The sequence below is a fragment of the Centrocercus urophasianus genome, unplaced genomic scaffold (assembly GCF_019232065.1).
Source record: "Centrocercus urophasianus isolate 14NV4802_14NV808 unplaced genomic scaffold, USGS_Curo_1.0 seq_22, whole genome shotgun sequence".
NCBI lineage: Eukaryota > Metazoa > Chordata > Aves > Galliformes > Phasianidae > Centrocercus > Centrocercus urophasianus.
In genome coordinates, this window is record NW_024884778.1 from 13406125 (window position 1) to 13549177 (window position 143053).

The window sequence follows — 143053 nt, forward strand, 5'->3', positions numbered from 1 at the left end:
CCTACTTTACTAAATTCGCCTTCTTCTAGGAGGTTGTTGGAGGATGAGCTTTTTCTTGTTTTACACAGGTTTGTATTTTCCAGCAGTGCCTGGTGAACAAGCTTAGCTTGTTCAGGACTTCTTCCACCCCCCATTCTTGTACTTTCTGTAGAATTTGTAAAATCTGAAATTTTATGTGCAAATTATGAATATACTCGTGCATAATGTGTCATCACATGCATGAAATGAATGGCAGTCTCAAAAGTAATTCCTAAACTATTATGGTAGCTTATAGACATGAAACTAGTGTGAACTCTTTTCTGAAGCTAAGAGCAGCTTTCAGTTCTGAAGATGAGGATTTTTAGGAATGAAGTCCCTTTTGTTTGTTTGTTTGTTTCCAATAGCATATGTGAGAGGTGTAACACAAATGCTGCTTACAAAAGGTTTATTCACTGTGGGCAATATTTATATATTTAGTAATTGTCTTCTGCCAGCAGACGAGGACTAAAAGCCTATATTCTCCGAAAATCTTTTAGCGCTATGTGGTGTATTCTGCATGTTGCTAGAACATGATGTGAGTTTTCACTGTTTTCACTGTGGATGAAGAAGAAAATCTGCGATTTCTCTTGGCTTATCTTCTGTAAGCATTAACAAGCACTTGATGTTGTGTGTTCTGTTACAGGCAGAAGGTTCCTCTAGCGCTTCTTCAGGAAGCCAGGCAGCCGATGTCAAAGGGAATCAAACCAGTAATCCACAAATCCCATGCCTGTTGTCAATGCCCACCAGAAACCACATGGATATTACTACCCCTCCATTACCTCCAGTAGCACCTGAAGTATTAAGAGTGGCAGAACACAGGCACAAGAAGGGGTTAATGTATCCCTACATCTTTCATGTCCTAACCAAGGTACGACATTGTAAAATTATGTGCTAAAAAGTAATCTTTCTGTAACGATAATTGCACTTATATATCTGGCTAAATAATTTTGTAGTTTTACATCCCATTTTAAGCTTTGAGTTTTGGTCTAGTTCTAGTGCTTCTAGCACTTCTTTCACTCCATATGCAGCCACTGATCTGGCTCGTACATTGTTGCTCTAGGTATGAGATGACTGTAATTACTATTTATCTGAAAAAAAAAAACAAACCAACCTCTTTTGTCTTTAATATTTTATTTTTGTACTTTCACATGTCCATGTTTGTGCATGTGTGTACATATGTATTGCCCATTTTTAGAGTGTGATGTGTGCTTTGGTGTCTCTGCCAAGTCTCTTCTGGTTTCAGTGTTAAAAAATAATTAGATTGTTTTCCCTTGTAATGTGATCCTTCCTATCCTTAATAGCCAACCCCAATAAAGACGTAGCACCTGTAATAAATCCCTTTTGTTGTCTCATAAAATGCAATTATAGAACTTGATGATGCTATGAGTTCTTTGGTCACTGATTTATTTTATGTGCTAGATCCCAGGTAAGCTGCAAGCCCTTCCACGCAGCTTAGGCCGCTTTTTCTGCAGTAGGTTAAGTGGGGGGGCGGGGAAATTATCTTGGTGGCCACATAGAAATATCTTGAAAAGCAATGGGACAGCTTCTTGCCAAAGTAAGTAGTGGAAGGAGGCAGAGCAGCAGTGTTCTGCACAGCCCTGTGTTTGGCTTACACGAGTTCCAAAAGAAATGAATTCTGTTCATTGTTCCTTCTTTGTGCAAACAGAAGAGTTCCAGAATGAGACAACTAATCCTTTTCCACTGTAGCGTTCAAAATACTTAGTACTGCTTCCTGTACATCTAGCACCATAGTTGGTATTGCTGTCATGTTCTTGTACATTTCATGTTTACCAAGGAAAAGTGGAGAAGAAACAAGAGACCCATGAAGACCATTAGTGCCAATTCTGTTTCATAGTTTGTTTGGCCATATACTCTTAGTCCATCTAAATACTACTGGACGTTTCCTGTCTCACAATGGGAAGAAACTAATTAAACAACTGAATTTTGGGAATTCAATCCTAGCAAAAAAATAAATCTAGAGACTGTTGCAATATAAATCAAATCAGTACTGCTTAATTTTTTTTTTTCTCTATTACCTGAAATGCTTTTGAATGTTCGCTAGGGACCTCAAGTATGCCAGCAGTATGTTGGCAGGTACCTCACTGAGTGATTTTGAGATGCTTTAGGAATTGGCACGCAGAGATTGCCTGGATTATGCTCTTGTTATACATACAGAGAGACTTCTTACACATCCTTTATGTCTAACTTAATGTTGTCTGTATACAAGAAAAACACTTTAACCACACTTTACCCATACTTCAACTTTACCCGTACTTTAACCATATATCCAATGCTGTGGATATGGTAGAGATCTTTATGTAAGCTAAAGTGATACAAAGAGGGTGAGGCAAGCTAGTAACTTCTGTGTAAATATACACCTGCAGCAATTTACAGCTTCCACTGGTTTCTGCCTTTTAATCTGGTTTACGTTGATCATAAAGGCTTTGGGCATACAGAAAGTTATGGTGTTTTCCTGTACCTCATGCCTTGACTGGAGAGTTGATTTGGTAATGTCACGAATGTGGCTCCTTTAAGTGTTGCTGTAAATCTGTGTTCTCCTTACATCAGATAACTTTTGTTAATTTGCTTAAAAATTTCTTGTACACTAAAAGAAATTGGATTGATGGAGATCTTCTGCAGGTTGTGTTTACTTGAGAAGGAATTAAACTTTAATGAATTACATTACAGGTTTTCATTGTTCTACTGCATAAAAAGGACAAATTGGTAGCATTTTAAAATGGAAAAAAAATGCCCTTTTAGGAAACAGCAGGTTACTCTGTGAGATGCATCCCTGGCAAAGGATGAGGTTTGTTCTTAAGGAGTTTTTTGTTGATATCACCGATGCCAGAAAGAAAAGGAGAATGATGAATAAGCTTTCAAAGACATTATTGATTCTTGACACCTTCAGTAATAGGAATGAGTTGTTTTCCAGGAAAAACTTAGCACGGTTGGATGCACAGATACTGAAAATATAGAATGGTGCTGCTATTTTAAGAGAGCTGGAAGGTCTTCCATGTTTTGTTTCTGAAAAAGAAAGCGTAAAATGCTTTACCCACATATAAAACAATATTACTTATGTAATCCCCAGTTGCAGTTTTTTGGCCAGGCTTTCTCATAATGTTATTTTTTACAGTGATTCCCTAGTATTGTTTCAGATCCTTGCACCAAAGCCTCCAACTGGTGTTTTTAAGCAGCGTGAATATTTTTTTAAAGGCTAAAAATCAGTCTAGATTGCAAATGGTCATTTATTCTTCAAATGTGCTTTGAGTGTCTTGCTTCTATAGGCAAGTGTCATATATACTGTTTTGCTCCTAGAAGTATCTGTATGTAAAAATCAGTATTTAGGTAATCCAGGCCAAAAAAAAAAAAGCAAAACTAAAACAAATGTGAAAAAAGAATAGGTAAGTGATGGGAATAATTGGAGCCTGGATATTGACTGGAAGAAAGGAAGTGGATTGTAGCAGGGCAATCCTTCTCTGGAGTTACCTTCACATACGTAAGATCCTTATTACTGCTGAATCATGTTCCTGACAAGATGGGATTCGCTTTAGAGCTGGATTGAATTACTGAGCATACCTAAATGCTTCATTTTTGCTCACTCCAACCTCTCTTATTTTTCTCATTTCTTTCATGGAAAAGGGTGAAATCAAAATTGCCGTTTCTATAGAAGATGAAGCCAACAAAGACCTGCCTCCTGCTGCTCTGCTTTATAGGCCAGTTCGTCAGTATGTTTACGGAGTCCTGTTTAGTTTGGCAGAAAGCAGAAAGAAAACGGAAAGACTCGCTTTTAGAAAGAACAGACTTCCACCAGAATGTACGTACTGTGGAATCCATTCTTTATTGCTCTCCCCTTTTGCTGTGTTTTCACTGGTGCTGTAATTTGAACGAGAATAGTTAATAAGGTTTCATGAATGTAGCTGTAGAACTGGGGAAATTTGTGGCTTATTTGATCCATGGATAATAGAAAAAGATGTTTTTAATTTGAGATTTTATTTCTTGCAGTAGCTTAAGAACTTTAAGTGCTGCCCTTTTCCAAGCAAGCTGCAGGCTTTGTTTTTCAAAAAGTGTGTTCAAACTGCTCTCAGACTTGCAGCAAGTAATGTTATTTTTGATGGATTTTTCTGTGTACATGTTAGAACTTGATTTGAGAAAATTTGCATTCTGAGCAGTTCTGTGTAGTAACTTTCAAGTGTCAACATAAATACGTGGTTTAAAATCTGCAGAAATTAGGTGTAGTGTAAATAAAAGCAAACTAAACTTGTGAACAGGCTTGTCAAAAGATCTTTTTGCTGGTTCAATCAAAAAGGTGAGTGTTAATCCCTACATTAATCTGGAAGTTATCTTCTTAACTTCTCTGCTTCCAGGAATTACTTTCATTCCAGAACATTCGCTCTCCTCATTCTGGAGTGTTTTACTTACTTATAATGAAATGCATGCAAGGAAATGATTGAACTTTACAGTAGCATCTTATAAAGGTTACAACGTTGCTGAAGCACTAAGTGGATAGCAGCAGCAGAAGTGCATATTTGTATGTAAGAGTCTGCTGTCTATGTACAAAAAGCAGATATTGAGAATGTCTGCAAGCATTATTTACAGTCTTGATGTATAAAAGAATAATCAGTTGTTGTGTACATTCGTGAGGAAAGTGGCAGTCTTCCAGCAGTTGAAAAACTATTGCTCTTAGTTACGTTGTGGGAGTTAATATTCACCCTGTTCGATTTCCTCATCACACATTGTCAAAAGCTGAAGTCTTATCTCAAATAAGAGTATTTCAGGTTATGAGGTTATTTCAGGACTAAAATAATGAAGTTACTTGCAGCACCAACTTGCCCTCATTAGTTTTGTCCTTAAGTGTACTACAACATTTGTAGTAGCAAAGTAACTAACTGCTGAAGGTCTGCTTTGATTGTTCAGGATATTTTCACCTTGTAAACCTGAAATGTTCTCTGTAGACTGTTGGAATCCCCATCTAATTGGTCTTTTCATTTATGCTGCTTTTCAGAGGTTTATTCTCAGTGGAGACTAAGAATGCTACTGCTAACTTTGTTTAGTGACAGGAGCTCCAGCAAATATTGTTGCAGAATGCATTCAGTTACCTGACCTACTTCTGTTTTAGAACTGGCCATGCTTTATAAACTTAAAAAAAAAAAAACCCAAAAATTGGAACATCTGTTCGAACTCTAGTAGTTTCACCACAAAGCTTCAATTGCTGGTAAAGATAGATTTTAGCTGAGATGGTAGCTTGTGGTTTGGAAGGGGGTAAGTTACAGGAATGCATTTCATTTGGTCATCTCAATTACAGAGTAGCAAGAACTGGGCAGATGGTGCAGGATACAGAGAATGGTGTCCTAAGCAGCAAGAGCTGATTTCTGAAATATCCTTTGTCACGCTCGGTAGCTCCTACTGACTTCTCTGAGGGCTACAGCACAGGCAACAACAGACAAATGATTGTGATTCTGCTTTTATTGGTGCTCTCAAAAAACAAGTATGCATGCAAGAGTAATTAGCAGAAAAAAAAATCAGAACAATTAGCTAAATTTCTGAAAGATATGTGCTGTCTCTAGGTTTATGCAGACACAAATTGTGCGAATATGTCTAAAATTCTGTAATGTATTTCTGTAATGTGATCCTGTATATCTAAAATTCTGGCAACATAGTAATTGTATGTGAATAATTAGTAGGTGTGTTGTGTGAGAAGGTTATAGGAAGCTGTGAAAAGTGTATAATAAACTCGGGGTGTCGGTATTATTACTAAATACATAGCCAGTAAGATAATGGATCTATCATAACATAGATCTTTTCTGTCTTTTATTATCATTATTTTTATGTAGTTGAAAAGTCAATTAAAAACAACAGATCAGTTGTTTTTAGAAGTAGTGACGCTTTTTAGTAATAATTGTCTGCTAGGTAATGCCTTTTCTGGACGTGTTCTCATGTCTGCTCCCAGGGGACATGAAGAGCTGAATTGCTACATTTTTCACTGTGCTTCTAGTGCCAAGGGTGTGCTGTTGGCTCCTTTCCCCTTGCTTGTGAGAGGAGGTAGTCAAAGTGTCTGACTTGCTCTTCTTTTCAGGTTCTGAAACCATCTGCCCTTTCCACTCTGTGGAGAAATGCACACTTGTACAAGCTGCCATAACTGTTGGTTGGATCTGAGGATTTGTTATTTTAAGCCTAGCCACCTTGTGATGTACTGTTCTCCATCAAGGATGTACTCAGCTGACACTGTTTCTGCCAGAAGGAAAACAGTATCTTGAGCAATTGCCCTTTTGCAAAATCAAACATGCTTTGCTCAAGCTGTACTGTCAGTGAAGATTATGAGGTTAAAAGAGTCCTGATTAATCCGCATTAGCTATCTCATTTGCCGAGATGTCTCACAGCTCATGGTCAGTTTGTGGGGAGAAAAAAATGCTAAGAGAATATCACAGAATTATAGTACATCCTAAGTTGAAAGGGACTCATGAGGCTCATCAGGATCCCCCCTGGCTCCGTACAGCACCACCCAAACCGACGCTCCTTGAACTCTGGCAGCTTGGTGCTGTGCCCACAGCCTTGGGCAGTCTGCTCCGTGCCCACCGCCCTCTGATGAAAGAGAATCCCCACCTGACCCTCCCTGACAGCTCCGTTCCCTCGGGCTCTGACCCTGTCCCCAGAGAGCAGATCTCAGCCCTGTCTCTCTGCTCCTTGTGAGGAGCTGCAGGGCCGTGAGGCCTCCCTCAGCCTGCTCTGCTCTGTGCTGAACAAACCACAGGAGCTCAGCTGTTCTTCACACATCTTGTCCTTCAGGTCTTTCCCCATCTTCACAGCCCTCCTTTGGATGAGCTCTGGTATCTCTATGTCCTATATTGTGGCACACAAACATGCACACTGTGCTCAGGGTGAGGCTGCACCAGAGCAGAGTAGGACATTCCCTTCCCTCATCTGGATGGCAGTGCTGAGCTCAATATATCTCAGGGTACGGGTGACCCTTTGTCTGCCAGGACACACTGTTGACTCAGATTCAACTTGCTGTCAACCAGAACCATGGATCCCTTTCCATGGGGCTGCTTTCTAGCCTCTTGTCCCATGTCCTGTAGTATAGCCAGGGTTGCCCTGTCCCACATGCAGAATCTGGTGCATGATTTTGATAAACTTCATACAGTTGGTGATTGCCCTGTCCTGTAATTTCTCAAGAGAATGTCTGAGTCAGAATTTGTCAGAAAACATCTGAGTCACAGGTAGCAGCGAAGGTTTTAACATGCAGCTGGAGCATGCTGCATGCTGTTGCTTATGACTTTGGAGCTTGTGACATTCATGTATGTTTATGAAGCAGGTTGCCTTAATGCAGGTTGATGCTGAACTTCTGCACTTGGACTGACCTTCAAGTGTCTTGAGGCTGATGTTTAAAACAGACATCAGTGTATTGTACCATTCCTTGGGCTACTGTGAGTATTCAAATCTACTCATCAGCAACAGGAGGAAATTTATTATGAAAAACAGTATAATTAGTTCTGTGGTGTTGTGACTGAACGTGCACTTATCCTGAGTGTTTGTTGTAGCTCATGTCGTCTTCAGGGTAGACGTTTCTTATCTCAAAGAGGAAGTCCTGGAAGGAAAACACAAAACGTTCCTCTGAGGACAGAGATACTCAGCAGTTGAGGAAGATGGTGTTTTTGGCAGCAGTCCCAGTGCAGAGTTGTCAATGTGTAAGAAGTGCTCTGGTGAAATAAACAGATACAGGCTAGTCCTAGATTCATCTGTTAAATGCTAAATGTGAGTGAACAGTACTGCGACTACTTGTCAGCTGATACAACTGTAATTCTGTCCTCCCATTGTTCACTGCAGGGAGGCTGTTTGCCACTCCATATTGAACAATTCTCCAAAAAGAATGGTTACCTTTCCTAAAATAACTAGTGCATTGCACAGTTCTGAAGGCAAGATACCTCTTCAGTGTAACCTCTACAGGTAGTGTATTACTGAAGAAGGTATCTTTTGAGAGCAAACCAACTCACTCTTTGATCTTGATCTCGTAGGAGCATGGAAATTGCCATACCGAAGATTAAAAGTTTTGAACAGCACTTGAATGTTGAAGGAAAAGATTTCGGATAGAAATTTTAGACAAAATATTTTCTTCTTTTAACCTTGGGGTTGTTTTAGCAAAAAGTTTATGAAGGTAATGAAACATTTGTGTTCTGCAAAGGTCTTTATCCTTGCAGTTGTCTTTTGTAAGGAAGTGATGGAAGCTGGGTAAGTGGTCTTCTGGGAATGCTTTAAGTGTGGCGCTTACAGAGTTTGCATCTGGTTGGCTCTGACAGGGCATCCAAAGAGAGATGTGGAGTGTAGCTAGCAATAGTGCCTCTAGTATCAAAAGGAGCTTGAAGGGAAGAAGAGTAGAACTCCAGAACACAACTTAGTTGTCAGCAGTTGGCTTTTTCATTGCTGAACTGGAATCTTTGACTGGAACTGTTCTGTGTAGTAGCCTCGTTGTGATCCCTAGCTGTTTATGAAAGGACTAAGAAGTTTTGGTCTGAAAGAATCTCTTGCTTCCCAGATCCAGAGTAATTATGTAGCTTGCTCCAAAAGGAATGCCTCCTATTTGTTTCCATGGAAATTACAACAGGCACAAAGAGTGCAATAGCACTTCTTGGTAGAGTAAATTATCTGCTGCAGAACACTATTCCGCAACATATTCACCACCATTAGCTCTGCATTTTTTGCCAGTGACAAACAACGGCCTGCATGCCATGCTTGTAAAAATCTGCAGCAGCAGAGGTTACTCCCATTTCAAAGCTGATACAGTGGTGATATTGCTAGCATAAATGTTGCCTATGCAGTACATCTTTCATTGGTCCAAATGGATCAAATTTGGAAGGCACCAAATCTGGCCTGTAGAGTGGGTGTGGTAGGACAGTACAGCCAGGATGGGCAGTGTGCTCTATGGTATGCTCCTTGATCTCCATAAATGTTCAGCAAGCATCAGTGAATGTCCGTAGGGGCCGTTTTCTCCACGTGAAGGAATTCAGTGACACCCCTTTGCTTCATCTGCACTGCTTTGTCAGGCACCATTTTGTCAGACTGCCCCTTTGCTGCCATCTGTCATAAGGCAACAAAATGTAATGGAATATTGGCAGAAAGTTTCAGCCTCTACTGCTTTATGACCATACACTTTTGACATCATGGGCCAACATCATAAAACAGAAGGCATTACTTTTGGAACAGCCCTATTATTTGAAAGCCTTCAGAAGATGCATCTTACGTGTTCATGCTTGCTGTCCCAGGCCTAAACAAGAAGTAAACACCAGTGTGATAGATCCTTTGCAAATAACAAAGTGCTCTGCTGGCTGCTAAAGCCCATCTTAAATAGCTTAGCAGCATATAAAATCTGGTAGCAACCAAAATAGAACATGATTTTGCAGTGAGGCTACCAACTAAATATATCAGCATATTTATTTTCATTGCTGCACATTATCTTTGTAAAACTTAGCCTGCTGTCTGTGAGGTGTAGCTACAGTGCTGTAGTAGTTCTAGTCCAGATAAGCAGGAGAGATTGCTTTAAGATGGTCCAGAGCTTCTTTTTAAATCCAGATGGTGGCCTCTGCCATGGTTTGCCTGACCTTAATCATAAAATCACGTGTAAGGCTGCTGTCTGATTGCTGATGGAGACTTTGTAGCTGTGAGAGCTATCCCGGCACCAGCAGCATTCTTTTCTCGATCTGTAACAGGGAGGCTTCCAGCAGAAAGAGCAGATCTTGTCTCATGCACTGCTTCACTAGCAAAGCAATTTGTCTGGGCTGTAACCTGAAGCTTCACTAACAAGCTCCTTGAATCTTTCCACACTGCATAACTGGGCTCTGAGTTAAGAGGAGTGCAAGCAAATTTGGGGCTGTGTCAAACTTGGGGTCGCTCCAAGGCCAAAGGTATCATTTGTCAGTCTTGACTTTAAACTTGTGTTCTGGTTTAGTTGTCTTCATATGTGAAAAGGGGAGATGCTTTAGCATCTGTGTAGAGTCAAACACTGTTCTTATAGATGATAGCACAGCACACACAAAAACAGTAGCCTCTTAATTTACAGCACTGCTTTTTTATCGAAAGGCTTACAAAAATTAGTGTGTTCTGATCTTTTTAGGTTAAAAAAACCCAACTAATTAAACCCATATTTGAGATTTAATTCCTTTGCATTACTTGAATTACAGGCAAGCATGGCTTAAGTTTTAAATCTCATTTAAGTTATCATCAGTACAATCATATTGTTCCTAAAAGGCTGGAAATGGAAAATATTTGTATTGAATGTGTTGTATCTCTGTAGGTTTTTAATCAACTTTAGAGGAAAGTTGCGTTTTCAAATTATGTTCTTTTAGAAAATGAATGTGTCTCTTCTGTGTTGCTTATCAACTTGGAATTATTAATGTAATGTTCTTAGTGTACTCTTGGCTGCATGTACTTATTTTGTAAGTGATGGCAATTAGAAATGGTCCACACGGAGTCTGACTTGCCAGTTCAACAGTGTGATCCAGAGCAATGTCCAAGGGATACTTTTTAGATCAGGATCTCTTGCGTACAAGGTTTTAAATATGTAAACCTTTTTAACTTTTCTCATCTGTTATCATTTTCTAGTTTCACCAGTGATAATTAAGGAATGGGCTGCTTACAAAGGAAAGTCTCCGCAAACCCCTGAGCTGGTGGAAGCTCTTGCCTTCAGGGAATGGACGTGTCCTAATCTGAAGAAGCTGTGGCTGGGAAAAGCAGTAGAAGACAAGAACCGAAGAATGAGGGCGTTTTTGGCCTGTATGAGATCAGATACACCAGCAATGCTCAATCCAACTAATGTGCCCACTCATCTTATGGTGCTTTGTTGTGTACTAAGGTCAGTGTTATCTGAAGGTAAAACAGAATGAAATAAAGTTTTTACTGTACAGGTTAATCTCTGTGATATATTTAACACAACACTTGCAGCTTTGGAAGAAGGGTCTTGTATCATTTTTAGAACGTCGCTTTTGGTAGTCTTTAAAGCGTGCTGTATCCTTCAAGGCTTCTTTCTTCAGTCTCTAAGGAACTGAAGAAGGAAAAATTCTTGTGTTGCTAAGAGGCCTCTGTAGCATTTGAATTAATTAACCCTCACTGTACTCATGGTTTTGGCTTCGAAAAAAAAAAAAAAAAGCCATACATTTGGCATCTTAGGTTGATGAGGCTGGAAAGTGAAAGAGTGAGCTTTGCAGAGAACAGCTGCTTAGCAGCTTGCTGAGATGGAAAGTTCATGTGAACGATGCTCTGTCAGGTTCCTTGTGGTAGTTACTCATCTGGTTGAGATGGTGATAACCAACATTTGAAGTATAGTATTAAAGAGAAGGTGACAAGATTCAAATCACTCGCTGTGTTTAATTTTCAGATAGAAAATTGAACTGAGAATGAAAGATGCTGCTCTTTTTGGGAAGGTTTGTGTCAGTATAACTAACCCTGGCTTCAGCCAGGTTTACAAGCTAACTTGCTGCACAGGAGAATTTTTAAGCCATTTAAGAATGATGAATGTAGGTTTGTTTCCAGTTCTACCTTACTTTGTCTTGCCTTTGGAAGAGTAAAGATTGTTTCTTTTTCTCTTCATTGAACAATAAGAATACAAAAAAAAACAACAAATGGACTTAATAGCATCTTAAACAAAGTGGAGCTCCTCTTTCATTTGAGCAGTGTTTCTTTCCTGTAACATAGGGCGTGTATAAGTTCTTGTTTATTAAGACATGAAGTTTTATTGGACACTTGTTATAAATGACGAGAATTAAATTCACTGATTAGGTAATTTCTGACTAATACGTTACCTGGAGACCACATTCACAAAACCTTTTTACCATTTTTTTTTTTTTTTTGTAAAGGCAATCTTTTTTAATTTGTAGGTATGTCGCAAGGCTTATCACTTATCTGTTTTGGTGGCCTATCTTCTCCTTCTTTGGAAGCAGACTGCCTTGTTGTGAATTTCATAATTCATTCACAGCTAGTCTGTCTTCAGTGCGATCTTTAATTTAATCTTTAAATCTCTTTGGTATTTTGTCTGTTTTAATTATTCAAGTCTAGACAACCAACAAAAAATTCTTCTTGTTGTTGCATTCCGCTGACTTCTGATCAAGTAAAATGCTCCTTGATTTGTCATCTGTCAATGGAAGGAAGCTTGTGATTAACAGCTGGCTTCATCTGCAGGTACATGGTACAGTGGCCAGGGGTTCGTATACTTCGTCGCCAGGAACTTGATGCTTTTCTTGCCCAAGCATTGTCTCCAAAGCTCTATGAACCTGACCAGCTTCAGGAACTCAAGGTAATTCTTCACTGCCATAACTTCAGAGATTTGTTTTCAGCTTGCCCACGTTGCTAATTTAGTGGATCATACCTAGTAAGTATTAAATGCAGAACTCTAGGAAAAATTAATTTCAGTATTTTAAAAGATAAGATCTCAAAGTTTCTCTTTTTCTAATGCAACGGTATTATAGGAAGTAGATACAAATAGAGTTGTTGGTGTGCTGTTGTAACTGTAAATCTGCATTGCCTATCACTCTCTGCCACATCTTACTCTGGGCTATTTCCTCACCTAGCTTTCACATGCTCACAATGAAATTTCCTCTTCTAGCCTTTAGCCTTGAACTAAATATACAAGATTTGTTCTTTGCTTTTATGTTGCTATCAGAAATTTGTTCTGAACCTAAGTTCTGTACTCAAAATAGTATAATTTATTACTTAATTTGAAGTAAACGTTTTTCTGAATGGAAACAGTTATAGTTACTTTTTTGTACATAACATTTATTTCCCTGGCAGTGTATTTCCTAAATGGAAGCTCGGAGTGATGTCTGGATGTATAGGGAGCTTAATAACTCCTCTTTGTTTTTAATCAGTGTAGTGAAGGAGGGGAGATGCTGATCACCTTGTCATGTAGCCTGTTGAAGTCAGTTCAGGTAGTCTTGCAGGTACTTTTATGCAAGACTTAAGTCAGGAAAGATGAGTGACTGGTTCTGTTCTGAGCCGTGCTTGGATACGTGCTCTCCTTAGTTAAATTAGGGAGGAAAATGTGGTACTTAGCTCCCAGAATTATTCATATTCATGGGTATATACACTGCCAAGGGGCACAGACAAAAGCAGCAATCCTAGCAGAGTTCTTCCCAAAAGAAACTACAATTAAGCTCATGCGGACTTCAGCTATTAGTTTTTTCTAAGTAATGATTTGCCCCTACAACTTGGTCAGCAAGAGCATTTTCAAAACCAGCAACTGACAGTTTCTTTTCTGTGTGTGAAAGCAGAGTCTGACTTGCATTCCTATGGCAACCTGGCAAAGACTTCTCAGTCTCAATGAAATAAACCAAATCACTCTGCTTGTGGAACCCCAACACTTAGCCATAGAAGTACTTATAAATGTTAGGGAAAGAAAACACGTCAGAATCTATTTGAACTTGTCACACAGCGAGTAGATAATTCATGTTAGCAATGTTAGTGGCAGAGTTAACTGGACAACTGAATAGTCTTTCCATATACCAAATAGCAACATCAAAATAAGCAGGAAAAACTTCTTTAGTCATTCTCTCGCTGCTGACAGAAAGAAGCTGAGTTTGATCCCAGCTGTATATCTGCAAAATGATTGGATAGTCTTTTGGACATAAAAGGTTATGCATAAGGAAGGTAATGCAGTTTAATTTTAGAATTTAATGCCGAGATGTTTAAAGTGTTCCCAAGAAGTTGCTGGTATTTCCAAAAGTATTTTAGAAAACATCATTGCTGCTGTTTCCTTATTCTACAGCTAAGAATGTAGTTGCTGCAAGCAAATACTTTTTTGCTATCACTGTCAGCAGTTATTCATTCTGTAATTCTGCCTTTGTGTATCTGTCCCAAATGAAGTTGTTGTATTCATAAAAACATCATCAATAAGAGACATTCTGAAATAACATAATCTTAAGCCAAGTTATAATGTCCATTATTAAAAACATTGGGAAGGAAGTGTGGTACATGGGCAGAAAAATTGAATGCTAACATTGAGCTCATTCCTGGAACTTTGTGAAAAATGGTATCTCAAAAGGAATGAATTTTTAAATGAAAATGTCTACTTGTGATTTCTTCTGTACGTGTTTTAAAGCTTTCATTTGCTATAATAGCTTTAGCATTGTTTAGAAAAACCCCGCACTGTGTATTTATCAGTGATCTTAATGCTTAAATATGCACTGTACGTGTTGCAGGCACTGTGTGCCACAAATGTAAGGTGCGTATTTTAAGTAAAACTTCTGCTGGCTTCTTGATAATGAGTTGTATTCAAATTGCTTATCAAGCTTTGTTGTTAAGGAAATAGTTTCTCACTTCTATTTCTTACCTACAGACTGAAGGGATGGGAACAGCCTTCCAGAGCACTGCAGTTTTGCGTATGCAGATTATAGCTTCACATGGATTCTTCTGGTCAGACTGGCCTTTACATGTGAAAAGTCTGACAACTTTTTAAAATCGCTATGTTTTCAATTAGCAAATAATGCCACTGGTGGAATGACTGAATTGCATCTCATTATGTTCTTACTGAACTTGTCTTTCTTTCCAAAACAGATTGAGAATCTCGATCCCCGAGGAATTCAGCTGTCTGCTTTATTTATGAGTGGTGTCGATATGGCACTTTTTGCAAACGATGCTTGCGGACAGCCGATTCCATGGGAGCACTGCTGTCCATGGATGTATTTTGATGGAAAGTTATTCCAGACCAAGCTCATCAAAGCAAGCCGGGAGAAAGTTCCGCTCATTGACCTCTGTGATGGTCAGGTGTGTAGTTGCAAAAGTGTGGCAGAATATTAGGTGTACAGAATTTTGGTTTATCACTCGTTTACTTCATGTTTCATCTCTCCTTAAGAGGGAAATACAAAATGAATTGTCAGTAGTGACCTGTCAGCTCTATTTAATCTTGGCTCTGTTGCTGATGGTTGAAATGGCATTTTGGTAGGTTTTGGAAAAGTACACTGATGTCCATTTTTATTGTTTCTGTCTCTGCAAACTGAAATTTGAATGCAGTTATGATCTAAAGCGCTTACTCTGAGTTGAAAACTTTCTATTCCTTCATTCAAGTCATCTTCTTGTGCCAAGGTAGCGTCACAAAGAACTAAGCTGCTGGGGTTTTACAATTAATGAAAATTTCTAATTTATTTTACAGGTTGTGAGGTCATCTTAGGATTCTTATGCTCAAAATTCCTTCACAGTTCTTGCACCCATCATAAGATAAAGACGAATTAGATTTTTGATGTACGTAGTTTGTGCAAAATTATTATCTAACTGTGAAAGCAGGAGATAGATGAAGTTGATAGTTTACTGAATGTCCAAAGCATTTTATTTTTGCTGACTGTTAGGGAGATAAGAAGTCTTTTAACAAAAGAGCTTATTTGTTATTTCTGACTCAAGGGAAACTCCTTTTAGATTAAATCTTGATGGAGGCTGTGGTCACACTCGGACTCCTTAGCCTCCAGACATAAATTTGGTTTTGCAGCCCAAGTTTATGATGATTATTCCCTTTAAAGCTTAAAGGACTGCATTAAGTTTTCAGGACGCTACAGGCTGATGTTTCTCAGTTCCTTTTAAGATTTCTACGTTGCCAACTTCTAAACTGTCTCAGAATTCAGACTTTCATCTCTGCTGATACACAGTGATTTTTTTGTGAACATTTGATATGTTGTTGGACTGTTAGAAGATATGCAAGATAGATGATTGTAATTTACTAGCTGGCTTTATGAAAGTTTTTGCAGTACTTATCTACCCTTCTGTTCTTTTGGTTTTGTCTGAATTTGTTTCATAAATACAGCTTTAGAGAATTGAAATCAGAATGCTAACATCCATTTATGACCTTCTTTTTATTCGTAGGCTGAGCAGGCAGCCAAGGTTGAAAAGATGCGTCAGAGCATCCTAGAAGGATTAAATTTCTCCAGGCAGAACCATCCTCTCCCTTTCCCACCTCCACCTGCCATGCCTTTCTATCCAGCTTCTATGTATCCTCGACACTTTGGGCCAGTCCCACCACCTCAGGGCAGGGGGAGAGGCTTTGCTGGTAAGTGATGGGACAGCATTGTAAAGCTCATTGGCGTGAAGGGTTATCTTGTCTTCGCATTCCCCAAACTGAACTGGTTTGGTGTTTGGTTTCATAGGAAAGATATGTCAAAAGAAGTGATTGGCACACGTTGTCCTGTGCCAATCACTGCGTTTTGTTGTTACTTTTATTAGCTATAGCCTGGCATTATGGAATGTGCTGTATTGCTGCATATTTCCGTCAGAATTTTTAGTAGCTGTGCCAGATCAAAATATTTATACAGCTACTGTATGAAAAAGCAAAAATAAGATGAACAAGTCAACACTGGATGATCTGAGAAGACTCTTACTTGAACCATACTTTGCTTCAAAACGTTCATGTTGATTCATAAATGAGGGGACATGGTCTGACAGGGTTGAAGACAGCTTTTCCCTCTCCTCTGTTTTGCCACAGCCATTTGGCTGTGGGCAGTTGGCACCCTCGAGCGTAAATACTGGAGGGCACTGATTAAACCATTCCTGGCTGTTTCTGGTATCATCTCCTTCCTCAAAACCACCCCCGGTCACAGAGGGCCTTAGATGTATTGATGCTGGGCTTTATGAGTAGGACGTCACTGAGGTGCCACCACTGTAACCAAAATGTAGCTGTGAGTATCTCGGTGCTCATCACGCCGCGGAGGCTGGGATGGCTGTTCCAAAGCCAGTTGAAGGGCTGCAGGTGGCAGAGCCCAGCGGGAGGGCTTCGGCCAGGCTGTCCCAGAGGCACTGCGTTGCCCTGCGCCGTGCTGGGAGGAAGGAAGGAGGTGGCAGCGGCTCTGCTAGGGGCTTTCCCTGATGCCTGCTCCCCTCACAGCTTTTCCCCTGTCTTTCTTTACCCTGGGTCTAACAGGAGTCTATGGCTTCGGAGGCCCTTATGGGGAAACAGTAGCCACAGGCGCTTACCGGGCCTTCCGGGTGGCGGCAGCGGCAGGACACTCCGGAGCCTTCTCTGGCAATGACAGCAACAGGACTAGCAAGTTTCAGGGCGGTAATTATACCCCGAACCCTTTTCTTAGAGCTTCTGCCAACAGCTTCCTTCACTTCACGGTTTGGTCTGAGGCTTCCTACTGACTCCAGTCTCCCTCTCTCCTTAACTGTCTCGGCTCTCCCCTCCGCAGCCTCAGGCTGCTGCGAGGCCGCGCTCTCTGCTCTGCTGCCGGCCTGTCCCGGCCCGCACACCTCTCAGCGGCAGCCTCTCGCGCCTAGAAATCCTCCTTTGGGCACAGAATAAATAGCTGCAAACGCAACGAACCCTTCTGTCTCCTGCGCTTTGAAACATGAGGGTGCAGCCTGTCATGCGCTGAGCTGTGCTGGATTGCATTAACAGTCCTTTCCTAAAATGTGGGGACGATTTGAGCTTTCTGCAGCACAACGTAGCGTAGAAGTTACCGGCTTGTGTTCCTGCTAACTCATTCCACGTCAGTGTCAGTCTGGACGTAGGTGTGAGGCTGGTCTATTTGTGTGTCCATTGCTTTTCTGCTACACTAGGTGAGACAGTGGAGATCTGTAAATTCCAATCCCTCGTTTAGGATGGAATTTTTCCATACATGTAGCTGTTCTTTTCTGGCCTGTGAGCTCTTATTCTGGAAGCAAGCGTAGCTCTTAACGCTTCATTGTGTAACTCATAACAATATATATTTGAAACTGAAAGAGTTACACAGGGAAGTACAAACCTTTTTGAACTTAATATAGTGGGAACTAAATCACTGATTAACATTTGGAGACTAACTGTGGCTGTGTAAACGCAATGTTTTGTAACCCTTTTGGTGCTGATGGTCTTGCCAGTAACTCCTGACTCAGCTGCACTTAGCTTTTTGGAATACGTGTTTTACCCTGGCTTTGACTTGAAAGTGCGAAACACAGGTATAGATGAGCAGCGTGAGTAATAGCTGGTATCAGATTTCAGGCATTTGCAATTTTAGCCACTTTTTTTGGAGTGAAAGAGTAAATCTGCATTTACAGTGAGATCAGTTATTTCACTGTGTTTTTGTACCAGCGTGGCAATAGTGCAGATAATTCTGCCTAGTAACTTCTTTATGGAGGTATCTTAGGCTGCTATTTGTGTATTAGGCTAATAGCTGGTGTTCACTAAAAATGAGTTACTAAACTTTCGAAAAGTACTTCATAAGGAGTGCAGGAAAGAAACTTCAGGTATCTTACATTTCACTTCAGTTTCTTGATGCTTATCTAAACTGCATTTTTAGTTCCTGAAACTGAAGTACTCAATTACTTTGCTTTTCAGAAACTGTATATGTTTTTCTAAAAGGCTGTGTGAGAAGGACTCTTGAAGTTACAGTTATTCTGAAAGGCCGTAGTGTGAACAAATAATTTACCACTGCCAAAAAGAGGAAAGTGTACAAGTAATAAAATTGGGTCCAGCAAGCTTTGTGCTCAACTAACTTCAGTGTTGCAAAAGATCAAGTTTTGGTTTTGCTTTTATGTGCAGGAGTCCAACCTATTCCTTCTCAGGGAGGGAAACTTGAAATTGCCGGCACTGTAGTCGGCCATTGGGCTGGAAGCAGACGTGGACGAGGGGGTAGAGGGCCGTTCCCTCTGCAGGTCGTTTCTGTGGGAGGACCAGCGCGAGGGTAAGTGCCGCCTGTGCGGTGTGCTTTTCTTTCCTGCGATACGTTTGAAGATACGTTAGGTAAATTATGCCCACTGAGTATTCAAGAAAAGCAATTACACTCATTTTAAGATGTTTTTAATCAGTTATTCACATGAGCATAAGCATTTTTATGCGCAAAAAAAAATTGTAGTCTGAGAGATGTACTGAATTGTTTCACACGAGGAGGTGGCTCGAGGGTTTTTCCTTACATGAAATCAGTAAATACATTATACCTGATCAAAACTGTCACAGCATTCAATTATTTTCTTTGTCACGGTAGAGCATTTATAATGAAGTGTGATAAATTTTTTAATAACTTCATTATGTAATTTTTCTGCAAAGCAGCAAACAAGGATGTTTCTCAGTTTAATAGTTCTCTGCTACAGTCATGATGGGAGATGTGCTTAAGAGAATATTTTCTTCAGCTCTTTCATTCCATTTCACTACAGCTGAAATTACAGGTGTACAGCATTTCTGAAAACAAAGTAATTTGTGTAAAATATGTAGTCTTTTACTTTAAGATTATATTTTTTTCCCTGGGTTTATTGTTCTGTGCACTGCAGAGCTACCATCTGTAATTAAGATTGCATCCATTATGGTAGATGGTGGTGAAGTTATGTAGTTTGTGTATTGTATCACTGTTTGACTGCATTAAAGTAATGGAGGAAAGTAGCCATATTTATGCCATCGTGACCTAGGAAGCATCTGGAAGAATTAAGTTTTGAACTGTATAGATTCCTCTCTATTCATCAATTAAAAGAAATGTGCAGTATCAAAAGCATGGTGCTAAAGTCAGTATGAGCTGTTGGAACACCGGTCTTGTTGGACTGAGGGAGAAAATGGTCAGACCTGAAGCGCTGGCAGTGTGGGAGCAGGGAGAGAAGTGATCTGCTGGTGTGGGGACAGGGAGGGGTAAGAACAGCAGAAACAAGGAAGAAAAGCTCATGAGCAGAAAACAGCATAGGTGTAAAAACAGAGCTGACATTAAAGTGGTGCACACATGCATCTAGTGTTGTTTCAGGCACTTCAGGCAGGTATTCTAAGGTAAACAGCTGTAGCAGGACCCATAGGACACCTCTGCTCTTCCACAGCAGCAGTGGGAGACAGAGTAAGCTCAGGGACATGCTGAGGCACACGACTCCACTGCATATTTACTTTTCAGTGGAATGCACTGGCTGTGGGCCTGTTTGTGAAAAATGTCCGGGTAATTTGTATTGCCACAGTCAAGACTGCTGTCAGATTGAGGCCCCCTGAGTGATTATCTGGAGGCATCTTCAGGCTCAGAGCTGTCTTACATCCATACTTACCCTTGACTTCATAAAATAGCAGCTCCTCCATTTTCTGAAGAAGTAAATACATGAATTTGTGGAAAACATCAGTAACCAGAGACAAGCACTGGAAAGTCCCAGGTTAGCTTCTTCCTCGGCAGTATCAGTTGAAATACGAAGGGGTGTTGCTGCTCCTTTCTGATCCATAAAATGCCCTTGTGGCAGAGGAAGTGCTGTTCTCCAGTTGTAGCTTTTGAGTACTGAGCATAAAATATTTGACCCTTTCTTTCTGAAGAAGCACTATCTTGGGGCTGGTAGGTTTGAATTCAAGTTGTCACCTCAGAAAGACAAGGAAGCTGTCAATGCTAGATCTTCCTGTCTCCATCAAGTCCTAACTGGCATTAAACTTTTAAAGTTTAGTGTTACTAAAGAGTTCTTCAAAGACAAGAGGTTACCATGGGCATCTCTTACTGTTTGTTGTTTCTTAGTGGGAAAGTGTTACTGCTGTTACTCCACCTAAGGCCATGTATTATGAAGCCTGGGCTCTTTGTCTGTGGGTTTCCTACTAGCCAGCACTTTTCTAGGAAAGTGCACAGTTCACTGACTGCAATTTATCATGTAGCTCTTCACACTTCTGTTTCATTTTTTTATCTATTTCAGCAGAGGGTATCATGTCAGGCTTGTTTACAGCATTGTCTTATGTCTCTGCAACACTGAACTTGAATGTTCTTAAGGTTATACCAGCTGCTTTTTATTAGCTTTGATCTGTCAGTATATCTAGTGAGCTGCGACTCTGAGTTGGAAAAATCTATTATTCAGCCCTCTGAAGGACGTACTTTCACCACATAAAAAGTAAATGGGATGGGTAATTCTTGTTAAAATCTTTGGAAAGAGTGTAGTAAGAGTCGTAAGACACAATTCTAACCTGTGTCCTTTGCTTTGGCTTTGAATACCCACTATTTAAATTCATACTGCTCAGTGGAGGGGGTTAGTAATGCGGGAGGACTTGCATGGCACAGCTCAGTGTTTCTCTGCAGCATCAGTTCAGTGTAACTGGGTTGCTGTAGTGCAGCAGGAAGCAGCAGAACCGAGCAACACCTTTAGCTGCTTCTTAGGCTGTCTTTTGTACAGCTCACAAGGACTTCACTGGCATGTAGGAATGAAACAATAAATACATGAACAGTAAGTATGAGGAAACATTAGGTATGTAGGAGCACCAGGCAGCATATAGCTAGTCTGTGCTCGCTTCAGAGGAGTCAGTCTTCATGCTGTGACTGCCTCGTATTGGGCATTGAACTGGAGGAAAGTAGAGCAGTTGTGTATTTTCAGCAGAGGTAGCAAAAAGAATTTTCAGATGATTTGTGGTTCTTGACACAGCGATGAAGAAAGTTGTAATTCTGTAATTGATTGCATTAAAATAGTTGTAACTGATGGAAAACTTGTTTCCATCTGATCTAATCTTTACTGAATCGATTAAAAACAAAACAGACAAAAGCACCACCTGACTTCATTCAACAGAATCCAAACTTGGCTTCGTGTTGGCTGTGAAGCTTTGTGGTTTTGTTTTGTTTTTTTTTTTCTCCCATGTTCTTGGAAGAAATTGAATGAAGGAAAGGCAAAATACAAAATTGCTTCAGGTTTGATGGGGGAAATTCAAAATTACAGATGTCTGAGCATATCTGTGCGTGGGGAGTGTTAGTGAATGGAGGGCACAGTACTTATAAATGGTTCAAAATTCTTGCCCCCTTTTTAATGTAAAAGTACTTTGAGCTCTGTTTTGAAAGTACTGTAAGGATAATTTGACACTTCGAAAATATTTCTGCAAAGCTTGAAATACTCAGTTATTGTTTCTCAAAAAGTAAAACACAGAATTCATCATCTTACTGCTAGCAGAACAAGTTTGTTACATGTCCTGCACTTACAGGTAGTAGAACATTAATTCTTGTTTAGGCAGTCATGCTGGTTAGTTACAGAAATGAAAATGTTAGCCACTGGACAGCAAGGCTGGAAAAAAGCGCTCTGAAAGTGAAATGAAATTGCAAGTACTTGTGTATGAATCTGTTGTTTATTTTTATTTCCTCTTTCTCAATGCTTATAGGCGTCCTAGAGGAGTTATTTCCACTCCAGTGATAAGAACTTTTGGAAGAGGCGGAAGGTACTATGGGAGAGGCTATAAAAGCCAGGGAGCAATTCAGGTAATAAAGCCATGTGCCTGACACTCATTTACAGGCTAGTGTAGCATGGATTTCTAGACTAGCTAAAACTGACAAGCACAGCTTCAAAATACAAATGTGTTTATTGCAATGATCTTGCCTACAATTTGAAGCTATAAGCTGCACAACCGGAGGTGTATGGCTGGCTAGTTTTGCATCTCAGTCGCTAGCACTCTAGTTATAAAAACACAAGTGGAAAATGCGGATGTGAAGGCTGTGCCTGCATAGTTCTAACCAGTTGTGGGAATAGAATGTAATTTGGAAAAATGAGAGAAATACAAAGCTGAAACAAATTAGCAGTTCCTATTCCCGCCCCCGCTCTTTCTCAGTTTTTTTTCTGGAGTCACAGTCCAAAGTCGTAACAAACAAATAATAGCAGTAGGAAATCGTTCTGCTGCTCCATGGCTCCAATCTAAGAAGTTACTCTAAACTTCTAGGAAGCAGCCCAGCAACCTTTGTCGCTTGAACACAGTTTCATTTTTAGTGGCAATATAAGGAAGAGTCTGTGGACTGTAATTATTGTCTGTTCCATGGATCCTTTAAATATAGCTGAAGCAAGCTGATGTTTCATATTAAATGCCAGTTGCTTCAGAGTTGTGTTTTCCTCCCTTTTTCATTGTTCTTGCTGCTATGCAGTTTTGAATGTTATTGATCCCAGGGGTAATGGATGAGTGGGTAGTAAACAGGCAGAGAACTTTCACAATAAATATACATATGGTTCTTCAATTTGTCGTGTAGACATGATTGTTAAGTCTGGGGAAGTACTTGCAGATAGGAGGCAGAGATGTTCTCCAGCAGATAACACAGCAACTTATGCTATTCCAGGTGTAAAAACTGAAATATTTTGAAATAATTTTCTTCCTTGCTAAATTCCTGTTTACTCAGATTGTGTATTGTGTACAGATGTACCTATCTGGTGTACTTTGAATAGAAGAGAAAGCACTATGTTAATTACAGCATCTTGTTTCCAAGTACCTAAACCCACAAAACAAAGGAAGCCCAGAGTAGGAGCTCCCAAGTATGCCAGGCTTCCTGCAGGCTTACTTGTGTAAGTGCAGTGTAGGAAGTACCTGTAGATAAGATGGTAGACAGTCTCAACAGACAGCAAATTTGAGCAGTCACAGTTAATAATATGTAATTTGGATGATAAATATTTTTAATTACATGTATCTTAATCTAAAATTGTGCCTGTGATCTAGAGAGAGAGCACAAATAGTGACGTTTTCTACAAACTAGTCCTGAGCTCATCAGATTCCACCATCGTCAGTCACTATACTGTAGTACATGTTCATTTTAACAGGAAGGGATAACTTGGGAAGCTTAATGCATAACAAGTAGATTTTATTACCCAGTAAAGATTAACTGGCAACAGTATACTTCTGTGTCCTACAAACCTGAGCAGTTAAGGGAAGAATGTTTTCATAGGGCCAGGTTGAGAAATGCACAAGATCCTCTCTGGAGAATCCAGTGGCTTTACTGTCACTAATTGTGAGGTGACATGAGGAAGGTCGGAGAATGCAACTGAAATAAGCAATTTCTATTCATCAAACAGAAAATGTGCCTGTATCTTCCCAAGATAAGGTCTTTCTGTCTTGATCTGTATTTTACCTTCAAAGTCTTGAGGCAGTTCAGGAGAGTAATGACCATGCTGATTTCAGCATGTAAAAATTAAGATTATTGAAGCATGAAGCTGTGTGCCAGTGAGTTGTGTAAGATGTCCATATCTTAGTCATTTCTTAATATTTGACTTTGTTAACAGCATACCAGATAAGTATGTTGCTTCTTAGCAACCCAGCCTACTTGTGTTGTCGTTTAAAGCCTGTTGTGGTTCTTGGAGCACTAAGATTCATTGTTACAGATGCTTAAAAACTAAATATACATTCTTAAGTTGCATAAGTCTGATTTCTCTTGTTACAGGCAGTCTACACTCACTGTATGAAATTGCTTTTCTACCCTCAGGAATATAGACTAGAATAGAGAATATTGCACGGTACCTTTTGCACCTTCCAAAAATTGTGCAAAGATGAGTCTTGGTTTGTATTTGAGTAACATGTAATCATAAAATTAAACTATCACGTAGGTAAAGCAAGAAGCAGAATTAAGCTGTATGTTGATTCCCTGTTTTGATATTCCCATACACTTTTGTAGCTGCTGTGCTGTGAGATAAGGGAGGTGTCAGAGTAGAAAGAGCATTTTACCACAGGACCACCATTTTACCAGCAGAAGGCATGGCCAGGCAGCACTCAGACACTGAGCCTGCTTGAACAGCTGTGCTGTGCCCTTCCTTTTGTGTACCCCTTCTTGTTTCAGTGGTCGGTGCTCACTTGTGGTACTTCTGCATGCTGCCTGTTTTCATAGTGCCTTGTATGGGATTGTAAATATACAGTGGTGGGGGTTCTTCAGTAATTTTCTTCTTTTCTTAAAAAATAGGGCAAACCTCCTTATGCTGCTTCAGCAGAAGAAGTAGCCAAAGAACTTAAGTCAAAATCAGAGGAATCTAAATCCTCAATTGTGTCTTCAGATGGATCCCTGGCTGAAAACGGAGTTGTGAATGAGGAAAAACCAGCTTCCCAGATGAATGGGAATACAGGAGACATCAGGGCTTCCAATCAGTCTGAAAGTGCCTTGAGTAATGACTCTAAAATGTGCAATACAAATCCTCACTTAAATGCACTAAATGCAGACAGTGTTTGCCATAAAGATGATGCTCTTGAGGCCACTGTCTTAAAAAAAGAAGAGTAAACTTATTTTTTATAGAGGGTGAAGGATGTTGGGAAGGGTCAGGATTAGGAATATCTGGAAAGAAAGAGAGCCTACAGTTACGTACATTTTTTCCTTTCCGTAAGAGAAAAATGAGGACTTTGGAAATTCGGATCCCTCTTTGATGTCAGAGATTTAAACAACACATTTTTAGTTTTAACCAGTTGTAGTCAAAATGCTACAATAAAACAAAAAAGAAAGAGAATGAAGAGCATTTGACTCCCGCACTTAAAATGAAGTATACATAAAGTTTAAACTGGTTATGACAAAAGCTTGTAGTTTTGTTTTTTGAAATATAAAGAAAACAAATTTTGGCAGTCTTTAAGTATATATAGCTTAAAATATAATTTTTAGTACTTGGCACCATATGTATGCCATTATATTTGATTTTGCATTACTGTGTCACAATAAAGCTTTCTTTAAGGCTTTGATTTCATGATTATGGGGGGAAAAAGGCACAACCACAGTTTTTCTTTCTTAAATTTCATCACCGTTGATGTGGTTCTTTTGTGTTAAAATGTGCAAACTATCGAAACTAAAAATTATAGAGTAATATTGCAGTTCTGCTGATTTTAAATATACATCATACATACTTTACAAGCAAGTTAAATGGAGATAAACTTGAAATCATAGAAGATGCAAATGACCTTTCAAAATAAACACAATGTGTTCTGAAACTTTTTGTGACTAATACCATGCATCCGTGATCAATGAACTATGTGGTTTTGAATCAGACGTAGACCATTAGTACTACTATTTGAGCTAAACTTCTGCATGGTTCATAATTTTTAAAGTGTGTAGTTAATATTATGCATGTTATTGTCCTCTTTCTTCCATTCTTACAAGTACTGTGCCCATTTGCAAAACAAAAAGCTAATAATCAGTAATAGTCCTATAAAAGATGTTAACTATGTTTAGTCATTGACTGATCTTGCTCTAACCTTAAAATTTTGTGATTATTGACCTCTGTTGCATTTATTCTAAAACTTAAAAAAAAAAAAAATTATCTAGCCGTTTTGAATATCAACGTTACCCTGGTGTACTCATTGCTGTATGCATTATTGTTCTCTGTTGCTGTTTTATGCCTTCATATTAGCAAATATGAAATTCTGTGAAAAACAAAAAAAAAAGCTTTAATCTTCAAAAAAAAAAAAAGTACCCCCCTTCTGTAGCAGGAAACAAATGGCTTGTTCTTGAGAACTTTCCCATCAAGAATTTAGTATAAGCAAATATACCTGTATCATTTTGATGTTTTTGTTAGTGTTTCCAAACTTAATGTACTTCAAAATCAGAATCATTTCTTTATATTCGTTTTCATATAATTCTCCTGATGCTCTTCATCACACATTAGTGATCAGAAATGAGGTGTAATTCCCCATTCCCTGCCCGCAAGAGCTAAGTAGGTATCTTAATGTAAGTTGAAGGGAGTTCTGCCCCAACTCATGGATTGTGCAAGAATGAACTACTGTTGGGTTTGATTGGTTGTAGATGGATTGTGGTGTGGTGTATTTGAAGGCTATTGAATGCAACTTACAGTGCTTAATAAAAATCTTTATTCTTTTAGTATAAAATACTGTATGCCTTTTTTGTCAAATATTTTTTAAGCACGTGCTGTAAATAAAGGTTTTCCTACGCCCGAATGAAGCGCCTGAGTTAGCAGCCTGCGTCCGCGCTGTCCTGAGAGCCGCAGGTGGAGAGCAGCAGCAGGCCTCCACGTGCTGCCTGTGCTGGGAAGCCACACAGCTGGTCGGAGCAGCACTCCGTCCTCGTGTCACTGCTGTTCAGACGCCCGCTCTGAAGTGCAGCGTAGCTGATAAGATGGAAGCGTTCCTTGGAAATGCCGCGGGCAGTGAGTTTAAGCAGAAAAAGAGCGTGCCCCGGATGTTTGCAGAGGTGCCTCGGTGTTGTGTGTGAGATGTAAGATGATCAGCTCTGCTCCTTGTAGCTGAGAGCACATGATGCAGTTATGCAGGAGCGTTCTCTGCATAATGGATCGCACTGACATAACACGAATAGTTACTCATTTATACTTGGTTGATAGCAAAATAGCATTTCTGTCTGGGCCCGCCCTTATTGTCTGCTGTCTCTATCTAAATGTTCATCTGTTTACTCTAGTGCCTGACACACATTGTTAAAAACAGCCTTGCCCTGAGCGTTTTTGATCTCATGTTGTGTCTACATGAGCAGTATTAGCAGCTCTGCGCTTCGTGTGGATGCAGTTTATAGCAGTGCAGCTGTGTTCTGTGCAAATTACAGCAATCGTTCTTCATCTCTCCCTTCAGAAGCGAAGTGAGCTGGAGGGGAGCAGTTCTCCTGGTGTAGCGGCCGCCATGCTGGGGCTCATGTTGCCTAAATTCTTGGGATCATGTCCCTTTCTACCTACGTAGTATTTCACATAGTGGAATCCATGTCGTGTTATTCTTCACTTGTCTGTTTTGGAGGTGTAGCCAAGCTCATGTTCCAGTGAGGTTCCAAAGCATCATTTACCTCCTTTTGCAGTAGCAGAGACAAACCAGGCACGGCCGTGCAGTGACGTCAATAAAAATAAATCTTGGCTGCTGTTAAGTACATGGGAGATGTCAGCTCTGTGCCATGTGCTGGAAATACGGTCATTTCACTCATTTCTGTCCTGTAACCAAGCCACCAAACTCTGCATGTGCACCAGAGGGTGACAAGCTATCCACACGAGCATGGCTAAAGTTAGGATGTGGAGGTACGCCAAAGTGATCCAGATCATTGCCCCACGTGTAACAAAAACCATTGATTTCTTCCACAGATGATGATGAAAGTTTGGCTTGTGCTACTTGTGCACAATGCCTGGATCACTTCCTTGCTTGGTGGCCTGTTGAAGTGCCTGGCTCCTGGCAGCAGGGCTGCTGGACGCTGGGCAGGGAGAACAAGCTCTTGGTAGCTGGGAGGTGCTTGGAGACTGGGTACCAGCGCTCCCTGGTGCCCTGACTGAGAACGTGGGTATCAAATGAAGAGCCAGCCCAATTTTTATTGCTTGCGATTGAGGCAGCTGATCTGTGTATAGCTGGTGGTTCTCTCTTCTCTGCATTCATTTCTGCTGCCAGTTGTGCAGGGATGGTGCAGCACTGAGGTGCAGTGTGTCTGTGTGCTAGCAAAGGGTTCTCACAAAGCACTGGTTCTGCCCTAAGATTTCCTGTTAATGACCCTGAGAAATGTCATAGAATTGTTTGAGATGGAAGGGACCTGTACAGGCCATCTAGTCCAGCTCCCCTGCAATGAACGGGGACACCGTCGGCTCCATCAGGTGCTTCGTGCCCATGCAGCCTGACTTGGGTGCGCTGACAGGGCATCCACCAACTCGGGGCAGCTGTGCCAGTGCCTCACTGCCCTTAACTGTAAAAAACTTCTTCCTTATATCCAATCTAAATCTGCCCTCTTAGTTTGAAACCACTTGTCCTATCACACAGACCCCACTAAAGAGTTCTTTCTGACAGCCCCCTTAGATACTGTCAGGCTGCTCTCAGGTCTCCGTGTCACCTTCTCTCCAAGCTGAACAGCCCCTGCTCTCAGTCTGTCCTTGCAGGAAGGTGTTCCATCCTTAGGGTCATTTTTTCTGGCCCTTCTCTGGACACACTCCCAACAGATCCATGTCACTCCTGTATTGAGGACTCCACATCTGGACACAGTACTCGAGGTGAGGTCTCACAGCACATAGCAGAGGGGCAGGATCACCTCCCTCGCCTTGCTGGCCACGCTGCATTTCACACAGCCTAGGATACAGATGGCTTTCTGGGCTGTGAGAGCACATTGCTGGCTGATGTTCAGCTGACCACTCCCCAGTACCCCCATGTCCTTTTTGGCTGGGCTGAGCTTCATCCTTATACCCCCAGCTTGTACTGATAGTGGGGGTTGCCACAAGCCAGGTGCCAGGCCTTGCATTTGGCTTTGCTGAACCTCGAGAAGCTCTGGGCTTACTGCTGGAACCTGTCTATGTGCATCCCATCCCTCAGCCACACCCACAGCTTGGTGTCATCTGCAAACTGCTGAGGCTGCACTCGATGCCGCTGCTGATGTCACTGATGTGGATGTTAGAGCACCGATCCCACTACTGACCCCAAGGGACATCTCTTGTCACCGATCACCCTCTGGGCATTGAGCCTTTCACCACCACTCTCTGGATACGATCTCTTAACCGCTTTGTCATCCATTGAACAGTCCACCTGTCAAATCCATCTTTCCAATTTGGAGAGAAGGATGTTATGGGGGACCATGTCAAAGTCCTTATTGAAGTCCAGATAGGTGACATCAGTGGCTCTTCCCTTGCCCACTGATTTGGTGCCATAATGAGAAGCAATGATGTTGCTCTGGCAGAAACTGCCCTTGGTGAAGCCATGCTGGTTATCCCTATCACCTCCTCTACACTGTGCCTAAGCATAGCTTCCAGGAAGATCTGCTCCATGATCTTCCCCGGCACAGAGGTGAGGCTGACAGGTCAGCAGTTCCCTGGGTCTTCCTTTCTACCCTACCTTAAAAAAAGGATGTGGTGATGCTTTTTTCCAGTCGCTGGGACGTCACCTGACTGCCACGACTTTTCAGATATCGTCGAGAGACATTACCTGTCCTTGGAGTTCCAGAGCCTTAAGCTTATTGTATAAGGGCACCTGGAGAGGCGAGGCAGGTAAGAAGAGGGTTTGCCTATGACACCAAGCAAAGACCTGTTTCCATCTGTCCCCATCTCTTAGGTTCCCTCCCTTTTCCCAGTGGTGACCTACTTGGGGTGTATCACCCCAGTGCCTTCTTTGGTGGTATGGCTGGGAGTCACTCCACCAGTCTGTCTTCTGCTCACACTCTTTGATGCTCCTAAATCTCTCCACCTCCTCCTTGAGCTCTGCAGGAGGTATCTCAGCCACCCTCCAGTGACAGCAGCAAGCTCAGGCACTCCTTGCAGCCAGAAATCTGAGCAGCCACGTTTCTGGCAGGCACTCGATCTGGGTCTCCACATTCTTTTTGGAGAGAGCATAGCTAGATGTGTTCTCCAGGAGGCAGTTGGTAGGTAAGCCGGTTTCCCAAGTGGGGAGGGATGCTTTGTTCCCCAGCTCACCCTGCCTGCAGGAACTGCCATGCAAACTGACGTGCCACACTCTGTTCACCCCTGGGAGCTCTTCAAGGGTCACTTTTGTAACTGGAGGCTCTGATGCTGCTGCTCCAGGCCCCATCCCCACCACATCTGAGCTGCTGACACGTGGAAGGTGATGGTGCCCCATAGCTCCTCACTGACAGGAATTCAGCTGCCCTACTGAGGTGATTCCTTGCTTTGGTGCAGAATGCGGCCACACCAAAGCTGTCTGCCTGCAGAGAAAGGCACCAAGTCTTGGGGCACAGTGTGAAGGATGAATACAGCTCCGTGCCACGCACCCTGTGCATGCAGCTCCTGGGACAGGTCCAAAGAGTAGATAGTTTGTTATTCCTTACGCACACCATCCTGTCTATAAGAAGAGAGCCTTGCTATTTCCAGAGTGGAATCCAATACGAATAAAGACAGTGATTGTCAGATCTGCCGGCTTCCATGCAGACAGTATTTTCCTGTCCATTCTGAAGGCAGGGCTGTATTGGTGTCAGGGTCCTGCGACAGAGCACTGTGCTGAAGCTGCACCGTACTGCTCCACCTGACCCAGCCTATGGCACAGCTCTCTGGAGCAGCTGAGGCCTTTCCTCTCAGCTCCCATTGCCTGTCAAGGAGGGAGGGAACTGGCCCCGATGCACTGAGAGCCCACTGCCAGGTCAGTCTTCCAGCCATTCTGCCCCAAGCCTGTAGCGTTGCCTGGGGTTGTGGCCAAAGTGCAGGACCCACACTTGTTCTTACTGGACTTCATCCCATTGGCCCCAACCCAGCAATCCAGTCTGTCCAGGTCGCTCTGTGGGGCTTTCCTGCCCTCAGGCAGATCGGCAGTTCCGCCAACTTGGTGTCATCTGCCAACTTACTGAGGATGCACTCAATCCTCTCATCCAGATCAAACTCCCTCATCCAGATCAATTTGTTTAGGTGCTACCTTCTGCTTTACCACAAGTTCTCAGCAAATTGAAACAAAAAAAACTGACAAACATTCTAAAACTTTCTTTCTCTTTGCAAACTTCTGGTTTAGTGGTAACAAACGAGCTCCTTGCTGCCTTCAGGAGCTGTATTAGCTCAGAATGCTCTGCGTTACCGTTCAGGATAAGTTGTGTCATGCTCCTTGTATGAACTGAACTGCAGAAGGAGCTTCAAGTCTTCAACACAGCCCTTCCTTGGGCCATGGTACTGCAGTGGATGGAGGCCGAAGGCAGCTCTCACACGGCAGCGTGCTTTGAGTGATAACAGAATAGGAGCCCGACTGCCGTGTCGTGAAATCTTGTTCACAAACGGTTTAAATGCATCGATGGACGTTCTGCATGAGGCTGCACGCTTGCCGTGACACCTGAGCAACTGTGACCAGCATCACTTTCAGAAGGCTTCTGCGTAGTGCCCAACCGTGCTGGCTGCTTCCAGGGAGAAGAGAAGCCCGCTGTAGGCAGGCACTGGGAAGCAGGCAGCGGCTGTGGGTGCAGGAAGGAGGGATGGCTGTGCGGGAGCACCGAGCTGTGTGCTTTCGAGTGCCAAGCAGTGCCGGAGCTCCCGCCGCCCCGCCTGCCTGCAGAGGGCTGCCGAGCACAACCGGGCCTCTACTGAAACGCTTCCCAAATGCTGGGGCGTTCCGTTGTGCGTAACCCAGATGCAGCAAATGACGGCCGCAGCCCGGCTCGGGGCCGGTAACAGGCCTGCTCCCACAGCACGAGACAAAGCGGAGCTGAGCTACGAGGCCTCTCCGTGAGGCTCCATGGGCTGGCATGGTGTGCTCCTGGGCTCTGCGTTCACTTACTCTGTATGTAAGTATCCTCCTGGAGGTTCAGTTTGCTGTGAGGTGTGTGAGGAGCGAGAAGGCGTAGCTGGCACGATGCCTCCTGGGCTCCGAACGTCAGGACCACGTTCAATGCAAACACTGCTCTCACCAAACCGCTCGCTCCTGTCGCTTAGCAAAACGTGGCAGCCATCCTGCTGCTTTACACCCCGCTCCTGCTGCCCTTCCCGGGCTCCGCTGGCCGTGGCTGGGGTTCATGCTGGGCACCAAGGAGGAATCCCTGCTCGCTTCCCGCTGCGGCACAGCAGTACTGGGAAGCAGGGCAGGAGAGGATGGACTGTGAGGGACTTCCCAAACGATTGGAGTTTTATCCTCCAAGAAATGCATCTGAGACTTTGAAATCTTATAAGAGAAACTGGTAAGTTTTTATTGGCCTCTGGTAGGATGGGCGTTTGGGTTTCGTGTACCCTGCCAGACTCTGGTGACCCGTGCTGAAGACAGTGTTGTCGTCAGAATGATGCTGATGTCCAATAAAGTTGCTCCCTCGTGTCAAGGTTCTGTGTAACATGAGATTGTGTGCTGAAATGAAGCAAAAGAAGAGTGTTTAAGTGGGAAAGCACAGGTATGGAGTGATAAATGCAATCTGTGTTAACTGTTACGAAGTCCATTCTTTAACTAAATCTTTAAGCTAATTTGCTATATGAAAGAGCCTTTTAACCCAGCCCTCTTTTACAATTTCAATTCTTCCTTCCTTACTTTGGTTCAGAAGCCAAGATAGCACAGTACAGCGTTCTGTGAGATCTAAGCAATCAATGTTTTAAGATGTGGTGTCAGATGGGGAACTCTGGAAGAGAGGTATGCAGTCACCACAAGCTCCTCTCTTGCTGAAGCCCAGTGATCCCTGTTGTTTCAAGGTTGCTTTCATGGACAGCTTCTTTGTGAACATTTATTTAAAGAGCAGATATGGTCGAAGGGAAAAAAAAAAAACAAAAACCAAAAAATTTGATTTACTTCTCTGCACTAGCATGGAAATAACTGGGGACAATGTGTCTATAGCTACAGAGCACCATAAGTAAAATAAGCTTATGTAGCACTTGCTGTAGAGGAAATAGATAGGACAAACGCTTCAAAATGATAAGAACATCTGGAAAGCTCAAGAAATGGCAGCCCAGACCGCCACTGCAAGAGCATCTGACTCTATGAAAATCAGTGAATGTGTTTAAACCTCTCCTGCAAAGCTGAGAGGTTCTAACAGGTGTGGCAGTGAGGAGAGGACAAGAAAGGTGCTCACAGCCCATGCAGCAGTTGTCTGGGCCTCGTCTCCTCATCCTGCATTATCACAGACTCATAGGATCATTACGGTTGGAAAAGATATCTACAATCATCCAGTCCAACCACCCACCTACCAGCAGCTCACTAGCTCACTAACCACGTCCCTCAGTGCCACATCTCCATGTTTCTCGAGCACCTCTGGGTGACACAGCCCGTTCCAGCACCCAGGTGACACAGCCTGTTCCAGCACCCAGGTGACACAGCCTGTTCCAGCACCCAGCCACTCTTTCAGCGTTTTTCCTAATATCCAACCTGAACCTCCCCTGGTGCGATGTGAACCCAAGTTACGCCCTCGACTTCTGCTTTTCAGGTTGAAACACTGAGCAATTAAAATCTCAATAGTTCAATTCAGGCTGAAATGGGGTCTGTTTTTTTCGCAGGTATATACTTTTGCCGCTCAGCACTGAGGAAAACAGACACTTTGTGTATCTCAAGATGTCGTTCAAAACAACTGAGTCATGATGTAGGCCTATAATCTCAGTCCTGTGTTACCACACCTTGAGCTATGCCAGAAATTCAGTTTCAATGGTAAACACTCGTGGTGGGCCCAGGAATGCCATTCCCTGCACTAGTTCACACGTAGCTCTGCATGAGCACTGCCTGAAAGTCACTTCTGTGGCACAGGAATCCAAGGGGCAAGGCGAGCAGTTTTGACTGTCTCTCTTCAGTCAGCCTAGATAGGTTCTGCCTGTATCAACAGTGGCTTTTTCTCTCTTAGAGCCCAGTGAACCATGCAGCCAAACTTTGGGAAGCCCTCTCTTATTCTTCTGACATTGCTTTATCTGATTTTTTCCCCCTCCCTCCATCTCTGCTCTGTCTCTTGACACTGCAAAACCTGAAGTTATTTGAATTTCCTTTGTCCACTACAGGGTGATTTTGGATTTGGCAGACTGCTGAAAAAACACCAAGAAACGCCCGTTTTTTCTCTTTTTGCTCTAAGACAGATAGATATTATCCTCCCTCTGAAAATGAGATGGATTCAAGACACCAAATCAGTCATAACTAGCACTTGCACATCAGCTGTGACACTTTGTGACTACTTTACATGGCGTTCTCATACTTGGAAGGGACAAGTGTCAGCAGCTGTTGAAGATGCTCAGGACGTGTGTCCCAGCAGAGCACCCTGAAGCATGCCTTCCAAAACCACCCAGAGGGAGGTCTTAGGACTCTGTGCAAAGGGAGGGAGAGAAGCTCTGCGTTCTCAATCTCAGCTCAAACTCAAGGGTTCCTCTTTTGCCTTCGCCACCACCGCTCGCTCATCTAAGAGGAGGAAGCACCGCGGAGTTGGGCTTTTGCAGCCGACAGGAGTAGTGGTGCAGGCGACTCTCGGCACGTACCCCACAGCCCATGGCTCTGGGCTGGTGCTCGGTAGGTGCAGGGCTTTTACCTGCAGCTCCGGGGTAGGAGCCCAGCGTGCGACAGCGATGGGGCTGGCCCTGATGGAAGTGGTGGGTGCCTTCCAAACCTACAATATAACTCCAACAAACAAATGACTTTTATTTTTTTTTTAATAGTAACCAACACGCACTCAGGTTGTGTCCCGAGGCCCTCCACCCCTCCGGGTCGCACTCCCGCTCTCAGCACAGCGCGGTACCCGCAGCCGCGGATTGCTGCGCCTGTCGCGCAGTTCGCGCGCTGCCGGGGCACACAGACGCACACAAACACACTCCCATACGCGGAGCAGCGGCTCGCTCAGCGCTCCCTGCGCTCCGTGCCCCGTCCCGCGGCGCTCCCCGCCCCGCCCCGCCGCGCCCAGGCCACTTTCTTTCCCGAGTCCCCGCGGTGGCGAGGCGCAAAACCGCGCGGCCCCCCCGGGCGCGGAGCCCCGCGGCGCGCAGCCCGACTCACCGCGGCTTCCTCCCGGCCGCGCGCTGCCGCCTCGCCTCGCTTCGCCTCCCCCTCCTCCGCCGCCCGCCCCAGCCCCAGCCCCGGCAGAGGAAATATTGCAATGTTGCAAGCTGACGTAAGGACATTACAAGGAAAGGGCTACATTTCGGAGTGTTTATGAAAAGCCTCGGTACTGTACTGTCACCAGGGGGCATGCAATATAATGCATTTCGCCAAACATTTTGAATAATAATCATTTAACAACAACAACAACAAAAAAGCCCCGGTCCGGTCGGCGCTCGCGGAGCCGGAGGAACCATGCAGCCAAACTTTGCGAAGCCCTTTCTTATTTTTCTGACATTGCTCGCTCGCCCTTGAGGAGCCGTAATTGCATTATCTGATTTTTTTTTTTCCCCTTCTTTTCTCCCCCCTTCCCCCCCTCCCCGCTCCGTCTCTCGACATCGCAAATTCGCTCGCGTTTCGGAAGGAGCAGCCGCCAAAGCTACCGAGCGGCAGGAGCCGCCGCCAGCCCCGCTCGCCTCTCCGCGAGTCCGGTGTTGTTTTGAAGGGAGCTAACATGGCGACGGTGCCCGTCTATTGCATCTGTAGGCTGCCCTACGACGTAACCCGCTTCATGATTGAATGCGATGCCTGCAAGGACTGGTTTCACGGCAGGTAACACAAAGAGATCGGGCCTTTTCCCCCCTTTCGCCGCGGTCCCCCCCCTCTCGCTCGGTGCCTTTCGCCTCCTTTTCTCTCCAGGGCAGAGCGCGGCGATGGTGCCGTTGGAGCCACCGCCGTGTGCAGTTTTCCAACAGGCCTTTTTGGAGAGGAGGAGGAGGAGCCACTCTGCCCCCGTCTCTCTCTCTCTCTCTCCGCGTTGTATTTTTTTGTTTTGTTTTGTAAATTTTCCTTCGATTCCCCGCACAAAGCCCCCCCCCATCCCCCTTCCTCCCCGGGGCTCCGGTGTCATCGGGCCGGGGGGGGGCATTGTGCTTCTTTCCTCTGGGCGGGCGCCGCGGGGTGCGCGGAGCGGAGCGCGGACCGTGCCGCCGGCCGCCTGAGCCCGGCTACGGGGCCGCTCCGCCGGCCGGGAGCGGTCGGGTCGGGCCGCGTCCCGCACCTCCCGCCTCGTCCTCTCGGTTACGGACCCAGGGCGGCGGGCTCGGGCTCGGGCGGCGTGGAGCCGCGTCCCGGGGAGGCGGCGGGGCTCCGCCGCGCTGTCAGCGGGTTCCACGCCCGCGGCTCCGGGCCGGGCGCGCCTCGCCTCGCCCGCGCGGGGATCTCGGTCCCCGCACCCCCCTCCCCCCACACACACAAACCCCGCCGCCGCGCTCCACGGCCCTGTTGGGGCAGCCGGGTGTTTCCCGTCTGACAGGGCTGCCATCGCCGGGCCGGCCCTGCGGCTTAACCCTTGGCGGGGCGACTGGGCGGGGCGCGGAACGGGCGGAGGGGGAAGCGCGGGGCCGCGGCGGCTCCGCAGGGCGAGGGGAAGCCCGTCCGTGTCGGGAGCCGCGGGGGCGGGCGGGGCGGGAGAGCGCCGGCCCTGAGGCGGGGCGGCGGCGGCGGCGGCCGTGCGGGGAAGCCCCGGCAGCAGCGAGCCCGCCCCGCGCGGCACGGCCCCCGCCTCACGGGGAGGGAAGGAAGGAAGGAGGGGCTCCCCGCGGCTCCCGGCGCTGCCCCCTGCCCCGCCGCCGCCGGGGGAGACGAAGGGGGGACGCGGGAGAGTTTGTTTAGGGCGGACAAAGGCGGACTTCGGCCCTCGATTCATTTCGCCCTGAAGCTTTGTCATGGAAAGCGAGCGCGGGCGGCTGCCGTGCGGGAGACAATGGCAGAGCGGGCGTACTTGAGTTAATGCTGTGTGGAATTGAACTTCGGGAGCGTTGGAGCGTTTGGGGTTGTTGGGGTTTTTTTCCTTTTTTTTTTTTTTTTTTTTTTCCTTCCTCCTCTGCGAGAGACGGGGAAGTTGGTTAAGGACGCGGGGAAGGAGCGCCAAGCGTGGCTGTGCGATGTGTGCTGGAAGCGATGCTGGCTGTACCCGAGCAGGACAGCGCCGCGACTGCATCTCCCGCGTGTCCGAGGGGAGGTGCCGGGCTCTGTGTCAGGGGAGCTGACCGACGGAGGGGGCACAGGGCCTTTGCTCAGCCCCAAAGTAGCGCCCCAGAGGTGGGTTTCATAGTGAGCAAAACTGAGGAGACCGCACTCCGAGGGAGCCTCAGATAACCGTGTTGGAGAAAGGAGGTGGCTGATGGAGTAAGGAACCACCTGTATCTGTCCCTGTTTGATTTGCTCGATGTTGTATGAGACAATAAATCATCAGCTGTGAAAAATATACACCGGGATTTGGTCGTGGAGAGTTGTCCTGTCTCGTTCCTAGGTGCTCAAAGCACTGTTGGTGTTAATGCCTGTATAGTTGCTGCACTGCAACAAAAGTGACTGAGCATGCAAAGCTCTGCACTCTTAAAGAGGCTTGCCCATTTAGAAACAATTTCTTTCTCTTTTTGACATACACAGAGCACATTTCAAAAAAAAAATGCCATTCCTTTTTCGGTTCTGTAGAAGCAGGTCAGGGGTTTTCATGCTTCCTCCCTGACCGTAGCTTCCAGATATTTCAGTACATGTTTTTCCAGGTTCTGTTCACGTGTCAGGTGTGGTCCCCTAATGCTGGGTAACGTCTTTGTGGCACTTCAACGAATCTGACAGTAAACTCGTATTACTAAAATATTAAAAGTAAGTTAAACTTGCTCAGTGCCATTTAGAAGCTGGAAGGAGAGCTGAGCCATCACCACATGACTGATGAGCACTTCCCAGCCCAATGCTGATGTGCCATCAACTGTGGTTGGAAGCGACCGCTCTGCGATGTGTCCTGAAGGAGAGCTGGGAGGGACGAGCCATTCTCTCGGGGCCTTCAGGTCTCACTCGTCACGGGAACTTCTGTGATCTGCAGACAGGATTTCTCATGTGAAGCAGCATTAGAACTTTCTTTATAGATCCCCAGTTAATCCTCACATGCTTCTGAACGGTTGCCCACTGCTGTATCTGAACTTTTGTGCTGCAGGAGAAAGTGGTACATCAGAGGCTTCCCTCCTTTTTCTGGTTGCTGCTCTGGAGCTAGGCCTGCATGCAGCAGAGTCACTGCAATAGCATATTGGGTTGAATTGATGTACATGGCAGGTAGGTTTTTTCTGCTGGACAAAGGCGTCTGTATTGGTTTTGTGCACGGGGTGTTGCTGATCTCTAAGAAGAAAGGTCATTATTGGCTCTGTTCCTTTCTCTGCAAAGCTTTCAGAGGCCCTTTGTTACAGCTCCATATGTTACCCATCATCAGGGCCCCCAGCCGCTGTTTATGAGGCGTACTGAACTGTGCAGCCACCGGCGTGTTCGCAGAGCACTGCTTTGTGCCTTCTTATTAAACCGACTTTCAGTCATCTCTGTGCTTCCAGCCCTGGAGAGGACAGGGACGGTCTTAGAGACAAAAGGAAAAGAAATGCCTCTGCAGACAGCGGAGCGGGGCTGTTGGACACCACTGTTTGTAAGGACAGAGCCTTCGCCGCAGAGATTCGTAGAGCTGGGATGATTTGAGATCCTGACTCTCGTGCTCCTCAGGAGTTGTGCTGGTCCTGCTGTTGCCTTTCCTCCGCTGCACCTAAAGTGGCAGAACAGTTCTGTAGCACAGCACTCCCAGGTTTCCCTGTTGCAGTTACCATGCTGGATTCCTCAACTTTCATGAGACTGAAAAGTGGGAACCCAAGGAAGGAGCCACCAAGGTCGCATGGAAATCCTACAGCCTTTATGTACACAATGGCCTCTGGTAGCTGTGGTCACTGAATTGACATGGCAGAATCATTTGTCAGAGCATGCCTTGTGAGCAGCACCACCTTGTCTGCTTCTGGATGGTGGTGGTGGTTAGCATCTATGAAGCTGCATAGGGTTTAGGAGCTGCCCCTTTTAGAGATGCCCTCTTTTCCTGTGCATCATTGCTGCAGCTGGGAGCAGCTGTGCTAGTTTTGCTGACAGTCTGTGGATGCAAAATCTTAACAGGTGGATGTAGTTACACTTAATAGCAGGCTTCCAACTACTCAGGTCACCTGTGACTGGAGTTTGCAGAACTCAAGGCAAGGTGAGTCCTTTTGCTCAAGTTTGTTCCACTAGAAATCTGTTCTGGGTTATTCTTTCATGTAGGTGGAAGGAGGTGAACCATTTATCTCTCTGCAGTGGTTGTTTTGTTACCAGTGCTTTATAATATCTGTATCTGCTCTTTTTGATGTAGGAGGATCATACAATATTTAAATAAAATGACCCAGAGAAGATTTAGGTTGGATGGTAGGCAAAATTTTTTTCTCCAAAGAGTGGTCAGGCTCTGGAAAGGGCTGCCCAGGGAGGTGGTGGAGGAGTTAAAGGAACGTTCAGATGTTGTGCTGAGAGGCGTGGTTTAGTTGGGGAAATATTGGTGGTAGGTGGAGAGTTGGACTGGATGGTCTTGAAGGCCTTTTCCAACCTTAATAATTTTATGACTTCATTTTCATATTTATTTTCCTGTATTTAAACTTGCAAACTTGTTGCCACTGTTATAGCTGCAGCGATATCTTAGTACTATTATAAAATGTTTAGCTAACTAGAAGTTGCTATTCCAATTCCTATAGCAACATAGGGTTAGGATGATTTTTAGCTGTAGAATCTTGATGCACGAAATGAACTCCATCTGGATTAAGAAATACACTTGTTATTACATTGCAAAACTGAAAACTGCATATGGGGAAGATGCAGCTCTTCTACTGGAACATTCAGCGTTGTCTTTTTCTTAAAGTAGGTCTGACTTTGCCTGGCAGTGTCTGGGTCCTCTCTTTTACATGGCTGCATCACCAGCTGTGGTCGAATCTGAACATAAATATACTTAAACATAGGATAATCCTAACTTTTAGGTGATCCTAGAAGTACCATTCAGTCTCCCAAAGTACTGTCACAATGGAGGGAGTTACTGAGGTTAATTGTCAATTGTGCAGAAAAGATTGCGTTTCATATTGAGAGTTCAGATAGGACAAGGAAGTAAATTATTAGTTTAATGTTATTTCAGGTTTTCCTGAAGAGTTTTTCAGCTTTAGAGTCTGCTGGAGACCAGAGCAGGCATTGTGAGGAAGCTGGATGAACAGCAATCCTGGAATGTGGTTCCTTACGGATGATCCATTCCAGGAAAAAAAAAAGAGAAAGTTTGTTGCAAAGTGTTTTTATGGACTCCATAGACCATGCTGATTGTTCTGGATGAACTGTCCATACAGCCACTGTAGTGAGATTTGTTTCCCTTAGAAAAAAGCCAAGAAAAAGATTTTTTATATATATATAAAAGTTGTGAGTATGGAATGTGAAGTTTTGAACTCATGATAAAATGAGTATATATAAATGAACAAGTGCTCCCCAGCAGCACAGGCCTTTGGCTGGGCTGTGCTGAGCTCAGGCCAGCAGAAGCAGGGCTGCACCCTCCGCAGGTGCTGTGCTGTTACCAGGAAAGTGAAAGCGATGTCGTTTCTCAGGCAACAAAAGATCAGTTCTGCGAGAAAACTGGGGCTTGATTAACCAACCCGCCGCGCTTTCCTTATTGCTAAATAGCTCTGTAATGAAGGGAATGGATAAAAATATCTTGAAAAAGTGATTGCGGCGGTGTAGCTACGAATGGAGAAAAAATGGCGAGGAGAAAATATGTTCCAGATGCATTATAGGCCTCTCTAGACCCAACTGTTAATATTACCGTAGCATATTTTCCCCTTTCCAATCAACGTGCTTTTTCCAGTGGATGCAGCCTCCTGTTATTTGGGTGCCTGCAGTTACAGGTGCCCGGTTGCGTCCTGCAGGCCGGCTGCCTGCGGTGGCCCTGCAGCTCAGGAGGAAGGCTCCAGAAAAGCGACGTGGCTCCTTGTTGTGCTCACAGGGGTAAGATTCAGGAAGCAGGGTTAGCCTAGGATGTGTTCCCTTCAGTTCTCTGATAGCGTATCCACAGCGAAAGCTAATGGTGTTTTTACAGCCTGGTTAGCTGTGCTGTGTACGGCCGCACAGGCTGCAGCCTGGGTACGGTTTGTACAGCTGTGTGATTGCACAAGGGCTGAGCAAACACTCGGTGCCTGGAGCAGTGCAAAGCTGGCTTCGCTCTGCCCTTGTGAGTTTGCGTTACGTTGTTGGGCCGCAGCGTTGGCGGGACGGCTGTGATTCGTGCCCATGCCGAGCAGTGCGCTGTGCTTTCACTTTCACAAGCAAGGCATCTTTCTTCCTGCTCTAAGCTTCATTAACAAAACTTCATAGCTCTCACAGGCATTCCACTTCTGTCACGGCAAATGTAAAACCCGACGAGTAGTATTGCATTTTTGTTACAGCGTACTTCCAGTGAACAAAACTCATCGTCTGCATGGCACTGACCTTCTGGTTGGTAGGGCTGGTTGCCCTGCTTGCCGTAAGTTCTGTATATAAAATAGCTAGTGCTTTCCCAGGGCGTTTCATTAAGCAGGGCTGTGATATGTGATAGAGGCGCTGGGGTCTCGCTTTGGGGTGGTGCAGTGAGCAAACTCTGGAGCGAGCTGGATTTCTCACAGTAGCCATTTTCTGTGCTCAGCCCGCGGCAGGGAGCACAGCCATGTGTGTCTGTGTATTAGAAACTCCTAGACTTGCTGAGTGATATAAATAATAATTCCTTTCCAGGTTTTTATTTGAAAACAATAAGGCTGTGTATGAGCTATTTTAGGGCATCGTGCACCATCTATTTTGAGATGTGATCTTGCTGCTCATTGCATCCAAATACCTTTTACATAGAGTATATGGAAATAATAAGGTTTTCAGCAGATTTCTTGTATTCTGTGATTCTCCTCTGTTAATTGCTATGTTGTGTAAATTATGTATCATCTTACTTGCAAGATATATAAAAAATATTGCAGACATGAAACGACACCAGCCATAGATCAGTGAGTATTATACTTTAAAACAAGGCTTCCTAAACTGCTAGTCCAGTGCAATCTGAATATGCAAATGTACTCAGTATTTTTTCCAGATACGCTAATTAATACATAGGATTTATAATGCAGTTGCTGCTGCACCTGTCTTTTTGATGGTATTGTCATAATAGCAGGAGATGCAGTTTAGGTTTATCCTCCACATAATGGCCAAGTAGCTCTTGACAGAAAGTCACAGAGAGATGAGTGGTGGTGTCTGTGCTCACTGAGGATGCAATCTGGTTAAACTGCAAGAGTTCCCACTTGTTCTGCTATTTTGTTTTCTCCATAGCTGGAATTCCAGCCAGGGAGTGCATCCAGCACGCGAGGAGGTAATTTCCTCGTGGTCTCAGAGAGTGAAACCCCCTTCTTGCTGAGCTTCTGCCGGCATCTGGTGGAGTTGGTGTCAGAGGCTGAAGAGAGGAAGGATGCCTGCTGTGGGGAAGGGGAGTTGCCCTGCTCACCGCCTCCAGGGCAGATCACTGGGAGGGATCACCTCCTGCTGCAGCTTAGCAATGGGCCCACAGTCCTGAGCGGAGAACAGAGGCTTTCACTGTCAGCTCCATATGCTCGCGCAGCTGTGTCGTTCTCTAACATGAGCACATCCAGCTCTTTTATCCACTATTAGTAGGTAATCGAGTCAGGCACAGAGTTAAGCAGGAATATATTCTGTCATGAAAAAGGACCACAGAATTTTGAAAATGAAAAGCGCTTCTGCATTTTGTATTTTCCATTATTCATCTGATCTCTGAGAGCAGTTGCAGCTACACTTGCCCTTTTGTTTTTAATGAGTTGCCTATGGATTCCATTTCATGTTCCTCCTGTATATACAGTACATTTGCTCTCAGGGAGAACATTTTTCCTGAAAGTTTTCATCTGGCACAGAAGTGGGGAAGAAAGTGAAATATTTGAGCTAAGGATCATTAGTTGTGATTTCTTCTTCAGCCTCCTTTCTGTGCCGTTAACATCTCAGTGGTAAAGAGCAGAAACGTGAAAATTGGCAGGAATGATGTTCCTATCTCATATGTGCCATTCACAGTCTGAAAAGGCTGGCTGAGATATAGGCAAATTATAGTGATTTTTTTTTTAATCTAGTTAATACATAATCATTACTAAAAAATAATAATGCTCATAATCTTCCTGTGTTCCTTTGGCTCGATGACACTGTGCACTGTGTTTGGACAATGGGATGAAGTCTTTGGCTTTCTTGGGGTTTGCATGTGTAGTATGTGTGATTATAGTGTGCATTTATGATTGTTCATCTGTATAAAAAAACACTTATTAAAGGTGGGCCATGTGGTTATGATTTACCCTTTCAGCTCAGATCTTTATTATGAGTAACTTGGTGTAGATCAGTGTCTCATTGTAAATTTCTAGCAACAGGTACTTCAAAGTCTTCAGCATTCCAATCCGGATAGAAACGAATGCAAACGTTTTTCATTACCTTCTTGGATGAGCACAGAATAACATGAGAACACATGAAAGAGCCACAGATTGTTTTTTCAGGAATACAACCAAATGACCAGAGCTACAGCAAAGTTTAATGCCCTGTATTGAGCGTCTCCCCGGGGTCCATGGATCAGGCAGGAGGCTGAAGTGAAAGGGTTCAGCCTTCAGCTGTTGTGTGGCCTGGGTCTGTGCAATGGAAGTGTCTCCTGGGTCACAGCTCTGTCCATCTGTGATGGAGAGAATAGCAAACTTGCAGGGCTGTTAAGTACTTTTTCCATCGTCACCTTAGAAATGTAAGTCACAGAAGCACCATCAAAAGCAGCCAGGCTCAAGAATGACCAAGAACCTTTATGCTGCTTCCCCACTGTGTGTAATCTAGCTAGAAAAGAAGTCCATAGGCAATCTCTTAGCAATCTCCTTTCATTCATGTCTACTTTTTGTGTATGAAACAGTAATGCTTGTACTCTATTTTAGTTGCTGGGTAGGGGTTGCTCACTCTAAAGACTTGCCTGATTTCTGGTCTGGATACACGACCTTTCAGTTAAGCTTTAACATTGAAAGTCGTACAGATGGCAGAGAGTGCTGGAGAATATCTGAGGAAGATCACAATGCCATTTCCTACACTTCTGTCCTGCACCTGTCGGCCTGCATGGATGGATGAGGTGATCTTGAAATGCTTAGACTGGTTCTTAGAAGACCCTTTAGATTCGCAGACGTTAATGCCGCTAGACGGTGTTCTGAACACTTACGTATTCTTATCAAGAAACCTCACCTGTCTAATGATGAGGAAAAGCTAACAAATTCATTAATGAGCTATTCTAGTGACTTATTGTTTCAGTTCTGACCAAAAAAGTTATGGGATTTCCAATCTGTTTGCTTAGTTTCTGTTTCTACATGCGATATCTTATTATTTTGTGTGTTGAGCCCTCTTTCTTGGTCAGACTTTTCCATCAACACGTTGATGTCCTCCTGCTAAGAGTCACCATGCTTCTTTAATCAGAAGATACATCTGTTCTTCTGAGTTTGGCTGAGAAAGTTGTTGAGCATTTATTGTAGAAATAGTTGCTTCATTTGGAGAGTAATTCTCTGGGTTTTCAAAGAATTAAGAGAAAGAATGCATTTAACTTCTTCAGAATCTCTTTGTCAGATGTTCCATGCCTTCTGCACCAACTTTGTCTTCACATTGTACTTAGAATACTATGAACTGTGTCAGAAGTGGTACTGATGGTTGTTGGTTTTTACATCTGCAGCTGCATTTCATCCTATGATGTTAGTTATAGTCTCCTGTAGTTTTACTCTCACTTTATTATTATTGAAAGCTATCCTGGATTACTAATCGTAGAATGGCCTGGGTTGAAAAGGACCATAATGATCGTCTGGTGTCGACCCCCCTGCTGTAGGCAGGGCTGCCAACCACTAGACCAGGCTGCCCGGAGCCACATCCAGCCTGGTTTTGAATGCCTTCAGGGCATCCTAACGACACAGAAATTTTCATTGAAATGTGCCCTTTCCTTGTATAGTAGCTGTAGATAAGGCCTACAAGATCTTGTGGACTGAGTAATAAAAGCTGAGCACTATGCAGGGAAGAGGCTCAGTGTTGACAAAGATGGTAACAAGGATTCAGGTAATGACGTGCCACCCTTTGGATGAGTATTGAACCAATTACCCAGCATCGTGCTGGAGGAGCTGCCCTGCTGGAAGAGGTGTCCTCAGCGCTAAGCAGGCAGCTCTGCTCTGACCACATGCAGTCATTGGAGTGCTGTATGGTGACTTTCACCCATTGCTGCAACACAATTGATCTTCTAGCTGGAATGTGCAGTGAAATCATAGAGTCACAGAACTGTTTGATTGGAAGGGGCTGCTAATGGCCATCTGGTCCAACTGCTCTGCACTGAGCAGGGACACCCACAGCTCTGTGAGTGCTCAGAGAGCGTGCAGCCTGACCTTGGTGTCTGCAGGGATGGGACACCGCTGTGCCTGCCCTGCACTGATGTGCTGCAGCTATCTCTGTGCCTGGGAGAACTGCAGAGCACAAAGACAGCCTGGATTTAAAGTTGCTGTGTAAGCTATGAGAGTCAGAACTGTGCACTAAGTTTGTTGGCAGTTTGAAGACATTTGTATTTTCAGACACACTGGTTAAACATGGGTATTAAGGCAGAGGAAACGGAGATGGAGCTGCAAGATTTTTTTCCTGGCTTTGCTCCTCATTTCCTTCTGAGTTTCTGTCCATCAGCTGACGTGGCTGGGGTTTGGATTAACTCTCACACGTGTGGTATGGAGTGTATAGGTAACAAGCTGATAGCAAACTGGCAATAATACTGATCCATCTTACCTATGGGATGCAATAACATGTAATTAGAACATAGCAAGTGGTTTGAACTCTTTGGATAAAATATCCCTTGTACTCCTCATAAATATTTTAAATATAAAATTGACAAAGTGAAGAAAATGAATAGCTTATAATTGCAAGAGAAAAGGAATGAGAGTTGTCCTGGCAGCTGCGGTCAGAACAGGGCCAGCAGTTTGTTAGGAAGGTGGGATAAAAGCACGGTGTTTGCTGGATGCCATCCTTAGTGCTAGCCAGGTTGCTTCTGACCCCAAATTGTGCAGCCACTGCTGCAGTGTTCTCTTTGCTCTCCTTCTGCCAGGCACACTCATGGCAAGTGTCTACAGATGATCCTTGTAACATTGTGCCCTGGTGGAAGCCTGGCAAACTTGTAATTGCATGGGCTCTTTCCCTGCTATCTAGTATGTTAACAAAAGTGTTTCTTTAAGGCAGAGCATGTATCCTGGGCATGCTGTGCAGCTTGCAGCTTGGCAGTGACATGGCACAGCAGAGGAATAACGAACTGCTGCCATTGTGTGTGTGTGTGTGTGTGTGTGTGTGTGTGTGTGTGTGTGTGTGTGTGTGTGTCAGAGCACTGAGCTCCTGGTATACGTGCTGTTTGAGTCAACAAATCTGCATACAGCTTACAGTTTCTAGAATGCTTCTCCTAGAAGCTTGGGGAGTGTCATTTGATCACTCTGTCCTTTTTTTTTTAAAAAAAAAAATTCATTTTCAATTTAATTTTGTTTTCAGTTTCACTTTTTCTCAGCAGAAATTACCTGCTTTCACTTCGTAAATAGCTCAGTGGTTTCTTACCAGCTCGACTTTACTCTGGCTCACTGCAACAGAGAGAAAAGTACGTGAGCACATCCTCAGGTGACGTGCAGTGATCACGTTCTTTTCCTTTTTGTGCTGAATGTGCTGCATTGCCTTTGTTGAGTGCTGTGGGTATAGGTAGATGCTTGTTTCAGATTCACTTTTGATGTTTGCAAGCTGTGTCACCTGAGGAGTAGATAGGCAAACTGGTGCCGTTAGGGTGGCTGCAATATCCAGCAGAAGCCATGTGCAGAACAGCTTTGAGGACATGGTGTAAATCCCCATGTTGCACTGAGTTTATCACTGGTGTGTCCCATTCACGAGTGAGGGCAGCTCCTAACGTGCCTCAGCCACCTGCAGCACTGGGAGCAGGAGCTGCGTGCGCCGTGCGGCAGTGCCCAGGAGTGCTCTGTGAGGTCAGGCTCCGGCTGCTTGGCCCAGCTCCTTGCTGCTATTGCACAGAGCAGCCTCCCACTGCGGGAGTGCTGTGATTTGCAAAGGGAAGGGGAGGGAGTGCGGCAGAAGGAGCAGCCCAGAGATACAAATAAAGCTGCTACACTGTGTGTGTGTACAACTAATCTGCGAGATAGCCACCAACTGCTCCCTGACTCTCCAACTACTTAACTCTGATATACAATTTATATCACTTTTTGTACTACTGCTACAGTTTTTTTTCCATTTAAAAAATATATTACTGTTGCTGAAATTAAATTAATTTGGCGCTGTTGGAAAATTACTCAAAGGGCTGTAATAAGCAGTAATTGTAATTATTTCTGTATCTGCATCAAAAACGAAGGACAGCTGGAAATGCCAATTCAGCATATTGTGTGTAATCAGAGATGCTGGATGGAAAGATCCCTGAGTCCAACCATCAGTCCATGGCTGTGACCACTCTAGATCCATGTCCCTCAGTGCCACATGTCCACAGGTCTTGAACACCTCCAGGGATGATGACTCCAGTAGCTCCCTGGGCAGCCCATTCCAGTGCCTGACCACTCTCTTGGAGAAGTCTCTCCTAATGCCCAACTTGGACCCCCCAGGCACAAAGTGAGGCCATTCCTTCTCATCCTGTCACTGTTACGTGGGAAATGTCTCTGCTTGCTTCTACCAAGAACAGAAGCCCTTGGAGGCAGGAGGAAGAGGAGATGTGTATTACCTGGGCCTGTGGCAGCAGGGACATTTTCCCTGATATGACAGAGCTGATACAGTCGCTGTTCTGAGTATGTTTTTTTTCCTGCATTTTCATGGAGAGCTGAATCATGTTATACCAAAAAGCTGATTCAAGCAAGTATGGTTTGTGGAGTGTGCTTCTGAACAGCACTCACACCGAATTTGGTGGGGTTGTGCTCTCAGAGTCCATCTGACTGCTGCTGGTCACAATCTGAAGCTGTCTGCTGCTTCTTTCATTTTGTTCTTTTTCAATTCTGTGTTTCGTTGCACTCTTGGAACTAAGAAATTCTTCCCAAAGCAGAACCATTTATTTTAAATGCAAAACACGGCCAACATCAGGCGCGGTTCAGCTGCACTGGCCAGTTTGTGTTCCCACGAGTTGGTGGCAAAATGCCTGCTGATGGGAGAGCAGCTCTGTCCTGCCTCCTGCTTGTGCCACAAACCTCCAAGGGAACAGAAATAGAGAAATTTAAACATGAGCGGCTGCTATATGCACAGATGTCCATGTCTGGTTCCCACAGAGATTACTGAGAGCGGAACATATCCTCAGAAGAGCAGAATTTAACATGGGGACTTTCCTACTCACAAATGTGGCAGTGCTCTGCAAAGGCTCCTAAAAGCTGGAGTATTTCTCAGAGCCTTTGTTGAAAACCTTGGTGTTCTGCAGCGTTTTGGGTCACTGCTGTGAGTAAACTCACCAGAGTTGTGTGAATTTGGTACGACTGAGGGAGGTAGGCATGATAGGTGGGTTACTGCTCAATGTGTGTGCTTGTGCCTGGACGTGCTTTTATCCAGGGTGGGTGTGTGCACAGAGGAAGGTTGCTGTGCAGCCAAACCATCCTGCAATGAATATCCAAGGGGAAAGGCAGCCTGCGTGCAGCAGCAGCTTTTACTCTTTGGTAAAGTTTTCCCTTTCAAGAAGAAGAGAAGCAGAGCTCTCATTTTGTGCTCGTAAGCCACAAGCTGGGAAACAATATCAACACTCTATGCTAGGTTTGTAAACTGACCTAAAAACTGGCTGGAGAGAAAGAGAAAATATATTGTTTCCCATAGAACAACTTGAGTAGCTTTGCAAATGAATGCCATTGGTAACAGTTCTTACTACATACGAGTTCCATTAAGTGTTGCATTTTGATACATGCAATATAACTTTTAAATGATAGTTTTAAAGCATAACGTGAAATGGAGCGTTAATTTTGCCAAGGAACATGTATGGGAATGAAAACAATGTTTCACCTAAGGCTTTGCAGAGACATAACTGGAGTTCAGTATCGCCGACTAAGCATTGTAGGCTGAAGGAACCAGGACTGCAAGTGTATGAACAATTCAGCATGTTTATGGAGACGTTTAATCCGTGTCTCAAATGTAACATCATTACGTTTTTTACAGTTCTTTGGTAATTGGAAATCTGCTTCATAAATTGCGTGCAGTAAATGTCAATTTGCAGACAGTGGAATCAGTTGAAGCAAGCAGCAATTTGCAGCAGCCTAACGCAGCGCACACAACGTGCAATCTCAAGGCCGTCATTCAATTGCTAATGACAGTGAGTGTTACTGCAGAGCTCAGGTCCTGTTACTTGTTCTGCTCCTCTGCAGCTCAAAATAATGCAGTAATAAGAAATCTTCAGTGGTTCCCGTGTTAGTTTGGAACAAATCAGTTGCATAAAGGTGAAGTTAGCAGGCCTTAGCACACTTGGAGTACTTTGAAAATTGACTAAAGTTTGGTGGTGACTGACATGTTCCTTACATGAAAGTAAATTTGAAAAGAAATTAGTATCTCTTTTATTATCCACTGGAATTGTATGAAATTTGAGGGAGTTGGTTTTAGGCAGGTTACTTGGGATGCTGCTGCTTAAATTTGATTTCAGATTTGCTTTATAACCTTTGAAATGTTTTGTGCCTTTAAGAGACACAAATCCACGTAAAAGATGAGTAGGACAGGCGTCTTAAATGTGTGTAGTTCTGCTGCCAGAGCTTGTCTTTAGCTTCCCACGGGGGTAACCAGCCAACAAGGCACTGGTGGCAGTGGGCTGTGATGGGCAGATGAGACTGCTGCAGTGTGTTCCCCAGAAATCCAGCTGCTTCCTTATTCCAGTTAAAGCACCTGGGTAAATCAAGTTCTGATATTGTTTATGAATTCTTCCTTCCACAAATTCAAAGGAATTTTTGGTATGCCAAGTGTCTTGCCCAGAACCATGAAGCTTCTGATCTGCAGCTGCTTTTGGTTTGCTTTGGTTTAAGCTTTACTTTGGCCAAACCTACCTTACAGACAACATCTTCCTTTGGAAGTTTGTTTTAATGTCAGCTGGACTTGATATGTGTGACTTTAGAAAGTGTTAGGTATTGCTTTGGTTTGCTTCTGAACAGCTACAAGACCAGAAATCACTTCTGACTTTTGGTGAGACCACTGCATGCCAACCAGCTGTGTAAATCCTGCTGCACGTGCTCCTGGCTTAAAATGGCCATGAAACTCTTTTCCCTCAGCAGAAGATGGGAATCCCAATTGCTTCAGCCACGTCTGCAGTGCTGCTCACATGAGAAGCGCCAGCTCAGCTTGGTGGCAGGGGAGCAATGCTGGGTGGTGCTGAGTCAGCCTCTGAGATTTCAGCCCAAAGCAGAGCTGAAAAGAACAGCTTTGTGAAGTACAATGTAAGGATGATTTATAGCAAATTAATTCTCTAGGAATTGCTTATCAAATTCCTGAGAGCTTGCACTGTTGCAGTGCCTAACAGGCGACTGTTTTTGTCAAAGCAACGCCTTTGGATGAGTTACTCTTCTGAAAGCAGTAATGAGTAATTTACTGGGACACATGCTAATAAGTTAAGTAGACATGTGCTCTAAAATTGCTGATAAACAACGATAAACACAAATTAATGCAGTGCACAGAAGGAATTTATGCAACAGCAGTGCTCTGGGCCCTGTTTCCATAAATAGAAATTCTGTTGAAGTTGGGAGGGAGAAAAGGGGCTTTAAGACCCAACCCTGTGTTCAGTGTGGTTCTTACTGAGTGCGTGTGTAGATTTGACTGGCTTTGCACAGCGTGTCACATTTACTGTCAGTTGAGTACCGCCAGTAGATCCATCATTAGTTAGGACTCTTTTTTTTACTACTTGTTTACTTATTTACTACTTATTTACTACTTATAGAACACATAGCTGTTGGGAAAGAGCTTGTTTTGCTTTCACCTGTTGTCATATTATGCTGAGCCTCATGTTTCTCTCTGTAAATCAAAGCATCGCCAACCTATTATGTCATACGACTTAATAGAAGTTAAATCAATACCTTTGCAGACCAAGAAGAGACCAGTAGTACCAGTTAGTCAGTGAAGTGTGCACATTCACAGCTGAATTTCATCAGGTGGAGCAGGTCCTTATGACTCATGGTGGACATAAAGGGCACCGCTACGTCCCGTGTCAGCCCAGTGATTTGTCTTAATGTCTGAACTAAGGAAACCTGTGTATCTTACAGCTCTGAATAAACAGTTGTGACTACCGTGTTTTCTTTCTGAAAATGCAGTTTTGCTTTGTTTTCTCTACTGCATTTAGTATCTGTCAGACTGAGGTATTTATCCTATCTCCATATCAAAGGAGAAAATGTACCACCTCCATGGTGGGTGTCTTCAGCAATGAGACAATGAAGAGCACTGGGTGGGCAGAACGGTTTCATACTGCTGAACTAGTTAATAACTTTTGAGATGAGTCTGCCATACCTGCAAAGGAATTGTATGTGAAAGATGTACAGAGAGCAGCACAGGTGTCTGTGTGTGCATATGAAGCCAATTTACCATCTTGGAATGGAAATAAAAAGTGATCAATCCGTAATTAAATCATTTGAAATTGGATATGAATCTTCAGAAGAAAACATTTTTGAAATGCTGAAAGCTAATGAAGATCAGATACGAGAGCAAGTTACGCGACTGAACAACAGAAAGAGTCAAGAGTGATTTGGGGGTTTCTGTTAATAATTGGTGCAAAATGACGTCCTTAACTAGCACTGTTGACAGCTTGAATATAATAGGTTCTTCATAAATAGGAAAGTGAAAAACATTCCTTTTCCCTCTTCCCTCCTTGGTATACCATTGGTTCATCGTTGGATTTTCCCATGTGGGCATTGCAGTTGGCTCAGATCGTTTGCCATGCAAAATAGAGCATGAAAAACAGTAATGTCAATGTGCTATCAGGAGTGCTGTGTAGAAAGAATGCAAAAGCGTACGAATGAATGGAAATGAGAAACCAACAAAATGCTGCTGTGTAGTTCCAGTGAGATCTCAGCATAATGACACCTATGCAAGTTATGTTTGTTACCTTAGATTTAGAACTGAATGATATAAATGGAGATGCAATTACAGCAAATGTAGCACAAGCAGTAGTAGAAATGTTATTTCTGTACACTTTGATACAGCGGTTGTTGTACAAACTCAGCGATGTGGCCTGGGGCTTTGCTGCTGTTTGGTTTATTTGTAACACGTTTGCGTGCATTTATCAGTACTTTAGTCATGTTTGTTTATCGCACATCTCCAGTGTGTTCTTTCAGTCCACAGGCTTTGCATGTGGTGCGCAGATAAGTGGATTCTTGATTTGATAGGTAGATGCTAGAATGGATATGGCAAGCTTTGCATTCCTGGAACAATGGAGCTCTGCAAATGACGGCGCACAACAGCTGCTGGAGAAAGGAGCAGTTGCCCGTTCATTTGAAGAGCGGCTGACCTGGTGGTGTGGTTGGCAAAGAGGAGCTGTATTGGTGCACAGTCTCTTGTGCAAACGGTGCTCTGAGTTCTGAAAAGAAGTATTTTCTGGGTGTCTTCTTCAGTCAGAGGGCAGAGCAGCTATGGCAGCCATCAGTTGTTTTATTTTCATGCACATGTGTAGCCCCAGCAACTGAAGTACTAAGACTGAGACTTGATGGAACTGTCATGTAGACATTAAATTCAGAAAGCTAAATGCCAGTCTAACTTCAGCAGCAAAAGTTACTCATGTATTTCTCTCTATAGATGAGCTCTCTGGCTGGTGTACGGGGTTTTATAGTCAGGTGTCATGTAATCTGTGGGCCACGTTTCGGTAAGCTTAACATCTAATTCCAACCAATTATTTGTAACTCCACATTTCTTAATGTAAAAATGCATGTAAATGCAAGTTTGTTCTATGCAGTTTGAAATCCAAACCGATCTTGTCATATGTGCACGGGGAAATGACGTGAAGTCTCTTTTGGCACTAGGAGAGAGCCCTACTCCTTCTCCTCTTATTGATTCAAGCAGCACAAAATGCTTCTCTTAACCTGTCCACAAAACCTGAAAATGATTCCCTGAAAGAAAACAAGAGTGAGAAGGATCAGCCTGAGGCAGTGCTCTGTGCTCTTGAAAATGTGGGTGTTAAAATCGTAGCTAAGTGTAGCAGTTTTTCTTAAAGAAAGACTTGGAAAATTTTTAACCGTGCCCAGGAAGCGAGCCCATACACACACATGCTTGCAGCCGTATGCACACATCTCTCCCTGTCCTTTCTCCTGTATTTCCCTGTGTTTCAAACACAGAGAAGTGTTTTCTGTGAGGGCAGTTGTCTTGGGCTGCAGAAAGGCTCTCAGTGAATGGCGGAGGGCTGACAACATGGAGGTGTGTGAGGGAGGGCAGAGAGCAGCCCAAACACGGGTCTCCTGCTCACTGCTAGAAAAAGAGGAATGTAAAATTACTGTCTACAGTTCCAGCTTCTTTGGTTGGAAAAGGTACGTTGCCTTTATAAATGGCACTGCATTATAGATCAGTGCTTTGGCTCAGGAGTCTCTTAATGTATATTTTTCTAATTACATTTTCAGCTCTCTGGAGCTCCCCTTTAAATTCACATTGGTGTCTAATCAGCACACGAGCTGGTCAGCTGGAACCTTTCCTGCTGCTTACCAAAGCCAGCAGGTGTTTTTGAGGTGCATCAGAGTACCAATACAAAGCTCCCAGGCACTGCTGTTGCTCACAGCTTGTCAAGGACCAGTACCTGCATCTCCTCAGAGGTTGCTTTGCATCAGCTGAAGGCAGAAATAATGGCTGACCTGATGACCAGCAGAATGAGCATCTTCAGCAATGGAGCGCACTACAGCTGCTGTTACCTGAGCCACGTTGCAGGCAAGTTGCCTGGTGTAATAGCATCACTGTGACAGGGAGCTGTGTTGCTTTGAGACTTTGTGTTCCTTTTAAACTGCAGGTCAGAAAATGAAAATGGCTAAGGGTTCTACCAAACTGCAGACATGGGTTTATTGTAGCCAGTGCTACGGGTATATATTGTATGGCTATTTTTGCAGTGGTGACAGGACACTTGGGTTTTGTTTGCAGTAATATTCCTTTTTTTTTTTTTTTTTTTTAAGAAGAAGTGAAAGGGTCATAGAAAGACCCACAAACCTGTAGTATTGCAGTAGCATGTGATGCTGGCAGAAACTTTGGTTGTGCGGTAATTTCAGACTGCTGTGATCTAGAAAGATTTGTTTGATTGATTTCCTTTTTTTGTCTGAGATATGTAATATTTCATTTATTCAATAGTACTGGCTTGTTTCTGCTGAGGAAGAAAAACCACTTGTTAATAATAGACAATTTTCTAAAGTGGTTTTGACCTGTACTTATTTAGAAAGTGACATATTAATGAAAACAAACAGAGGATAAGTTGCAGTGCTTCTTTGCACGGAACAGTTTATGCTGGCTTGGGTGTGTGGTTGTGATGTGAGAATATTTTGGTGCTGTATTTTGTATGGGTTGCATCTTACAGCTTTTCATGGGGCAGTGTTAAATAGCACAGGTGCCATTAGGTGTGGGCTGGGAGATGCATTCACAGCTGTGTGGGGGTTCTGCGTGAGCAGGTTGGTTGTGTGGAGTGAGGCAGAAAGGTCCTGAACTCTTTGAAGAGTCAGCTGCTGTATCAACAGTGTTTCAAGATACAAAATATTGATTCCTGTTGTTCTTTAATTTAGCCATGTAGTTAAATGCTTCAAATAAAAACAAGTGTGAAGTATTAGAATAGTAGAATCATTAAGGCTGAAAATGACCTCTAAGATCATCTAGTCCAACCATTCACCTATCAGTGATGTTCCCCACCAAACCAGGTATTGCAGTTCCTGTCCTTGAACAGGGTCTCTCTGCTCTGTTCCTAAAGTGTCCCATCCCTTTGTCCTGGCTGCACAGGTGGGCTGGTTGTGCACAAGGGAAGTGCTGGGATATCTTTGATGCTGCTGTGAGAAGGAGAAGGTCAGGCTCTTAAACAGAATTCTCAATCCACAGTTCTCCAAGAGCTGCTTCCACTACTTGTTACAGAGCCTTGTCTTGTTGCAGTGCTTGAATTCCCTTTCCCTGTGGAACTTGCCCCATGATTCCCAACCTGTAGGTGAAAATGAATGCACAGCCAGTATTTTTTGTTTATTGTTGCACTTGGTACTCAGGATTGATTAAAGACTGCTTCAACACTTGATTATATGCCACCGGTAAATAATGACATGCTTGACCAATCCAGCACTGAAAGCCATGCAACCATTCTGAAGGTGTGTGCAGTTACACAGGGGATTTGTGGCTATCTGGATGTTGCCCTCCCAGTCTCGTAGTAAGCTGCAAGCCTGAGCAGGGAAAGGACAATTTTGTGTGCGAGTCTCTTTTTCTGTACAGCTACCAAAACAACAGAGAGCTTAAATCCAGAGTGAGCCCCAGGAACAGCACTCGGCTTGCAGCTACTCTGTTCTTAGATAACACTTCTAATGATTGCAGTGGGAATTCTACTGAGGCAACAACTTCAGTACTTTCCCTGTTTGGTTTTTTAGATTTCAGCCATCAAGAAACTTGGCACGAGAAGTTACTCTGCTGAAGGACTGAAGTTATTATCCAGATCCCACACACTAGAGTTTGTTGTTTTGTCAGTGCTCTGTGTACTTCAGTGTCCAGCCTTACTTGACCTGTTTTTCTGCATTGAGCCCAAAGAGAGAAGGAATTGCTTAATGTTAGGTGGGTCAGATGGATCAGACTGGTGGAGGGCCAACATGGCTTACAGGGGACAGGGAGCCTCTGACAAATGAGCATTTGGCTCAAAATAGAGGAGGGAAAATCTTCTTGTGATAGGCAAAATTCTCGTGGGAGTATCACAGGTTTGAAGGCATTGTGCCTGCAAGGTGAACATCAGGCTCTTCTGTGCAGTAACCTGATAGCAACCACTGAAGCTACATATTTGGTTAGAGGATGGAAAGCTTCTGCTTCCTTTTGGACAAAGAAAAATGGGTTAACTCTCATTTAACTGGCTGCAATTGCATGAAATGACCCATCCTTGAAATAGGCATGTTCTTTTTTTTTTTTTTTTTTTTTTTTCCCCTGTATAGAAAAGAAACACTTTGGATTCCAGGGCACAGTGCTCTACTTCAAGCATTTGTACTCTCTCAGAAGCTTTTCTCACGTGACTTCCTGTGCTCCTTTCTGCTCTGTCATTCCTGCAAGCTGAGCTGTTTTCCCTTGAGCTCAACTTGTGTACCAAATGTAGTTCTACGTCGTGCATTGCAAAGCTCTGTGGCTTCTGTTGCTTGCAGGTCACAAATGTGGGGTCTGTGCTGAAAGGAGAGGATAGCTTTAAGACCTACAAACCAGCGTACTGCTTGCTGTTGGCAGCTGAGACTGAACTCTGCTCTGCTAACTGTTGTTTGAGGTAAAAGGTAGAAGAAAGTCTTTCCTTAACAGTCCCTATCAAATGTAGCATGGATCCAAAAGGTGTTAATGTCATTTTCATGAAAATGATTTTTGCATATTGATGAAAAAGAAACCTGTAAATTCAAATGTGTGTAAACAAGAAGGCTGAGCCTGTTTGGAAAGAAATCTGCGCTGATGCATGAGACACAACTGGTTCTTGCAGAAACAAACAGAAATACCTCAGTGCTTTCAGAAATTCCAGTCAGAGAGAACATTCCCATTATCTGGGGTGTGTTTGGGCAAGCTCTCTTACCCAAACAAAATGAAGTATGTTGCAGGCATGTATCACGATCAAGTTTCATACCATTTTAATCCCAGGTCTCGCAGTGCTTTGTGTCCTCTTCTCTAGAGTCCTGACCAAAAAGACAAACTCAAGCAGAGAGGGGACTGTGCATTGCATCCGGGTGTTGGTGAGGTGTGTGGAAGGGGAGGTAGGAGGTGTGCAGCCCATCAGTGTGCTTGTCAGCCCTTTGAGAAATCCAGCCCTGGCTTTCACTCATTGAAAGCATTGTGCTGAGAAGGGATTACAGACAGAAAGATGTATGTTGGGGCACTTGAGGTGCTGTCTGCTGAGCAGTATACCTGGCTGAAAGCTTTCCGGCAACACGCTTGCACAAATTTTGCTTTAGATGATATCAGAGCACCTTTTCTCCTGGCAGTTCTGAAGAGATGGGGATAGATGATGTGACTGGAGTAGGCCAACTGCACAAATTTCAGCAAGGTCTTTAGACAAGAGATTATTCTTACATCTGTAGTCGTAGCCAGCAATCCGTGAGCTGCATGGAGACCCTGGCACCAACAAAATGGAATTCCCACAAGGCACTATGCTGACTCCTGATTTATTCCACTCCACGTAATTGGCTTTGCCTCTTAATTTTTCTTCAGGGTGCCAGAAATGGTCCGTTTAAGTATATATTTTGAATGTTATATTGCCTTCATGTTTTGTACCAGAATAACGCGGGTTCTATCACGCTGAGTCAGAGCAGTGTCTCGGCTGATATCTATTTTGCAGTCATTAGCTAGCACCTGGCACATCAGTTGAGGATGAAATGGAAAACTGTATGTGAAGAACAGAAAGGAACTGGAGGAAGGAAAGGGGAGGGAAAGAAAGCAACAGAGAAAAAAGTGTGCATACAAATTCTTCTTTCACACCTGCAGGCTATCAGCTTACACCTTAAAGCACAGAGCTTTGTTACCCACATCAAAATCTTCTGTTGCGTAGCTCAGATACAATGCAGAGCTTTTGAACGCTTGTATAATGGTGCAGTCTGCCAACCAGCGTAACCTCCCCCAGCTACCAGGTCAAAATGAGCACTTCTGGGCTCCCTGCAATTTCCTTATGTCAAAGTAGCCGTAAAGAATGGAAGTTTTATTGCTGCATGTGGCCAGATTCTTTTGTGGACGAACACCACTTCTTTCAGTTGAGTTGCACAAAGAATAAATTGCAAAATAAGAGGATGATTTTGTGAGGCGGGTTATTTTTATGTTGTTTAATGTACTTCTTGCCCTTTTGTTTTTAATTCACTCTAGCTTTGCAGTTTACTCCTTCAGTTTTTGTTTTCTTTTTGCTTTTTACCACTGCCTCTTTCTCTGTTGTTTCCCCCTTGGCTTATTTCCCATATGCTTTTGGAAAATCCGGTAAGGAGAAGGAGCCGAACAAGACTCAGAACAGCTGTAATCACACAGGGCTGAGCAGCTTCTCCGCCAAACAGACTGCCTTTGGCAGGGCCCTGTTTTCAGCAATGAATCCTTGGCACACTAACAGGTGCCTCCACAAATGTCCTGTGCTGAGAGCAACTACTGTAAGTGGCATATGGTTGAGGGTTTGACCAGAAGGCAAGATGAGAGGGCAGCAGTGAAGCAAAGAAACTCAAGGACAAACTTCGTAACTACTGCACGGATTTGGGAAAGAAACTGGAATTGTAAATCTGAATTTTAATGTCAGCTATTTTTATGTGTCCCTTGATTTCCATTAGCATGGTCCTACATGACAGCCTGATGAGCAGAATCAGGCTCTGGTTATCCAGATGTCATAAGCAGAGGATGAGTTTTGGATATAGATGGCAATATGTTGCTGTTTGAGAGAATGCATGAGGTGTTCTCTCCATGTTGACTCTGGTAAATGTGACCTTTTCAAGGTGTTGCCTTTATGTCATTCAGACGACAGACATTGCGGTCATCTGGAGTTAAACATCCCGGTCAAATCACTAAGCCTTTAACTATTGTAAATTATACAAGAGTGAGATGAAATAGAATTTAGATTTGATATAAAATAACAAGGAGGAAAAGAGTTTCATCTGGCACTTTTTACCGCCACCCCTATTTAGAAACCTTTTCAGCCTACATTTGTTTATTGTCCATATATTTGTGTGAGCGTTGTCTTTCCAACAATAGGAAGAACTGTATCTACTTAGCTGATTTTTCATATTACCTGCAGCAAATCATTTTAACTACCCACATCTTGATCCTCTGCATGGAAGAAAGGACTAATGCCAGCTCTGTACCTGACTGAAGATAATGGTGCTTAAGCGATGGGTCGCACTGGGCTATGTGAGAGCAGTTGTTCCCTGAGCACTGTATGATGTAGCCTTTTGCCTGCTCTGGGACCTCATGTCCCAGCTGGGATCAAGCAGGGCATCCTGTGTGCAGGGCTGGAGAGGGCTATGTGACCAGTGCCGTATGCATGAAGTGACAGAGTGCAGTGAGTCCCACTGAGCAACTTTTCTATTTGAAGACTAGAACTCGACTGGCCTGCAGCCTGGCCCACAGTGGCAGAATGGCAGCTCTGGGCATTCTTGAGTGATCTACATGGGATGACACAAAGCACACTCTAGGAACGAAGCTGGGCCTTGGCTTGGGCTTATAACAAGCCCAGTGCACATACTCCTACCTTAGCTGCTTCCTTCTCAAGGGTGCTTGTGTCTATCTCCAGTGAGTTTCTGCTCACAACTATTTTCCTTCCTTACTTTATTTATTTATTTATTTTTTAATGGCTATTGGTGGCAAAACCTAAGCAGTAAACTCAGTGTTCTCCCTTAAGTATTAATATAATAGCTAGCAAAAAGAATCAGACTCCATGGCACATGAAAAACTGTGAGGTGGGAAGAGCCACTGTGTGGTGTATTGCCTTGGACTGCGCATTGCCTTAGTGGAAAGAGATTGTTGAAAAATATCATTTGTTTTAAACTAAACAGTAGGCCTCCCTTAAATTATATCTTAATAAAAAAGAGAACATCTTGGATGGTCTTTGATTTAGATGCACTGCATTTTAAATGTGTTCTAATTATAGTGCTCATCACTTAACATTAATTTAATGAACATCCTCATTTATAGGGACAAGGTTGGCAGATAGAAATTAATGCCATTAAAATCCACAAGTCTCCCACAGGAAAAGAAAAAATCAAAAGATCTATGAACAAAATGTAACCTTATTATTTATAACAAGGCAAAGCATAAAATCACCATCCGTAAGTTTTTGTAATTGGCTCTGGGGCCCTCAGCATACGCAGTCTGCTAGCAGCAGCAGTGCAGCCAGCAGCCTGCCATGCGAGATGCTGCTCCCAGCCCAGCAGTAGCTGACAGGTGTCCACATGCAGCAGTCGCTCACATGGTGGGCACTAATTGGGAGGCAAATGCAAAATGGAGGCTGCGTGTCCAAGGTGCTTCTGATAGGTCAGGACAGAGAAAAACATGCTTCTCTAATGGATGAAAGCTTTTAACTCTGAGGTCTGGCACCTTGTCGGAGCTCAGCAGCTATCTTTTAGAACTACCTCTTGTTTCCTTTGCCCGTGTAAGATGACTGATTTGTTACTCTGAATTATGGTAGTTGCATTTTGATATGTATGTATAGTTTCACTCGTATTTAGTGGGACCTCTTCTTAGAACTCCTTGGGAGCCTGTCAGAGCCTGAGTAGATGATTTTACACTCAGTGGGATTTTTGTTGGCCAGCAGTAGAGTTCTTGCTGTTCCTCCCTGCAGCCTGCTGCTCAGCTTGTTCTGAGAGACTTCAGGTTGAGGTTCCAGTCTTGCAGGTGGACTCCGGCACTGTTTCAGTTTCAGTTGTCTGGATCAAGATCAGAACTTTTCCAGTCACCCTCCAGAAAAGATTACAGTGGCTCATCAAGACCCAAGAATAACAATTGAGGGAAGAACTTTTGATGGATATGGCAAAAGTGGTTGTAATAGATATCTCTGCTTTTATCATTTAATTGCATGCTGATATCAGAATCGCTTAGTTTGAAGAAACACAAGCTGTCAGATTTTCTCCCAAGGCTTTGGTTTTGACGTACATGGGGGCTGGGTGCTCCACTTACTTCTTAAGAGCCCTTTCTGTCCTGGATGCTTTTAGGGAAGTTGCAGGAATTCAGGTGATGGCAATAACAATTACTCACAAGCCAAAGATACATAAGGACAGATGATATTAATAAAGGGAGGGCGTAGTCTTGTATGGATCCCTGTGACCCTGACATGTCATTCCGTTATGGGAGGCTGAGACTGTGATGTGCATCGCAGCCAACTTGTCACACTGGCCCTAATGGGCTGTGAGCAGACACCATGATGGCTGTGCTTTCCATTTAGTCTGGCTTGACTGAATTATGCAGGCTCATTTTTCTACATAAATATGATGATGATCATCTGCAATATTTAGCCCCTTCTTCGAGACATAGTAAGCAGAATTTTTATCGTTATTCTCCAAATCCTGCTCTAGAATTATTTAAGGGGTGGAGGAGAGCAATTGAGCTTTAAATAAAGATGTAGGCTTTGCTTCTTGGAGAGTTATGCCTTGCACAAGTGCTACTTAGTGGAAAAATGCTGTAATATAAGGCGCAGATGGTGTGAAATTTTCATACATGACCAACTTATGTTTGAAATTAGCGATGAGTACCTGCTGAAGTACTTGACTTTGGACAGGTTTATCAATAACGAATACATCTGGTGCTCAGATCTCTTTTGTCTTTCACCTTCACCGTGTCGGTTGTGCCAGTGCCTTCTCCAGCACTCAGCTCGCTGGCTGGCCTGCTGCTCCTACACTGGAAGCTGTGTAATCAGCCGTACATGGGGTCAGCGTGAATTCCTTCATTTTCTGCAGTTACGGTGAGTGTAGAAGTTTAACGTGTGAACTCAAACTTTTTTTTTTTTTTTAATCTCTTTCTGAAATGAGGAAATATAGGTCAAAGCCAAAAGCCTAAGCTGTGGGCAACTTCCTTCCAGTACTTGAGGAGAGCCTATAGGCAGGACTTTTTACATGGTCTACTGGTGACAGGAAAAGGGGGAATGGCTTTAAACTAAAAGAGAAGAGATCACAAGGTTTGAAACGACCTATAAGATCATCTAGTCCAACTGTCTTCTCATTACCACTGCTACCACAGGCTACTAAGGGAGGTGAGGCACTGGCAGAGAGAGAACTCTGGCCCAAAGAGGTTGTGGGTGCCCCACCAACTGGAGGTGCTCAAGGCCAGGTTGAATGGGGCCCTGGGCAGCCTGAGCTGGTGGGGTGGCAACCCTGCTCATAGCAGGGGGTGGATGATTGTCAAGGTCCCTTCCAAGGGGGGTTAGAACTAGATGATTGTCCAAGTCCCTTCCAAGGGGGGGTAGAACTAGATGATTGTCCAGGTCCCTTCCAAGGGGGGGTAGAACTAGATGATTGTCCAGGTCCCTTCCAACCTAAGCCATTCTGTGATTCTCCCCACATTGCCATCTCCTCCCAGGTTTTGTAAGGGAATGCACAGATGCCAAGGCAGTTCCAACAGCATGCAGGTTCAGAGCCTTTCCCTCCTGCAGGGCTCTTGGGCAGCTCTCAGCAGTTGCACATCTGCAGCACTGGTTTCTTCTCCCAGTTTTTGTGGTGTCATCTCATACAGAATTTACTTTCAATTAGAAACTTGATAAGTTGATCATCGGGGTTTTCTTTTAATGTTTAGGGCTAAACTGATTTTAAACAGGTCCAACTGACAGAACTGGGCTAGCACAGCACAGCTGTCTCTTTATTCTGGATTTGCTGTCAGCGGGAAGATGGGAGCCTGCCCTGGCACCGTGCTGCAGCAGATGTGGCTGTGTGCGCCACAGAGGGTTACACAAGGGCCATTGGAGCAGGGTTGTGTGCTGTGATGTCACTGACGCCATTTTGTCGGCATTTAGGGCCCCTTCAGCCTCCCCTCCCCGGGGCTGTGTGGCAGCGGTTGCCTCTCTCACACAGGGCCTATTGCATTGCTTCCCTCTGCGGCGTTTTTAACTACGCTGGGGTGTTTTTGGTTTGTTTGCTTTCCTGTGTCTTGGTTTACAGACTGGCTACTGATAGAGATGGTGGAAAATTTCCCGTTTGCAGTGGCAGACCTCCTTAGGGATTAGGTGGTATTTTAAATCCTCTGGCGCAGACAACATGGCAGAAGTCTTCGTATTTGTTTGGGTTTCTTTGCCCCTGAAAGGCCCTGCCTTCTCTGCTCACACAGACCCGTAGGAGATGAGCAGTTGTGTTATTAATATTTACAATCTCGTTGACTAAAAATGAAAGGTTCATCAATTACTTGTGTATCTTCTGCCTGTAAGTCTTGTCAGCAGTTCAACTGAATAAATATTGGAATGAGTATGTGTTGGAGCTGTCTCTAGATGAGTCACAGCAAACAGTTTAATGCCTGTCATCTAAATGTATAATCTTAGCCTTCTACATTGCATTAAATTCTGCAGGTTCCGAGCATCTCCCAGATCAAGTCAGCAGTAATTCTCTGGTGGACTTCATAGGGTATATTTAGGGTTGAAACTGTAGTGTAGTAAAAACGTTATTTGTGTCTTTCTGTGTAGGTCTACGTAAGTATAGAGGTAACCGTGTCTCAGCTGGTGGAGAGAGAAGTGATTTAATGTCTGCGTTCGGAAGGAGCAGGTTTTCTTAAATTTGATAAATTCTGCTATTGAGTTCAGAGGATTCAAGTTTATGGCATTTTATCCTGGAAACTTAAAGTCAATTCTAAAAAGAAAAAAATATTTCGATGCAACCCAGTCAGGAACTAAACTGAAGGGGAAGGTTGTTCTGAATATTTACATGGCAAAAAAGGACTGTAAGGCAAAACTTCCTCTGAAACCCAGCAAAAAGACATTTGATGTGGAATTCAGTCATGAGAAGGCTTGGGCTAGATCTGTCCATATTTCAAAGGCAGCCTTCCAATTTCTAGCATGCTTTTCAATTGTTTCAGTTCAGGCGTTTTCTTTGTTTTATTTCATTATTCGTATTTAGGTGTCTCTTATTAATAAGACATAAGTGGACCCAAATTGAGCTCCCACGTGTACGGGAGAGGATGCATTCTAACAGCAGAAATTGACTTAGGTGATTAGTTTTTTTTGTGTGGATGTGAATTCACGTTTTGCTAGGCATGTTAACATCTCCTTCCTGGTGATTGCAAATACATTGTTTCTATGGCACCATGACACAGGTGTCAGCCTCCAGAAAATGGAGCGCAATAGGAAATGCTCATCTCAGAGTCCTCATACGAATCCCTGTTTACATTACTGAATGAGGGAACGCTCAGGTACAAGAAAGATATTTCACGGTTTATTTATGATAATATTTTGTCTTCTACGTGGACTTCATGTCTCCTTGGTCCTGATTCGTTTTTTTAAATTTACATGTTTTGCTTAAAGCAAAAGAGAGAGATTACATCTCTGCTTGGCTCATGACCTACTTATTGTTGCATTTATAGAAAAAAAAAGCAGGATTGTATCTCTCTGCTTCTTAGCTTCTCCTCCAGTACAAAACTAAGAAACTGCACAGGTATTCAGTGGCAGGGAATAACATCCCAGCAAAAGCTGGGACCCTGGTCCTTACTGCCATTCCTAGTTTTGAAAGAGGTTGCATTGGGAAAGTAACCTGAATTCAAAGTTAGGACTTTAGGTCAACATAAGCTGTGTGGCAAAAATTATCTACTGGTGAACTTTTTATTTTTATTTATTTTTTTTTTTTTTCCAGATAATGTTTTTCAGAGAAAAAGCAATAGTTAGTGGGCTGTTGGCATGTTGAAATGAGCATGGAGACACTTGTGACAAGACACTGAGCTTTGTATTTAAAGATGGCCTTTCCTGCTGCTCATGATAAAGATTGGAAGGGCATCCACAACCTTTACATTGCTGGTTAGATTTATCTCACATGAGCATCTACCCTTAAAATACTACGGCTTTTTTTTTCTTTCTTGATGGAAAAACTGGGGTTTTTTCTGATCCTGGACCCTCAGGAATGACTTCAGTTCATCTGGTCTGCAGTCAGAATTAGATTATCAGTATTTTTCAAATCTGTACTGATGTACCTTCGGAGGAGGCTGTGGAAGAGTAACCCAGGACAGCTTGGTGTGTCCCAGTGCACCCTTAGAAAAATAAGAGACAAAGTGTTTGCTTGAAAAGTCCTTCTTCAGGCCATAGTTTGCAGCTGAGGTCTTAGAGATCAAAAGAACTTTAAACTCATTGAAATTCCTGAAGAACAGAAAGGACGTAGATTTCAAAATACCCAAGGAGAAGGCTTTTTGGAGACTCATGCTCTTACTAGCATAGGGCAGGAATAGTTAGGAGAAACTCAGGCATGCAGTCAGTGTTGAGGGAGGTTTATTTCAAATAGATACCACTTGCTTACAAGAGGTTATTTGGACAGTGCTTACAGTTTGTCATTGCTCCTGGAGGGAACAGAATTGCAGGTCTGAGCTTGCATGAGGCTAGCTGAGCTAATTATGGCTTGCAGGGTGCTGCTGCCAAGCACCAGCCCTGAGCGTGGTGCCAAGTGCTGCTGCTTGAGGCCACTTGTGTTAGCTCGGCTAAGTGGAAGCAGCACGGCTGCAAAAGTGCCAGGTGCACTTTTACTGAAGAGATAAGCAGGCTGTGGTTTCCCCCTTCTTCTCTGGACAGGATGTGCATGCTTACTTTGGGTGCAGCTGGCTGTTCCACCTGTTGGGATCTGGAGCATTATGGCAGTTGGGCCCTGGTGTAACCAGTCCTACACAGGAGATTACATTCCTGGGCAGAGCATTTGCTGATGGAGCTGTGTTGTTCTAGCTTTTTAACGGGCTGCACCATGTCCTGTGAGCATGCCCTGAAAGCTTTATTTTATTCCAGCCCCTACAGAGAAGCAAGAATTGAAACTCTTGTCTTGAAATCTGGCTTTCACAGAGGAGGTCAGGAAGGCCTCCAGGTAACTTCAGCTGGTAACTTCATCGTAAGACACAAGTCGCAGTGTCTGTGTGTGTGTGTGTGTATGGGTTGTGATTGTACAATTCTTAGGCATAGGCTAATGTTTTAGATCTGTGTTGTGCAAAGGCTCTTGTGTACAAGTTAAAAATGGCTTTTCTGGGGATAGTCTCTAACGTAAATCTAGAACCAGTTTTTTTCATGAGTTTCTCTGACAATGAACACATCACGGAAAGGTTTGTGGCTCCTAAGCACAGTGGAGGTTTAAATGCAGAACCACTCTCTAAATTGGATTCTTATGCAAGTTGATGTTTGTAAAATACTCTCAGATCTTCCTGGAGGCCTTCATGATTGCTGGGTGAGAACAGCGGTGTTGGCTGGCTCCTGCAATGAGAAGGAATTTGGCATGCAAAGGGGAAATAGCAGGGCCAGAAAGGAGGTGGGGACTGCATGTTGACCTGTGTTCAAATCCCGAACAGCTGCTGCAGTAAAGCCTTGGGTGCACCAGAAAAAAACATTCTAACACAAACTAGTACAGTAAAGTTCTGAATCTGGATCTTTTGTTAGGGGTGAATATGATATTAGCACATTAAATGCAGATGTGACAGATCATTGATAATTGCTAAGTATTTGTTTAGTCTGATACATTTTATTCTACAACTATCAAGTCTTCATGTTGGTACCACTGTGAATACCCAGACTGAGTAGCTGCTAGGTTTAAAAATCAGGCACTGTTAACTCCATTTACAGCTGTGTTTGTGCTTTAACAAGTGCACCAGTGTTACTGGAACCACTGATAGCTCGTTTAATATAAAGTAGCTTTTGAGTTGCCCCTGCTTTCTTAGAGGACTGGTTGGCCAAAAACTAGACTGTTTGTATCTTTTGTAGTTTCTCCAGTTGTCAGAAAGAAAGAAGCTTCTAATTCAGCATAAGGCAAGAACTGTGTTGAAATCGTTGTCTGTCTTTAACAGATTTTTGATCTAAGAAAAACAAATCTGATGTTGGTAGGTGTTTGCTCTGCGTTTGACATCAGGAAAATATTCAGGACTCCGCGTAATGGCAAAGATTGGGAAGCCATTTTTAAGCAGTTATGTTAGCAAAGCATGATATTAAGAGATAAAAAATGTTTTTGTAACAGCATATTGTGATTCCAGACCTCCTTCTATACATTAAATATGTAAAGATCATGACTCTGTGTTACTCTGACTGGAAGAGTTACATTTTTCTTAAGAGAAGAAAATTAAATTAGTTGTTTGATATATTATTGAGAACTTCTGTTACTTGATGTGAAATTAGATCGCACAGGCTGGTTCTGTGGCACCGAGGTATTCCCTGTGCTGGCTTAATTCTCAGCTGAGCAATTAAGGCAACTTCTCAGCCCTTTGTGCTCCAGGAGCAGCTCAGAAAGACGAGAACAGGACCCAGAATTTGGCTCATAGTTTGAATCCAAACGCACAGTCAAAGAAAAGAAAAAATGAAGCCAAACCTGTGCTGCTTTATAAGGCACCTGGCTCTTGACCCACACGCGGTAGATGAGGTGAGTAGTTGTTGTTTGTGGAGTGGTGCCCGTGTCCTGGGAACAGCAGCACGGGCTGTCGGGCTGATTGAGCCCTGCAGTGATGGGATGATGTCAGAGAACACGTCATCTGGGGACCTTGTTATGGCCAGAACACATCGCTGCTATTTCACTCATTCGCACATTTTAGAGGAAGGTGAGCTGCTTGTGAGAAAGAGAACTGAGCTCTTAAAAGGGTTTTATAAAAAGCTATAGAGCCTGGAATTGTCTCTCTTGGGTGAAATGGAGATGTTGGAGGGATTGTTTTGTGCTGCAGTCAGGCGTTTGCTGGGAAGCGTTCATGAGGCAAAGCTGTAGAAACTATTTATAGAATGTGAAATGGAGAAAGTGCCCCAGGTTGGGAACTACCAGGCTTCCTTCCATGGCTGGCACCACCCTCTGCCAAGAACCAGCCGTGGGCTTCACGTAGCATGTCCCACGTTGGGAGAACAGCCCAGGGCTTTCTTGTTCTGCAGTGGTCTTTGCTGGGGTGTTTGCAGCTGGCATTGGGATAAGAGGGGGCTCCCCTGGCCTTCCTTGCTGCTCACAAAGCCAGGAGCGGCTGTTCACAGGTCTGAGATGCCAGAAATGGGGCGAGAGAGGGAAAGCTATTGGTTTTCATGCAGTCTGTTGGCTGTGTTGCAGAACTCCCTTTCTCTCCTGATAGCTGAGGCCAGTAGTTTAGAAAGAATTGAGCATGTTGTGTGTTTTGTTCACTAATAATTTTATGTAGTCGCTAACATACAGATCAGAGGCTTCTGGGTGTGAATACCACACTCTGAAATCAGATGCAGGCTTCCAAGTGGCTTCTGAAATGCTTTTTAGAAAGCATATCTCAGATTCACTCAGCTGTTTGATTCAAGACCCAAACCCTTTTTTCCTTTTTTTAAGTTTTTTACTATCTATTTTGGGGAGAAACATAGTTTTCCTTCTAATGTTCTTCTTTCTATGGTGAAGTAGTGGTACAGCATGCAGTACATTTTAAGGGCTAATTTTCTTACCATAAATTTGTAAGAATCTCTCTGAAAGCATTTTGAATGTAAGAAGAGGCTGAAAATGGGTTTTCTGCATCTGAACTGCTGCAGCAGTTTAACATTTTGTGGCTATGAATAGCAGCAATGCAGCCATGTAAAAATAGTAACTCTCTGCAGAAACTTTTCTTTCCTTTGTAATGCCTTGAGATTACAGATATCACTGGGGACTTCAGTGAGTGGATCAGATAGGAAGCGTTCAGAAAAACAGGAAGTCTTATCCACAACAAATAACCTGCTAACAAAAATAGCGACCGAGGACAGATTATCATTAACAGCATTCAGCGTAATAGAGATGAAACTATTACACCTCAGAGAAAAGTATCCTATAATAATAGCCTCAGCTACTGAACATGATTTGCTTTTCGTGCTTTAAAGCTTGTTTTATGACTCAGGCGTGAGCGATCTGGATATTGCTGATTGCATAAAATCTGCGATTCTCTGAATGTAATTTAAGTTCTCAATGTCTGCATTTTGTTCCTGTACTTACTTTTGTTTTGGCTTTCTTTGCAATTCCAGGTGCTCCTTCTAGGAGGAAAAAAAAAAAAGTTCAATCTGTTTTAAAAACTCTAGTTGTGATGTTTGCTCTGCAGAGGTCAGCAGACCAACCAGAGCAGCAAGCCCTGGTTTCTTGCATCACTGGGGTCCGAGATACTTGTGCTTAGACTTCTGCAGTGTCTGTGATAAACAAATAGATGTATGCCTTAATGCCTATGTACTGCAGAGATAATGTTTTCACACACCAGAAATAGGGCAGATTTCTCACTTATCTAAGAGAGCACCTGCAATAGCCACTAAGTCCATGAAGTCCCTCAGCCACTTGCAATTAAAAACATGCTCTGCAGCTGGCTTAGTTGGCTGTAACATTTGTTTTTCAGGGAGGTCCTGATTTCACTCGTTTTTACGAAGTTTTGTAGAGGTCAAGTAATCCATGCTTTCTGCCAAAGAGCTAATTCCCTGCTGCATACCACAACTGCAAACAAGTTTGAAAATAGAATTGCAAAATGTGGTCAGTCAACCAAAGAGCAAAGTTTATCCAAGACAGCAAAACTTGTACAACTGGCTGAGGTACAGGGGAGAAGCAGTGAGAGCAGCTTCTCAGTGTAGTTCAATTCTGTTTCCATTACTGAATCGTAAGGAGCAGATGTAGTCTGTTCCTCTTTCTAAAACGTAAAGGCACCTACTTTAGAACAAGCAACTTATTTTCAATACAACTGCAAACTTTGTAAGGAGCAGGCAACACCCCTCCTCCCAAAACAGCGTCCAAATAACAAAGGGCAAATGGAGGTATCTCACTGCCGTGTCCCTGCAATAGCATTCTCCCCTCTTTCCATGCTTGGAGGGATTGTACAACTGCTTTCAAAGCAGTGGAGAACCACGTTTCACAAGAAAGGAGAGCATTACATGGGGTCCCTCTTGACTTCAGTTCATGACCTTTTCCTCAACAGTACTCTGAGGGAAGGCCAGACTGACCCAGATACCTTTCCCAGCCAATGCCTGTGCCCCAGCCCTCGTGGCCAGGGGAATGCAGCATGGCACACTTTCATGGTCCATGTGCTTCATGGCAACGCAGATTTGTTGTGCCTCTTTGCTGGAATAAAACATCTTATAGCATTTGCTGTTGGCTTTTCTTAATGCCATGTTCCCAAGTAGTCAAATGATTTTGTGGCTGTAATGGGTATAGCAGCTACTCAGAAGCTTGGATATTGTTGGAGTGATTAGAACACAGGTACTGTGTTAGAACAGTATTTCCAGTGCATGCTGCATGCACTTGTCTGTAGCCTAATGGCAGTATTTGTATGGATTATTTCCTCTCTAAGGCCCAGCTGAATGTTACTCATCCATAGTTTGCACTCCTTTAGACTCTATGAGAAAAAAAAGCCTGTCCCTTCTGATTGTTGTGCCCTCACCATAGAATCATAGAATCATTGATATTGGAAAAGACCTCTAAGATCATCTTGTCCACCCATCCACCTACCATCAACATTGCCCACTGAGCCATGTCCCTAAGTACCACATCTGTGCTTTTCTTGAGCACCTCCGGGGCAGTGACTCCAGCATTTCCTTGGGCAGCCTGTTCCAGTGTCCAAATCTTATCTGTTTTTGTTTGTTTTTTTGGTTTTTTTTTTTTTCCCCTAAGCTCTTTCAGTTTGAACATTACAAAATTTTGTGGAACTGACTTGGAGATTTTTATAAGCCAAAGGAGGTTGGTTCTTCCTTCTTCACCTACATTCTATGTTTGCTTTGAAAAATTGGTTTCATTGCCAAGCAAAACACACACCCTGTCCAGTCCCTGTGAGTCTTGGCAGCAGCCACCCATGGGTGCAGACCTGTGGAAACCCAAAGGAAAGCGTCAGCTTAACAAAGTAGTTTGAAAATATGTGGATCTGTGAAAACTGGTGAAGGATAATTCCACAATAAAAGAAGGGCATAAAACTCTTAGGGAGCATCCAAAGGAGGACTACGAAGACAGTGAAGGGTCTGTAGGACAAGGTGTATGAGGAGTGGCTGAGGTCCCTGGGTTTGTTCAGCCCAAAGTAGAGCAGGCTGAGGGGGGGCCTCATGGCCCTGCAAAAGATTTGTGTGTGGGTCGCACATCCAAGCGCTTGCACAGAGATTCCCATCTTCAAAGCACTGAGCACGTTTGTTAATTATACTGTACTAGTCTTTGAGGTTATCAGGCATTTATTAATAACACTGTTTTATAAGTGGAGAAACTGAGTCAAAGAAGTTATGCAATTTACTTGGGATTAAAGAGAGTCACAACAACAAGTAGAACATATATTGCTGTGTTGTACAGCAGCACCCTGCTACTTCAGTGCTGCCGTCTGTAGGTCCTGCTGTACAGGACAGCCTGCTGGTGGCTCCAGGTGTGCCCCAGAGTGAATCCCCAACTTCCCAATTTAGGGCTCTGGCTGCCCAGTGGAGGCAGGATCATCTCTCAGTTAGGCCCTTATTCAACAAGACCCTTGTATTGGACGCTTGCAGTTGTGCCTAAGCCAGCACACATTGTTTTTCTCCTAACACTGCTTGCATCTGGGTTTTTTAGTGGAGTAGCACTTATGAGTGTATCCTTCTGTTCTCCAAAGTGATTTTTCAACCCATTGCTTAGCTTTAACCACATCTGACAGCAGGCTTGAAGTCTCAAAAAATCCTGTATGTTCTGTAAAAATAAGTAGCTGATTAGATGAGACAGATCGTTCTATTTAGTGAAGGACGTGCCTGTTTGCTTATCAGACAGAGGAGAGCATACATGAGAGAGCCCTGCTCGGAGTTTACCCAGTAACACAGCCACCAGGAGAGCAACGTGAGACTGAAATCCAAAGAACAGCCTGTTCCACCAGATTCGCTCCCCCTTGGAACTGCTTGTTTCTTTTCCTTTTCTTGATTTTTTTTTTTTTTTTTTAATATGTAATATTGTGGATACTAGAGATGTTATATGTTGCAGTTCTGGATGCTCTGATGTGGACACAACAAATCTCTGTCACAGCACTGGCCCATCTGATAACTGCTGTGTGACCAAGTGACTGTTTCATTTTGGGGGCAGTTGAAACTGCTTTGTTAGGTGAAAATGAGTAATAAACATGTGATCAAATGAGATGTAAGCGCAAGATATCCATTAAAATGTGAAGTGTGGTTCTTTCCACTGCTGACAAGTCCTGATTTTCCTGCAGTACCTATGCTTCTTTTTGGATGGTGGAGGCTTCTGAAACTGGATGGTCCTCTTTCCTGTAAATGGCATCTTATTGTTAAAGAAGAGCATTATTGTGTAACGTGATTAAATTACATGTCAAGAAGTTATACCGGTAGATACCCTGTTGTTAAGGGTTGAGGATGAGGTCAGGTTAATTATTAATTACCACTTTTATGACAATGCCATGAATGCCTCTTTTGGTCTGTGACAGCTGCCCCACCTGGGCTCTGGTGCTTTGTCCTCACATGCTGAGGCTGCCTGTGCCTGGCCCTGAGCACCCTGCTGCCCATCCCCAGGCTCAGGCCCTGTGTGCTGAGATCTGGGTCCATCAGCACAGTTCCCTCTTGCATCACATATTGATACTGTCTCCAGCTTCTGAGAGAAGAGAAGGAGGAGCATGAGATCAAGCACCATTTTCCAGTATTTATAGTCCTTTCTTAAATCTAAAGGGATACGGGAGTTTCTTGCTTGTACTCCCTACCCAAAGGTACTGCTACTGTGAACCAATCTTGAGAAGACTTTGCTTAAGCTGTTCTCAGCAGCCTGCAGTGGCAGTCACCCCACAGTCTCATTAGGCATCACTGTGCCTTACCTTGTGCAGGAACCCTCTGCTGTTCTTGTCAGATGAGGCAAGGAAGTGCTGAGGGGGAGGACAACTGCATTCCTAGGTCTCCAGGTGGCTTTGGTCATTTGCTATTTAGTGCAAAAGAGAAAGTTGCTAACGGGCTGTCAGGCACCACAGCCTTTCTGCAGTAGGTGTGGGTCAATGCCTGGTGTTCTGAAGTCCAGGTACCCTCATATGGGGCTGTGCTCACGACGCAGAGCACATGCATTGTAGCAGAGGGAAGCACTATGCTGCCCTGCAAGCATGAGGCAGAGCTTGCCCTACACTTTGTCATGTTGAGCCCTCATGCTTCAAAGGTTGCGTGCACGTGGTGCTCAACATGTTCCTGTGTGTCTGGAGTCGTGTTCATGAAGTAGCTAGATGAAAACTGCTGCTGAAGTATGAAGGGCTTACTCGTCCATGTGGTGCCCTTCCAGGTTTCTGGTGGGTGATGAAAGTGATTTGAGTTTGGACTGATTTTGGGAGAGAGGGAGAAGCAGATACATGGTTGTGTGAAATGAGGATTGAAGTGTCATTTTTTACCAGTGTTAACATTCTTAAGTTTTCAGCGTGTATCTAGTGAAGTGGCAAAGGATGGAGATGGAAGTTAAACTAAATACCTACTCCAGCGTTCTGTTTGGTGGTTACAAATCCTGAACAGTGCATTTGGCTGGAGATGTGGCAGACACTGCTGTACCCAGCAGTGAGCTCTGAAGACTTGTTCTGTGCTCAGATCCTGCTGGGAAACCTCAGCAAATCTCCTCGGTCCTGCTTGTGACAGGTTCTTTATCTGTAAAAGGTCCGATTGTGCTGGCCTCCCCTGTAGATAAAGGGAATGTATTTTAAGGTCTGCTTTGTGAAGAACGTGTAATGCTCTAGCAGAGTTTTTTACACTCTGCTCTGAAGCAAGAAGCAGATAAATGACATGAAATGAAAGCTAACGGGTTACATCTGCAGTGCTGCTGCATGGGCCTGTGTGTAGGGATGGGGTCACTTTTCCTTGCTCCAGCACCTGGGGCTGTGGCTGGGGATGAAGTAGGACTGGGACTGAATGGCTGCAGCACAGCACAGCTGACTGCAACCCAGGGGCTGCCCCAGCTCCCAGCTGTGCCATCCTGCAGCACTTCTTAGAAACCTCTGTGCAAACGCCATTCATTTCGTGTTGCTTTGCAGTTTGTGCCATGACTGGTGCTCATTGGGAACAGGTAAATGCATGGCTGGTTTGTATTCAGAAGTTTTCTTTAGGTATCACTAGATTTTATGTTCTTTCCCACCAAGTTACCTTTTGTTGATTATTTTTGATATTTTTCTCTACTTGTCTTCTGTTTGATAATGGTTATTACATGATCATTGTAGAATGGAATAATTTTAACCCATTAATTAAATGGGTCAAAAATTACTTATATGTCATCTCATTGAAGCCTACAAATGAAGGCCATCGTAGACATTCGTGCCATGAAAATTCATGTGTATCCACCTTTTATTATTGTTGCCTGACTAAGAAAGTCACCAGCTTTGTCAGAACACTGAAATCTGAGTCCCTCTTCATGGTGAGCACAGGCAATTTTATCTTTAAGTGGCAAGGTGCAAAGATTCTAATAAAAATATAATTTCTAACTTCTGATTGCAGATGCTTCTGTTTGTGCTATTTCTCACTTAAATTGCTGTAAAATGTGATATGTGGGTTTAAACAGCTACCATATCAAAGGCTTTACATTTCATTATTACTTGTTAAAATTAAAATGCAGTTGTAGTAATAGTGCTTCACTTTTATCTAATTATCAAATGAATTTTACACTGCTTCAACGTGAATTAAATAATTTTAATAACATTTTGAAGTCAAGTACTAAGTTGCTTTATATCACCCCAACAAGATACTCTTGGATACGCACTAATTAACCTCTTCTTCCATCCTTACTGCACTTCAGCAGAGCAGTGGAGGTTCTCTGCCGGGGGAGCAGTGGGTGGGAGCTGCTCCCTGCATCGTGCCTCTCATTGGGTGTGCGTGTTAGTGCCAGTGTCCTGGGTAATGAGACTCTGCAGGACATCTGGGAAAGGTTTTCCTTCATTAACCTTCACCAATTAGAAGTTTTCTCCTTCAAATATGTTTCGGGAACCTGATGCTTTCCCCAAGAAGAATGTGTTTGTTTTGGCAAAGCTTCCAAATTGCGGTATGGTGGCAAGAGATAGAGCTCACTCTGCGAGTTGTCAGGAAGGTCTGTAAAATGCTCCACTGGAGAGAGGATCACAGAATGGCTTGGGTTGGAAGGGGCCTTAAAGATCAGGTTCCAACCCTTCCATGGATAGAGGTGCCAGCCAAATACCAGACGAGGCTGCCCAGGGCTACATCCAACCTGGCCTTGAGCCTCCAGGGACAGGGCACCCACAGCTCTCTGGGCTGTCTGTTCAGCACATCACCGCCCTCTCTGTGAATAACTTCTACCTGACCTCCAATCTAAATCTCCTCTCCTTCAGTTTAAAGCCATTTCCCCTTGTCCTATCACTATCTACCCATCTGGAAAGTTGATTTCCCTCCTGTTTGTAATCTCTCTTTAAGTATTGGAAGGCTGCCTTCTCTTCTCCAGTCTGAACAAGCCCAGCTCCTTCAGCCTGTCTTCCCAGGAGATGTGCTCCAGCCCTCTGAGCATCTCCGTGACCCTCTCTGGACTCTGTCCAGAAGATCCATATCTTTCCTGAGGTGTGAGGGTCTCAGACCTGGACACAATGCTGAGCTGTATAAATGCAACGCTACATGGTTTGTCAGCTGTTGCAGCAGAACGGGATCTTACTAGGATGTCAGCACAATTTTGGGGTGTTTACAGGCTTTTTGAAACTGATTCTTGGCCTGTTGATACAAATGACTCGAACTCTGCTCCTGCTGTCGTTCCCAAGGCCCTCAGCCCTGCCTCCTGCTGCATGCTCCCTGCTCCCTTCCTGCCCTCCTATTGCAGGAGCTGCTGTCTTCTCCCCTCCAGCTCCACGGACTGCATGCAGGATGGCAGCCATGCCCACACGCCATGCTGTCCCGGCACTCCGCTCCCTATGCCTATTTCCAGCTCAGGCTGTGCTTTTGTGAGCTCTGCCTCAACGCCACATTTGCAGTTTTCCCTTTCTGAACCTCTTATGCCCACTTTTACCTCATTGGCAGATCTGAATAACTGCACAGAAATGCTATTGAGAGCTTTTCCAGTTCCTTGCCGCTGATGGCAGCGCATCCAGGGTTTGTATTGACAGATTAATTTGCGAATCAGTGCAGCAGGGGCTGTTGCTGGAGGCTGCTCCCCAGCACGCTGCGTGGGATCCTGCATTGTCTGACTCCAAGCCCGTTTGATCACTGTAGGGGGTCAAATGTTTGACTCCAGCCTTTTTTTATGTTTGTATTTCTCTCAGGCAAATAGGACTGGGGAGAAAAAAAAAAAAGAAATTGGAGGGACCGAAGTGGAGCATTCTCACGAAAAAATAGTTGTAAAATACAATGCACCTTTTGTGCTAAAGTTTGTGGGTGGAGGCAGGGCTTGAGGGAATGGACAGTGCCATTCTGCTGAGGTTCATGAAATGGCTTTCTTCACCTTCAGAAATGTTTTGATTTTATTATATTTTCCACTGGTCCTCTTGAGGAACAAATGCACACATGAGTTTCAGAGGACACTTCTCCAGGACCCTGCTGGCTTCTGCCTGAGGGTGGCATGCTCCTCATGCTTCACCTTCAAGGTGCACACCTGCTCTCAGGCTTGAGGGCAGGTCACTGCTGTGGAACTGACAGCAGCCCAGCAAAGTCTCTCGCTCTGCTAACAGGAGTGTTCTTTAGGGACTGTCTTTAACTATGGGAATTCTATTTTTGTGCCTATATTCACATGGCAGTTCTGCCGGTGGAAGCAACTGGCAAGGCAAGCACTATTCCTTGAGACAAGAAATTGGTTCATACTTAAAAATCATATGAGGCATTTCGATAGCCTGGATTGCTTGGGATGTTTGTGCTTGAGCTTCAGGTTCAGTAGAGTTAGCAGTTTCTGGCTGTGAGCAGCTGTAAATGGCCAAACGTTCAAAAGCTGTGTTGTAGCTGGAAAAGTTGACTGCATCTTTAGAGGACCACTCGAGTCTGAGGACAGTTATTTTTACTCTTTCATTTTGTTCTAGCTAAATATTTGTACTTGCTCTCAGAACAATAGCTCCCACCACACTGGAGCCTTTGCCCATTGCAGAGCTTTTCATACCTCCTTTGTAGTGATCCATGCAGTGCCCGAGGGTCTCATCTGCTTAGTTTAAGCTAAATATAGACTTTTCAAGCCCTTGTACAGAGCCTAATCCATACCTTTACTAAGCTTGACAAGCTGAATCCAGTGACATAAGCAGCTGATGCAGCTTTATGGGTAGAGGAATCCCCCACATTCTGTTACGCCTGTTCTAATCTGCCAGGGTTTGTTTAAATTTCCTAGTGCTTAATCTGGAATTTCACTGCCTGTATGTACTTGACTCCAAGGGCTGTGTTGTTGTGATGATTTTTTCCTGTCTGCAAACTTAGTCTTCAGTTTTCCATGCTGTCTGCCCAAGGAGACCTGATGATTTTGTGTATTTTCAAGTAACCGTTTATTACAAAAAACATGAGCCAAATCTGTGATTGCTTTTACGTGATTCAGAAATAGGTTAGTGTTTGCCAGCAGTGCTGCTGCTCTGTTTGCAGGTTGCACTCACAGAAACAAGAATTTCTCCAGGTTTGGTTGCTCCCACCTTTGCTCTTTGGTTTGGTTAGGGCTGGGTCCCATACTTGCAGTGGTGGCTGCAACAGGATGAATGTCCGCAAAGGTTTCTGGCAGAATCTTGCTTTGACAAAATATTTACAATGGTTACAGAAAAGATTTATTTCCGTATCTCACCCTCTTTGTCTTTTTCCAGCTTGGTGGGGTTTTTGTGCATGCTGTTTTTCAAAAGCAAGATCTGTGGCTTGTAATCCCGATCTTTACAGTTGTGCATCACTGTGTGACTTCAATCCAAAGTGGTTTCAAACCCACCTTTGTTAAAGGCAGAGGGTCACGGTGTATTTTGTTACCTACAAAACCTGTTACCTGTTGCCTATGAATTCTGCTCTTCCTGTGCTCATCGCCAGCAGCGTGCAGGAGGGCTGAATGCTCCCGTGTGTACAGAGCTGAAATTTCCATGGTACATGCTTGAACACTTTCCCTGGCAGAAGAGAAATATTGGAGTGTTTTGATGACTGAGGAGCACTGAAAAGTATTTAGGATGTGAGGCAGAGAAGGTGGCTGTGGTCGTGGGGTGCTCTGCCTGGTTTTTGCAAGGACTGGGGTCCCCTTGCCTGCCAAACTCTGATGGAGCTGTGGCACAAAGGCTGCATCCCACAGCACCAAGCTTGCTGCAAGGAAGCGGAAGGAGTTTTCATACATTACAAAAATGTGCCTTTCAGTCTGAGCAGCTTCAGGCAGAACAAGCAGGAGCAGAATCCTGTTTGCTTTTCCTCCTCTTGGGGAACAGTGCCACTCCAGAATTCGATTTTTTGGCTGGCTGCTCAGTGCTTTGACTGCACAACATCTATCTTGGGTACTTCATTTCTTTGCAGTTCAGTTTTGTTTTCCCCCAGTGCTGTGCCCTGCCACTGGCTTGCACCCGCATTGTGTGCCCATAGGCTGTGCTGCATTCTTATGTACGTTGTGCCATCCAAAATAATCTCAGTGGGTGTTCCAGCAGCTGCCATGATACAGCCTATCCTCTTGGCAGCCAGCAGGGCTGTGATCTGTGTGTCTGCTCTTTATCTTTGTATACTGTAATGAGATGGAACCTACAGAAGCCTTGCATGGGGTGTACCTTGGCAGGAGTGCCCCAGTAGCGGTCCATACATGCCCAGTAGTGCCCTTTGGATTGGTACTTTTCAGCCCTGCATCTCGAGCGTGGACTGCAGAATGTCTGCTCTGACTGTACCAGCACAGCAGTACCTGAGCTTGGCTTTGGTATTGCCATGCATGGTCAGCATAGGAAGCACACAGCTGATAGGGTGGAGGGTTTATTTCATTACCAATTGCTTGCTTGCTCGGAAATGGACTCAAGCTGATGTCATATTTGTCTTTAAATATTCCAGCTGCGTGGGTGTTGAAGAAGAGGAGGCGCCAGATATTGACATCTATCATTGTCCAAATTGTGAGAAAACTCACGGGAAGTCCACTCGTAAGTATACTTGCTTAGATAGATACTAGAAGTTGTATGCTTAAAGAAAAGAAGGGGGTTGGGTTGGTTGGTTGTTTTTTTTTTTTATATAAAGAGGCATTTAACTGGTTTGTGTCATAAAAATTATGAATTCAAAACATGATGTAAAAAAAGACGTTGGTGGGAAGAAACAGGATTGGATTGTGGAGATGTGAGTTCTGTTCCCAGTCCCAATGAGTCTCGGGCAGTGCATGTGAGCTAATGTGAGCACTTCACTGTTCTGTTCAGTCCCAGACTGTGCAAGAAAAGAACAGTTCCTTCTGTGAGCACTGTGAGGCACCTACTGCTGTGGATTAGAAAAACCCTACAGAGGCAGCTAGCTCTAACACAGTGATTTTTTAAAACTGCATGGCGTTCTTTGTCTTTTGATGAGAAGAGTAAGAATCAATGTGTTCTGCTTGGCCTGGGTATAAAAGTGCAGCAATTTCAGCAGCAGTCGAAATTGCAGGATGCACCAAGGGTGCCAATTCTGGCTGTTATTTCACAGGCAAAAGTTCTCCTGAATAAAAGTGACAGTTGATCTCAGTGGGAGTTTTGTCTGGGAAAGAACTGTGGGATGTGTTTGCTTTTGGTCAGATTAATTTACAAATTCTTTCTATTACACAATGGGGGAAAAAAAAGAAATCAATTGCTGTAAAAGATTAAATGCTTTACTTGAAAGCCATTTATTGTAAATACGCAACAGCGTTGCACATTTCCCTACTACTCTGCAGTGTTACAGCCACACACGGAGGAAGAGCGCTGTGCTCATCTCCCAGGAGCACAGAACCGTAATGTTCCTTTTTAGTGAGAAATAAGGGATGGCTGGAAGCTGCTTTCTGCTCTGTTCAAGCTCAGTAATACCAAAAACAACCAGTTTTTTTCTGCCCTGTCTTGAAAATTCAGGTTTAAAATATTCCAAAAATAAAAGAGAAAAATTCTAAAGTGTTTTGTGGGCAAAAAGTTGAATCATTTTTCCACTTTAGCTCTTGCAAACTGGAAACCTGAGCAACCTGCAGCTGCTCCATTTCCCAGACAGTTTGCTACAACTGTGGTACAAGCAAGGCACACACATACTGGGCTAAAAGCCCTCGGGAGGCAACTCATGATGATGGACTTCACAAAGTCAGTATGTCTGTTTTGATGAATGAATCTGCCTTTGTAGTGTTTTGTTGGGAGATTCCTAGCAAAAAAAAAAAAAAAAAAAACACAAACGAACACCAAAAATCACAGAAAAACTGTCAAACAACCACAAGTTATCTTAGAGGGAATCATCTGCCATTTTAGAATGGGTTGTACTGAAAGGTACAACTGGTAGAGCTGCAAACTGTGTGAGGGCCTTGTTGGGCAGGCCTTCTAGCCTCTGAGGGTTTTGGCATTGAGATGTCCAGTGCTTTGATTTTCTTCCATTTTGCTTTGAATTAGGAATGAGGGGCAGCTACTTTTCAGTGTGAGGGGGGGGAATCAGACAGAAGTAGCCAAAGTCAGTAATCAGGAATTAAACATAAATCCTTTTTAAGACATAATCTTAGAATTCAAGAAATGGCAGTTCCAATAAAAAGATTACAAGTTTAATATACCAGTCAAGATGAGGAGAATTAAACCAACCGCAGTCCTCTGAAGGTCTAAGAAGGCTTTTGGCTATTTAGTTCTTTTTACTCCAGATAGAATCTGACTTGGCAGTATGACCCTCAATCACACGGTACAGAATGGAGAAGGTGGTTGTAGAACACTGCTGCTAGTTACAGCCTATCAGTGTGGTAGAAGTGCAGAACGTGATGGCGTTCTCCAGCACATCAATGCAAGTTTGTTTTCTCCCTGCAAAGACACTAAGGAGAGTTAGATGACGTACAGGACCAACCATCAAAGTAGCAGTGTGTGAGGATTTCGGGAACATTTAAGCATTAGTTATTGATTGCCTCACCTTCTGTTTTGGTGTAAGATCACAGGATCCTCAAGCTGCGTAGCAGTTTCCACCATTAACTAATGGAATCATGGATTCTGCTGAGAAAAACACCCTATTATCCTGTAGCCACCTCTTGCGGAGTGCAATAGGCTAGAAAAGTCGAAAGACCAATTACATGACAGCAGGAACAGCTTGACTTAATGCATTCATTCTGGCAGGCATTTGTATGCAGTACATCCTGCTCTGCAGCGCTTGGGCTCTGCTGGGACTGCTGTGGGATGATCAGTTTCATTTGTTTATTAGCTGTTACAATATATGTTTAAGCTAGTTATCTAGCAGTATCAGTTTTGTAATAAATAAGTGTTGTGCCAGAGCCGTAGTTCACTGGTAGGATTTAATTACTGCAAGATTAGCAGAGGGAAACACAGACACCAATTGTCTGTTATGCAACTTGTCTGGATTTAAAAATATATGTGTATTTCTGGAACATGCATTCCTCAATATATGTTTTCCAGATGTCAAATTTAAAAATCGTTTTCCTCCTCTTACATTTTTCCACTTTGCCAATGTGGCTTAGTGGCTACTATTTCAGAAAATTGCTTCCTGTCATATGACATTTTAAGCCATTTCAGTTTAATGAAATCTGTAGGGTCTTTTCTTTGAGAAAAATTATACGTGTTCACAGAAATGGTTCTGACATCAATTAAATAAGATATAAGTGCTTTGTTAAGGCTTGACTTATTTCGTAGCGTGGTCTGAGATGTTTGGCTCGATTGCTGTCTGATTTGCAGCAGTGACAATCAGATACATGATTTGGAATCAGTGAAGTTAATGCACGTGAGTGGAGTGTCTTCAAGTAGTTAAAGCCTCCCGTGTATATCAACAGAGAACCATGAGGGTGCTTTGAGGTATCCCTTCTTCACAAATACAGTTGAAAAAATGTACCTCTGAAGCCTGGAATTATACATTTTGAGGCCATAGAAATGCATTCTCTCTTTCCTCAGAGGCGCTTTCTGTAGGAGCAGGGGTTCATGCTTTCCAAAGGTCAAATTTAGATCAGAAAGTTCTGCAGAAAAATAAATCTGTAATCATTTAAAAAAAAAAAAAAAAAAAGCGCCCTTTCAGGCCAGAGCTCGTATTTGTAGCACATGTTAATGGCCTTTAATCCTTACTGAGGTCTTCGTGGTGCAGATGAAATGTAAAGAGAAGGGCTGAAAACGGGCCAAGCGCCGATGTTTGATGCTGTGGGATGGCCTCCAGTCAGCGGCTCGCTGCAATCCATGGCTTTGGGTGCTGGCTGCTGGTGCTGTGCTGGAGGTGGATCCCAGCAGCACCAGAGGAAAGGCTCCCTGGTGCTCTGAGGGGAGTTGCAGTGTATTTCTCTACAGCGCCGATTTGCTGCTGTTATTTCTCAGTGTTCCATGCTATCTGAGACATAATAAAAGAACATGCTGCTAATTTTCCATGTGACAAGCAGCACCTGTTTCACTGGGACTTGTGCTAAGAGTCCCAGTGTTGAATAGATCAGGGTGAGGGGAGGGGGCCGACATGGAAAGGGACAGAAGAGGAGGAAGGTTTGGCATCCATGTAGGGCTTGCTTCCTTTGTTACCAGGAGCATTGAATTAATGCACTAAGCCTGAGAGTCATTAAGATAAAGAACTTGCAGCTTTAATGAATATATCCAGCTAGGCTGGAGAGCTGCATGGAACTAATAAAACCAGCATGCTCTGTGCAAAACCCGGGGTGGATTCCTCAGAGGATGTCTTTGCTTGAGTTATCACAGGGTTGTGGTCAGGAAAACAAAGTTAGCTTTTTCCAGACCTTTTCTCTTATAGCTGCAGCCTCCAGATTCCTTTCTTAATGAAAAAGTACATAGAAATGTGTGCGTGCATGTGCAAAGCACAGAGAGAGTGCCATCCACAAGTTGCTACTTTGGCAGTTTGGGGGCTAGAGGTTGAGTTTTGCGATATAAAACATAGGTAAAAAATAAAAGAAAATTGTGAGGTGAAATTTCTTCCAACCGGCCTGAAATGATATATGTTTGAAACAAAACCATTTACTACAAAAACGAGCCTGCTCAAACAGACTGTGGTAGCAGGAACAGCTGAGAGAGATAGTGCTGACCAAGGTAAAACTGGACCAGTTTTACTTGCTCTGTGTTATCTGGCTGTTAAAGGCAAGGCAGAGCTACGTAGACATCTGACTTGCTTATTTATGCTTATTTCAGCTGACCCTTTTTCCGTGAGATACTTGCCTGTCAATCACCAGCTGGGAGCATAGTTAAGGGGCCTTCCATCTGATGGCCTCATTTCAAAGCCCAAGCTTTCCTGGACTTTCAAAACCTGGGAAGAAGTTAGTTCTAAAAATTGCATTTGTGGTGCCCTTGCATCTTTTTTTTCTTTTCTTTTTTTTTTTTCCTCTTTTCCCTTTTATGTGAATGTTTGTGCAGGGCATATTTCAAAGCCCAACCAAACTGATGTCAAATCTACCACTGCTGGACAGACCTTTAGATGCAGGTAATTTATAACAAATCAATTCATAACGACATAGTGACAGAGCAGAAAAGTGGCTTTCCAAGGGCTTTTGGTGTATATGACAAGTACAAAATGTCCAGAGCCTGTGTTTGCATGAAGCCTGTGGTAGCTGTGCAGTTCAGCAATTATCCGTCTGGTTGCCCTTATGTTACAGAACGAGCACTGTTCAGTATGTAATGGATCTTCAGGCTACAGTATAGCTGTTTAATGGGGAATTGAGAGTGGTATTAAAGTTGGCACTGCACCATAGTAGGGACTCCCTCTTTTCTGCTCACCTAAGAAATGCTGTGATGTGTCATTCCTTCAAATGTCCTCATTTTCTTCTACTTAGCATTTGGTACTGTCCAAATCACTCTTTTTCAGTGAAAAAGAAAAGAAATTGGCATAAACACGATACTGGGCAGAGTACAGAGGTCAAGCCTGTACAGAATGGAAGCCAAATCTTTATAAAGGAGCTTCGAAGTCGTACCTTTCCAAGGTAAGTTGTTCGGAGGTGTAAGTAAGCAGTGTTCTAGTGGAAAAGCAGATACAGCCCATTTCATATGAAGCTGGCCACGATTCTCTCCAGAAGCAGTAGGTGGTACAGGGAGATGATGTTTGAGTGAATTGTTCTATTATGGATGTCCCAGGCTCTCTCCTTTTCCATTTCTGCAGCAGCGTTAAAATCTACTGTTGGTTGAGTCCAGCTCCTGCAGATTTCAGTAGATGCTAATACTTGTGGAGACAAGAACAAGAATGTGTTTGGCCCCTACAACATAGGCTTGAATAAGAGACTAAGAAATTTGTTGCACAGAATTCTCGAGTTCTCGAAAATACTGATGGTTTTGCTGAAGTCTCTCTGCTTCTTGAAAAGAAGAACAATGACATCCTCAGTTGCTACAGTGATAAAGACTCCCTTATTTAGGGTAATGAATAGTGCTAATTGTTAGGTGGTGTGTTCCACACTTTATCAGGCTGTTCCACAGCCATTTGTAAGAGTGATGATTTTCCTCTCATTCTTGAATGTAGGCTTTAGCCAAGTAAATTCTCAATTATTAATGACTGAGTATTTTAGAAGTATCTGCGGAGGCTGGTAAAATGTGCCTGGTAAACACAACTTCTTTGTTTCAGAGAGGATTTAATTTCACATTTCTTTCCAGATAACAGTCACCAGGCTGGTTAAAGTGAAGGCTGAAATACCCCAGCAGAGCATTGCAGTGCTTACAGATGTGTTTCACTTGATTCAGGACTCAGTAATTTTATCTGTTTGGCTATTTTTTTCAGGCCTGTTTTATTTTTGTTTTGTTTCGTTTTTAATACAGAGCGATTGGAAAGGTTGCAAAGCTGATTTCATGGAAAAAAAGAGAGATCAAGGTCTAGGCAGAATGATTTCAGTAATCTAGAAATGGCTGGGAAACTGTAGGTGCTGGTGGCTTCTGTTACCGAAACCTTGGGTCTGTGCACAAAATGCAAACCAGCAATGTACCCTAAGAAGGCAATGATCATGATGACAAACTCTTTCCAGGGAAGATAGGAATTCTGTTTTTTAGTGGATGTCTTCACTTCCCCAGTCACTCCAGGGAGATGTGTTCTCAGTTAGTGCTTTCAGCACCTCACTGAAAGTTACACAGACTTGTATGGGATTTCTTCTCTAATTTAAAGAAACAGGAATTTGACTCAGTATGTTGTGTTGTTCCCAAACAGTGAAAGAAGTATGGTCTTCTGTTTTTTGCTTTGTTTTGTTTTTTTGTTTGCCACTTACATGAGCATATAAGAAAATCTGTGCTGCCAAAATGGAGAGCAAGAAGAGTCTGTAGTTCAGAGTCCCTGTGAGATGCAGGCCACTGGCAGTGGCACTTGTGGCATTAGCAAAGCGGCCTTGTTGAGAAATTTTCTTTTCTAAAGAAAATGAGTGAAATCTGCAGATGTTCACTACAAAACCCAGTGGCAACAATCTGATGAACTGAAAAGGGGATCTTGTTTTAAAGGCAGAAGTGTTGCTGATGCACGGAAGGCAACAACCAGCTGTAACCAGTCTGTCCCTTCGTGGAGCTCAGATCAAAAGGAACCCTGAGCAAAGCAAACAAGAAAAAAGTTGGGTTCATGTCATTCAGCTCCTGAATTTTTAATGCCAAAATGGAAGTGGGGTAGTAATAATAATAACTACGTTAATTGTTCAGGTATTGTAGCGTAAAGGTTGCTCTCCATTTTGGCACCATCATTGCTAGACATTTCTGTGGCACACACGGATGCAAATTAGACTTAAACAAGTATGTGAGATACGTATGGGCACTGTAAACTACAGAGGTTTAATGATATATTAATATTTATGCAGACTGAGAATTAATTGAAAGACTGCAGTGCACAGGCTGCATTCAGCAGGAGAGCAGAGGAAGGACCCTATCTGGATAACACGCAGTGCCCTATGAGTTGCTGCTGCTTCTCTCACCATGCATTTCTTCAGCTTGCATGTTACACCCCTTTCCTGTGCTTATTTGATGTCTCATTGATGCCAGGCATGCTAGATGTACCTCTGCCAGCCTGTCAGATGCCAGTTTATACCCAGGAGATAACTGGGTTCCATGAATGTGCTCTGCAGCTGTCCGGAAGATAAATTTGATTCATCCAGTCTTACTCTTTGCTCTGTCGTTGCACACAGTTCTAGTCCATGCTCTTTGTTTCCCAAATGCATTCCTCCTCTTCATTATCAACTCACAAGATTACCTGGAATTTAAAGAGGAGCTTAGCTGCAGTTAATTAGTATCTACTTTGTCAAGAGGTATGCTGGTTCTCTGAAGCAGGAAGCCCTCCACGAGCCTAATGTGCACTCTGTGGGCATCAGAGAACTGTTGAGCTGTAAGAGCACATGACAAGAACCTTTTTCACCAGATGCAGCCTTCCTGTGAGGTTCTCATAAAGTTCACTTCTAGCTCTTTAACATTTCCAGCCTCAGTTCTTCGTGCTTGCATAAATATGGAGTGCTATGATCCATGCCAAGCCTCAGGACGTACCTGCCTTACCTTCCTTTTTGGGAACCGAGGATGTCAGCTGTAGTTCAGAGCTGATGCAGAAGAGGGCAGTCATGTATTAGCCTTAAGGGTTCCCCGAGGTAATGCTTTTGGGGGTAAAACGTCAATGTTTCCTTATTTCCTCTGGCCCCAGACTGCTGGCGGAGAGCTGCACCAATGTCTTCCCAGAGCCCAGCCTTGGCTTGGCTACTGAGGTGGTGCGAAGAGGGACCTGCCACATCTTTACTAGAGCACGCCTCGGGCTCTTCTTCATCCAGAGCCTCGTCATTTCTCACTTTGAATTCAAAATGTTTTGCTCTTGAAAAGATCTAGGAATTGGACTTTTAAATTGAATGAGGGATCGTTTGATAAACCTGTCCTTTGATTCGTCACTTTGAAGCTCTCTCAGCTGCTGGAAAATGATTTGCAGAGTATTTCCTGAACCATTTATTTGACTACTTAAAAACGATTTGCAAAGTCTTTCCCAGGCAATTTATTTGAGATTATGCAACGTTTTAAATATTGCCCTCTTTAAATTGAAATATTTAACACTAATTTCTTTGGCATTGATCACTGGTAACAAGACAGATTCCTGTAGTTAAGAAAATGGTCTCTCACCATGAGATGTTATTTCAGAAGTTTCCAGTAGTTGGTGCATTAGAGTTGAGTGAGCCGATTGCAGACGATTTTTCTGTGCTTCATGTGCTTTGTAACACACTGCCTTACAGCTTTTGTCTTACAAACCTACTTTGCATGTAAGTGAGGTTTTGCAGATAGGTGTGATCATCCACACGGTTCAAAGAGATCCAGGCTGCGAATTGCATCACTTTCCATCATGCATAGTCACTTAAATCTACTCAAGAAGTGTACTGGATGGTGCTAAAGCATTGCTTATTGTCTCCACAGGGCAGGTCTCAGTGACAGCTTAGAGCACCTGGTAGCCCAGTGCCACCTGGAAGACTACTGACTATCGGCTCTGCTGAGCCCAAGACCTCAGGGTTTATTGTTTCTAGTGTTGCCTCTCTCAAAGACTGTGTTTTGACTGATTCTCAGAGGTGCTTTGCATATGGAATGCTTATTCCAGTAGGCATTTTGGTTTTTGAGAGTTCTTGAGAGAATTGTTGTCTCTAAAAAAAACAAATAAATGTGTGTATATACATATATTCGCAAATATGAGCTTGTATGCTTCATGACCAACAAATTGTTTTCTCTCTAGTTGTTGGCACTGTATGTTCTGGTGTGTCTGCATACCTTCAAGTTTCTTTGTAGACTTTGAATAAATGTAGCCCTTATTTGTTTGGAAAATCTAATGTTAAGAAAAGACATACATTCGCATATTGCTTACTCTTCAGTAGAGCAACACAGAGTGATATAGGAAAATCGTAGCATAGCTGGCATTTGTAAAGAAGTTAAGAAGTGGGTTTCTTTTAAAAAAAACACATTTTTTAGCATTTGAATAAAATAATAGAGGTCCAAGCATATTCTGGTTGTTTCAAAACAAACGGAGGCACCCAACTGAACAAAATGGGAGTTGGGAAGAAGTGGCTGCTTACTGATGATGTCAGTTTATTTTTGCCTACCCGTAATTTTTCCTTCCAGTAGCACAATGCAGAAGATGCCAAGCTCTGCATGGAAGCTCCTTACCACTGAATCTATGTTTGCTTTTCTAGTGCTGAAGATATAGTAGTGAAAGTGCCAGGCAGCCAGCTAACAACAGAGTATTTGGAAGAAAATGGCTTCACAGAGCCCATCCTGGTTCCCAAGAAGGATGGCCTGGGATTGTCTGTGCCTGCACCTACGTTCTACGTCAGCGATGTTGAAAACTACGTTGGTGCGTATCTGGGGCAGTGGAAATGTATCGTTAGAGCTCAGCTGCTTCCTTAAAATTGGGCCTGGTATTGGGGGAAAAAGCACCCTGCCTGGAGCTGCTCTGTATTGGCTCCGGGGCCAAGCAGCCCTGCCCAGGCAGCTCCTTGAGTTAGTGCCATGTCGTGATATGCCAAGGAGTTCTTGGGAATGGGATGGGGGAGGGACCTTGGGACCATCCCTTGTGTTTGGATCAGGTTGATTGCCTCAATAAAATGAAAGCAACTTAGGAGAATTGCTGCAGGCAGGGTGGCAGCCAGCTACAGGTTAGACGATGACATATTTTGGCCTGTATTTATTTGAAGACTTTGACACACACGCACGGAGAGCAATGAAGGGGAAGTTTGGGGAGAGGGGAGTGTATGTGTGTTTTATGACCAAATTAGGAAGGAGGTTATGCTATTGTGAAATACTGACATCACACCTTGAGCTATGTAGATTTTAAGATTCATTATGTAATGGTAACTTGTAATTAACAATTAATTCACTTGTGTTTCTTGTCCCAACTTGTGTACTTCAGAATAAGTCTGTGCCATACTGCACTGCACTCCATAGCACTATATTAAGAGAACAGCCATTGTGGTATCAAGAAATTGTTTCCTGGGGCCAGCCCTTAATTGATTGCTGCCATCTCACTTCGTACTGAAGGAATTACTAGACTGCGACACCCACTCTGCACAGGCAGTCCATTTCAGCACTTCTGTCACTTCACTGAGAGCTTTTTTTCACTGCTGCTGGTCATTCGCATTCATGCTGGCATCCTTCTGTCCCTAACTTGGGCAGGGTGTTGTGCTGCATCTTCCTGCAAGTCATCACATCACTCAACCTTGGAAGACATCCCGTGGCCAGCAGCCCTGAAACTGTTCTGAAATCTCACACCTTGTCTCCATATCCTTCTTTTGCATGTGTGATCTCATCTCTTGTTCTCTCTCATTTCTTCACTCTTCTATGTTACTGTCTCAGATCTGTGTTCCTTCCAGCCTTCTGGCAAACTGTGGTCCTTTTGGAGCCGCAACTCCAGCTCTTCTGTATCTGTCTATGCTTCAGGGCTCCCTTACCTCCTTATACTGAGTGCTACTTACCAGGCCATTGCTGTTCTTGACTCCCCCTGCTCCTTTTGCAATGATTGTATGCAGTGAGGTTCTGACAGTAACGGAGAATTCAAGACTCCTGCTTTTATTGTTATATATCTGTCCCATTGTTTCTACAGGAAACATATTTTCCTTGCCCGTCTGCTACGTGAGCAGATTTTCTTGCTTGACCTGGGTGCTCCTCATGCATCTGCTGGCACTCTCAGCCTCTAGCTGAAATCATCCACCCTCCCAACAGCACCATTAGTGAAGAGCTGAAGGGAAGAACAGAGGCTGTTTAATCTGAAGCTGGCACCAGATTTTAAAGTGAACAAAACCAATACACTCTGTATATGGAGGTATAACCTCCATGGGATTGGTTGGTCTGAATGAGGTTTCACAGGCACTGTTTTTCAGTTTATTACATTGGACCCAGAATGTCTTCTAGAAACAACGTAAATGAAGTAGCAGAGGACAAAACAGCACCAATGAGATTCCCAAGTGTGTTATTACTTCACTGACGTTTTTAGGGGAAAAAAAAAAGTTGGTTTTTTTTTTTTCTCTCTAATGTGATAAAAGTTAGGAATGATGCACTGGGAAAACAAAAATATGATCAATTAAAATGGAAGGGAAAAAAAATAAAGAGAGTTGTTTTCTTGCAGAAAGGGTAGGAGAGTGTGCTTAGAAATGGGCAGTCTTCATAAAGCTGTGACTTTCTCCATGTTCCCTATGGTGTGACCTGTGCAGAATCCCACTGATGCAGTCAGCTGCTACTGCTAGTGTTTGTGTTGGAAACTGGTATCCAGCAAGGTTTGTCAAGGAAGTACACATGTATGAGCAGCTCATTCTCTGTACTAAAGCACAGAGGGGAAATTTCAATAAGTAAAATAACAAAAAAGTCAATTTTTTTCATGGTACTCTTGAAAAATGTTTCAAAAATTCCTAAGTAAAATCTATACTGGAGCATGAAGGAACTTTTTACTCAATATCCTGAGCAGTAATATATTCAATCACAAAAATGTTACAGCATGGTGAGTAAAGCTTGCTCTGTGCATGTCCAAATGTTTGTGTTTAATTTTCACCACACAAAAAAAGAAAGAGTAGACTGAAAATATCATTAATCCTTTAAAGAGAAAAACTACAGAAATAATTATGTCATAGGGCATGAATGCAAACGCACCCTTTCATACATATCCAATTTTGTTTTAGAAGCAAAGCAAAAAAACTTACAGAGGCTAAGATGGTTGGAAAATAGAAAAAATGAGATGTTCATATATTCTGTAAATGTGAGCTCAGCCCCAAGCACACAGTGGGACCTCCAGGCAGTCTCTCTTCATCATTAAATTAATTTTTAGGACCGGAGAGAAGCGTTGATGTCACGGATGTCACCAAGCAGAAGGACTGCAAGATGAAGCTCAAGGAGTTTGTGGATTACTACTACAGTACCAACAGGAAGAGGGTGCTCAATGTGACCAACCTGGAGTTTTCAGACACCAGGTAACCTTCCTGTGCTGATGGCTTCCCACCGCTTTGTCCATCTGTAGCCGCTTCAGGCAAAGCGCAGAAATGAAATGCTGTAGCATGATGGAGGGAGTGATCAGAGATGGAGTGAGTGGGCCTGTGCTTGGCATGGTAGTTCAGGCTTATCTATCAGCAACTTTCCCATGTGACCCATGTCACACACGGGAGCAGATGAGTCTGAATATGAGGCTGGGGTGCTTTAGTGGTGCAGTGAAATGGTCATGGCACTGCCTATTGAACATCATCAATCCTCAGTGATAGGAAATCTACTGTTCTCCTGTTTTAAATGACATGCCTTCCACATAAAATAATTAGCTGATGGAAATGCCTAAGAGTTCAAGTTATTACTTTGTGCTGTATGTAGCTGTATTCATCAGCTGAGCAGTGACTTTATTCCATAAGCACTTGGATGCATCTACAATGTTGCTTTTGCAATTCTTGTAGCCCTAGATATCTAGAATTTGTGGAGGAAAAGATTTATTACTATGCAGACTCTACAGGTAAAATGATGAGCACCAACAAAAACATGAAGAGTGGTTGTTTTGGGGAGCATTCCATTTTGGCAAGGAGACATGAAATTTAAGGTGGCCTTAAAGAAGGTGGCCTTAAAGAAGGTGGCTGATGAATAATTACCAGCTAATTTATTTTAAGCCATTACCTCCAGCCCTGTAGTTAGCATTTTAGCAGCGCACACCCATTTCAGCAGAGAGCATCTGTAGTAATTATAGGCTTCAAAGATTACTGGTATTTTCAGTAGAGATTTTTTAGCTTTCTGCCATTATCAGAGAATAACGGGAGGTCTTTGTTCTGCAGGGCTGCTGGGGCTGTCACTCATATGCTGCTAATTTAGACATTAACCAGCAAATATTTTATTTCTTAGCATAGACAGTGACATTTTAATTGAATGCACTGCTCCATCTTTCCTTGCCGTTCTAAATGGAGCTATTGTCATCCGTATTTGACAGTGAACATAAATGACACGTGGGAGCATTTAATTTTAGTTTGAAGTGCAGATACTTCCATGGAATTTATATATTTGAGTGTCCAGCAGGGAGCTTCCACCCCCTGTAGATATTAGGCCAAATTTTGGACTATTTAAATATTAAATTCAGCCCATTTGGGGATGAATGACTGTAATACTTGTTTATTATGGCACTACATCATCTTAGCTTTGGTTAATAATGATATAATTTATGTGATGTATTTATGGAAATAAATACGTATGCTTAATGTAAATAATTGTAGACGTTTGTATAAATTACATTCATTTTACACATCTCATATATTGTATTTTAAACACCTTATCAACCCCAATTAGATTTTTTCCTTCTTCAGAGCTTTTCATGTAATTTAACCAGTCTAACTAAAAACATAACTGTGATTTTTCAGCATCCGATCAAGATTTATTTAGTTAACTTTAACATTAATACTTAAGACTTGTGATCAGTATTGCTGCAGTCTTTGATTTAAGAGGTGTGTGATCATTTTAATTCTTCCTGTAAAGGATGTCAAGTTTTGTAGAGCCTCCAGATATAGTGAAGAAGTTGTCCTGGGTGGAAAACTATTGGCCTGACGATGCTCTTCTGGCCAAGCCAAAAGTGACCAAGTACTGCCTGATCTGCGTGAAGGACAGCTACACAGACTTCCACATAGATTCAGGAGGAGCTTCTGCCTGGTACCATGTGCTGAAGGTAGAATCACGCTATACTTTATACGGGAAAGCCAACCTGAAGTTCTCTCGATGTAGTAATTTTTCCCCATGGTCCAGTTATATCCATAAGAAATAAGCACAGCCCTCAGTGCTGTTAGTGAGTGCACTCAGTAGTGCCAGTCTACAGACAGACAGAGCAATTTGGCATGTGGAAGTTGTTTGTGTTTTCTCACTAAATTGTCTGTAAATTTCTCACTAAATGTTTGCTTGATGCCTTCTGCATGCACTTGTCCTAAGGCCTGGAAGAAGCCCCATCCTGCTTTGCAGGGTAATGGAATCTGACACTACAAACTCTTTGTGCCATCTGTCCCACAAATCTGAGCAAATGTGCTCAGCTAGTGATTTAATTATTCCAGCCCTCTGTACAAAACTGACTTGTAAGTTTTACTTAAGTGGTGTAAAAATGAAGCCATATTTGTGTCTGCTTGTGCTTGTATCAGTGCAGCATTGCTTGATTTGGCTGCTTGTTGCTAACGTTGTATTTTCTAATTCAGGGAGAAAAAATATTTTATCTCATCAAACCAGCCTCGGCAAATATTTCTCTCTATGAACGCTGGCAATCAGCAGCAAACCACAGTGAAATGTTTTTTGCAGACCAGGTAGATAAATGTTACAAATGCACGGTTAAACAAGGACAGACACTCTTCATTCCTTCAGGTGAGCGGGCGGCTACAGGTGGGGTTTCCTCTTTGTTTTACAGCTGCTGAAACAGCACGGCCAGAGTGCTGCAGGAATGTGATTTGACCACCTTTCTCTGACAAAGTATGAAGTCGAATTTCACGCGCTTACAAAAGAAAGTCAGAAGTTTTACTCTTTCAGTATTTGAGCAACAGAATATTTGTATTTTTATTTTGAAAATACAACTGTTGCATTCAGTGTTCTACCCTTGGTCCAGCTGGGCTCAAGCACTCTGCAGAGTCCTCGCTATCTATCCAAGTATGACATTAATGGTTTTTGTCACAGTATCTGAGGGAGAGCTCATGTTGAATTGCTTGCTGACTGTGACCCCCACAACATTTCCTGCCATTGATTCCCTTTGACACTGAAGAACTATAGGAGCCTGTGTGGTGTGAGTGTGTTTATGGCTACATGTGAGGCTGAAGACCTGACTGACACGAATTTGTATAGGCTGCCTGATAGGCTGTTAGCTGTGCTGCCTGGAAGCCTCAGCTTGGATAGGCACTACAGCAAGCTCAATGTCAGACACTGCCACAGATTTTATGGGGATGTGAAAACAACCTCTAATACTAGGTGCTGCGGCTGCTTTTGACAGTAACAAGAAAGGGCACTTGGACCACTACCCCCTTTCTCTGTCTGTCTGGTCTTGCCGTAGTTGAAGGTTAATCAGAGGTACTTAGCACCTTCTGCACCAGGCCTTTCTAGTGCAAAATGAAGGGCCCAAATGCAACTTTGTTCTGAGCACGTGGGGTCCCAGTGCTGACTTGGACTGAAGAGCTGTGTTGGTATCTGGGAAGTAAGGTGCTAAGTAAATTATGGCAATTATCTGGGGAATTATTTCTTCTTTACAGTGTACCCAGTTTTAATTCTTAGGATTCTTTTCTTTCTCACCTAGGTTGGATTTATGCAACTCTTACACCTGTGGACTGCCTAGCCTTTGCTGGACATTTTCTACATAGTCTAAGTGTTGAAATGCAGATGAGGTAATCCATCTTTAAAATGTCACTATTTTCTATAATCTCTGTTTTCTCCTGAAGTGGTAATTCCAAGCCGTTTTTCTTCTATTGCATGGAAATGGTTGGACTGATGTGGCCAACGTGAAGGAAGAACTGTTACACTGTTGGGATTTTTCCCTTGCAGCACGCTGTTTGCTCTTTGCATAAGCACTCACCTGCTCAGCTGGGCTCTTTGCCCAGGCTAAAACAGTAAGAGCAGTCTTTACTGATGCTGGACAAATAATAACACCTAAATCACACAACTTCTTATCAGTGTTATTTTTGTATTTTGCTTTTGGTCTGATGCCAGAATGCTTGGTAGTGGCACAAAGAAAATATGAAAAATGAACTCTGGGCTCATATGAACAGTGTTTGTCACTGTCCAACATACTTGTGAGCTGCTATGCCTTTAAGATCAGTTTGCTTTGTATTGCAGGGCATATGAAGTAGAAAGACGGTTGAAAATTGTCAGTCTAACCCAGTTTCCAAACTATGAGACTGCATGTTGGTATATGGGAAAGCATCTACTAGAAACATTCAAAGGTAAAACTTTTTTTCAAAGAATTCAATTCAGAGAACTTTGAATTTCTTTGCCTGCTTTAATTGCTTAGATCTGGGGACCTGAAAATAGCTACTCATAATTTCTACTGGTATGCCACAGGTGGCCACAGTCAATCTTGTTCATATCTGATGACTGATTCTCACGTATCAGCTGAATGCAGGTCTGGTCTGGCTGTCATCTGAATCAGCCTGGCACCTTACTCTAAGAAGGACCTTACCTGTCTCTCCTACCTATGCTGAAGAAAAGATTTCACCTTCTTTATAAAACAGATTTAAGTTCTTTCAGAGGCAAATAATATTGTAACCAACCACCTGGGCTGGTGTAAGTTGAGAATTCATTCCCTGACTTAACATAAAGAGCTTCGTGCTATGTCAGCTCAAAGCATGCTGAATAGCACTTCTTCTGCCATAATTCTGCTGATTCTGGTGGAAATACGTGGGCAAGTCAGAAGTAATGGCCCAACTGAAACTTCATTGATAGAGCCAGCAGGAACACTGAGAATTAAAGCAAAGTCTTCTGTGAAATTCAAGATCATCTAATTCAAATTCCTTCAGAATTGATCCAGACATCCATGTGTGTTCTTTACAAAAATTTACAATTTTGCTTTGCTCTTTGACTCTATTTCTTATGATTGAGTCTACGGACACTCAGTGGGTATTTTATAGCAAGTAAAATGTGTCTAATTAATAAGCAATGTGAGGAGTCCCTCTGAGTATTGCCTAGAAGGGAGCGATAGTCACTTTTGTGGCTGACTGTAAACAAAAAAGGTACTGTGCAGAAAAGCTTAGGCAAATCTGTATTCATGAAGAATGCTTTGCCTGGTATGGCTTTGTTTCCACATATCAGTACTTGCTGTTTCAGGAGAATGAAAGAACTTCTCTTGTTAGCTTTGTATTCCCACAGCCTAGGATGTATGAGCATGGGAGCTAGCTTGAGTATGCAACCAAGAAATGAACCGAAAGGACTGCCAGTGTAAACATAACTTACAGGAACACACTGTAGGAAGTCAGGGTTGGATTTATGGCACAATAAACAGGCTCTTTACCATCAAGTCCTAATAGGGATTTGCTTGTGGTGGCCAAGTTTTAAAAAGTTAAGTTTCAGAGTTAAACTTTCTAGAAAAAGAGAATTTATGCAGAAAGGCTTCAGTTCTCATTGTTTGAATGGCACTGTTTTTTCCACTTAGGTTTGCACAAAGCTGGGCAACAACCTCCTGCTCATTTACTCCAAGGAGCGAAAATCCTCAATGGTGCTTTCAGGTCGTGGACTAAAAAACAGGTAGGAGAAGACCCTGTGTTAATATTGTGTTCCTTGTGTTTGTCAGTCACTGGCACAGGAAGCAAATGACAAACCATTTTGTCATAGCAAAGCAGCTAGTTTTGGAAGCCCAAAGAGGGACCAGGAGAGCGGAAGAGTGTGACAGCAGGAATTCCTTGGTGCTATGTGATGAGTCAGCAAGTGAAAAAAAGGGACACTGGGGTCTAAAAAAATGTCAATTTTGCTTATGATCAACAAGATACTGAATGAATGTTCTTCATAGCTCTGAGCATTTTCATGTGCCAAATCTTTAAGTAAAGGCTGTGTATGCGAGCAAGGCCTAGAACAACACCTGCATTTTTGTGTGCACAAGGTTCCTGCAAATCAACACATCAATTAAGCCAGGAAATACATATTGCCTAGAGAGATGGCTTAAAGAGATTTTCAGCCCAAATCTCCCTCTGCGGTCATTTCAGCAGCGTTGTTCTTGTGTATGTTGCTCCTAGAGTTCTGGGGAATTAACTGCAGGAGGCAGGCCACTCAATCATAACACACGGGCAGGGGAACTAGCAGCTTTAGGATTTTCAGACTCTTTCAGAAGGAGTGAGCAGCTGAGTACACAGTGTAGCAAATACAGCTTAGGTCACTTACGTGACTGTCCCATATTTAAGTGTAGCCAGGGACTTTGCTGTCTGTACAGCAATAAGAGAGTGCTTGAGCCCCAGTTCTGAATTGCTGCTGGTTTCCTGTAGCAGGGCTGGCCAGTGTGGAAGCTCTCTTCTTCATCTCACCCTGTTTGTTTTTCCACTTGCCTCACAGATGTGAAGCAGTGAGCGAAAGGAAGTCGGGCTGTGTTGGCAAGTAGGCAAAGCTGAACTTAGAACACTGTAACATAGCACATGAATGAAACTAGCTCCCAAGCTACTTTGCTGGCAAGGTGTGTGCCTGCTGAGTGCAATGAAGTCGTCATTCTGAGACAGTCTCTCCTTGTAGGTGTAGAAAAGGAGTCTCTCTCAGAATCTCATATAAGAGGGTAAGCAAACTGATGTTACAGTTGTGAACATGCAGTAATATGTGAAAAAGACTGCTGACTTCGTCAATAGCTGTCCTGAGGGAACAGCAATAACACCCAGAAGGGGAAATAAAGTATATATGAGTGTTTTTCCATATTATACGTGTAGTCAGTATTGATTTCAGTATTTAGGAAAAAATAGTAAGGTGTCACTTGATGAGTTTTACTATATTATTGCAAAAAAAAACATGCACAGAAACATCAGTCTGGCTTTGTTCTGATTTAGGCTTTAGCAGAGCATGAAGATGAACTACCTGAAAACTTCAAACCAGCACAGCTTATCAAGGACCTTGCCAAAGAAATAAGATTAAGTGAGGTTTGTGTTCTTTTCATCATATTAGCAGTGTTATGTGTTTTTCAATAACATAGACTGTAAAACCGAGGACTTGAATCTTTTTTTCCCCATTCTGCTCATTAAAAGAATTCATAAGAGGCTTAAGCAGTAGGGATACTGCTCAGGACTCCTGTCTGTGGCTAACTGGCCACATGTTTTGGATGCCTGTTTGCTTTCTCCGTGACTTCGTGCTGTGCATGCCTGCCCTGTGTCTTCTCCTCTGTGTTCTTCTAGCTGGACTGACCACGCTGTCCTCTTCATCTTTTTTTTTTCCTTTCTCTTTATCTGCTTTCTACCCAAAAACACAGTAGAACTCAAAGAATGCTGTTGCTGTCCTCTAATTGTGCTCAATATCTGGTATGCCCTTATGTTCATTGGTCTTACCTGTGACATTCTCTGAGCTAGGGACAGTCAGTCACTCTGTGCGTTGTCCCAGTAGGAGGCCTTGCTCTTGGCTGGTTTCTAGGCAGAGTTATTATATTAAACGTGAAGATTATTTTTAAAATAAACTCACAAAAACACAGAGGTTGCGTGGAGCTGTTGTCCAGTAAGTCTGGTGTCACATTCCGCCTAGTGGGGCTGTGTGACAGTGCAGGGGGACAATAGCTAGCTCCTTTGTGTTTTGAGAAGATTCTGTGTTGCATTCCACTACTTAACTATATCCAAAGACCTCAGCATTGAAATCTATCTTATCCTCTTTGATGTAGTATGTACATTTTCTGATTGTCAGAATGGCAACTGGAGCAGAAAATAATTTCTTTATAATTAGTCAGACAGTATTAATTTTAATTGGGCAGCTATTTTACTGCTTATTTTACCTGAGGGCATGAAACACGATTCTGCTACGTTTCTCCCATCTGAGTTAAATTGGTTTGTGCTCAAGCTGATTAGCATTTTAAACAAAAGCCCATTCATGTTACACATTTGTCTGTACTGCCGTCCATTTAAGTGTCCTACCTGATGCAATCTGGAGAGAGTTAACTTCCACACAGTGGCACTGGAGTTTCTCCAGGTCAAAGTCATGCATGGGCAGCTGCTGGGGGAAATTAGCAGTGAGAAGAGCATCAGTGTGACACTGGGTGCTCGTGAATGTAGATACTCCAGTTCTGAAGGGGGGATTACTGGTAGTTGTTTCCCCAAGGAAGGGAGAGTGAGAGGGAATATCCAACGCAGCACAAGTGGGTCTGAACGCCCTCCTGTTTTCTGCTACAGAACGCTTCGAAAGCCAGCAAAGCAGATACGAGTGCCAACACAAACACCGAGGAGATCTGCCCTGTGGAGAAGGAGGAGGCACCATCACCTGTCCAAGTGACACCGCCGTCCCCACCTGCAGAAAAGCTCCCTAAAAAAAAGACTCCGAAAACTGTGAAAACCCCCAAACAACTCAAGCCATCCAAACCCCCTAAGCCTCCCAAGCCTCCCAAACCACCCAAACCTCCCAAAACACCAAAAGTTAAGGGAGAAGGAAAAAAGAAAGGAAAGAAGGCAAAAGAGAGCCCACCGCCAGCCATCCCGAATCTCGACTTGCTGGAGGCGCACACAAAGGAGGCTTTGACAAAGATCGAGACGCCAAAGAAGGGAAAGGTGGGTTGGATTTTAACCCTGCCCCATTGCTGCCGTGGTGGGGTTAAAGTCCTTAGCTCTCATGAAAAAAAATAATCAAGCACCAGTGTCTTTGCTGAAGTAAATGAGAGTTTTCTCTTTTTTTTTTCTTTTTTACCTGACCATTCAACGTGGTTTGCCTGTTTGCATGGTAACTCATTTGATGTGAAGAAAGAAACATCTATTCAAGTTGAATCTGGCAAACTACTGTCAGATCCTTCTACAAGCTAAGAGGAGGCAAAAATTAAATGACTTTTTAGGGGTTTGGCTGTATTTTTGTGTGTTTGTTTGTTTGCCATTTCTATGGTGGATTTCCATGATCAGTTATCAGAGACAAAGTAGGCTCATTTCTGAAACATTTTGTTTTCATGAGATTTTGTGCCAAATGAGTGAATGAAGATAAAGCAATGATTTGTGACCACTTTTGCTCAGGTTTAACAAGTTTTATTTTGATACCCAATAGATGAGTTTTGCTGCAATTTGAGCAAGAGTGGGGATTTCATTGATGCACTCACAGAAAAATGCATTGTACACTTTGTTGTTGAGAAGAATCCATAAGGTTTTTCCTAAGTGCTTCCAAATTTCATAGCAGCTTATAAGCAGTTGCAAAACATGTTCACAGAGCAAGAGACAGGGAGATGAACATGTTTTTACACTAATCCTGTATGTTAATATATGAAGGAGAAATGCAAGTAATCTTCTGAACTCTTTGAACAGTGATATTTCATTTCAAAGAGGGATGAATCAGGAAAGAAGTTTTCATAAATATGCCATGTCTTATTCTAGATAAAAATGTATTTGTGTGACATACCAGTGCTCGATCCTCATTAAGAGTACATGCTAATTTCTTCACCAGGCCGCAAAGAATGTTTTAAGTGTTCCCAATAAGGAAACACCTACTAAGCAGAATGAGGTGGAGAAGTTTGAAGTTCGAGAGCAAAACAAAAGCAAAACAGAAGCCAAATGGAAATATAAGGTAAGGTCTCATGTCTTTTTTTCTTCTTTCTGATTTTGCCGCACAGAAGGGTGTAGGAATGTACACAGGTCTACCTACGCAGAGTGTGGCTATCGATTTCCAGCAGAAAATAACAAAGCAAGCATTGATAAAGGTGTATGGGGCTCATTCTTCAAAAGTAAATGCTGAACTATCTGTTCTCACTCTTGGTGAGGCCAGAGAAAAGACTTTTAATAGTGAGATTTTTCAGTGCAAATAAATTCCTTGGAAGAGAATTGTCTTTTCATGTGGAGAAAGCTACTGAGAGTCCTGACTTCTTGACAGAGACATCCAATTGAATTTTTGTTGTGTTAGCAACTATCATGGTTAGTGTGACCAGGTCACCCAGCCAGTACAGATTAGGAAGGGATTTGGGCTAGGCTTAAAAGTCCATCAAAGATTGAATGACTTTGGTATGAAATTATTAAATTCATATATATAACTCAAGCTCTTCTGAAGGTGAGAATGAAGTAGATGGAACCTGACAATAAAGTGCAGTCACATTTGTAAGCTTGCAGGTACTGGGCAGGTTCTGTCCTCAGCTGCACGAGCATGATGCTGAAGAGCAGTGTTTAATATTTTACCTCAATCAGTACCAATATAAGAGAGCAGGATTTAAACCTGGCATCAGGCTTGGTTGTGGTGGGCGCTGCTTAACTGGTGCTGAAGTGTTTCTTGAATGGGGACAAGTCCCTGAGCTAAACAGAACTCGACTTATCTAGGGAATGCTATCATTGTCCATCACTTAGCATGTTTGTGAGGAATATATTTTTCTGCATAAAAATCAGCAAACTCTCTGCCATTATCTACGAATCTGAAATACTAACAGCTCATTTGACTGATTGTATTGGGCTTCTTTGGGTCTTTCTGCCTTTCAGAACAGTAAGCCTGATTCACTACTAAAAATGGAAGAGGAACACAAATCTGAAAAGACGCCTTTATCGGGAAATAAGGACAACAAATTTACATTCTCTTTTGCTAATAAGAAGTTACTTGGGTAAGTTAAAACCAGAACAATATTCATTATGTAAGAAAGGAGGTTAAAAAATCCTGTGATTATTTATGTGGGTTTTTTTTTTAGTACCAGTAGGTGAAACTCTGCCTTTCTGGTCAGTGTAGGAAATACACTTAGTTTTTCAGTCCAGAACTTGATTTGCTTAGAACCCTGCTTAGCTGAAGGTTGCAATTACTGCCTTCAGTATGCAGGCTGTATCTCATGTTTTATCACTTCAGGTTCTTCCTAGTTTGAGTTTGTTATATTCAATTATTTTTTTGCAGATCCTATTCAGGGTGTATTTAAAAAAATATTAAATAAACACTGGCAAAATTCTATGCTGTGCCTGCATTACGTATATCATACACTTTGAGACAGCTTTTAATGGTGTAGGGCTTATTTGAAGTCAGGAATGCCACTCTGGTCTGCATTGTATTTGGAGATTAAAATGGTACAGAAATGAGTTTGTGATCTGATTTGAATTGCTCTAGCACCTCTGTAAGTGTTGAGGCTGACTGAGGTTTCTGTGTGAGGAAAGGTACTCACTGTCTTCCTCTCCATCTGTTCCCAAAATGATTTCCAGCCTGTGTATTGTTACTGACTTATATATAAATCTTTTTTTTCTTTCAGTTCAAAGGGAGTAAAAACCCAGCTGAATACCAGTGTGTTTGGGTCACTGCAGAATTTTAAGGAGGACAAAGCAAAACCTGTACGAGATGAATATGAATATGTGTCAGATGATGGTGAGCTAAAAATTGATGAGTTTCCAATCAGAAGGAAGAAAAACACTACAAAGAGAGAACTGCCCTGTAAGGATATTTCCTTTTTTGTCTGTATCTGCATGACAAAGTCTTGTGTTGGTTGCCCAAAATTATTCTTTGTGTTATCTGATTTACTGTAAAGAGAACCATATCTTAACTGTCAGTCAATAGAACTGGATTTGAATTGTTTTTGAAGTTCAGGCTTAGGAGTGCTATATATATATATATATTTTTTTTTTTTTAAGAGAACTATGACTTCATTTTTCCCTTTTTTAATTCAGTTTTTTCAGATAAGAAAGACACTCTACAGCACACTCCTGTTAAAAAGCCAAAGGTGGAGTCAGTGTCATATAAGGTACGGTGACTTTTGTTCCTATCACAAGCAAGCATCCATTATATATCTCTTAGAGTTTGTGGAATCTTATCCAAAAATTGCCTGGAACCTTGGCTCAGACTTGCCAGGCAGTATTTAATGGCAGGTGTGCAGATTTGATGTAATCACCAGTGATTTCCATTCACAGGGTGACAGCATTTTTTTCCTGCCCATGCTAGGTGGTAGCACGGTGCAGGGAATGGTGGTAATATGAAGATTTCTTACAGGTTGTTGTCATATCCTCTACGTCATTCTGCAGTCCCATCTGCTCAGGATAAGTAGCACTCAGACATTTTAAAGACTAAACGTAAATTGGCACCGTTTGACAAAAGAAACTCAGAGTAATGCTAATAGAATTGAACATGTCACGTGGTGTTTCACATTACTGCTAGTCCCATTACGTAGCCATTAAAAGCTTTATTTACTATCATCTAGTAGATTCTCCCTTTGCCTTTTATGGGCTTACAGCTAGCATGCCCTTGGCTCAGCTTCATATTTTAGCATGTCACTAACGTGATGCAATGTCAATCTGCCTGTTGACACTTAGCATGAAGGATCATGGAATCACCAAGATTGGAAAAGACCTCCAAGATCATCCAGTCCAACTGACCACCTATCACCAGTATTTCCAATTGATCCATGTCCCTCAATACAATATCTAAATGTTTCTTGAACACCTCCAGGGTTGGTGACTCTATTGCCCCCTGGGCAGCCTGTTTCAGTGCCTGATCATTCTCTTGGAGAAGAGTAAGAAGTTTAACAGCACAGACATAAGTTTGCTCTTGTTTGTGTTAGCATTGTAGCTCAATGCTGGAAATTAAATGACACGCTGAAATGTTTTGTCTAGCTGTAGTTAACATAAATCCGTGTTATGATATCTGAATCAGTCACAGAAAGAAAAATAACCTGTTAACACAAAACTGTAGGTGACTGGAGTTTTTGGCCCTAAAAGCTCAGCCGTCTTTATCATCCTGGTTTGGCTCAGGGATATCTAAAAATGCCTGTCTCCTTGCCTCAGTCTGTGTTGAAGTTTGGAGAATGGTGCACAGGGAGCAGGGCAAAGCATGCTGACATCTCACTGCACAGAAGTTGAGAGAACAGTTCCTGCAGAAACCACTAATGACACTCTAAGCAATAATGGCTACGACTTCAGAGGCCTGAAAGCAGGCAGGAAGGGAGAAAAAAGTTGTTTTATAACAGTCTGCAGTGCAGAGAGGTATTAGCTCCAAATAGATGCGGGTAGCTTCCTTTAATGTCCTTGGATGGTACACTCATACATGTCCATCCTATTCCTCTGTTGGATTTTCCTGTCCTCTCGCAGCAAGGATGACAGAAGTGGGTCTGTCCCTGTGCCTGAGCTGGCTACATTGAATCTTGCAAGACTCAGAACTGTGCTGCGAAAAGTGTCTGGGCAGACAAAGAAACAGCCCCAAATTCATGTCTTCTGTTCTGAAAAATGGACAGGGTGGCTGAACACAGCACCTGGAAACACTGCTGGTACGGTGGTGTGATGTGATCCCATGCACAGGATCAGATCTCAAAGCTGGTTCTCCAGTGCTGCAAGGGAACAGGAAAGCCTGCCGTGTCTACAGGCTGGAAGGAGATTGATTTTATTGTGTGCCTAATTTTTATTGTTACCTCTTGTTAGCAAGAGCAACTTAGAAAGGCCAGCCCTACATCTTGCAAGAGTAGCAGGCTGTAGAAATTCTTGTGTTGTTCTTTGTTGACTAAGTTAGTAAGTTCCCATTTTTTGAGCCTTTTTCTTGTTTTTGCAGAGTGATGACTCGTCAGATGAAGATTTACTTCACATTGACACAGAGGCAAAGCCAGGGCGCAATTCCAAAGTAAAGAAAGAGAGTGGAAGTTCAGCAGGAATTCTTGACCTTTTGCAGGCAAGCAAGGAAGTTGGGGGTTTAGAGTATAACACCAACAGGTATGCACAAAGGGATGTTTTTCACTCTTAACCTGTAAGCAAGAATTGTTCTTTTATGGTTCTGTGTGTGAGAGTGAGAGAGAATGAACTTTGCTTTTTCTCCAGAAAGCAAATACTTCCTTTATCCTGTGAACTGGAGGGAGAGGTGGAAAAAGTGTGTGGGAAAGATTTTGGTGGTATAATTTAAACAAATAGAGGCATTTCACATCTGTAAATACTGAACAAATATTTTAGCAATATTACTATAATAGATGAATCATTCAAAAGGAAGAGAAAGCTCAGTGAATGCAGTTTGAGTTCACTGCGTCCGCTCTTAACATGCCAAGTCTGATCTTAAACTACAGATAACAGAATTAGGGTATGCTTGCCCCTTTAAAAGAAGCTGAGTAGGACTTTTCACATATGGAAATGTCTTCCTTAATTCAAACCTTGGGAGTAAAGCTCTGGGAAGGAGTTCTGGAACCATCAACTGGTTTTACAGCTAACATGAACAGAATGGCACAGCAGACATACACTGCTATGTCCTATGCCCTGTTCTTCCTCTCAGACTGCTGGTAACAGTGTGAGAACTCTTAACCCATCTTGTCCCATCTTTAGAACCTAAGCACCCTCCACTGCTCCACAGGAACCGGATTCATACCTTTGGAAGCTGTGCCCCAGAGCATCTTTTTCTTCCCTGCTTTCTTTAGGTCTACCTTGACTATGCAAAGCCTCATATTCTGTGCAGAAAGTAAAAACAGCAGTATTAGTGGGTTTGAGAGTTGAGAACGGAGTTAGCAAAGTGAGATTGGTGCCATCCTTCTCACCCAGGCTGTGCCCTGTGAGTGTTGGGTGTGCGTGGCCAGAACATTTGAAAGGACCTGCTAAAGTGGAATCAGAAGTTTCCCTCAGAGAGGAAGATAATATCTAAACCTGGGAAAGACTGGGAGTTAAAAGTCATAACTGAGAATTCCTAAGGAGATGTCTCACGGTCAAAGGGGAACATATGGAATAAGTTATCAAAGGAAACCATAAAGAGCAAATTTTATCAGTGAGGTGGAGAGGTTTTTAATGTTAAGATGATAGGTGGAATTCTTTATAAGCTGCAATCTGGGAACAGAGTTTCAGAGAAATCTAAATGAGGGAACATTGTTGAACCAAAGGACGTTCCAACATAGCTCTGTTTATTAGGTAACGGTCAGTTTGACAGCATAGATAATTACAGGAGATTAAAGCATACTATGCAGACTGCCTTCACTCACAGTACACCCATGGCAAGTACCAGGCAGCCCTGTGAGAGCCAGACTTGCCTGTGTGCATCAGTGTTTAGAGTCCATTACTTTTGCAGCACACTGGCAGAGATCCTCACCCCCCAGTACAACGGGTGAGTGTGTCCAGTCTCCTGTAAGAGTTTCTGTTCATTCCTCATGTGTTCCCATGATACTTCTTCCAGTGGTGTCTCACAGCAGGACTGCAGGTGAAAATTTGATTTTAAAATCAAGTTGCATGGCTGCAGTACTTAGAAGGCTTATCTTGACAGGGCTGTTATCTCTAGGGAAGAGATCCAGTCTCAGTTCAGTGTTGGTTTTCTTCCGTTACCGCCATCCCTCTAGGAAGGAGTAGTTGTTCAAAACCAGTGACTATGGAGAGTATGGGGAGAGGTACCAAAGTGTCTGCAGCTCCCAGGAAATACAGTATTTTCTGTTGTCTGAGCCCAGATGTGATAGGGATTCTGGATTTTCCTCATCTCTCGAGAGTTTTGGTCTTCAAAAACCACTGAAATACTCATATTGGTACTGGTCAGTTTAGCAGTTCCTCCGAGTTCATTTTTCATTCTGCATAATGGTGTGTTATGGAACCAGTGCTTATATCAAATTTAAGCTCACCTTTTGGCAGGTCATTAGACATTTGGGCAGGTTTAAGGTGTGTTTCACGGTGGGGATAGAGCTGCTGGTATAATAGGATTCCCACACATGAAGCTCCCAATATGTGAAAGAAGAAAATGGCAGGCATTTTAAAAGTTGGACATGTGTACAGTACTATTTTACATACAGTGTGGTTCATTGCCTTGCTTATGATGTGCAGAAATGCAGAGGGAAGCTAAAAATATAGATTAAAGAAATGGTCCTCAAAGATCCTCTTTTTCTTGACTTACATATTTTGCTGTCTGCCATGGGTTAAAACTGCCATTCAGTAATGGAACAGTACTCAGACCTTTCATTTTTCCCCCTTCAACCTGGGCTCTGTATCGAGTCTATTTGTAGACTTTGTGGTTTCTGAAATCAAAGTCGCAAATGCAGTCACATAACTGAACTGCATGAATTACTACACTGTGTGCGGTACTTCAGTGGGAATGTGTCATATCAATTTTGGCTCTTGTATAAACAATTAGGTTTTGGCAGTGTGTGTTGCAGCTTGATTGAAAAAAGCTCCTGATAAATGAAATTGCTATGTTTCAATTCATAATTACGCCAGGCTTTTCAAATGGCTGTAACATGCTTTAAAAAATACAGAAAGAAAGAAACCTGATATGCAAACACACTGTGTCACAATGTAATGCCAATGTGATCCTGCCTGACTCAGAAACAATTTTCGTCTTTCTCTGCGTTCTTATTTTTATGGCTCTTAATGGCTATGTATGCGTATGTATTTCTCTACATACCCATACATATTTATGTATATTTTGGACTCCAGACGGCAGCAGTGCAGGCAGCCCATGTGGAATATCCTCTGCTCACACAGTGGTCAGCTCGGAGGTGGGAAGCATGGAGCCCAGACAAGACCAGCACCAAAGCTGCTGACCCTCAGTAGTAACTTAGGAATCAGGGCAGGGTTTTTGTTGTTGTTGCTGCTGTTGTTTTGTGTGAAAGATCTTACCTGAACTGTGTGAAGCTTGATTCAGTAAAACATTAGATTGTCTTTTTCAGCTGATCAAAAGTCCTGATGGCATTCGTGTAGGTTGTGTGAGAGGTACATTTCCTACACCTATGCCAGTGGTAGCAAGATGGGAAGAGATGAGGAGAGAGGTCCTTCAGAAAGGTTGCTGTAAACGTGAAAACAAACAGAATACAGGGAAAAAAAATTGAAGATTCATTTAATTTTGAACTGAGCAAGTTATTTGTTCCCAGGTTTGATTAAAAAATGGAAGAAAATACTGATTTTGTACTTGAAGTTAAGTGAGTTTCACAGTTCTATACATTTGTCATTTCTCCAAAATGCTGACAAGTCATTACTGTCTCTGCCTTACTTCTTCGTGGTTCATTTACATCTTGCTGTGGTGGGGTGAGAGGAAATGCAGAAATGATGGGGAAATTATCACAGAGGGAGAATGGTGATTTATTACCTCCTCCTCACATGCATCAGTGTTTTTCAGCAGTTCCTACATGCAGTATTCCAGGACAACATCAGCTGAAAGGGACCTTGAGAAGGCATCTGTGCAGCTGCTGGATCACAGCATGTCCAGCTGTGAAGTGTGACCTGGTTATCCAGGGCATTGCCCTGCAGAATTTCATATTTAGGGATGATGGAGATTCTGCAGTTTCTCACCGTGAGCTCTTAGCCCTCAGCACGGCCCTTTCCTTCTTGTGTGTCTGGCTGGGATTTCCCCAGCCATTGTTTTTGATTGCTGACTTTGATCTGTTTAGAACTTCAAGCAGGTTCTGCTTCCTTTTTTGTCTAACCTCACGAGGCCGTTATGCTTTTAGTTATTTCCACTTAGAAAATGTTCAGTGTTTCCTCTGACTTCCCTTTGCCCTTACCTATTTTCCCAAGTCTTGGGGTGAGCCTGGGAGATGCTTAGTGAAGCATTCATGAGGTTACTACTTCCCCTCCCCATTGCCCTTCAGTGCCTCCTGCTGCTGTGCAGGCAGCATGGGGACCAGGGGAGAGGACAGCCTTCAGTGAGTTGTATTGCACTGAAATGAATACGTTCAAGTGCTATGTATGAGGCTATAGGTGAAAGATTAAGTAATTGCATGAGAAAGAAAGTTTCTGCTGAGAGGTGTTGAACCCTTGGAGAGGGGTGGGATGTGAAAGGAAGCCCTGGCTCCCTGCATTATGTCCCTTCAGGGCACTGGGAAGGTCCTGTGCCCAGGCAGCATGGGGACGGGCCTCGGTTAGCAGGGAAAGCTTAACGTGCTGGGGCTGAACCATGTGTGCTCTCACCAGCAATCACAGCTGTCTGCCTGTCATCATGTGCTCTGGAGTGTGATGTCAGGGAAAGCATGCTTCTAGCAAGTCCAGGAGGGAAACAGGCCATGTGAAAGCCCCAGAGCATAGCCCAAAGGGCTGCTCTGTGCACTGCTCCAAAATGAAGATACTGCTGACAGCAAGGAGCTGCCCTGTGATGCCAAGGCGCCTAGGCTTACTAGGCCTAAGAGCTAGTTGCCTGTAGGACTGTGCAGGACACAGAGCCATCTGTGCTGCACAGGGCAATGTGCCCTTCCCTGGTCAGCTCTGGGGAAGATGTTGTTTGGAATGAGTTTTAGCAACAAATTTTCCCCTTCTCTGTTAACAGCATGAAAGGGTCCTTTGCAGAGTTGCTTTATGAGAGTAAAAAGAAACAAGGTCCTCAAAAGGGGAGCCGTGCACAATGCTGGAGTGGAGCCCACTGCAAAAGGCACGAGCTGCTGTCAGTCTGTTCATTAGAGTGCCCTTTTCTCCAGCTCTGCTCCCGTTTTTGAAGTTATAGGTCATAGCTGGAACTCATAGTTTACTTTCATAAATGTGTTGGTTGTGTTTGTTTGTTTTTTAACTATTGTGAAGCTACAGAAAGGGGATACGGCCTTCAAGAGCTTAAGAATTACTTCTCAATTCTCTCTCCTTTTTTTTTCCTTTGGCTTAGAAAGCTGAAATGCTTTCAATAGAAGCACAGGCAAGCACATGCCCTAATGAGAAACACTTTGCTCCATGTGCAGCTATGTCTCTTTAAGACATGTTACCCACACGTTCAGGTTGTGGTTTGACTCAGAACCACTGGTTTTGATCATATTCCACAATTTATTTGTTGAAGCTTGTGTTGCTTAAGGCAGTTCCTCTCTGATTTGCCCACTTAGCGGTCAGTTTTTGATGGTCTGTTTGCACTGTTTTGAGAGTCCAGTGCTTGCAAAAACTGTTCTGGGGGGGGGAATTGAAAAGAAAATATGTTAACTTCTTATACGTGGTGCAAAATATGCCTTTGTCAGGGAGGAGGCGAAGGCATCTGGCATGATAATAAGGGGATTAAAATGTCTCTTCACTAAATAAATGTTTCGATGTTCTTTTATTCCTTGAGCTGTTAGCTACCGACAGCAGTCTTAACTCATTTGCAGGATTATTTATAAATGCAATTAGTGCCCAGAAACTCCCTCTATGTCTTATATGTTACTCTATCCAGAGTCTTGTAAAGGCTTTAAGAGGATTAAATTAAGATCAAATAAATGAAAGTGACGTGGTACTGCTAATTTACTGGGGAAATGATGTATGTTAGGGGCTTCTATTGCATAACTTTTTTTGCAGTGTTTTCTGCATTTCACAGAATTGCTGTTTTCTGATGAGATGAGCAAAGTTTTCACCACCCTGTAGTCCTCTCATCCAGTCCATATCTTGTCAGCCCTGGCTGTGCAGGCTGTTCCAGTGCTTCGTGCAGTGATGCTGCTGCTCAGTTACCCCTCTTCATTTCCCAAGCCTTTCCCTTTACTGGGCTGCAGGAAAGCCTGCATGCTGGGGTGGTACCTCTGTGGTCCCCCCTCACCTTCTTCAGGCTTTGCTTTCACATTTTGTTGTGTGAAGGAAGGGATGGAGGAGTCTGAAAGGAGTTTGGGAAGGCATTGGCCAAGAGCAGGAACCTCATCCTTCAGCTCAGTGAAGGAAACATGGTTCTTGTCCTCTGTAGCTCTGTTACAGGAAGGTGGAATTTGGGTGTGTGAGTGAGGGGCTCATACCCTCAGAGCTGGAGGGTAGAAATGCTGTGCTGTTGGGAGCTTTGAAAAGTTACCTGGCCTCTGTCCTTGCACACCAGCAACGACAGCCACCAAAGAGCTGCACATCAGATGCATAGCCAAGTGGTTCACAGCTTCCTGACTTCCAAGGCAGCAAGCTCAAATTTAATGCATGGTGATGTTGCTCTTAAAGTAAAAATAACCAGTGCTGGTTGCTCACCTGGTTAAAGTACAGCAAGTTTACAGGAAGTTTGCCCTAGCAGCACTGTCAGGTGAAAGGAGTCAGCTATTTGTGAGCAGTGTGTGTTTTCATGGAATCGCTGATAGCTTCTCTATCTCTCCATGTTTTCCTGCAGTCAGCCACCTGCCTCACCCAGCACGCAGGAAGCAATCCAGGGCATGCTATCCATGGCAAACCTCCAGTCGTCGGACTCCTGCCTGCAGGCCTCCTGGGGGACCAACCAGGCCAAGAATAACTCCATCTCCTCACAGAACTCTAAAAAAGCAGGTGGAGGTGGCAACAAAAATGCTGGCAAACGGTTACTAAAGAAAAGCACAAAAAACAGTATTGACATTGAAGATTATGATGAAGATCAGGACCACTTAGATGCCTGTTTTAAAGATTCAGATTACGGTAAGCACAACGAAGCAGTCTGAGTAAGTGTGCACACGTGCATATTTGTTCATATCTGCAAACGCCCCTTGCATGTGTTTCCTTGGTGTGCAGATTCACATCTTGTCTCACAAGGGATCATGAGGTTTGCACAGTGCAGAGCTGGAGGGTTTCAGTCTAACTTGGGATAAAGAAACTTGTCTGTCTTTCTTCCAGCTATGCTGCCACTCCACAGGCAACAGAGAGACTCATTTTTCCTGTTTGAAAACTTTCTCTGTGTACCCTAAAAGTAGCTGGTCACAGCTCAGTGACATCAGCTTCTAAGTGTAGCATGGATAAGAGCAGGAGAATGTCCCCAGATGGTTTCCAGCTGTTACCTCTCAGCAGTACCTCTGGGGGACTTTGTTCTTCTAGCTGTGATGCCTGTGGTCACCATTGCTGTATAGAGCAAGTGGGCCTCTCTGCAGTATACAATTGTCTCCTACACTGAAACTACTCCTTGTTTCCTATTGCAGTTTACCCTTCTCTTGAATCGGATGAAGATAATCCAGTATTCAAATCTCGATCAAAGAAAAGGAAAAGTTCTGATGATGCCCCTTACAGCCCAACAGGTAAGCTCTTACAATTTGTGCTACTCAGACTAAGCCATGCAGGTCCCTAAGGAACCAGGCATTTTTCAAGGAATGTGGAAACTGTAAGACCAAAAATGAGCAATTTCTCTGTAATGTGAAGGATTAACCCTTTCCAGTACAGTGGGGGAAGATTTCACATGCTGGGACTTGTACCGATGTGTTAGTTTTTCTCCATCAATCAGTTGGCAGAAGTGTTTTTTGGGGTAGGTTTTTGATTTATTTTTCCTCACGCTCCTGTGAAGGAAGGATTGCTGGCAGTAGTGTAGTAGTGAAAGTCCAGACAGTTGATCAGCCCTGGCTTTTAGTGTTGTGTAAAGAGAAACAAGCAGGAAACGTAGGAATAGTCTCCTCTGGGTTCAGCCAGTGCTGATGTTCTGGAAGGCTGTTTTTGTTGCAGCTTACCAGAGGCAGTGCAAGGCCAGGGGATCCCTGGGCAGCCTTTGCTGTGGCCACTAATGAAGGATTCTCCACAGCTTGCTGTGTGACAAGCAGCCTATTTCTTAGCTTGTGACACTGCACGTCCATCTCCTGCTCAGGAGGGCAGTCCTGCTGCCCAGTGTGTGGTTATGCAGCTCACTTGGGCACTCTGCACCTGCCTCACCTCTGATTGCTTTCCTTGCAGCACGAGTCGGCCCCTCAGTGCCTCGGCAAGACAGACCGGTGCGAGAGGGAACAAGGGTTGCCTCCATTGAAACCGGCCTCGCCGCTGCAGCCGCAAAGTTGTCACAGCAGGTGAGGTTGCTTAAGAAGCAGTAGCTGTCAGGAAATGAAAGCTGCAGTCATGACCAAACACCAGAGCGGTGCCAGCCCTTCTTGGGGTTTATTTGTGCCAGTTTGGCAAGGCTTGTCAGTCTCAGGGGAAATAAACAGGAGGAAAATCCAGCAGTGTTGCACCATACATAGCTGACAATTAAATGGTGCAGAGCAGGAAGTCTGTTGGGCATGCAGAGAAGCACTGAGAGAGGATGCATATCTACCTGCGTTCTTGCGGGCTAGAGATAGAAGCAGGATCCCCAGAAGGAGAGTGCGTGAGCGGCAGATTGATGTGCTGGAGGTCTGGGTGGTGTGATTGCCTTGTCTGTGTGAGTTGGCTGCTGGGGAGCATTATGGCTTACTCCCAAAGCTTTGGTTAACCAAGGGCAGCTAACATCAGTTTAGCAAGTGTATTGAGGCACTTCTGGCTGTAGAAAAGTATCCTCTGGTCTCTGTAGGGGTCAGGTAGGTGCTGAGTGCCTCATGCACACTGACCCGACAAATGTGACACCACAAAGTACGAGGTCTGCTGGAGACAGGTTGGGGAGTTGCTGGAGTTGTGGCATTTGGTGGCATTGTGCTTTTGTGGTGGGTGCTGTTGGGAAGCGGCATTTTGTCAGGAACTGGACTTGTAGGTAGGCGAGGGAAAGAGGACAGTGACAGACCCTTTGCTCACTGTGTGTGTAGGGGCAGCTAGAGGTGTTACCTTAGCAAGAAGCAGCTTCTGTGAATAAGTGGGGTGTTTAATGTCCTTCTATTACGAAAGCATATGAAGATACCTGAAGATAGGAGATGTCAGTGTATGCGGAACATGGAAAGGCTGGCTCATACAAAACCACGCTGGTCTCCCAAGGCAGGGTCATTTTTGGCGCTGGCTGGCTCCCTCTCACCACAGTGCACTGAGAGTTAACAAGCAAGGAGGCTCTGCACAAGGCACATATAGATGCAAGAAGGGCAGCGTGTGCATGTGGCAGAGAGCTGGGAGCGAGATGGTATCGGAACAGACTCTGAGCAGTTTGTACGTGGCAAACTTCGTTGTTTTTCGTTGTATCAGGACCCTAAGCAACACCACTGGCCCTTGCCATAGCTAAAGGTCTTCTGAGGATTAATCTGAGCTTCATGTTTGTCATTTTAAAGGAGGAACAAAAAGGCAAGAAGAAAAAAAATACCAAAAAGAAGCTGTCAACCAACAACGCGAACAAACCAGCTCAGGAAGGCAGCTCACCAGAGCCGAAGCTGGAGTCACATGCCAGCAGCCTCACAGATCACGAGTACACCGCAGGGGCCAGCACCTTTGGGGCCGCCCAGCCTAACAGGGGATCGCAGCCGATGGCACCCGGTGTTTTCCTCACACAGAGGAGACCCTCATCATCCTCGCAGAACAATGCCTCCGCCAAAGGTACCAGGAAACGCCTGGGGTTATGGTGTAGGAATGGGGAAGGGTGATTTGGTCATATAATCCATGCCCTTTGCAGGGCCTCCGTGTGTGGTGTCTGTCACGGGTCTGTGGAATTGTTTTGGTAGGACAAACCTGGTTGGAGATTTGACCCATAGCCTTGGCTGCCCTGGCAGCGTGGGCCTAAATATGTGCTTTGCTGCCTGGCATTTGTTGTTGTAGACTGTGAGGCATCCTATGCTAGGAAATACTCCGAGCGTGCCCTGGGCTTTCTGAGGAGGACACGCAGTGGTCACATCACAGTCCAGCCTGTCTGGTGAAGCCTTGACAAGGGAAGGAGGTATCCATGAAGGCTGTTGTGCTCAGGGCCGTGCCAGGCACTGCTGGTTTAGGCTTCTTTTTGTGCAGTAGCTACACAGAGGTGTAAATAAGGACATCCTGCCTGGCAAGTGTAGAGCAGTGAGAATCTGCAAAGCTGTCCTGAGAGCTGCAACAAGGGAGCAGAGGAATGTCAAGCCTTGGGAGTTACCCAACCACACAAGCAGAACCAAGAGACGAAGAGATCACTTGTTATCGGCTGTAGGGAAAGCATTAAAAAGCCGGAGCTGTCTGGGGCCTGGGCTTGGACCTTCTGTTCCTTGCTTGAACTTTGCTGAGAAAGCACAATGAAGGCAGGTGTGTGGGACAGGCAGGAACTCCAGTCAAGTGCACTGTGTATGATGAAGATCAAGTATGCGATCCCACAGGAAAGACCTGTTGTAAAAAGTGAGGCTATGTGGCTGTTGTTTCCAGTATTCTTCTGTATGTGAGTGGAGCAAATTAGAGATAGTGTGAGGTGTCCTGCAGCCCCTTGGAGGGGTGCCAACCAGTAAAGCATCACAGGCCATATAGGAGGATGTGCTCACAGTAGACTCTAGGGCCCTTCCAGGAGCTGGCAACACCTATGGCTCTCTACAGAACTGGAATGAAGTGAAAATTCTTGCCTGGAATTGTGTCTTTGTGGTGAAATGGTGTCATGAAGGTCCAAGAGGTCCATGGAAGAAGTGGTGGGAAGAAAACTGCTGAATGGAGCCTGACCCCAGTCAGGCCAGTGAGTTGGGCAAACCAGACAGGGCATCATGAAGAGAGCTTGTATGGGCATGTGGAACGCACCTTGCTCATGGTATAGCTCTCGATCCTCAAAGGAGGGGAGGAACCGTGTGCCAAAAGTGCATACCCATCCATGCAGGGAAAGGAGCACTTTCAGAACCTCCAGTGCAGGGTCTTGAGACAGCTGGGACCACCAAGCGGACATCAACCTGTCTCTCTTGCATGGAACAGGGAGTTCCAGGCTGGGTATCATCAGTAATGAAGGGATGATGGGATGAAGCAGAATCAGGGAGCTCTCAGACCACTTCAGGGAGGAGAGATGACTCAGAATGAGGCAAAAGGATGAAAAATGACGAAATTATAAATTGCCTTTCAGTACTGTCAGTGGCTGTAGAAGCACATTCTTGTTGAGAAAGGCTATAGAGTGGAAGTCACTCAAGCCTTTGGGCTTAAGTCCCATGGTAAGTGTCACCCACACCGTCATGGCTTGGAACACAAAGTCAATGGGAGAAGTGGAAAGGAGCTGAGATTCTTGAGGTATTATACATGGATACACCACTAGGATAGTGTGTGACTAGTGTGATAGGAAGGAGTTGGGTGGGTTCATGTAGTTGCCAGGTCTCAGATGCCTTGGAGATCCATGAAGTTGCTGTCTCTGAAGTGGGAGCTGGTGAGAGATGAGGTGGAGATCAGCTGTGCTTGCTGCACTAGTCCTTGCGGAAAAGTGTGCGGGAACACAGACCTTCCTGGATGGTGCAGCCTGTGAGCATGGGTCTGGTTTGTGATGGTGTTTCTGTCACATGAGTATGAGGAAAGGGAAGGTTGTCCACTCTGAGTGCTTTGTAGTGCATTGGTGCTAACCCGAGTCTGAACGTGTGTATGTGTGTATGCATTCAGTGACTTTCTGACTGGGCTGACTGCAGGTGGTGGCTGTAGTGCTAGGGAAAGAGAGGGCAAGGAAAGCACGATGGTGGTGTCAGTGAGGTGGCATGCAAGCTGGGCCCTGTGCATCAGATTCTCCCTTGAGGATGTGTGAAATAGTGGAGAGGTACTCAGAGATCCCAGAGGTGCCTGCATGTGAATGTGTTGAAAGCAGGCAGTGTTTGACAGCCTGCTGGGTGCCTCTGTGCATGAAGCAATACCTACACAGAGGTACTGCTCTGGTGAGCTCTGAGGCACGAGATAGTGCTGGAGTGACTGGGGCTGGGTGGTCACGCTGGGGCACCCCTTGAGCTGGGGTGTGTGTGCAGACTCAGGGCAGGGTACGGGCACCGTGGAGGTAGTTGGTGCCCCAGGTACGCACTGGGACCTGCCTGGCTGCGGTGGTGCTGATTGGCAAGAGACTGTGCGCGTCTCTGAGGCACGTCTGGGTTTGGGATGGTCATGTGAGATCCCTCAAGTTCGAGGGACAGCTGTGGTCTCCTGGAGGTGCTGGGGTAGGGATGGGGTCGGGAAAGTGGTAGTGCGGGGCTGAGGGCTCGCTGCTGGGGGGTGGCGTGGGGCAGGAGCCAGCCTGGGGCTCACCACTGCCACTCTCCCTCCAGGAAAGCGCACGAAGAAGGGGATGGCCACGGCCAAGCAGCGGCTCGGCAAGATCCTGAAGATCCACCGGAATGGGAAGCTGCTCCTTTAGCTCCGCCTGACTTGGAGCACAGCGATAACAACCCTCTTAACTTTCGGCGGTCGGAGTGTACAGAATCCTGCTATAAATATTTTTTAATATAGATGTCCTTTCTCAGAGTGCTGAGAGTGACTAGTCCGCAAAAAGTTAATCCTCGCCTGGCCCCACGGCGCTGAGCGCGCCGGGAGGTGAGAGAGCACCCGGCCCACGGGGGTGAGGACAGCGAGGGGTTGGGGATGGAGGGTGGTGGGGGAGTGGGGGCAGTGGGCACGTTCCCCCCCGGCCGTGCCATGTTGATGCGTTTCCCGAGGCATCCTTTTCCTAGAATGTAGCTTGTACATAGCTTTTGGAATAATGACCACCTGTTTTTTATAAGGGGAAAGTCTCTCCGGGCGCTGTCCGTAGCAGCGGCCCTTACCAGCTCTTTGCGTAACTTCTTGTACGAGGAGGGAGACAGTTATTTTACTAGCACCTTGTGGAGTGTTTCCGTGTTTTGTGACGATGTAATTTATTAATGTTTGTAGCTTTTTATATTTGTACATTTCTTATGGGCTTTGTTTATATACACACATTACTGGGGCGCGGCGCCCGCGGGGAACCAGAGCCACCCGCAGCCCACGGCCATCGGGGCCATGCTGGCCTGGGCGTCACGCCAGCTTTTTTTATTATGATTATTATTATTAGTATTATTATTTTTTCGCGACATGTACATTTCTAACAAAGTTTATCGTGGCTATCTATCTATGACGGTGTTTTATTTACCAATTCATATCAAATGCTCTTGTATCGAGTTCACGAAATCTAAGTAAACCTAGAGCAAAGTTTAAAGAAGAAGAAAAAAAAAAAAAAAGAAGAAGAAAAAAAAAAAGAAAAAAAAAAAGAGAAAGCAAAGTAAACTATTTCAGGTTTTGTATACAACTGCCTGGGCCTGGCCTTTTTGTGGGGTCGGCGAGGGGCAGTGCGTGGGCTTGGTGGAGGGGTGCAGGGCAGGGCGAGAGGCTCAGAGTGGTGTCTGCCCTGTTCTGCTGCTCTCTCAGTGCAAGCAGACACTAGGGAGCTGTGCTGAGCCTTTGCAAGCATCCCCCAGCACTAAGCCAGCACCTGGTCTGCTTGCAGCAGTCCCTTCCATCACCTCCAGATGTGTTCTTGGCTCCTACCCAGCACTGAAGGGCAGTTACTTGGTTTATGGTTATGACACACCCTGTGTTCCACCTGGACACGTCTGCTCTCTACCCACATCATTTGCAATCCTCAGGCAAACATACACATTCAGTACTCCCTGCTTCCTCCTCCCCTCTTGGAGGCCACCAAGTGCTGCAGCTTTGCCACTTTCACCCACTGAAAGGTCAGATAACTCGCACGCTTTGAGCCATTCATCCAGACTGACCTTCCAGTCAGTGGTGCTCTTTCCCATGTACTCCTCCCTTATCACAAAAGACTGAATGTGATGCCATTGAAATGTGCAGCCAGTGCTGCTTCTGCAGTTCTCTTTCTTAACACAACGTTGTTTGCATCCACCAACCCAGGCTGCTCCATCATTCTTGGCCCATACTACGAGAACAGTGAAAGGAACTGACTGTGACCTGCAGAGAACCATTCAATTACCCATTAAGGCAGCCCCAGAAGGCTCAAGGTTTGTGTTGCAAAGTCCCCTGCTTAGGTACTGTGGCTTCAACCCCATGACGTAGATGACAGTGAGACAATGGGATGATAACATGGCTCCTTTCACTGGCTGCATCTCTTCAAACAAACAGGTGTCACTTGATGAATTTTTGTTGTAATTCCTTAAGAAAAACAGCAGGCCAAGTGTGCTGTTTGCTGATGGCTTCTTTTTGGGGAGATTTTGCCTGTGTCTGTCCCAAGGTTGTCAGAGACTATGTGCAGAACTGATGCCAGCTAGATGCTGTCAGCGTTCAAACCAGGCAACCAGAGGTGACATGTGATGGATGGGTTAAAGGTAGTGGATTCCAGGGCACGGCTCTGTGCATTCAGCTAAATTGAGAGATCTGAAAGAAGGCTGAAAATTTACTTTCAGCCGAGGGTTAGAATGACTTCTGGACAAGGACAGCATGGCAAGTACGTAAGGACCCAGGGAGTGTTGCTGCAGGGAGTAGGGCACCAGCACCTGACTGAAAGCACCAAGAGAGGCAGCATTCTGAGTCTCTCGTTCTCTCTTTCAGCAGAGAAGGTCACACGTTGGCCATCAGCTCCTTACAAATTCACAGGCCAAAACAGTAATGCCTTGGATAGCCTGTTGAGTTTCTGGGACCTCCTTGCAGTACGTCCTCACAGCGACATTTTGGACAGGAGGTTAAGGTGGCTCACGGTAATAGCACACGTTCGCCAGCTGGGGGAGTTCACAGTTCAGAAACAACCACAGCCCGTAAGGACCTGGCGCAACAAAACGCCGAGCACCTCTGCCGGCTCGGGGACACGCTGCCTGCTTACCAGGTTTCTTGCAGCGCTTCTGAGGATGCCCTGTGTCTCGATGCACGTGTACCACTCCCAGCAGCCCCACGAGACCACCACAAGGCTCTGAGTCAGTCCACGCAGCTTCAGAAACGAGTGATATCGTAGCACAGCTGCAGATGAAAGGAACCTGGCATGCTGCTGCAGAGTTGCACCCTGTGGGTAATTTTGTGCTGACAGGACTGTTTTGCTGGCCTGTTGGGTTGCTGGGGACTTCTTGCTGTTCTCCTCTGGGCCAGTTGTGGCTTTTACAGTCTTGTCTCTAAGGCGACCATGTAACAGCTTGTTAAAAATCATCACTCCTATCTTCTCTTGCTAGTCGATAATGCTGTGTGGCCACGCCAGATCTCTTCCCTTTGCCTATGCATTTACACCCCAAATAGACCGTTTCATCCAGCCACATGCTTATGCATCAGCTGTCGGGGTGGGGTGTGCAGCTCTGCCTTGGCCTTCATGTGAACACTGTGATAGCAGCATCTCTGCCTCTGCAGGTGGGCTGCTGCCCCTGTGCAGGTGACACCATTCCCAAGCAACTCCTTCATCTCTTTGGGGCAAACTCCAGAGGGCTCTGCATTTAACCAATTCTCCTACACAATTATAATACATAAAAGTAGAGCACGTACTAGACAATGGGGTCAGGCCTGCTTCACCATCTGAATAAATAAATGACTTGGTGCTTCCCATCCACATAGCAGCCTCATCCTCACAACAGAGGTAAAGCCTGTTCAGCTGCAGGCTGCATGCAGTACCTTCATGGGCCCCAGACCATCCCATCTCCCTTTGCCTTGTTCAGTGCCGAGCAAATGCTGCCCCAAACCAAAACTGCAAGTGATCCTATTCCTCCTACTGTCCAGCTCTACACACAGCAAGAACACACCTGGATCTCCTCACAGCCATCTGAGGCCACAGAGTGCTCCTGTGCATCCACATTTATTCCGACAAGGTTGTCTGAGGACATCTAGCAGCTCCAATAGCAGCACTATGCGTAGTGGATGCTGTGTTTGACACTTCTGCAGTCAGGTGAAATATTCGTGGCTCACTTTGCCAACATGGAGCTACCCGCAGGAGAGACTGCTGCAGTAGATTTTACATCTACTGTGTCTAGAAACTGAACGTCTGTTGATTCAATGTTCAGTATGCAAAGGATGGCAGCACCGGGGAGGCAATTTCTGTACACAAAGGCACAGAGAAGCTGCTGGATGCTCCAGCTGAATGACTCCTAATAGCATTCAGATTTCTGCACTTTCTGGCTTGAAACTGACAGGAATCATTTACAAACTGGCAGTGGGCAGAGGCCCACATCAGGCTGGCTGATTTATGTTCATCTTTCATCTCCAGCCCCGGCAGCTCTGAGCACACCACAGTGAGTGTGCTTGTTACTTCAACAGTGGCACGCTGCCATCCTGCAAGACAAAAGCTGTTCTTTCCATTAACATCTGACATGGATTTGTAGTACCCACCCTACAGAATTCACAGCATTTGTGTAAACAATTTTGAAGTTGTTCTCTGTATATCATGAGAGAAAGTCTGCTTCTCCTCTTCTCTTAAAAGTGTAATAATTATAATTAATTAAGATCTCCCTGTTTGCAGTCTGCCACGAAGATGCACTTAGAGGCTGATTTTTAGGTCACTGTTCTGTCAAACTTCACATACTTCTTTCCCCCAGCTAACTGTATTTACCAAACATTTGGCTCCATGGCCACTGCTCCAAACCTGGAGCTGCCAGCCCAAGCTTGGCTCCCTTTGGCTCTCCCTTTGCTTGCAGACCATATGCAAGGGAAATCTGCTCCTGAAAAGTGAGCCCTGCAGTCTTGCTTTCACGTTCAACTTCATCAAATTAATAATTAGCACTCACTTAAGTGACAAGGAGATACGTCTTAAAAGGCCTTGTGTTTACACTACTCTTTCATTTACTCTTTCAAAAGCTTTCTTTGGCAGCCAGAGGAAAGCATGATGCACCCTTCCTTCCAGAGGTCACTGGGCCATCTTGGTTCAGCTCCATACACTGGGCTGCAGCACAAGCTGTGCAGCTCATATCCCAGCGTTTGTCATCACACCTTGCCACTAGCTGAGGGAGGGCCAGAGCCCTGCTAGGGCCACAGCTCTGCTCACAGCCTCCCAAAGCCCTCTGTCCCTTAAGGCCAGTGAACTGGGCCCATAATACTGCATGACTCCTCACACAGGAGAAGCTCTACAGATGCTTCATGGTGGACTGACAACAATATTTAATCTGTTTCTCCTGGAACACCACAGCACCCCTTCTAACCCAGGTGTGCCACCAGCCATAATATGCTGGGATAACACCATCCAGTGATGTACAAGCAGAATGCTTGAGAGGTCCTTAACACAACAATGAAAGAGACAGTATATCAATGTCACAGGAGCCATTAGATAGATTAAGGGCCTCTCTCTCCCTGCCCAGCCAGGGAGGGCTTTCTTCAAATGGTGTCTTATACGCCTGTAGGTAAACCTCTCAAAACATAGTGGCATCATTTTTCTTACTGTACCTCCAGTTTGCACGGCTAGATCTGTAATCACTTTGCTCAGGATACAAGCTGTACCCTGAGGAATAACAGCTGGATTAAAAGACTGCTGCCTCACACTAGCCCTTGGTGAAGGGAACAGAAAGCCACTGGATGGAGCAGCTCAGCTTTTACATACAGCTGGAGCCCTGCAGTAAGTTCTCTTCCCTGGTCCCTGGGACAGAGCACCTGAAAGGTGAAGCCCATGACAAGTGGCTCAGTTTCACCTTTTAGCTAGCTGTGTGGCTACAGCCTTGCTGGTCATGGCTGATGTCATTCTGTTACTGCAGCTCCCAATTTACCACATCTGTAAGGGTACACAGCACTACTTCCATGGCTCATACAGCTAAACACCATGGAGCCTGGATGACCTGTTGCCTGCCCTGGTTGGACTCCCTGCACTTGCTGGTGGCAGCAGTTCTCCTCCAGTGACCATTCTTTCACCTTCCTTGCTAAACTCAGCAATTCTAACCACACAGGCACTTTATTTTATTACTGTCATAAAATATTTTGGTGGGTCAGTGTGGAAAACAAATACCGCCGCAGAATATGAAGTATCAGATGCCTCAGTCCACAGGAGGTAGAAAGGAAAAAGGGGTGAATGGTTCCTAGCAGCATTTATGCATGACTTTATTGGAGCAGACCATGAAATAGGACATAGAACAAGTAATACAATGAAAAGTGCAGTAATACTGTATGGTTTTACGTGTCCCTCGCCCAAAGTTACAGGCTGTAGCAGCTCCTTTCAACATACTTTCTTAATTCAAGTTCAGCAACCTTGTTTCTCTTCCTGAAAATGTGCAAACTTTTAACATATCTCAAGGGATAACTCAAAACTCTCCCAGAGAACGAAATATTAATTAGAGAAAAGAATCTCACTGTAGCTCAGCACTGTGTGGCCTCTAGGAAGCAGAGGAGCCCAGACCTAAAGTGCCTCCTTTGTGTGGGGCTTTTGTTCCCCACATTCCACCCACTCCACACTGTCACAGCTGATAATACCTCAAAGTCCACTGAAAGAAAACTGTCATGGCTAAGTGTACCTTGGCTGCTTATAGAGAATATAAGCTATTAACGAGCTTGTTATTTTGAGCAGGATTTACACAAATTGTTCCCCATCCAGCATTTGGCATAAGCAGTGATGACAACTTTTCAACAGATGCTAGCATGGAGAGAACAAAGATGCTGTGGCTTCAGACCATCTGCAGGGATTAAGCCTTCATCAAGTGAGGTGACTTTTTTCTGCTCTTGAGACAAAAGAAACTTTTCTTCCCCTCTACCTAAACACTTCAGTTTCTCCAAGACACCATTTCATTGCCAGACTCGTTCACCATGGCTTATCTATCAGAGAGTTATCTGAGAACCACTGATTTTTTCCCCCCCTCAAACATCCAGGCAGATCTGGATGCTCAGTAATTCTTCAGCTGATCAGTGGTTGCAACTTTCTACTTGATCCTGTTTCAGGAAGGTTCTGGCTGCTCCTTAGGCCACCAGCACTGGAAGAAATCTAAACTAACCACAAATTTCCCAAGAAAGTGACCCCACTCAGCAATTTGTTATGTGTGATTCTAGGCACCACTGCTTTTCTTAAGCTTCCAAGCTATGTCTAGAGTAAAATGAAAAGATAAATCACCCAGAACATTGTGATTCTTCATCATCTGTACAGTGTCACAAATACTATCTGAACAATTAACATCAGTTAAAAAGCTCTGATGCTTGTTTTCTGTATGCTTTGACTGGATACAGCAGTATATGAGGAATAAGCAACATCAGAGGGTCCCATTTTGGGACAGCAAGAACCACGCGGCTGGCAGCTTCCTTGACCCAAAGCCCACTAAGGTACGTGGTGATTTACCTTTTTATTTGATGTAGGGCATAGCTTAGAAGCTTAAGAAAAGCTGTAACGCTTAATGACAGAAGAGTAATTAATATCAGTTCCAGGCCTTACTGCAGGTCCCACACCTCTCTCAAGACCTGTCCCATGAACTGCAATGACAGTCACTCAGGTGGTTACCCTTCTGCTGTGAGAGAGACACAAAGCACATTGATAAATCTCACTTGTGATGGGGTAATGTGTGTTTTAAGAATCACATATCCACAAAAAAAAAAATCCACATAAACCTTTCCTACCATTTCTGTTATGAAGCACCCATACCTTGGTAATGTCAAAACAGACTTATAAGTGGGAGGCACATGCAACCTTTGCGATTGCCACAGGAACATCATTTCACGCACAGCAGGAAAGTTGCAAGTAAAATAAAAGAGCTAAGATAGATTGGGAGAGGTGAAAGGAAGAATACTCACAGACTCTTCATTTGCAGGCTAGGACCACAAGGTGAGAGGCTGTTGGTATGGAGTAAGACAGGCCACAGTGAGAAAGGGCATAGATTTTCAGGTCAGATGTTAGTTATCCTGCTACACCTGTGGAAATAAATGTGGATGCAAAGAGCAGACTCTGTTTCCACAGGTTCTACATTTGCTGTAAAAAAAAAAAAAAAAAAAAAAAAAATCACTCACTGTTTGCCTAGTGCTATTGACATTGGAGGTCTGCACAGTGCTTGCTGCTCAACTTTCCTCCAGTCCCTCTGCAAGCCATTAAGGAACATTAATATGACTGTTGACTCACAATGCAGGTAACCCGCTCTCCCAGTTCTTTGGCTGGTCTAATTAACTGGTACCTCACCAAACTAGATAGCAAAACAGCCATTCCTAATCTATTCCTGACCTTCCTCCTCTATCTTTCTCATTCAACAACACCAATTCAACCATCACCCAACAGAAGCTTCATGAAATACTTTTTCCTGAGTTCTAACAATTTTAACTTATTAAATGAGGAGCAGGGGAAGAAATAAACCCATAAAACCAATACAGCCAGGTGTAGCAATTGGGCAGATCAACACAATGGGAAAGGCATTTCAACAGAGATGTGATGATGGAAGGACCAGCACAACAGAAAGGTGCTATAAAGGAAGGGAAGAAGATTGCTCACCCATATTGGAAGATTCCAGGTTCACAGGGGAAAGCTCCACCAAGGAGGGATCTCCAGGAAGAGATCCTTTCCCTCTGCCAGTCAGCCCTTAAATGAGGTCTAAGGGAGGTGCAGCCAGGCTCCACCCTTCCCTACCACACAGCTGAATTGCCTTCACCTGTGCTCCCAGGGCTGACTGTGTCCTTTCCCAGGTGCTCAATCAGGATTTGGACCGTGACTCAACAGTTCCCATACACCAGGGAATTTCTTTTTTATTCATGCTTGCCTTGCAGTAGACAAAAAATGTTATGAACCACTAATGGGACAATGTTAGCATGCCTCTTTCTGTCTCTTTAAATGGATATCCTTGGACATTGGAGGACTGACTATAAGCCAAAGAGCATCTGCTCCCAGTTTTGTCTCTAAAGTGCAGTCATGGTGGGTGCACCTCAATAGCGTGCTCTCCTTTGCAGCAACACTGGCTGGGAGGAGAGGGGAGACGGGGTTTAAGGGAGAAGAAGCCCTCAGGTGAGCTCATCATAATCATTTCTGAGCTCTTTGCTTAGCTCTGTTTGGCCTTTGACAAGTAGCGACCATGTATACCTCATTCGCCGTGAGCTGACACACACCCACCAGGACACGGAAATGCCCAGTGGGCCTGATGTCACACAGAGCCCTTGCAGATGTGTCCCGAGTGTCCTGTGCCTGCATGGAGGAGCACAACAGACACTGCGTGCACAAGTAAGGGGCTGCATGAGAAGCAGAGATATCTGAGCACGTCTTTTGGATGTCTTCTAGCTCACAGCTTGCTCACAATGATACATACGTCAAAGACTGAAAATTGAGGCTGTCTGACCCCAGTCTCCCAGACCTCTGAAAATGTTTGTGTCTTCTTGTATCATTCTTGTATCACCGGTCAACAGTGATCCTGAATTTCTTTTTTTTTTTTTCCTAATAATATATTTTATTTACCAGCAGTGAGCATTATGCCTCATAATACATTGTCCTACATAACCCAATCTCCTTTTAAAATGGAATAACAGAGTTTGAAAGAAAACATGACTTAGAAGATTAAGAGGTAGGATCAGAAGTAAGCCACCTGTCAGACAGGATAAGAACACATGATTTTTTTCCTTTGGATTTAAGCAGTCATTTAAATGTAATAGTCACATGTTTTAGTGTTCGCTATAAGGTCTAATTTTAAAGAATTTGTGCAAAATAAATGAGCGTCTCCCATTTACAGCCATATTTTCAGCTATTATCTCCTTCACTGCTCTAGCCAATAACAAGGAACCAGCCTCTATTATACTTATTCCTTGTCAGCAGCAATTTATTTATATGCAGACGTCCAGGGAAATGTCTTTCTCAGACCGATCTCTATGCTGGCCCTGAACAGTCATCAAGCACTGAGCCAGGTGAAGCCCTCCAGATGCACACGTCTGTCTCAGGAATCCCCATTAATCGCAGTACGTGTGCGGGTACAGACTTGCACAGGCCTGATGAACAGACTGTTATTCCAAGAGATCAGCAGACGGGTGTATTCCTTACATATGTGTGTGTGTGTATGTATACATACATATATGTATGCATTTAGAGGTACAAAAAACAAACTAACCCTAGACATAATAATGACTAAAGCCATACTTCACATTATTATTCGTTGTTATTGCTATTAAATGGCTCTTACTCATAACACAGCCCTACAGTACTTTGGATCTTAATCGCCTTTTGTGGTATAAAATGGTCCAAACAGCTGCTAAACGGAACAAAAGTGTAATCCATCAGTATCGATTAGAACAAACATAAACATCCCATTTCCTTGCAGACAAACGTGGCACAGCCTGAGCAGCATGCTCCAGCCGTCAGAAGGTCCCTGAGCTCTAACAGCGAGGACAAGCGGGGTGCCTGCCTGCTCCAGGCACGTGGCACAGCTGAAGGGAGTTCTGGGGAGTGGGGATGTGGCAGGCTGGGAGAGGCTGGGGGCCCACAGCTTCACCAGTGTCCCGGCCTTTGTGCTTTCTGGGGCTGGAGGCTGGCAAAGGGCAGTCTGTGAGCTGCACTGAGCCAAGGTTGCAGGGCTGGCAGTTCCTCGTTCTGCTGGGCACATCCCGGCTCCCCACCAGCCGTGGCGCGGGTGCAGGTGGCTGGGAAATGCCCATGGCTGGAGGAAGAGGCTGACTGAGTCTGGCTTTGTGAACCAGAAATGCTTTGTCTGATTGAATTTGAAACTTATAAACCTGAAACCAATCAGAAAAATGGTTCTTCCTCTGAAATGCACAGCTTTTTTGAACAAGTACACATTGCTGTTCAGCTCAGGTTCCAAGGAAAGCAGGCTCGCATCACTCCATGCCTCCCACCTGGCAGGTTGGGCTGGGATAGATGGGATCCTACTCACCAGTCCTACGTATGCTGCAGCTTCACGCTGAATAACCTACAGAAGGCTGGAGAGTCAAGCACTTAGTGGGCAATTTGTGCTGACTAAATGTACATAGAAGCGCATGGCATGATGCTGTTTGTGTAACCATGGCAAGGACAGAGTCCCCAGTGCAACACTAGGGAGGAAAAGACCAACCACTCATCATAGTCAAGACAGCAAGACAATGTCTGATGGGGAAAAAAAAAGAGGGAAGGGAGGAAAGAAAAAATGATGGATTGAAAAAGGACATCATATCTTCACCAATGGATAACTGTTACTGCTGTCAGCCACCACTTTTCCATCTTCCTCAAGTGCATAGCTATGGATGGACTGAATGGCATGTGCTTTCTCCAGACCTTGTGGTTGCTGAAGTGATCACAGAAATGAGCACAGGTTCATCCTGATGGACACTTGGCACACTGGGACTCCCTGCTGTGACTTGTGCTTTGCCACCAATTCCAGCTGAGGCGTAAGAAGTTTATGCATCTGATCTGTCTCCTGTAGAAGTAGGAAGTGCACACTGGGTCTCAGTGTACAGCCAGCTGTGCTTCAGGCAAGTGCTGGAGGCACTGGCGTTGGCAGACAGCTATGCCATGCTGAAGAAATCCCCCGATGTACACCAATGGTAATATTACACTTTTGAATCTGGGACTCTATGCGAGTTCCTCCTATCCAAACTTTCAGGGTCTAAATGTTCCTCTACAACAGACAATTATCAACAACATGGCTTTGTTAAAAGCTAGAAGATTTTTAGCATATCACAAGTGCATGCAAAAAGGCCACGTGCTTTTAGCTACCATCACTCCAGACTCTGAGTCTCATTAAAATGCGATCTGCTGTGTGAATGTGTAATTGGAAAAACATGGCCAAATATGTCTGTGTACACAGGCACACAAGAAAAGCAGTTTTCATTAAACAGCACTAAACATGGAAACATATGCCAGAAGATTTAAATCACGGAAGTTTCCTCTGATTTACTGCAGGGATGACCTGGCCCTGGTGTACAGAATGGTGCCCTATGGGGCTGCTTGCCTGCAGCACCTGCACCTCCAAGCAAAGAGATGCAGTCAGAGAGGAGAGGTGGGCTGCAGGCTGGGAGAGACAGTGGGGCCCTTTGGATCTTCACTGTCCAGGTATTAGGAGGTCACTGTGCCGACAATGGCAACAGAGCCAGAGGCTGAGTGGTTCACCTCCCACAGTCAGTGACCAGGGTGAAGGGGGTAAGTAATGCCTCAGGCTTGGGTAAGGGGAACACAACACCCAGAATGTGTCTCTGTTTCCTCTCTACAGTTGTACTTTTGCTACTAGGCCTTTATCAAGTGTTCGTGTTCACATAGCAGAGCCCTTTGCTGGTGCGTCAGAACATGAGCCGCACATTCCCCACCCTCCATTTAAAAAGCATGGGAGCAGCAGCTCTGGCAGCAGAACTCACCATGGCAAAGCATCAGCCAGCCATCACTGATGGGAAGACTAATGGATAGGACAGACCGACAGCCTTCCTGAGGTCAGCAGGGATGTGCAAACACTGCATGGAGCGCGGGCAGGCCAGGTGCCGCACAGAGAGTCGCTTCCAAACCCTGGCTTGTGCACGTACCACTCCGATCCTGGCAATCAGCTCAGCCCCATGTAAGTGATTAAACTGTGTCTAATCCCATCTGTTTGCCCTCAGTGCGGTGCACGTCTTCCCCCTGCCCTGGGCCTGCCAAGCTGAATGTATTTCTGAAGCAGAGGTGCCATGCCGCCACTCAGTGCAACACATCCTGTTTATAGAACAAGAGAATTAGCCGATCTGCGTGTTTACGCATGAGGTTAGCTGGCCTGCTGCTGTAATGGGAGTGCAAAGAGCATGGTTTCAGTTTGTAACGTATTTAACGTGTTTGTTTTGAGCGTAAATTACCAGACTTTTCTGCAAGGAAAAAAGAGAATTGTTTTTGGGAGGCCTCTGTAACACGAACCCCAAAATGAGGTGTGTCCTCTAAACATATCATGTGACTGGCCAAGGTGCACGCGTGGCACTGGAAAGGCAATTTGTAGTTTATGTGACAGAGGAGCTTTGAATTCGAAGCTGTTTGCTCATGAGCTCTGCATGCCTTGCAGGTGTATGGCAGGAGCCAGCCATGCGCTCACCCCTTGCTTCAGGCTTGGGTTCCATGCACATCGCACAGCACATCCAAGGGACACATGCAGAGCAAGCTGCGGTGGTGTGGAGAGACCCCAGTGTGCTGGAGGTTGTGTTTCACCTTGAAAAGAAGCACATGAAGAAATGGAAAAGAAAATTATCCTCTGAATGGTTTTAGGATCAGCCTCTGCCTTGCTATCACTCTTTCCAAAAATGGACTCCTCCTAAATGTGTACAGTCGTCATTCTTTTATTTTCTTTTATTCTTTTCCACCATTTGCACACTCGACAGTTGTTCACGAGTGGTTCTGTTGCACTCAGCCAATGCTCCTATAGCAGGCAGTGCAAGGGGAGAGCAGAGCCTTCCAGCCATTGCTCTTCAGGCTCAGCAGGAGTACCAGCAGCTCAGCTGTATGTCCTGGGAGGGAAATGGCTCCAGAGCTGCTCAGGCCAACCTTGGGGGCCTCAGCAAAATTACGAGTGCCCTATGGAGCCCAGTGGCACAATGGGAGCAACATGGGCAGTGCTGTGGAGAAGAAGGGAACATACAGCCCATGCAGGGACAAATACGTGCTTCATATAGTGGCCCTACAGCGTATAATGTTTAGAAACTTGAAACCCAGAGAGCCAGTAGAGTTGTGCTTTTTTTTTTAATAGGGAGTGTAGAGTTTTATTATTTAAAAGGTTTTATAAAGGAGTTTTAAATAGACCATGGAATTGCTATGGCAAGTTTTTTCTGTTGGAAATCATTCAGCCATTTGGTTTCTATTTTTGCAAAAAGTACAGGCTTTTTGAACAATCATTTGATATGCTTGTTGATGCATCACAAAAAGGAGATATGCTTTGAATTCTCCTTAAAAACCCCATGTAAACACAAGGCTTATGTATAATTGCAACAAAATACCATCTCCTTATTGAGTGCTTTCACATGCAATTTCCTCCCTGACTACTGCATGTAAACACAGTTATTGTATTTGGGAAACTCCCAAATCTCAGGCACAATCAGGATCAATAGCTCAACAAAAGCAAATTATAGTTTAGGATGTCCATGTTTTGCAACAAGATGCCTAGATGGTAACGGAGGAAGAATGCAAGAAACATTTTAAAATAGACGGGTTGTTGCATGGCCCCATTCCCACTCATCTGTGTGAGGTTCACACCACACATCAGCACCTTCTTCCCATCCACTGGCCTGCAGGCAGACAGACTGAAGTCCAAGCATGGGAGCAGAACATCAGACAGATCAAGTCCTTTTTTCTCTCTGTCTTCTCAGTTTCTATTTCTCTTTGTCAGCAAAAGACTACGTCATGCCACCCTTCAGGTCCTCATTTCCCTTTTCCTTAGGCAGTGGGAGGCTGGGACAGGCTCGGACCTCACAGCCACTGTTGTGTGTCAGTGAGAGTCTTAATTTCCCATAGAGTATGGCTGTGCACGTCATCTCCCACTGCCCATTTCTTTCTGCTTCCCCACAGAAGCTATCCCCAGTGCTGTGTGCATTCCCCATCCATTTATCCCAGTGTCCCCATGGCCAGTTAATCTTGGTCCCTGTGCCATCGCTGCCTGCTCTCCATGGCTGCAGGGACACTAAATCGCATTTCTTTCTTGACAAATAACCACAAAATCCTCTTAGGAAAGTCTAAGGCACTATGTGCAACTCGAAGGACGTGTTACATTGGTTTGCATTGGTGGACAGCTCTGTGCCATTTTGCCTGTGATTTTTTATTACAGAAGAGCCGACAGGTCACACACAGTGGCTCCCCAATGTCACCTCCTCCTCACTGATGGGAGGGCAAACACAGGCAAAACCTGTGCATTCAGGGCTGGTGCCAGTGGGAGCTCTGGTTTAGCTCCAATGAGAAGGCTAATCAAGGCAAATAACCTGTAATTTTTCTTTGTATTAAAATTTTAATCAGGTACAGCTCCATTCATATGTGAAGGCAACACAGATTAATGGCTTTTCCTTCATAGTCCCTGTGCTGTGTTACAAAGCTTTGGGCTGAGCATGGCACAGCATAGGGCCAATTGGGCTCTGCCAGCATGGCAGTGTGGCACAGCAGGCACAGAGCTGGCACAGATCCCATGGCAGGGGTACACAATGCCATCGCCGAGGAAAAGAGCTGTGTGACGTGAGCGCCCTTTAGAAATGGCATGACTGCAAAGCTGAAATAGTTTTCCCCTAGACCCTATGTATATTTTTTGTTTTCAAATTTGTTTCTGCTATGCCCTGATTTATCAAAGCACTAAAACACATGCTTGACTTTAAATGCCTCACTGCAGCTAAAACTAATTGCGTACTTAGTCTTTGATGGCTCAAGGTCATAAAGAAATCACTAGCTTTTCAAAACAAATACTTCAATATGTTAATTACTAGCAAACCAAATACCACTGCCTCTTCAGCCATCGGTGTAGGTTTGCATGCCTGACAAGAGGGTGAGCGTGATTCTGCCTGAGATTTTCCAGCACAAATGTGGGCAGCTGACAGTAACTCAGGGCTCAGAAATTCCAGCAGGCTCAGACTGCATGCCCGTTTATCTCCTGGGTGCACCACACCTTTACTCGGGAATGGTCGACCAAAGGCACAGAACGGACAGCTGTGCAGGGCACAAACACAGCACAAACACAGCAAAAGTGCTGCTACTCGCGGGTGTGCAACAAAGGATTGGGCAAAGCATGCCAACATGTCTGCTGTGGTGATGCCCAGACTGCAGGGGTCACCTGAATACATCTTTGAAGACTTCAGCATCCCATAAAAAACCATATCCTCCTGCCTGGCTGTGGCAGTAGCCCTCTCCCATCACATGGTACAGCGTGCACACATATCGATGCACACATACACGTATATAAAATTGAACGCAGTGCTGCACAAATGGTGTTCCCATGGACAGCAGTGCATACTCTGACAGCCTAAAGATATTCCTTTCCCACTTCCCCCAGTACTGGCTGCTTTCCCCTCCAGAATTCTTAGTAGAACAATAATATTTTAACAGTTGCAGCTTTAAAAACCTTGATTATGACCAACCATTTCTCCCAGGCAATTGTATATTTAGCAGAAGGGACAAATAAAACTTCCCAGGAACAAGGTTATTTAGGGCATAAAATTCAAGGAAATAGGTATTTAGGTCATTGTGGGCATGGTTTTTATTTTCCCTAATTTTCAGATTACTTTCGATTAGGTCTGTTCAGAGTGGAAACTTCTTGATGTGAAATAGATACTGTCTAAATCATTAGAGCTCACTCACTGCCATGTGCCACCTTTTAGAGAAATTAAAGCTGACCCTGGGGTTACCTAGCTGAACATTCACCGACCCAGGGCACTTCCGCTGAATATGAATAAGCTTGTAGTACAAATACAGTCGGAGAGCGGCATCGCTCCTGGCACAGATAATGCCTTTGTTGGCTGGAGCTGGGGCTCACAGGCTGTTAGACTATGGAGGCCATTGATTCAGAGCACTCTCTGTTGGGATCGGTTCAGATTTTTTTTCCCTTTTTTCCCCCCCTGACATCTGGAGTCTATCCCTTCATCAGCCTCGCAACCCCCACTCAAAAACAAGAGAAGGGAGACAGACTCATGGTCAGAGTGAGTCCCCAGACAAACTTTGACAAAGCTTGCAATGAAAATTCATAAGTTTTTAAGCCAAGAGTCTTTTTTTCACATAGAGGGTGGTGATGCACTGGAACAGATTGCCCAAGGAGGCTGTGGATGCCCCATCCCTGAAGGCATTCAAGGCCAGGCTGGATGTGGCTCTGGGCAGCTTGGTCTGGTGGCTGGCATCCCTGCACATAGCAGAGGGTTGAAAGTAGATAATCACTGTAGTCATTTTCAACCCGGGCCATTCTATGATTCTATGATTTGGAGGATAAAGATTTTACCAAGAATTTACCAGCTGAGTTGCCCCGAAACAACAACCCTACTTCTCCAAATGGACTTCTTTCAGTGTTCAGGTAGTTCCTCCTGATATTGCACTGCACAGCACCTGTGCATCATATTGGCAGCCATTTGATCACAACACATTCATGGGCAACTAACTTTGGTATGCACGGGAGTGTGATCTCCCTGGAAATAGCTGGGAGGCCAAACTGCCCATCAGACTTGTCCCTGTGCCGCCTCGCTTTGGAAGAACAAACGTGGAAGCTGCCTCTACTTATATTAAACAGAAAGGGAGATGCTGGTAAACAATTAAGTGGGGTCTTGTTTAGAGAACAAATCTTTTTAATATGCTGCCAAACTATACTAAACAATAACTGTCAGAATCTGTTAAATAGCAGAAAACCAATATTGCTCGGTACAAAACTGATTTTGCTAACATTTGTTCACAAACCGCATCACACATTCAGTCCTGTTTCCCCTGTGAACTCTTAACAATCCAAGACAGCTCCAAGTGATGTTTCTTTTAGTTTTCATAATGTGTTAAGTAGGGAAGAAAAGCCATATGGCATTCCTTCGCCTGGCAGGGCAGGCAGCTCCTCATTAGGCTGCTGACCTGAAACATAATCTCCACCATGACCTGCGGAGAAATGCCTGGGACCCACCTGCAAATAAAAGCCCTTTTTGAGAAATAATGCCAGACTGCTGGCTGACGGTGAGTTTGATTCACCTTTAGGAAACTCAAACGACTCGTATTTCTTCTTTGTAGTGCCTGAAGATGGACATGACTAAAGAGTCGATCCTCTTTTTTTTCTCCACTTGCCTATCATTTGCTGTATGTAATATGCCAAATTATACATTAGTGACAAGTTTTGCCTTCTAGCTTTAGCCCTGGCTTATGATCTGACTGCTACACAGTCTGCATGTCCCATCTGTATGTCCCATCCATGTGTCTGTGCCCAGCATGGCCACCTGGGGCCGAGCTGCACTGCAGCCAGTCACACCAACAGCACCTTGGGCATGCAAGTCTTACTGAGCTCCTCCTCACAAACAAGCACTTGCTTCCAACCATGCCCCGCTCATCTGCAGACAGACTTAAAGCCACTGAAGGAACTAAATCACACTGCCTTGCTCCTCAGTGGTGTAACCCAAGAGGACAAGATAAGGAAGCACTCTGCATCGTACCACTCTTGAATTCCTTTACACCTTCTGCCTTTCATGGGGGGCATGCTATCTGCCTACAGCACTCTTCCTGCAGAGAGCAGCCATCATCTGGAGAGCCCGTGTAGATAAACTGAAGTTCTACTGAAAGCCACTGCCACGCTGTGTTTTCCAAGTGCCCGTAACCATCAGCATTACAGTATCCACAGCAGGAAGAACTGCTCGTTACAAAACTGTGTTCCAAACCATCCCTGGCCTGTTGGATCGGGGACATTTTGTTTTCTAAACTGCAAAATTAAACATGCTAATGAACAGTTGAATGCTTTACCACAAATTAGTTACAGTGGGAGGTTTTCTTCTCCAGCTGTTAGGAAATGCATACGTCCACCGCATACAACCATAGAAATGAAAGATGTATTTTTGCAGAGCTGAAGTAGTAGCTTTTGTATTAAACAAGACTTCATGATCTTAAGCTGTCTACAAACAAATAAACAATATGCAGTTTTATATGAAAATAATCATACCATTAATCCTATTAAGGTGCTCTGCTCTGGTTCTCCCCTTGCTCTGGCTCCTATCCAGCGTTGCATGCATTCAACGACTGGATTGCTGCCTCCCAAAATCCAGCCTGCACTGAAACCATCTGCTCGGTCAGGGCAGTGGCATTTCCAGTAAGGAGGCAAAATGACAGATACTTTTGAGAGCCAGAACTGCGGAAATTGCTGGTCTTTTTCTCTTCTAAAGTAAGGGAAAATGATTACTGGGCCTATTATAATGAAGACAAAATAATCACAACCTCAGATGGAAAGTTCATCATATAATCCAACTGATTTTTTTTTTTTTTCCAGATGGGGTAGCTGCTAATTCCTGGGCAATAGGATAGCAATTTGGGGATTCTGCATGCCCTGAATATATGAATGCACAAAGAGACAGAATAGGAACTTGCTTAGGTCTACCTAGAAATTGGAAATCGTTCCATTACGCAGTGGGAACGGACTGCAATTTTCCTCCTCTTTCTGATTATCCAGCCTTCATTATTTGTAATCCTTTGGTACATGGTGGAGCACAAGGAGGGTTTTGATAGCAGCAAAAGCAATTTGGTAGCATACAACTGATCTGTCGCTGATCTCTGACCAGGGCCTGGGCCAGGAGCTGCCCACAGCTCCCAGCTGCTAGGTGCTAGAGCACAAAGTGCCCTGTATGGTGCTTTTGTAAACTGAGAGGGAAATTAAAGCACCTGTGGGCTGATTCTGATGTAACTGATTCTGGGGAAAACCAGCTCAAACAGCAGACCTTCCCCAGGCTACAGCATCAGCACTTTGGTATCAGCTTTTTCTGATAGCAGAGCATTGCAGAATGTCAGAAGCACAAGGAAAGTTGTTGAGAGGAGGGAAAAATATCACAGATGTGCCAACAGAAAGCATGTATTCAAGGTTCATTAAAATTAACTGCTGGTCCGAGCCAAAGTCCACTGTGTAACACCGATTAATAAAAACACCATAAATTAGATCTGCTATTCTGCATATTGGGAATTTCTCCCATGTATCTCCAATCACAACAACATGGATTCTTCATACCTGCTTTGCAGTTGCACATTTCCACCTGCTCAGTTTTAAGAGTTGTTATTATAATGTCAAAATAACCAATTAAAAAAAAAATGAATGCCATCCATTTGAGTCAGAAAGGAATCAAGAAAGTGCTGTGTTTATTCTCCATGCATTTCAGATTTGATAACATAAATTAAACTGGAAGAAGTCTGTGAATAAACAGCCTTCAGACCAGAGGCCAGCAGGATTCACCCGTGCACTACAGGTGTGTCTATGAGCACACACCTGTGTTTTACCTCTGGACAGTTAGCAGGAAGCCCTGAGCACCTGCTGCAATCACCTCTTCATGCAGGAGAAAGGAAAAAAGGCCACTGAGATTCAGTAAAAAAGGGAGCAGTTCTTGCCCTGCCTGCTGATCCCAATCTGGTCACATGTTGTGTCTGTAAAAAGGGACACATCTTCTCACTGTTACAAGGAAGGGCAGCCTTGCTGCAAGGCTCGTCTTCTTTGAAGCTAAGTGCTGTTGAGCACAGAGGCACCCGCAGACATGGGGTGCCCATCTGGGATACAGCCTGGGCATCCTCGGGCTGCAGCAGGATGCATCCAGACACCTTCTTTTAGTCCCATCTCTTTCATTTTAAGTACCATTACACTGCTGAAAAATACTTATAGTTAATCAGCACTGCTTAATCCTGTTCGCTTCCATCTGTGCCTCATTGCATCCTGACACCTCTCCTGTCCCGGGGCCATCGCCGTTCAGTGCAGCTCAGCCACTGGAAACCTCTGGGGAGCAGCTGTCCCCAATCATCCTGTCCATGGCCCTTTCGTTCACAGATTACATCTTGTACCAACAGATTGCGTGTGGGAAAAATCAAAGCTGTCAGGGGCTCCTCCCAGGACACACATTTTGCACAAGGTGCCCCACCAAGGGCTCAGTGCTTGACCTCCCTGCTCAGCAGGTAATGAATTGGGGCCGGCTTCGGGCAGCCAGCACCACGCCATGGCCCTGAGAGCAGCAGTGTCACTGCCTGCGGCTGCTGCTGGCCCTGGGGCTTCCTCATGGTGCTGCAGCCTCTGGGTGGAGAGCAGGAAAAAATCCCAATGGGATAAAAGACGCTTCATCACAGCCTTCCTGCTGTGCTCAGGGGGGAAATCCAAGGATGAAATTTCAGAAGCCACAGACAACAATGACAGTTTAATGACTAAATTCTAAGATTCGATAACCCCTCATGCGCGAAGAACTCACTGTGATGGACCCACAGAATTTCTGGCACTCCCTGCCCCGGGAGGGGATCTCAGTTTTAATTGATCAGAGTACTGCCTATGGTTTGAAATGAATCACTGCCTGTCTCCTGCCATCCCCTCTTTTCTTTGCCTTCCAACGCAATCCTCAGCAGAACAGCATCCTGCATACCAGCCTGGTGCAGACCTGCAGAAGTGGTTAAAGGCTCAGGGCAGGCAGCACGAGAGCATCACATTAAACTGCTATTAATGCTTTTAATAGTTAAACATCCACCTTTGTAAAAAACCTATTTTTCAGTGCAGAAACACCATTGTTGAGGATCTCAACAGTACTGCTAGATAAACTTGTCAAACCCAGGTAATATTTTATGAGTGATTTAAGCACCTTTTCCAGTTGTTAAACAAAGACTTCTCTTACAGCTTGGCAAGTGCAATGCCTCTTAGTGCCTAGGTGATGTAAAATAACACGTTGTTATTTTACGAGCAGAATGAGATGACGCTATCGTGCTTTCCTTCCCACTCTGGCAGCTTGCTGTTGCCGACTTGCTGGCAGGCACTTTGCCCTGATGTTATCAGCAGCATTCGGCATGTCGGGGCGGCTCTGATTGCCTGGCGTGCCGCATCCCTTTCCCACACTGCAAGAAATAATCCTCATTTTGCATGCCATGAGCTAGGAGACGTTGTCAGGCCTGCACCGACAGCCCAACCAGATATTTTGACAGCGAAATGTATATTTTCCCTGCTATTTTGTCTAATACTTCTCATGTTTTGTCTGTGGTTTGCAGGTCAGTTGACCAGGAGTGTGGGCAGTGTGGCAGGATGTGAGCAGGCAGGTGAAGGAAAGCCAGGGGGTGAAATACTGGCTCCCACAACCAAGAGGTAAAACCCACCCGGATTTCATTGAAGCTCAGCTGTGGCATTGGCTGCTCTGGGCCAGGCAGAAGGTGACATCCCCTGCCCGCTCTCCATCCCTGATGGGGCAGGGCACTTCCACCTGCAGGCCTGCAGCTCATGGAGGTGTTACCGGCGTGAGCCAGGAACTTGTTAATCCTCTGCAGGTTTTAATAATCGCCGGGCGTTAGTGAATACACTACGTTATAAAAGTCTTATTAAACCTAAATTAAATGCAGATTGGGAACTGAAATGTGCCATAGAAATTTATGGGGGGATCTCAGCAGAGAATAAGGTTTTCAGACTTTGCTGTGAGAGCTACAGAATATCAGTTTCTGAATCAGTATAAATTACTGCGTGCCAGCCGCCAGTTACTAGCAAACATGTCTGTAGAAGTATGTCTTACATCCCCATGGATTGCCAAAACTTAATTCGACAACAGGAATTTCCAGGTCTGTAAAGAGAAATGAATGATTTCCATGTCTGCACAGAATGATGCCAGCTGAAGCAGCCAGGTGCAGCTTCCACCTTCCCCATACTTGCCAAGCTCAGGATTTGCAGAAGTAGATGGAGCAACTCTGGATTCCTGATCTAAGTGAGAGGCTGTGCACTTCTCAAAGACTGTGAACATGAAGGCTGATGATGCTCAGTTTGGATCATCAGCATTTGTCTCCAGCATGTCAGGACCGCTCATGTCCTATGTGGGTTGTGGTCCTGCGCTGCACAGCTGCCAGAGGCATCCTGGGGGGTCTAGTGAGAAGAGCTGCTCTGCGTGGACTGCGCTTTCTGCAGAACCAATTAGTGCTGATGACTTCCTATCACTTACAAGACTGATACGTCTATGATTTCTCTCTCCAGCCCTGCACTTGATTAAAGGACACTCCACATCCAGAGCAATGTTGTTATACAGAATGCCTGTGTTATCAAATAATAAACTAACTGTCACAATATTGGCTCAAGGCTTAGGAGTTTTCTTGCATAGGAAGATTAAGACCATTACAGTTCAAATAAGTACCATTTTTTGACTAATTGTTTGCAGATACAGCATAGAAGCAGTCACTTGCCTTGGGAAAGTAGTGTGATTTTTGATGCAGGTATCTGGCAGAAACATAGCTAAAAAATAAATGCTAAGAGCTCAAACTTACTTGAATTTGTACTTTTGCATTCATGCGAATGGAAACTGCATTTATAAAGCAGAAGAGCTGTCCCAGCTTGCTGGTCTCCCCTTTCAATCTGAAAATAAAAGAGCAATTACTAAGTTTGATTTTGACACCTGGACTAAGATTTTCCTAAAACCATAAGAGCAGCTGTGCAGACCCAGCCCAGCAGGCAGCACCAAGTCTTCCCTCTCCTGCACCATGTTCTCACACATTCACTCTGCAGAACCCCTAGAAGCACCCAATGCTTTTTCTAACCACTGATATACAGCCTTTGCTATACAGGAAAGTCACCAAGCCTACCATACCTACACCATTTACCTCATAGGCTCCTGCACAGCCTATCTGTCAGGAGCAGCTGCTTTGTACTGCTTATCAAAGTAGAATGAACGTGGTGCCTACGTCCCACCTGAAACCAGTGAGGATGCGGGTTAGGCAGAAGATCTCTGAGCACAGAGGCGGTTGCTGCTCCCTACCCTACCAGACACCTCAGGCCAGAGCTCTTTGGCATGGTGCAACGTGCTGCTGCCCTGTTCCCAGCACACAGAGCAGAAGGCACGCAGGCAGCCTGCGCACAGTTCACGCCTCCCGCTGAGTCAGGGGCCCCATATATATGACCTTCTGTCTCTTGGTCTTCTCCTGTCAAAACCAAAGCTGGGTGTGAGACTAGGAATGCGCTGGGAACCAGATGCTGCACTGGAGTCAAACCTTTCTGGGTAAATACATTGCAAAGAGCACAAATCATATAATTTCAAACTTTGGGAATTTGTATATATTTAAATATACACAAAATTTGGCTCTTTCTCGACAATAGATTCATACTCCAGAAGAAAAGAAATCCAGCAGACTGAAATTAATAATGCATTAGAACAAACATGAGTGCATTGTTTCCCATTTAAGGAACTGACTGGATATAAATAAACCCTTACTCATATTCCGTGATTTAAATAACAGAGTCACTCTTACCCAGAGTAACAATTGCACCTTTCAGAAATATAACAGATAAAAATTACTTTTCAGAAGAGGAATGAGTCTTGAACTCATTGGTTTCCTGAGGGCAGAGAGCTGGAATGTGACAGTTCGGAGCTCTGCCCTGAACGTCCCCAGGACTTTAGAGGAGTGCTGAACTGGATGAGAGAAATACAACTAATGACGTTTTGACTTTTGACACTGCCTACAGGTCCTGTTTCCCCCATGCAGACACATCCCCTTGCCTACACTTATGCTGGCACTGCATCTCATTAACGCCCGGTTCTCCTCCTGCCAAGCAGCATGCATGGTAAGGAAACATGGATGCATCTATCTGCCCAAGAAAACTTTGTCTGAAATCAAAAAAGGTGAACGTGGATCAGAGCTCATTGAAATGGTGTGTTCATTTTGGTACAGAATCCGTAACAGAGAGGGCAGAAGCAGGAGTGCTTTGTGCCTGTTGGGATCCAGCCTGAAAGCAGAGCAGCCTGTGGCATCCAAGTCCATTGGACAGCAGCTGAAGTAATGAACGTTTACACATCTCCAGCAACACCTCAGCAGAACGCCAGAGAGAACTCGGGTAATGCAAGGAAAGAGTTCCATTTAATAACCAGCTGTACGGTTCCAAAAGTGTATGCAGTGCTTCATATTTAAATGCAATAAGACATTTTTTTCTGACCATTTCACAGTGGGAAAGTGTGGTTGCAAGGTAGCTTACCAGCCACTCCTTTTTATTCTATTTACAAAGCCAAAGCCATTTTCCTGCAAAACTCACTGCAGCACACACAGCGTTTGGGGTGAAGAAGAAAGCACAGATCATAAAACAGTTGTCTTTGCTTATACAATCAGTTTGTGAAAACAGCCGTCTCATTTTAAACAAGCAGAATTTTATTAGAGTGCAGTCCAGCAAATTGCGGTTATTTCTCACATAACTTTGTTCCATGTCAAGCACTGATTTCCTTTTTATGTAAATGAAAGCCTATAAAACGATGCAATTACCCTCCCCACACACATTAGTTTAAATGCCGAGGCGCTACACAAGTCATTTATCTTTGGTGCTTTCTGCTAGGCTGCAAGTCAGCTCTGAGGTTTAAATTTTGTTTAAAAGTTCTTGGCTAATTGATCGCTTTAGAGATGCTTTAAACACAGGTAAAACACCGACAAAGACTTTTAAAGTAAGCTTTCTTAATGGATGAATTGCAACTATCCATCATCCTGCTTGCTACTTCCCTACCGCCATCCCATTAAACCTAATAAGTTCTATTAAAGCTGTTAACATGTGGCATCTGTTAATGGAAAGTGTATAATGCATAAGGCATGAAGGGGACCCGAGGGCTCCTAGAAGTAAAGTTTGGAGCAGAAAGACAAATCCCAACCATTCACGAAGCGAGTGGAGCCGCAGGTCAGTGTTCCAGGCCTTTCCTGGAGCCCTGCACAGGGCAGCTGGGCTGGGCTCAGCAGCACGGGGGCACATGTTGTATTTCAGCCACTGCAGTGAATGAAACGTAGAAGTTGGAGGTAAAAAAAAAAATATTTATTTTTGGCTTGAGAAAACAGCGTGACACGTGACAAGGCTGGATCTCTTTTAGAGAGCCCATGCTCTATATGACTGAGATTAAATCTGACCGTTCCTGAAGGAACGCAGAAATCCCTAAACCTGGATGGCAAGGGCTGTAATGTCTGCTGTTAGCTGATTACTGACATCTTGAAAGCATTGCTGCAGCAGGCCTTCCTGCAAACGGCTGTCATGTGGATGCTCTCGGATGGAGAGCATGCATCGCAGCGAGCGGGTGCCGGGAAGCCTCAAGGACCTGTGTGCCATCAAAAGCTTTGAACTGCTCGGAGTTTTGGGGCTGCTCTGCTTGTTACTAGGGGGACTATCACAACGTATTACAATGACCAAAGCCAGCCCATGTAGTAACAGCTGTGAGCGTAATCCAAAAATTAGCTCATTAATTCACAGGAAAGTATTTTCTACTCGGCTTTCATTACAAAAAATGTGTCTCCTTGTTAGTGAAACCTAGAGCTTTTACTGGAACCTTTAAAACATTAGCAGTGCACATGTGCCTTTCTGTGCCTTAGTGGGAGATTTATTAAGTTTATGCTCTAATCTCTGTTTACAAGCAGAAATATGATGAACGTAAATAATCTCAAATAAGATTTCAAGCTACAAGTCCATTTTGCTCTTCTTCAACGTCGTTATGTTATTTCAAACCTGCAGTTAATTCTTTTCTTTGTTGCCCTGTTTTTTTTTAAAATCTATTTCACTCCACTTGACCTTTGCATTTCTTGGAAAAGGCAGTCAAAGTTGGAAAAATCCCTACGTGTTATCTGACAGTGCTTATTTCCCATACAGTGTGTACAAGGCGTAGCTTTGGAGTCTCAAAGAGAAGGTGTGCGATAGAAGGCACTGCTGGCTTCATCGCCACCCGCTCTGCACTGCAGAGTTTGGGTCTCAGCTGCCTACAGGAGCTGACTTTTAAATAAATACTCCTTATTTATTTCCAATTACTGAGTTCTCTTGAAATTGGGAAGACTTATTTGCATAATGATAGAAAAGATAAAATTTGCAATGACAGCTATTAAACAACAACAACAAAAAACCCTCAAAAGTTAGGAATCTCTTGTTTAATTATACACAACAAGTATTTTCTCTATTTCATTACTGTTAATACAAGTTAAAAGTAAACAGTGTCTGGCTGGCAAAGGCTGGGAAGAAATGCTTTCAGATGATGCACTACCATCTCCTGCAGAAGACTTACTACACTGTTGCTGAAATGCAGTGTTTCACATCACAGGAACAGAGCCAGAGAGCAGCAGGCACAAAACCAGCAGATGCAAAAGCCCCAACCCACCACACATCCTGCATCCAGCCTGCTCTGGGCACCCAGCAGCCCCACACACAGCTCTGAAGGACTGCTTCTGGGCTGCAACCATGCACAGCCGCTGCTGCAGCAGCCTCAGGTATCTCTCAGAACAGAAAGCCTTCAATCGTACAACTAGCTGCAGGGGCTTTTCACTGATCAATAAGCTTGGACGTGCCTTTAGCACAGCCTGCACAGGCTGCTCATTAGGCAGGGCAAACTTGAATTAATGCCTCAGCCTGATGAGAACCCAGATGCCCAGCGTACCTGCAGGAAGAGCAGATCTGCCCTGAGACACCAAACCCAACTACATGGATGCATGGCGAGCACTGGCAGAGAGGGATCTGGTGAGGCCAAGACAGTGAGGCAGTGGAATGCCCCCCAGGAGATCCTGTTTTCTGCACCAGGTCAAGCCCTTACAACAGTTAAACTGAACTGAGCAAAAAATCCCAGCTGCCAGAGCATTTCAGTGAGCTTTACATTCTTCTTTAGAAAAGGGATATTACAAGCAGATGAGCTGGTAACTGCAGTAGGATGACTTTGGACACTCACCCTCCTCCTCTCCAAGTTTGCCACAAGAGGCACCAGACAGGTGCAGAGGATCCCACCTAGCACTGCTGATTTTTGCTCTTTATTGGCCCACAGAAAAGTGACTGTTACAAAGCACTGAGGTGTAACTGCATTCTGCTCCTGCTGTGGACCCATGTGAGTGTGTACACAGAGCTTTGGAAGGGCTTGGAAGCATTCCCCTCTTCTTGGCTGCTCTTAACCCATCCACACATCCCACTGCACCCAAAGAAGTGCTTTTCAGAGCAGTGCATTTTGACTCTCTGTACACAAAGTTAGCAGCAAAGGGCTTCTGCTGCAGCACAGTGGTGAGCAGCACAGCAGCAGCAGCAGCTCAGCACAGCTGAGATGCGCTGAGATGTTCTTGCAGAGGTACTGGCCTCTATTTTGGATCCAGAACAGGGCAAGAGCAGTTCTTGAGAACCACTGTATGTAGTCCAGATACACAAACTCAGCATGCTGACTTTTTCTGTGCTAGAGAAAGTAAAAAGTTCAGCTCTGGCAACAACAACAACAACAACAAATAATTCAAGGGAAAAAAAAAATCAAGAAAGCAAGAAAACAAGCTGGCAATATTTACATTTAACAGCCT

The 143053-nt window shown here is 44.1% G+C and overlaps 2 protein-coding genes and 2 long non-coding RNA genes across 7 annotated transcripts in view; 3 read left to right on the top strand and 1 right to left on the bottom strand.

Annotated features, from left to right (window-relative positions):
* Positions 1-26467, top strand: part of FAM120A (family with sequence similarity 120A) — a 49436-nt gene extending 22969 nt beyond the window's left edge. The window contains exons 9-18 of one of the 2 annotated variants that reach the window (XM_042823871.1): positions 662-886; positions 3658-3832; positions 10609-10858; positions 12181-12295; positions 14551-14760; positions 15847-16030; positions 16898-17035; positions 18494-18635; positions 22022-22118; positions 24567-26467. In XM_042823871.1, the coding sequence (XP_042679805.1) occupies positions 662-886; positions 3658-3832; positions 10609-10858; positions 12181-12295; positions 14551-14760; positions 15847-16030; positions 16898-17035; positions 18494-18635; positions 22022-22118; positions 24567-24878 (1848 nt within the window). In that variant the 3' untranslated portion in view covers positions 24879-26467. The remainder of the gene's footprint in view (positions 1-661; positions 887-3657; positions 3833-10608; positions 10859-12180; positions 12296-14550; positions 14761-15846; positions 16031-16897; positions 17036-18493; positions 18636-22021; positions 22119-24566) is intronic. The other variant, XM_042823873.1, reaches the window with a different exon arrangement.
* Positions 26468-32095: 5628 nt separating this feature from the next.
* On the bottom strand, positions 32096-34973 carry LOC122162797. Of its 2 annotated transcripts, none has more exons than XR_006169703.1 (3): positions 34922-34972; positions 34461-34538; positions 32096-32320 (listed from the first exon to the last, which is right to left on the bottom strand). It is a non-coding gene; the product is annotated as an uncharacterized LOC122162797 (long non-coding RNA). The 2 variants fall into 2 exon arrangements; XR_006169701.1 differs by having other exon boundaries at positions 32097-32320; positions 34461-34549; positions 34922-34973.
* Positions 34974-35017: 44 nt separating this feature from the next.
* PHF2 (PHD finger protein 2) lies at positions 35018-115827 on the top strand. 2 transcript variants are annotated; one of them, XM_042823471.1, is made up of 23 exons: positions 35018-35036; positions 35388-35575; positions 78453-78538; positions 83361-83475; positions 87655-87815; positions 90276-90417; positions 91946-92132; positions 92647-92809; positions 93726-93813; positions 94262-94368; positions 95574-95665; positions 96943-97032; positions 98263-98634; positions 99509-99628; positions 100525-100643; positions 101271-101449; positions 101683-101756; positions 103550-103707; positions 109961-110238; positions 110733-110828; positions 111472-111581; positions 112740-113001; positions 115632-115827. In XM_042823471.1, exons 1-23 carry the CDS (start codon positions 35022-35024, stop codon positions 115718-115720), a joined length of 3291 nt encoding a protein of 1096 aa, XP_042679405.1. In that variant the 5' UTR covers positions 35018-35021; the 3' UTR covers positions 115721-115827. The 2 variants fall into 2 exon arrangements, with proteins under 2 accessions (XP_042679405.1, XP_042679406.1); XM_042823472.1 differs by lacking the exon at positions 112740-113001 and having other exon boundaries at positions 35019-35036.
* LOC122162798 lies at positions 41140-43181 on the top strand. Its single transcript, XR_006169704.1, has 2 exons — positions 41140-41339; positions 42164-43181. It is a non-coding gene; the product is annotated as an uncharacterized LOC122162798 (long non-coding RNA).
* Positions 115828-143053: the final 27226 nt, after the last annotated feature.

Bases quoted from the DNA above. Each gene is read 5' to 3' on its own strand.
- PHF2 (XM_042823471.1), top strand. The intron at 100,644-101,270 runs GTAAGTTAAAAC...TTTTTCTTTCAG, and splicing joins GCTAATAAGAAGTTACTTGG to TTCAAAGGGAGTAAAAACCC. The intron at 111,582-112,739 runs GTGAGGTTGCTT...GTCATTTTAAAG, and splicing joins CCGCAAAGTTGTCACAGCAG to GAGGAACAAAAAGGCAAGAA.